The sequence below is a fragment of the Panthera tigris genome, chromosome C1 (genome assembly GCF_018350195.1).
Source record: "Panthera tigris isolate Pti1 chromosome C1, P.tigris_Pti1_mat1.1, whole genome shotgun sequence".
Classification (NCBI taxonomy): Eukaryota; Metazoa; Chordata; class Mammalia; order Carnivora; family Felidae; genus Panthera; species Panthera tigris.
In genome coordinates this window covers 2,171,927-2,308,636 of record NC_056667.1, presented here as the reverse complement: position 1 = coordinate 2,308,636, position 136,710 = coordinate 2,171,927, and the positions used below count along the sequence as shown (strand labels likewise).

General features: G+C 58.1%; 6 protein-coding genes and 1 long non-coding RNA gene across 14 annotated transcripts; 3 read left to right on the top strand and 4 right to left on the bottom strand.

Moving 5' to 3' along the window:
• Window positions 1-26,790: 26,790 nt before the first annotated feature.
• On the bottom strand, window positions 26,791-27,672 carry LOC122240885. Its single transcript, XR_006220631.1, has 3 exons — window positions 27,495-27,672; window positions 27,171-27,293; window positions 26,791-26,908 (listed from the first exon to the last, which is right to left on the bottom strand). It is a non-coding gene; the product is annotated as an uncharacterized LOC122240885 (long non-coding RNA).
• A 5,852-nt stretch (window positions 27,673-33,524) lies between these two features.
• CC1H1orf174 (chromosome C1 C1orf174 homolog) lies at window positions 33,525-41,814 on the top strand. Of its 4 annotated transcripts, none has more exons than XM_042996688.1 (5): window positions 33,525-33,634; window positions 39,425-39,535; window positions 40,133-40,270; window positions 40,372-40,830; window positions 41,246-41,814. In XM_042996688.1, the coding sequence occupies exons 1-5, from the start codon at window positions 33,620-33,622 to the stop codon at window positions 41,354-41,356; spliced, it is 834 nt and encodes a 277-aa protein (XP_042852622.1). In that variant the 5' UTR covers window positions 33,525-33,619; the 3' UTR covers window positions 41,357-41,814. The 4 variants fall into 4 exon arrangements, with proteins under 4 accessions (XP_042852622.1, XP_042852623.1, XP_042852620.1 ...); XM_042996686.1 differs by lacking the exon at window positions 33,525-33,634 and adding an exon at window positions 34,879-35,109; XM_042996689.1 differs by lacking the exon at window positions 40,133-40,270.
• A 3,103-nt stretch (window positions 41,815-44,917) lies between these two features.
• DFFB (DNA fragmentation factor subunit beta) lies at window positions 44,918-57,204 on the bottom strand. Its single transcript, XM_042994472.1, has 7 exons — window positions 56,932-57,204; window positions 55,859-55,985; window positions 53,451-53,639; window positions 52,582-52,661; window positions 50,591-50,761; window positions 49,562-49,662; window positions 44,918-45,945 (listed from the first exon to the last, which is right to left on the bottom strand). The coding sequence occupies exons 1-7, from the start codon at window positions 57,052-57,054 to the stop codon at window positions 45,711-45,713; spliced, it is 1,026 nt and encodes a 341-aa protein (XP_042850406.1). The 5' UTR covers window positions 57,055-57,204; the 3' UTR covers window positions 44,918-45,710.
• A 254-nt stretch (window positions 57,205-57,458) lies between these two features.
• CEP104 (centrosomal protein 104) lies at window positions 57,459-91,300 on the top strand. Of its 4 annotated transcripts, none has more exons than XM_042994470.1 (23): window positions 57,459-57,647; window positions 58,131-58,285; window positions 61,637-61,787; window positions 64,570-64,743; window positions 65,134-65,272; window positions 67,044-67,106; window positions 67,414-67,490; window positions 70,342-70,510; window positions 70,972-71,127; window positions 72,325-72,546; window positions 74,273-74,467; window positions 75,061-75,228; window positions 75,823-75,996; window positions 77,804-77,980; window positions 80,546-80,752; window positions 81,115-81,231; window positions 83,281-83,320; window positions 83,514-83,580; window positions 84,118-84,226; window positions 86,274-86,412; window positions 86,574-86,641; window positions 89,776-89,860; window positions 90,799-91,300. In XM_042994470.1, exons 3-23 carry the CDS (start codon window positions 61,675-61,677, stop codon window positions 90,909-90,911), a joined length of 2,772 nt encoding a protein of 923 aa, XP_042850404.1. In that variant the 5' UTR covers window positions 57,459-57,647; window positions 58,131-58,285; window positions 61,637-61,674; the 3' UTR covers window positions 90,912-91,300. The 4 variants fall into 4 exon arrangements, with proteins under 4 accessions (XP_042850404.1, XP_042850402.1, XP_042850401.1 ...); XM_042994468.1 differs by having other exon boundaries at window positions 57,460-57,647; window positions 61,662-61,787; window positions 90,796-91,300; XM_042994467.1 differs by having other exon boundaries at window positions 57,460-57,647; window positions 90,796-91,300.
• Window positions 91,301-98,116: 6,816 nt separating this feature from the next.
• On the top strand, window positions 98,117-107,847 carry LRRC47 (leucine rich repeat containing 47). The gene is made up of 7 exons (XM_042996419.1): window positions 98,117-98,753; window positions 104,107-104,565; window positions 105,424-105,540; window positions 106,069-106,184; window positions 106,736-106,838; window positions 107,145-107,234; window positions 107,394-107,847. Exons 1-7 carry the CDS (start codon window positions 98,127-98,129, stop codon window positions 107,640-107,642), a joined length of 1,761 nt encoding a protein of 586 aa, XP_042852353.1. The 5' UTR covers window positions 98,117-98,126; the 3' UTR covers window positions 107,643-107,847.
• A 3,423-nt stretch (window positions 107,848-111,270) lies between these two features.
• SMIM1 (small integral membrane protein 1 (Vel blood group)) lies at window positions 111,271-114,451 on the bottom strand. 2 transcript variants are annotated; one of them, XM_042996246.1, is made up of 4 exons: window positions 114,290-114,451; window positions 113,936-114,069; window positions 112,225-112,344; window positions 111,271-112,048 (listed from the first exon to the last, which is right to left on the bottom strand). In XM_042996246.1, the coding sequence occupies exons 3-4, from the start codon at window positions 112,332-112,334 to the stop codon at window positions 111,922-111,924; spliced, it is 237 nt and encodes a 78-aa protein (XP_042852180.1). In that variant the 5' UTR covers window positions 112,335-112,344; window positions 113,936-114,069; window positions 114,290-114,451; the 3' UTR covers window positions 111,271-111,921. The 2 variants fall into 2 exon arrangements, with proteins under 2 accessions (XP_042852180.1, XP_042852181.1); XM_042996247.1 differs by having other exon boundaries at window positions 114,322-114,451.
• A 947-nt stretch (window positions 114,452-115,398) lies between these two features.
• Window positions 115,399-129,609, bottom strand: CCDC27 (coiled-coil domain containing 27). Its single transcript, XM_042997294.1, is given in 14 exon segments — window positions 115,399-115,632; window positions 117,153-117,257; window positions 118,719-118,931; window positions 119,234-119,311; window positions 121,666-121,796; window positions 121,940-122,249; window positions 122,564-122,659; window positions 123,552-123,713; window positions 126,437-126,591; window positions 127,136-127,231; window positions 128,522-128,660; window positions 129,064-129,371; window positions 129,374-129,449; window positions 129,559-129,609. Coding segments are annotated over 14 exon segments (2,046 nt in total). The 3' UTR covers window positions 115,399-115,506.
• Window positions 129,610-136,710: the final 7,101 nt, after the last annotated feature.

Sequence of the window (136,710 nt, the reverse complement as noted above, 5' to 3'; positions counted from 1 at the left end):
AAATAAATAAAAAACATTAAAAAAATTTTCTAAAGATGGGAAGCAATGAGAAGTAGATGGTAAAGGGGTGGGGGCAGTGTCCTGGAAACCACAGAGATACCCATCCTTAAAAGACCTCTGTGTTGCTGACCAGCTGTGCGACTTTGGTTGAGTTTCTTTTTTTTTTTTTTTAATTTTTTTTAAAGTTTATTTATTTTTGACACTGAGAACGTGAGCTAGGGAGGGGCAGAGAGAGAGGGAGACACAGAATCCGAAGCAGGCTCCAGGCTCCGAGCTGTCAGCACAGAGCCTGACCTGGGGCTTGAACTCAGGAACTATGAGATCATGACCTGGGCTGAAGTCAGATGCTTAACCGACTGAACCACCCAGGTGCCCCTGGTTGAGTTTCTTAATTTCCCCCTGCCTTCATTCCCTCATCTCTAAGATGAAGTGATTGTAATCCCTTCCTAAAGGGAAATTGGGAGGGCCTCTGTGGTGCCAGATGTACACCCAAGATATGCAGGCTGTCGCATATGCCCTGCTTATTTGGGGGAGAAAAGAGGACAACCTACAATGTAGAAGACTTCCCTTCATCCTTCAGTGTGTGGCCAGGGCACAGGTCACCTTCCCCCACTCCCTCCTTCCCCACAAGACCCCATGTTTGGTCTGGTGTCCACCTCTCCTTTGCACCGCCCATGGACTTAGGAGGCCAATACCTTCTGTTGTTCTGGTTGCATCCTGATTACCCACCCAATCACAGTACGCCATCTTCCTCACCAGTGATTATGTCAGCCAATCAGCACATGGAATTCCCCTCGTGACTATAATAGGTCCAGGAGGGAATATATTATCTAGGCTGGCCAATCAGAGGGATGAGAAGGACTTGCCCTCCATCTATCTTTCTCCCTCTGGGTGTTGTCCAATTGGCAACTGGCTGCACACATCTTAAAGTGATGAGGGAGGCTGCCTGAGGACAAGGAGAGGCAGAGTCAAGGGAGTCATAGAACAGTGAGGCTAAAGCCCTGATGGCACTGTGCCTGCAGTTGACCTCACTTCAGAACATGTTTCCATGAGATGGTGCATCTCTTTATGGTTAAACCATCTTGAGTTGGCTCTTCCATTACTTGAGATCCAAAGTGTCCTCATTTGCACAAGTAGGAGAGTCATTCATTCATTCATTCATACCGTCTTCATTGAGCACCCAGTACAGCTGGGTATTCTCTTCTTAGTACAAGGTATAAGAACACAAGTAAGAAAAAGTCCTCTGTCCCACATGCTCACCATAGAGGAGGGGAGACAATTAAGAGACATGCACCACCCAGGTGAGCATAAGACAATGAGGGAGAGTCTCTCCTAGTGAAGGACGGGTGGGGGAGCAGGCAAGGGAATAGAGTCAGGGAAGTTCCTAGGCGAAGCAGACCTGTGAGCCATGGTTGGGTTACTTCCTTATAGTACCTTGGATGGTCCATCTGACTACTGAAAAATGTTCCCTATGTATAAACTTAGAGGGTCTCAACTGTGGCCAGACCTCCATGGTCCCTCAAATGTACAAGCCTCGGCAAGGTGGGAGTTGTAAAGGAGCACACAGGGGGATAAAGGAGAAAAAAGCAGTGGCCAAATTAAGGTTGAGCACCAGAATTTTGTTCTAAGCTTTGTGAGTAAGGTCACTTCAGTTTCAAAGACCCACACAAAGCTCTTTCAAATTTAATTGAGATTCATTCCTCACCATCCTGGAAATGTCCACGAGAAGATCCTCCTGGAGCTCCCTGTTGAAGCCTAAAACCTGTCCTCTAATGAGGCAGGACACTGGGGTGGCTGAGAGCCCCACAGCCTGGGATTGACCTCACCACTCGCTAGCTGAGTGACCTCGCAAGGCTCAATCATCTCCTGTGGGAAATGGGACAATAACAGCGCCTACTTTAGTGAATTAATATGAAGAGTCTATGGATAAGAGAAATAACATTCTTAGCACTGCTGCTGGTATACAGTCACTGCTCAATAAGTGTATTATTTTCTAGATACTTTCACTCCAATTAATGGTCTATAGGTGAAGATAACAGGGATTAGATTTACATTCCTAACTAAAAGAACCAGATAACAATAAAATAACCAAAAACAACAAAGGAAAAATGTATGAAACAACAGGTTTCATTCCATGGACATCACACAACAAAATCAAGTAATTCCTGAGACAGAGGAAATAAACAAAGTGAGCCTGAAGATCTCACTTGCTTGCTGCATTGGGTGAGTTTCCAGACTGCAGCACAGGCACAGGGAACACTGAGTGGAGAAGACAGCTGAGGATCCAGGGAGACCAAGGCATCCAGAGTTCACAGGACAGAACACTGGAGAGGAGAGAGCTTCAGAGAGAACTCTGGAGATCTGAAGAAGACCTCCTTCAAGTATTCAGAAGATGAGTGATCAGTGCACATGGGTGAGGAAACTACCCACAGCTGGGGAAAGAAGGTCCCAAAAAGGATTAGCAGGAACAGTGCCCAGTGGTCACACAAGGCTGAGAAGTACTGTTCCCACCACCAGCATAGGAAGTCCCATAATTCACAGGGCATTGGGTAGAGTACAAGAAGGGTCTTGCCTCAGTCATGGGGATTCATTATCCCAAAACCAGATGCTGGTCTGGTCTGGGGTAATTGCTACTGATTTGCTGGCCCCACCCAACAAATCTTAAAAACAAGACTTGAAGGGATCAGAATGTTCTCAAGTAACTTATCTGTATCCCAGAACAAAGCTCAGGAATATTTCAGATCTATAAAATATATCCAGTAACCAGCGATGTAAAATTTGAATAATGTCTGGCATCCAATCAAAAATCTCTTGACATGGAAACAAGTATGAAAATATGATTTGTGATAAGAGGAAAAATCAATTAAATCAGAGCTGACATAGACGTTAGAATTAGCACACAAGAACATTTAAAAAGTTATTACATGGGGAGAATGGTCAAATTTGGTGAAGGGGATTGAGGAGCATAACCTTTCAGTTATAAAATAAATAAGTCTGGGTGCTGGGCATTAAGGAGGGCACTTGTTGGGATGAGCACTGGATGTTATATGTTAGTGACGAATCACTAAATTCTACTCTTGAAATCATTATTACACTATAAGTTAACTAACTTGGACTTAAATAAAATTTAAAAATAAAAAAAAAAAGAAAAGAAAAATAAACTTGCATGCCTAAAAGGAAAAATAATAATAAATAAATAGATAAGTCACGGGGATTAAAAAGTACAGCGTAGGGAATATTGTCAATAATATTGTATTAATAGCACTGTATGGTAACAGATGGTAGCTACACTTATTGGGGTGAGAATTGAATAATGCATAGAATTGTTGAATCACACTGTTATACACCTAAAACTAATATAACATTGTATGTCAACTATACTTCAATTTAAAAAAAAAAAAAAACTACCATGGGCCTAAAAAGAAAGCTAGCAAATTTCAAAGGTCCTTGCTCCCGAATAAATAAATAAAGTTACCACAGCCAATACAATATTGAAGGAAAAGAACAAAGATGGAAGACCAACACTACCTGTCTTCAAGACTTATTACGTAATCTATGGTGATCAAGACAATGTGTATTGATGAAAGAATAGACACATAGGTCAAGGGAACAGAATAGAGTCCAGAAGTAGATCCCTGTAAATACAGTCAACTTGTCTTTAACCAGGAGCAAAGGCAGGACAATGAGGCAAAGTTCTCTTTGACAAACTGGAACAATCATACATCCACACGCAAAAAGTAAACTTAGGGGCACCTGGGTGACTTCGTCAGGTAGGCATCCGACTCTTGATTTCAGCTCAGGTCAGGATCTCACGGTTCATGAGATCAAGCCTCACGTTAGGCTCTGCACTATCAGTATGAAGCCTGCTTGGGATTCTCTCTCCTCTTTCTCTGCCCCTTCCCCCACTCACACATTCTCGAGCATTCTTGCTCTCTCTCTCTGTCTTTCAAAATAAATAAACTTTTTGAAAAAAAGTAAATTTATAGGGCGCCTGGGTGGTTCAGTTGGTTGAACATCAGACTTTGGCTCAGGTCATGATCTCTCAGTTCATGAGTTTGAGCCCCATGCTGGGTTCTGTGCTGACAGCGTGGAACATGGAGCCTGCTTCGGGTTCTGTGTCTCCCTCTCTCTCTCTCTCTCTCTCTCTCTCTCTCGCTGCCCTCCCCCTGCTGTGCGCTCACTCACTCTCTGTCTCTCTCTCTGTCTCAAAAATAAACATTAAAAAAATAGACTTTATTTTTAAAAAGTTAATTTAGATACAGGACTTACACCCTTTACAAAAATTAACTTAAAATGGATCATAGATATAAATGTAAATGCAAAACTATACGACCTTTAGCAGATAACATAGGAGAAAACCTAGTTGGCCTTAGATTTGGCGATGCCCTTGTAGAGACAACACCAAAGACACAATCCATGAAAGAACTAATTAAAAAGCTGAACTCCAGGGACGCCTGGGTGGCTCAGTTGGTTAAGCATCTGACTTAGGCTCAGGTCATGGTCTCACGGTTTGTGAGTTTGAGCCCTGAATCGGGCTTTCTGCTGTCAGTGCAGAGCCCACTTCAGATCCTCTGTCTCCCTCTCTCTCTGCCCCTCCCCAATCTCTCTCTCTCTCCCTCCCTCTCTCTCTCTCTCTCTCAAAAATATACATGAAAATTGTTTTTTTTAAGCTGAACTTCATTAAAATTAAAAACTTCTGCTCTGTGAAAACCAATGTCAAGATAATGAGAAGACAAGCTCAGACCAGGAGAAAATATTTGCAAAAGACACAGCTGATAAAGGAATGCTAACCAAAATATACAAAGAACTCTTAAAACTCAACAGTAAGAAAACAAACTATCCAATTTAAAATGGGCAAAAGACCTGAACAGATACTTTACCAAAGAAGATATACACATGGCAAATAATATGAAAAGATGCCCCACATCATATGTCATCAGGAAAAATGCAAATTAAAACAACAATAAGACACCACTGCACACCTATTCAAATGGCCAAAATCTAGAATACTAACAATACCAAATGTGGAGTAATAAGAATTCTCATTCATTACTGGTCAGAATGCAACATGATGCAGCCTCTTTGGAAGACAGTTTTGTGGTTTCTTACAAAACTGGACACATTCTTACCATATGAGCCAGCAAGCATGCTCTTTGGTATTAATCCAAATGGATTGAGAAGTTATGTCCACACAAAAACCTGCACAGAGATGTTTACAGCAGCTTTATTCATAATTGCCAAACCTTGGAAGCAGCCAAGATGCCCTTCAGTAGGTGAATGGATGATGAACTATGGTGCATCCAGACAATCAAATATTACTCAGAGCTAAAAAAGAAATGAGCTATCAAACCATGAAAAGATGTGGATCGCTGTTTTAAATGTGATTGCTAAGTGAAAGATGCCAATCTGAAAAGACCACCTATGCATGATTCCAACTGTATGACATTTGGAAAGGATAAAACTGTGAAGACCATAAAAATATCAGCAGTTTACAGGGGTAGAGGAGGGAGGGATGAATAGACAGAACACAGGGGATTCTTAGGGCAGTGAAAATACTCTGTATGAGATTACAACAGTGAGTACATGTCATTATACACCTTCCTAAACCTGTAGAATGTACACCACCAAGAATGAACCTTACTGTAAATTGTGGACTTTGGGTGATAATGATATGCTGACGTAGCTTCCTCCTTGGTTATATATATATATATATATATATATATATACACACATATATAACTCTGATGTTGATAATGGGAGAGGCTATGCACGTGTGGGGGCACAAAGTATATGGGAAATCTCTGTACCTTCCCCTCATTTTTGTTGTGAACCTAAAACTGCTCTAAGGAACAGTCTTTCTAAAAACAAGAAAAAAGAAAAAGTTACCACAATCACATATATTCAAAAAGTTAGAAACATGGAAAATATTTAAAAGGCCCAAATCAAATCTCTAGACATGAAAATCACAATATCTGAAATGAAAAATACACCGAATGAAATTAGCAGCAGATTAGACATTAAAGGGTAACGACCAATGAACTTAAAGACATGGCAATAGAAAGTATCCTAAACTGGGGCGCCTGGGTGGCTCAGTCGGTTGGGCGTCTGACTTCGGCTCAGGTCACAATCTCAAGGTTCGTGGATTCGAGCCCTGTGTCAGGCTCTGTGCTGACAGCTTGGAACCTGGAGGCTGCTTCAGATTCTGTGTCTCCCTCTCCCTCTGCCCCTCCCCTGCTCATGCTCTGTCTCTCAAAAATAAATAAATGTAAAAAGAATTTTTTAAAAAAAAAGAAAGTACCTAAACAAAACACAAAGAGAAAAAATAATTTTGAAAAAATACCAGAGAATTAGTGAGCTGAGGAATAACTTCACACAGTCTGATAGAGTGTAACTGGAATCACCAAAGTTGAAGAGGAACATAAAACCTAGTTAAAGAAATAATGGCTTAAAATATTCCAAATTTGACAAAAACTACAAACCCACAGATTCAAGAAGCTCAGCGAACTTCCAGCACAGGAAACATAAGTGCACACCATTTGCTTAACCTCAATGATAAAGAGAAATCTGCAAAATAGCCAGAGGAAAAAGATATGTTACGTAAAGAGAAACAAAAATCAGAATGACAGCCGATTTCTTATTGCAAACAATGTAAGCAAGAAGACAGTGGATCAATATCTTTAAATCACTGAATTTTTTTTTTAACTGTCAACGTGGAATTTTATACAGTGAGTTATCTTTTTTTAAGAAGTAGAAGTTTTATTTGGGTATAGTTGACACAATATGTTACATTAGTTTCAGGTGCAAAACATAGTGATCGAACAAATCTATACACTATCTACACTCACAAGTGCAGCCATCATCTGTCACCATACAACACTATTAAAATACCATTGACTGTATTCCCTCTGCTGTACCTGCCATCCCCGTGACTTATTCATTCCATAACTGGAAGCCTTATAGGGTGAAATTATCTTTTAAAAATAAAGGCAAGGATTCCAACTTCAGATAAGATAGACTAAACACACCCCACCTGGTCTTTCCTGCTAAACTCAACTATAACACCCGGACACATATATGCACGAGTTATTTGAGAGTTTTGAAAAGCAAGTAGTGGCAGGCAGATTGAGAAAGAAAACCAGATATTTTTTAAGTACCACTAAATCAGTAGTGAATTCACCAGCTTTTTCCTCCAGTGTCCCCTGGTCTGCACACAGTGCAGCTCACAACCCTTGGGCATTGGCATGGAGAAAACTTAAAGGAAGTCTTCTAATTCTGAAAGAATGGGGGCGCCTGGGTGGCTCAGTCGGGTGAGCGTCTGACTTCAGTTCAGCTCATGATCTCGCAATCCATGAGTTCAAGCCCCACGTTGGGTTCTGTGCTGACACCTCAGAGCCTGGAGCCTGCCTTGGATTCTGTGTCCCCGCCTCTCTCTGCCCTTCCCCGACCTGTGCTCTGTCTCTATCTGTCTCTTAAAAATAAATAAATGAAATAAATGTTAAAAAAGGACTTAAAGGAGAAAGAATGGAGCCTCCTAATGCTCAGAAAAAATGTGGGCACCCCACATCTTTTCTCTTCTCTCTACTTTCTCACACCCCAGATCCCACGTGGTCCTATGACAGTGTTGGCAGGACCACAACAGAAACCATTAGGAGCGAAAACTTTGAGGCAGAGGAATCTTCCTTTCCAGTTAGTGGATCTGTGACCACAAGGGTAGGGGAAGCCCCGCTGCTCTTTTTCCTGTGTCTTTCTCCATCACTGGCACCAGAAAAGGGTAGAGCCACAGAAGTGTATGTCAGAGCAGGGTCTCCAGAGCCCTAGGTTCCTGGCCAAAGGACCAAAGCGAGCCAGAGATTACAGGGAAGAGTGCAGAGAGGGAACAGCTCTGGAAAGCAGCCCCATAAAGTCGCTATGAACTCCCGGTCTCTCCTCCCAAGCCACACATGGCACGAATCTGATTGTAGGTGGTATATCGGAGACTTCAAGAACTGAACCACTTCTGGCTCAAAGACTGGCCCCTCAGCCGAGCACACGTGGGAAAGATATGAAGGGTGTTCCAAGGGCTTTGAAAACTGTACTGACATTGAAACCACAACCCACACAAGATGTGTTGGATCCTGTGGCTGGAACCCAACCTAGCTTATTGCTTGCTAGAGCAAAAACACCACCATTCCTCAAAGTATATAACCAGAACACAGAGTCTCATAACACTCACAATGTCCAGGATACAATCCAAAATTACATGGCATATGATGAACCAGGAAAATCTCAACTCACATGGAGAACATCAACAACCATCACCGATGCCAAGATGACACAGATGTTGCAATTATCTGACAAAGATTTTAAAGCAGCCGTCAGGAAAATTCTCCAAAAAGCAAACACGAACACTCTTGAAACAAAAGGGAAAATAGAAAGTCTCACTTAGCAAAGTAGACGACACAAAGAAAAACCAAATGGAAACTTCAGAATTGAACAACACAATCACTGAAATTTTAAAACTCACTGGATAGGGCCATAGTAGATCGGCTACAATAAATGAAAGAGTCCGTGAAGTTCAAGGTAGATCCATAGACATGATCAATTCTTAACAACGCAGAGAATAACTGTTGGAAAAGTAAATGCAGGGCCAACGACTTATGGGACAATTAAAAAGCAAAAGGTCCAATATTCACATCATCGGAGTCCCAGAAGGAGGCAAGAAAGAACACAGCGTGCAAACAATACTAAAGAAATAGTGGCTGAGGAGCCTCCCAAATTTGGTGACAGACATAAACCTCCAGGTGGAAGAATCTCACTGAACCACAAACAGGACAAACCCAGAGAAACTCCATTCTTGAATCCACAAAAGAGGCCAGTCCTAAAGTGACGTGGCCTTCTTTTCCTTTCCTAACATTTTCTCTCAAACTCCAACAGTTAAATTCAGCATGTGGAGAGTCATGGCAGCAGCTTCCAGGAGATCACATGGCCTTCTAGTTGGGTGGGGGGGGGGGGGAGGGATGGAGAGAAAGCTGGAGCCACCAGAGGTGTTCCCCACCTTGGCTCCTCGACCCAGGGTCCATCTCCCCTCCCCAGGCTCCTCCCAGCCTCCAGGGGGCACCCTGGACTCTCTGCCCTTCACATGCCACCATGGCTTCACCCTACGTCCTCGGTACCTTCAGCCTCACCTGTACCAGTGTCCCTTTCCCCCATGGGACCGTGCAGGATGGTGACTTGGCTGCTCGCATCCAACAGAGCTATGAACGGTTTGAGCCCCTCTCTTCCCTGAAGACCCCCAGCATATTTGGAGGAGAGCACAGGACCTCCGGTTCCTTCTTGGAGACAGAGAGACCTCGACTCCACCCCTAACCTTTAAAGCAGCTGAGGTCAGAGTAGAGGGGACGAAGGGATCTGAGAGATGCAGAGGAAGTGTCTCCATGCCAGTGTAAGGGACACATTGACCTTCCAGCTCCAGACACATGGTACCTGCTTGTGGCTTAACTGCCTTCGTCTTTGGGAGCCCTCCACCAGCTCTGGGACCTGCTATGACTCCCCTTTGTGACTCTCCTCCTGCCAGGAGGGGAAAGCAGCACGTGCACACACACACACACACACTTCCAGTGCTTTCAGCCCACACACAGTCCTGTGTCAGGGTTGGGGACTCCTCCTCCCCCCCCCAAGCAGGTGGAGAGTGCAAACACGGAAAACAGCTCAGACCTCTGGCGTCAGCCCCCTCCCCACACCCAGCCTTCATCTACAACTGGGAGGACCACGTAGTGCCCAGTGACCGCACTGCTTGGTCTGCCAGCAATCCCCATGGAACTTCCCCCACGCACGTTACCCGACCCGCAGGGCTCTCGGCTTTCTCGCTCTCCTGACACCGCTGACGGGTTCCCACCCTCTTCTCCAGTACGGCTAAGTCAGAAACCAGGACGGGTCTCGGTGTCGCCGTTCTCAGCCCCCCACAGCTCCACAGCGCGGTCTGACGCCCCGCGCAGGGAGGGCTTCCAGAGGCCCGTTTGCTGTTCCCCCCGCTGGGCTGTGCAGACTGAACTATTGGTGCAGATGTGTTTCCAGTGTGTGATGGAACTAAGGGGCCGGGGCGGGCGTTTGGTCCGGGATGGGCTCCTCCAGAGGCCACCCGTGCGACCACGGTGCGGACAGACGCCGATGGCTAGAAGGGCCTCAGACAGGAGGGAACAACCTGGAAAAGGGCAGGGGTCTCAGCCCGAGGCAGTCACTGGGCATCTGGGTCGTGCAGGGAAGGAATTGGGGTCTGTGTGGGTGGAGGCCCCCAGGGGCCTCGCCTCGGGGCAGGAAGAAGGGTGCGGGCACCGTGTTGCCCAAGTACCATTCGGACCACGCTCCAGGTGAGTCAGGGGCCACAGAGCCTGGGAACCACGCGACCCCTTGGCTGCCAGGTCCCCTCTGCCTCCTGACGCAAGACACGTCCTCGACATTCTCCATTCTCCCTGCAGGAACGCAGGCCCTGGAGCTGGACGTCATACGGTCAAAGCCCAGCTCTGCCACTTGCCAGTGTGACCTCAGGTGAGTCTCCACCTCCCTGTGTCGGTCAGGTGGGGAAAAGACGGTGCCCCGCTGAGTGCTGAATGAGCCCACGTTAGAAACTCCCCCAGACTTGGCTTCTCCACCCAAAATGTGCCGCTCAACCACAAACGGGCTGCCCACCCCCAGTCACTGCCACCAACGACGACTTCTCCTCCCCGAAGGAACAGAATATGGCTGTTTTTTCGTTTCTGGGGCAATAGTAATGAAGCACCAGAGTGGGGGGCAGGGAGCGGAACTTTAACCACTCACATTTCTTCCCCCCAGCGCTGGAGGCTGAAGTCGGAGATCAAGGCATCGTCGGCCGGTGGCTCCTTCTGAGCCTCAGGGGAACCTGCTTGTAGCTGTCTTCATGTTCACACGGCATTCTTGCTGAATGTCCAGATTTCCCCTCAAGGACACCGCCAGCCCTGTTGGATCAGAGCCTCATTTTACCTTAATAACCTCTTTAAAGACCCTCCCTCTAAATAGGGTCACATTCTGAGATATGCCCATTAGGGCTTCAGCACGTGGGGCTGGGGCACCGTGCACCTGTCACCAGCCCTCTGGGTTAACGCCTTCCCTGTGCGTGAGCTCACGCAGAGGACTCTTCACGTCACACCGGGGAGCGTGTGACACCCACAGCCCCCACCAGGCCACAGCTGGGCCCCCTCAAACTGCCCACGTGTCTATTTTCTGCTCCATTGTGGGGGAAGACCAGTCCTTTGTGGGACAGTTTCTTAGGACAGAGATGGCTCTTTGTACTTGGAGCTTCTGGGGAGCAGGGGAATGTCAAGCTGGGAAGGAGCACGGAGAGCCAGTGACAGGCATCCCCTCCCGTGTCCAGGTGACCCCACAGCCAGCACCCGCAGACACGTGACAGACAGTGCTCACGTGGGCTCCCCGGCCGCCAGCACAGTGCCAGCGGCCTCGGGGCACCGCCAGCCTCTGCACATCTGCAAGAGCGGGAGGGCAGGAAGCTCACTTCCCAAATTGTCCGGGTCCCAGTTTCCCTCGGCAAGAAAAACACAAGCACCGGGCAGTCGCTCCCTGCTTGTTCTTGCCGCTTACGGACTCTCTCTGGTTCTGATCATCACCCACTGTGCCGGGAGCCGCATCAGAGGGCGGCCCGAGGACCCTGGTGACTCACAGCTGGGCCCAAGCGTGACCCCGAGAACCCACAGGGCCACTTGCTCGTGGCATGTCGGCGAGGCCTGGAGTGGGGGTCCCCCGCCTCCCTGCCGAGACCGCTGGGAAGCGTTCAGAGAAGTTCCATCGGTGCGAACTTAATAAACTGTGGCATGAAATATTTATCCACTTAGACCAGCTTAAGTAAGTCAAGTGTGCTGGAAATCAGCATCGTGCTTTCATTTTTAATGAGCCTTCTGTACAGCAGCCCCTTCTGTCACTGTCAGGTGCTGGGGGGCAGGAGTTCCCAGAGCCCGATGCAATTTTAATCTCCCTCCACAAAGATGCTGAATAATGGACCACGTTTGCTCGCGGGAGCCTTGCCCGAGGGCGGGGAAAGTTGGCCTCTGATCTAAGCAAGTCCCATGTTTGCTCAGGAGTCTCCTCCTTGCTCCCCCTCTTCTCTGAGCACCAGACACACTGGTGACTGCTTAGGCAGAGCCCACAGGGGCTGTGGTTGGCTGAACGATGGCCCCCAAAGGTGCCCCCCTACCAGCCCCGGGACCCATAAATGCATCACCTTGCGTGGCCAAGGGGACTTTGCAGATGTGAGGAAGTTAAGGACCTTGAGGTGGGGATTATCCCGGATTATGTGGGCAGACCCGGTGTCATCGCAAGGTCCCCATAAGAGGGAGGTATGGGGGTGTCACAGAGAGCTGTTTTGCAGGCAGAGGAAGGGTCCACAAGCCAAGGAATGTGAGCACCTCTAGAAGCAAGAGAAAGCAAAGGAACAGATTCTCCCGTAGAGCCTCCAGAAGGAGCACAGCCAGGAAGACCCATTTTAGACTCCCGACGCCCAGACGGCCAAAGAACTAACGTGTGTGGCTCTAAGGCGTTAACTGTGGGGTCACTGGTTACAACAGCACTAGGAGATTGATACAAGGACTTTCTCTCTTCTCATCCTGGCCACCCCAGTTCTCCAGATGCCCGGCTTCAAACCCACCTCCCACCCCTTCCCGGCCCCGGGGCCTGGGTCAGGTGCCTCAGTCCTCTCGGACATAATCCTAAATCTCAGGGCAGCTGGGATCATGTATCCGCAGCTCCGCCCCCTCGCAGAGCAGTCTGAGGACAGCGCGGACGGTGGCACCAGCACGTTGGAAGCCCCACGGGAAGCGGGAAGTGTCCCCACGTCAGTGCTGCTGTGTCTCGAGACAGAGCCTCCGGGAAAGGTGAAAGAAAGAGCCTCCACGGCTCAGGTAGGAGTAATTGCGGCTGCAGGTAGCAACGCGGCTCTGGGCGGAGGGAGGATTTGGGCCAGCAAAGTCCCACGAGGAACTCTGTGACTCACTGTCTGGGACCATGACCTTGGCGGCCTCCGCCTCCCTCCCAAGCCCAGCACCGCCTCGGAGAGAGAACTGAGCTCCCGAACATTTCGATTCATGCATCCCATGTTCTGAGCCCTGCGGGGGGAGCAGACAGGGCCCCTGCCCTCCGGAAGCCCGAGGACTGGGTGGAAGGATATTGCTGGACTGCAGTGAACTCCTTCAGGCGGGGACACAGGGAAGGATCCCGCCTCCCAGGGGCAGGGAGGGCTTCCTGGAGGAGAGGGTGACTGAGTACCCACTGGGCCAGATGGGCCCAGCTAGGAATGGTGTTTGCCATCTGCTTGGAGACAGACGTGTCCGCAGCTCACTGTGACTCTAGAATCCACGAGAGGTGCTAAGGCCCACCCGGGGCGGGGGCTGCAGAGGAGGAAGCGGGTCCAGGGGTTATTGAGGAAGCTGATTCCCTGAGGGGCCAGGAGGTACAGAGACTTGCAGGTGACCGGCTGGTTCTGGCCGGGGTGCCTGGAGCGACAGAGGCCTGAGGGCCAGCCAAGATCATGGCCAGTGGCAAAGGTCAGAGCCAGGCTGCAGAACACAGGAATGAGCTTGACTTGGAACCACAGATTTCCAGGACCGGGAGAGCCTCTGCGGGCAGACCCGGCGGCTGCCACCCAGGCTTTGCCCGGGGGACAGGGAACCTCAGAACAAGGCAGAGGACGCTGTCCATTGGCCAAGAGCCCTGTCTGAAGAGCGGATCCTGTTGCTCCCACGGCAGGGATTTCATCCTCCTGTTCCACGTCCTTCTCTCCGTGGCTGGCAGCCGGGAGAGCTACTGTCACCCTCCCCGCCCACAGTGATGGGGCACTGCTGCTGCCCAAGAGGCCACCCTGGAAGGGGTGGGCGCAGACAAGTCAAGGGCCCGTGCCAGAGGACAGGCAAGCGGGGTCCTGAGGAAGGAGGAGGAAGGCTGCAGACGTGGCGCTCTCGACTGGGCAGCAGGGCCCGAACCAGCTCCTCAAACGACTCCCAAGGTCCATCTTTCCAGCAAAACCCTCAGGAGGGCAAACCTCACCCAGAGCTCACTTGGGCAGCCAGTCGGTGAATCCGCAGGCAGATGTCAGGGTGTCCCCACTGACCTCAAGCTTGTTCTTAATCTAACTCCACCAGTGCCTCTCATACCCATCCATCCATCACCAAGGAAACATGCGATGCAAGGTCCCCAGTGACACCGACCTGTCTGGGCCACAGTGGGGCTGGGACGGGGCTCCCCCTTCTCACGGCCAACAGGCTGTTCCCAGGGGCAGCTCCCCACACAGGCCAAAGGGCTGAAACCTCGTGGCCACAGAGCCTCAGTGCTGGGCAGCTGGCGTGTCCAGGCACGGCCAATTTCCTTCGTGTGCCCTATAAAAAGCTGGGTGTCCGGGGAGGTGCCGTTCATCCCCTGGGGCCCTGGGACACACACCAGATCTGGCACCCCTCTCACTGCCCAGCCTGAGGAGTCGTCTTTTCTCACCCTCACCCCAGTCAAGCCGGCCCCTTAACCCACACTGTGTGATGTCCAGGGATCGGGCCCCAACCCTAACACATCACTGGGGGTGGTGAGATCTATATCCCAATCTCCCTCTTGTCGTAAGGACAGTGGTCACTGGACGAGAGTCCACCCTAACCCAGTTTGGCCTCGTAACATGACGACATCTGCAAATAAGGTCACATTCACAGGTACCAGGGTTTGGACCTGAGCGTGTGTTTGGGACGCAATTCTGCCCAGTGCGGCTGCCAACATCGAACCAGAGTAAAACCAGGCACTACATGCCCCTGGGTGGGAGAACTCAGTGCCTCGCCAAGGGGACCACACCGGCGTCCGACGGGGCCGCTGGCTTCAGCTGCCTCTCGCCAGCATTTCCCGAGGATGGGGGGACGTGACAAACCACATGGTGACAATGTGGTCAGCAAACCCAGAGTGTGGGTCCAATGGCCCAGGCCTCTCACAGACAAGGCGTGAGGGAAAGAAAGGGATACATGTGGAACCTGTCTGTTAAAAGAGACTTAAGGACAGACCAGCTCTGGGGCACCTGGGGGGCTCAGTCGGTTGAGCGTCCGACTTCTGATTTCGGCTCAGGTCGCGATCTCGCGCTTCGTGGGTTCGAGCCCCTCGTCGGGCACCACGCTGATGGTGCAGAAACTGTCTGGGATTCTCCGCCTCCCTCTCTCTCCGCTCCTCTCCCGCGTGTGCCCTCACGCACGCCACCCCCCTCTCCCTCTCAAAACGAAACCTTTTTTTTTTAATGTTTTATTTATTTTTGAGACAGAGAGAGACAGAGCATGAGCGGGGGAGGGGCAGAGAGAGAGGGAGACACAGAATCTGAAGAAGCTCCAGCCCCCGAGCTGTCAGCACAGAGCCCAACGTGGGGCTTGAACTCACAGACCTCGAGATCGTGACCTGAGCTGAAGTCGGACGCTCAACCGACTGAGCCACCCAGGCGCCCCAAAACGAAACATTTTAAATAAATAAATAAATAAAAATAATGAGTGAGACTAAACCAGGTTCCATTTCTCGACATGGGTGGGGCATCGAGGCTGTTTGCTTTAACAATCCATCAAGCTAGCATTTGTCTCACCATTTTTCTGTACCCGTGCTTTACTTTACAATGAAAAGGTTTTGAAAGTTAACTACTATAATAATCATTAAAATCACCATCATTAGCCTTGAATCATGCTACAAGTGTTTCTAAAGAGTCCCCTGGGCCTGGCACTACGCTGGGTACCAAGCATTTGGCGACGAGGAAAACAGACCTGGTCCCTGCAGTCGTGAAACTGACCACCTGGGGCGGGTAGGTGGCGGGCAGGTGAAAATCTGCCTACGTAACAGCACGTCTAACTGCATTGTCCCGGCATGAGCTACGTGGGACGGGGGAGGAGACCCTGAGCCTGGGTCCTGGGACGCGTGAGGCCTTCCGGAAGGGTGGATATGAAACCAAGAGGCGTTCTCCATTTCCGCTGCAGAAGGAATGCGTTTCGCTTCGTGGAAGGGATGGTGACATACGACAGCTAGCCTGTATTGACAGTCACCGTGTCCTGGGTGTGCTTGCTAAGAGCCTGACACAGCGCCTCGGTTATCACAACCCCCGTCTGCCCGCAAAGGGGGAAGAAAGACGCGCTGGCTGGTGCATGTGGCACGTTTTTAGCTGCCGTGTCATCCACACGTGAGAGCGAAAGCACAGCGTGAGTGTTCGTTTTGGAGCCGGGCAGTGACATGCACCCACAGAGCCACCACCCCAGGGGGAGAGCAGTAGTCTTCTCCGTCAGCCCCGAAAGTTCCCTGGGGCCCCAGCCCCACCCATGTCTTCCAGAGGCCTGGCTTTTGTGTCCTGAACTCCTGATCCGGGCGGATCTGCCCCAATCCGGGTGACTCTCTCCCTAAAGCAGAGGCCAGGGCTGGCCGCCATCCCCAAGGCCCCTGACACATCACTGCCCACTGTCACCCCCAAACCTGCCAACCTGGGCAGGAAAAAATGCCAGCCGGCTGACGCCCGGGGAAGGGGGCAGACGGGTGTGGCTCACAGGCTCCTGTCACCCTCGGATCACAGAGTTCGCCCAGCCCACCTGCATTCATGGGGTGAGGGCCTGGGAACCACAGTGGCCTCAGGCAGCAGGCTGGGAAGATTCCAGAGCAATCCCAGGGGAGGGAGGAGACGGGGGAGCCGTTCCCGAGTGGTCAAAAGTGCCCCTGGGACTGGACAGTCTCTGTCTCTTTCTCCCGGGCTCCCAATGGGCAGAGGATGGCAGCTCGCGTTTGGATCTTCCTCCAACAGTCCTACCGGCTGATGAAAACGTCCCTGGAATTGGAGCAGGTGCACGGTCCCCGGAGGTCACTTATCCCCTGCTTCCTGGTGTCCCAGCCTTGACAACACACGTGCCTTGATCACCAGGAAAAGTGGCAAAGAGACTATGGGGGTGTCCGAATAAGCCCAGCCCCCCACCCCCACCCCTGCCCACTCCCAGAGTATCACTTCCCTAGCAGCAAAGAGCAGAGCCATCCACTGAGAAGGGGGGTGTCGCGACAGAGATGCCTGCCGTGCCCTATTTGGAAAAGGAAAAAGACCGTCCCTGCGAAAGCAGCTGACGTCCGTGGGCTAAGATTAAATGGCAGGAGGGGCTGGCCTCCACGCTGGCCTTCCCAGCACACAAAGCCTTCCTCCCAACCGAGAAGAAGCCCCACGTGAGCAGCAGAGCCACAAATAGCGCTGGAGAGGGCGAGCCCTTTGCCGCCGCAGAGTCGCCTGACGGGGGTCCAGAGGCGGGAGGGAGGCAGCCAGGGGCGTCTTGCCGCAAGGATCGGGATCACGTAGCACCATGCTTCTGTGTCCCAACAGCCCTCTGCCCCCTCTTCGGAGAGTCCCCAGGATGGGGATCCTGGAAATAAGTCCCCACCCTACTCACGGCGTCCGGGAGGGCTCTGGGTCTCAGCCGTGCAGTCACACTCTGACATCACTCCAGCATCCCAGCTGTTTGCAGTGGGTGTTTTTGGATGAGAATTCTACCTGGAATTAGTTCAAGAGTTTCGTAGGAAATCTGCTGTATGAATGTCAGCGCAGTGAGGCCGGGGGCCGGTTTTCATTCCGCCCCCCGCCCCCCCCCCCCCCCCCCCGCCCCGTGAGCTAATTCCACATGAGCTTATTCCTAAAAACGAGGTTAAGTACCCACTCCTATTCCCCGGCCAAGACTGCGATGCAATCCGACGTTTTCCTGTGTGCCCTTCACGAGGCAAGCCTCAGGAGGGGCCCCCTTCAAAATGCTGGCAGCCCCACTCTCCCGGGCCCCCTCCCACCGGGCCCGGTCGCCCCAGGAGCAGATGACGCGTGGAGGCGAGCAGAGCCAGGGTCTGTGGCCAAGCCTGGGCTTTGCAGCCACATGACATGGTCACTTCCCGGGCTGGCGCCCATCTGGGCGGCTTCTCTGTGCCGCCTGAAACACCCAGAATTGTCACCCATACTGCCCCGCTTTCAGAGGGGAACTCCGGCACGAAGGGGTTAAGGAGCAAAGTCAAGTTCGCATGCTTTTCACTCAGATCAGACAAATGAGTCAGGGCTGGGAGAAGCCAAATCTCACTGCTGTCACGAAGGGGTGCAGCTCTGTGGCGGAACCAGTCGGGCCACCTGCCCCGAGGCACACCCACCCGGCTGGCTGCCTCATCATTGGTCTGCGTGCAGAGAGGAAGGAAGGAGAGAGACCCAGTCCCTTCGGCCCAAGAGGGGCCACGCACGGTTCTACAGAGGGCCACCTGAGAAAGCCGCTGTGTCTGGTGCCACCCCCTTTGGCCACCAGGGCCTCCTGAGAACACAGCCTCTGCTGCACCGCACCCCGCAGACCTCACGCTGGCCAACCCCCCCCCCCGCCCCCCGCCCAGAGGCGGCTTCAGGCCTCGGCGGGAAGGGCCTGGCGAGTGGACAAGAGACCACCCAGCCCTCTGGCGGGGGTGGTGGATATGAAGGGGTCTGATCCTCAGGAAAGGGGTGGGAGGGCCCCTGTGGGACTTGGGGGGCTGTACCTCCCCCGTGGTGGACTGGAGAGGAATGCAGGAGATGGTCCAGCGTGGCCAGAGCACCAAGGGACTCTTCAGAATGACGGCAGACAGATTCTCCCTTCTTTTCCCTTCCTGGAGGTACCCGTGAGTCAGGGGAGGCCGAGAAGCACCAGACCGGTCAAGCCATGAGGGGGGAAGCTGGGATGACGAGGGGGCGGGGGTGACGGCCAGAACCAGCTGGGAGGGGGCTGGGAGGGCAGGGGAGGGGCACTGGTGGTGCATGTTATGCAGTAAAGGAGAGGCTTTCCTGGGGATGGCGAGGTCGAGGTGACATGGCCTTTACTCCATCAGACCTGCTGTGACCGTGCAGAGCTCACCCAGGTCTAGAGGGACGCTCTTCAGCCCTTGCTGGCTGTTGCTTCTCAACCTCCATTTCTTCTGTCTTAGGAAACTCCAGTTGTGTCCCGTCTCGATGTGTGAGTCTGGGCTCTCCAGACGAACAGACACAAAACGATGTGTGCACATGTGGAGAGAGAGAGATTTGGTTCAAGGAATTGGCTCACGCAATTATGGAAGCTGCAAGGATGGACAGGCCGGCTGGGGACCCAGGAAAAGCTGATGTCGCAGTTCAAGTCCCAAGTCCACCTGCCACAGAATTCCCTCTTGCCTGGGGGACACCAGTCGGGGCCTTCAGCTGATTGGATGAGGCCCACCACATCACGGAGGGCAATCTGCTTTTCGCTCAAATCCCACTGATTTAAATATCAGTCTCATCCAGAAACACCCTCATAGAAACATCCAAAATAATGGACGGCCCCATACCCAGACACTGTGGCCCAGCCAAGTTGACACATGAGATAAACGGTCATGTTTTGTCTTCAGACAAGGTGCCCCTGGGCGTCTGTCTTTGCCAGTCCTCTGCTGCAGTCGGGAATCCAGCCGTACGTCCGGCGGTGGGATGGGCAGGGTGGCGGGGTCGGCTGCCCTCGTGTCTCCCTTATTCCCCAGCAGGAAGGCTGCCCCCGGCGTCAGAGGCCGACAGCTCACGAGCCCATGGGAGACACGGTCTCACTGGTCCTCGGGCCTCTGTGGCGGGGCCCTTCCCGCCTCACACCCGGACCCAGGCTACCGGCTTCCGATTCACCAGCTCTTTGTACTGACGTCAACACTCACTGCCTCCCCGCACTCCCGACCCCTACCTGCCCCGGTCTGTCCCCAGAGTCCTCATGGGGCCCCGCACGCCGTGCCATCTGCTTAGCGGCATCTGGACACTGATTTCCATCCCCCACCCCCGGACCCTCACCTTCACGGGGCAGGCATGTGGGGCCACTCAAGTCTACGGCAGTGTCCCCAACATTGTCTGCACCATTGTCAGGCGCAAAACAGATGCTCCATGAATGTGTGTTAGATAAACGGATAATCAGCACTTTAAAACTGTATTCTAGGGGCCCTTGGGTGGCTCAGTCGGTTAAGGGACTGGCTTCGGCTCAGGTCACGATCTCAGGGTCCGTGAGTTCAAGCCCCACGTCGGGCTCTGTGCTGACGGCTTGGAGCCTGGAGCCTGCTTCCCATTCTGTGTCTCCCTCTAGCTCCGCCCCTCCCCCCATTCATGCTCTGTCTCTCTCTCTCCCTCTCTCAAAAATAAATAAACATTAAAAAAAAAATTTTAACCATATTCTAACCTAAGCCTGTCTGGTTGAGGCCACAGACAGTGCCTCCTGGCTTCTGTCCACCATCTTCAACACCCACACACCTGTACTGTTACCTTCCCCGGGTCCACGTCAGGCGCTCCTTGGGCTTTTAGAAGCCGAAATAGCAAGAGTGGGACACAGGCTGCCTGGGCATCCCTGGGGACAGGTGTCAACACAGGATAGATGGCAAGGGGGGTGACTTCCTGGGCCTTGTCCAGAGGGCAGAGATGTGAGGGATGGGCTACACCCAGGCACCAAACGGCCGTGTTTCTTAAAGGTGCGGCTCGCCTGGGCCTTGGGGTCTAGAGGCGGGAATGCGGTCTGGGTAGAAAGAAGCTTGTGCCAAACTTGTGCTCCTCCGCCCCCCGGCCCCGGCCTGTCTCCACAGAGAAGATCCCAACCCAGTCACAAGAGGCCCAGTCTGATGGCAGTCAGGAGAGCGTGCCATAGAGAGACCCGTTTACTGGGGTCTAGGGCAGGGCCAGGGAGCTGCGGTTAAAACAGGGGTCACAGCTGGAGGGCTGCACAAAACCCCTCTCTGCCTGGGGCCCCCCTTCGGCCCAGGGGCCAGCGAGCACAGACAGCCGTGGAAAAATCACGGGTGGTGACCCAGGAAAAGCAGTCAGCCCAGCGCCCAGCCCTCCCAGCACGGACCACGCACTCTCCAGTGAGGACTCTGCATCCCCTTGTGACGTGAGCTGGCATCCAGGTGCTACCAGGACCCAGGCCAGGCTAGGGTGCCCCTCAAAGCCCCCGCTCCAGTCCCCCAGGCGCAGCCTGCTCGGTGATGGGTCCAGTAGCTCGAGGGAATCGCCGCCGTGTGTTGACTTCGGCAGGCGGGCGGCCCTGACCTCCACGTCCTGGCTTCATTCTGTCTCCACTCACTGCCAGACACCCAGGCTGTCCTGCAAGCTCCAGGTCACAAGGCAGCTCAGGACCGCACCCAGAAGGCTCTGTTCTGGAGGAGCCCTGTGTCTGTGATGGGTCTCTCGTTCCCTGCAAAGAGATGCCATGGTGCTCGATGCCACCTGCTGCGCCTGCTGGGTGGTCCGACGGCAGGTCTGGGTGCTCAGTTCCAGCCCCGTCTCTGGCCCCGGGCCGAGTTCGTGATAAAGGGCACACCCCAGGCAGAGTGTCCGTGGGGACTGTCCACGTTACATCAAGGCCGGCGTCTCTGGAAGCACGAGACTCACGGCCTTAAAGCCTCTGGGACCCACGGGCTGGGGGGGGGTCCCTCCTCCTGCTGGGCTGGGGCTCGGGTGTGCGCCCCGGGAGAGAAGCTGAGGAAGGAACGAGGTTTGAACACACGGCATGGGAAAGAAAGCTGGGGGGGGAGGAGGGAGTAGCTGGAGTGACAAGCAGAGACACGGAGAACGCGGTCCTGCCCACAGGGACACGCTCCCCCCCAGGAGCCCCCCAGCCAGCGCCCCCAAGGCTCCATCGGGGCCTCGGCGTCCCCCCTCGCGACTGAGGAATCTGGACCAGCACGACCCTCCCTCCATCAGGACTCATCGGAGGCCCCACAAAGGAAGACATGTCTTCTAGAAGAAGCCACGGAGTGGGGCTCGGGCAGAGAAGGAAAGTCTGCAACCTGGGCCTGCGTCCCAAGTCCTGGCTGTGCCTCCTGGTCCCGTGGCAGAGGCCCCTTGGGCGTGGGGGGCCCAGCTTGGCCCTCCTGGCCGCTCTGGGGAGAGCTCCGCGGAGGGACTGGGCTCGGGACAGCAGAGGGTGGAAGAGGGCAGGGTGAGCAGAGCTCCACCCCCCACCAGGACCCCCAGCACAGAACGCGCACGGGCGTCCCCGCGGACCTGATCACCGTTGCCTCCAGACCAGCGGGCGGGCGCTGCGCGGGGGTCCCCGCAGGCGGCGGGCAGGTGGGTTCCTCTGTGACGAGCCGGCACTGAGCGGCTGCCACTTCCCGTGTTTAATACGCGATTCTGATTTCACGCCCGGTGCCCCCCAGGGTGCGGGGAACCCAGAGGCACCGTCTCTACAGAGGTAGCTGCCCCCGACCCCGGCCCATCCACAGATTCTGCACGTCGTTAGGGAAGGAGCCACCTTCCCTGCCCCGCACCTGCCGCCCTCCTCCGGAGCCTCCCGGAGCAGGAGCCGCGGCCACGGCTGCAGTTCCCTGTCTCATCCTGCCCCCTGCTGCCGGGACCCAGACGCCAGACTCCGCAGAGTGAGGGCGCCCAGGACGGCTCTCCAGCCCCGGCTCAGCACCCCGCATTCCCCTCCGGGGGGGACAGGGGGCCTCTGCCCTGCACCCCACGATGCCTCAGTCTCCCCAGGTCTAAATGGGTGCAATGAGTGAACCACCTCCGGGTGCTTCGAAAATCACATGACGTAACGCCCGGAAGAGGCTGGCTTAGAACAGTGCCAGGCACAAACGGAGGCGCCCTCGGAACATGTAGGCGTCCCTGTGCCCACCCCATCGGCGCGGGGGCTCAGACGCTAGAATGGCCCCCACGTCGCCTGACTTGGTTACTCAGTCAACAGTGACCAGGGACTTGCTAAGGGCCCGGCTTCTGTCCCAGCAGGCCCACCTCTGTGTCAGCCCCCTTGGCGGGCAGACACCCCATTCTCTACGAAGGTGAGAGCTTCGTGCTGGTCAGGAGCTGGGGTGGCCGAGTCTGCAAAGCTGGGCCACCACACATCTCCCGATGCCTGTGCACCCTGCTTGCCCGGCCGTCCCCGGAAGACCGCACAGCACCTCCATTGCCAGCCAACAGGCACGGTGCTGAACCAGTGACCTCATAGTTCAAAGCGTCCTCAGCGTAAAGGCTGCCCAGGCTGGCAGGATTAAGAGGTCCGTGGGCATGCGGGCCTGGACCGCCAGACCTCAGTAGCCACTCTGCTGTCTCAGAGACTCGGGCACACGGATGCTGACTGTCCTGGCTGCAAAGTTTTAAAAACCTTTGCTAATAAACAAATAAACTTAAGGGGCACCTGGGTGGCTCAGTAGGTTAAGCGTCCGACTTCAGCTCAGGTCATGATCTCGTAGCTCGTGAGTTCGGGCCTCGTGTCGGGCTCTGTGCTGACAGCTCGGAGCCTGGAGCTGCTTCGGATTCTGTGTCTCCCTCTTTCTCTGCCCCTCCCCAGCTCACACTTTGGCTCTCTCACTCCCTCTCGCTCAAAAATAAATAAACATTAAAAAAAAAACAACTCCAGGTCGTAAGTGGACAGCACCATCTCTTTGGAGACACAGGTAATTAATTTCTGACTGGCCAGTGGTCAGTGGTCAGTGTCTCTCGGGGTCGGGCTGGGGACAGGAGGTTCACCCGATCCCCGTGGTCCTGGGAGAGGCAAGGCTGTGCGGGCGGCCCCTGGGCTCTCGCTGGCCTCACCTCAGAGCCGTGCAAATATTAAAATATCGTTGTCTGTGTGCCTCTCCTCTGGAAGATTGCATCCCCACGACAATGGGATCAAAAATTTTTAGTAAATTAAAAAATTACTCAAAAGAACATTTCCCTCTTACCGAGAAAAAGGCAGGTAACTCTCATTTTCCTGAGAGGAAGAATGTTCTGTAAAACCGCTCCCTTTGTAATCAGGTACATACAATGGGCCTTAGTTCCAGGGAATTCAGCAGCAATCGGGAGAAAAGAGATAAGAAATTTCCACCCAGCCTAGGAAAGAGGACGAGGGAGTTACAGACCCACCGGGACACTTTGTATCCGCTTTTCCATGCTGGCGGGGGCGGGGCAAAGAGTTTAATCTGGCCTTTGTCCCCCACTTCTGGGCAGTCATGTCTAAAATGTCCTGCCTGACCGGAGGGTCTGCCTTCCTGGGGGCCGTGGGTCACCCTGGGTAATCCAACAAGGGGACCCAGAGTGGTAGTCGTGGGGTAGGGCCGGCCCTGCCAGAAACACAGACCCTGTGATTTAGAGTGGGACTTGGGGTCACAGGGATCAGTCCCCTGGAGACTGAGATCAGCAATGTGGGCGGCCAACCAATCGATAAGCAGTTGGTCAATCATCAGTCATGCCTCTGAAAGGCAGCCCATCTAGGGAGCGTGTGGGGCCGCGAGGCTCCGGAGAGTTCCCTGATGGCAGTCCTCCATGTGTGTCGTCAGACTCCACGGCCGAGAGGACGTGTCCTGACTCCAGGGGCAGGGGACAACGGAAACCGCCTTGAGCACTTTCCAGGACCCTGCTAGTGTGTCTCTTCCTTTGGCTGATCTCCACCCGTGTCCTTTCCCTGTAAGAGACCATAACCGTGGGGGTAGCAGCCCTCGGTGAGCAACGTGAGTCCTTCTAGAGAATTAGCTCGCCTGAGGGTGGTCTGGGGACTCCCAAGCTGGCAACTGAAGTGAGGTCTTGTGTGGACGGCATCCTTCCACTTTGAAGTTGGGCTAAGCTCATGCTGTGTGTGTGAGAGAGAGACAGACAGACAGACAGAGCAAGAGACAGAGAGAGAATGAATATCGTTCCCACCATCCCCCAACTCCTGATCTGGGGCGGATGCGTCTTCTAGAATACCGAAGTTCTACATCCTGGGACTGACAAAATCCAGGGGAAGACATCACCCCCACCTTTTCACCTCTAAAGTCACGCCAACTGTGTTAGTTTGAAAATGTCCAGGAATTCCAGATGGTTCAGTCATAAAACCCTCGACGAGGCACAAACCTTGTTCGCTGCTCCTTGTGCGTGAGCCAACCCCCCACGAACCAAGAGCCGTGTGTGGAGACCAGATAACAAAGCAGGCCCCGCCTGCCACTTTGTGCCCAGACTTCGAAAAGGCGACTGGAGGAAGGCAAGCTGGAACCGTTCCACGCAGCAGCCGGGAGAGGACCGGGGAGCAAGCCAGCCTTGGCAACGGCACCACCTGAGAAGCAAGGTTACGTCCGTGACATTAGCTCACACCTGTTAGCTGCTGTGAATGGGGCCGCCTGGCTAAGCCACTTCAATTTACGTACAATATCATTTACCCGGCACGTAGCTGCCTCAGACGCACTGACCTGAATCTGCTCTGGATTCTTAGCAAGCAGCCAGACGGGGACGCAGCCGCGGGGACAGGAGTAGACAGATGCCCTTCGGGGATGGCAGGGGTTCCCTCGTGCAGAGGAGCCAGAGCGAGGGCGGGCCGACCAGGTGCCACGCTGTTCCCAGTGCCCGTGGCACACGGGACAGAGACCCCCGCTGACGGACACGGGGCCGTGGGGGCACGGGGGCGCTGCCGGTGTCCCTGAGGACCAGGGCTTGGTCGTAACATCCGGTACCATTTTGTGATTTAACCACTTCCCCTATCGGATACCTTTCTTTGTCCCCCGAGCTGGCCACCACCCACGTGACATGGGGACCTAGAGGGTTCTTCCTGACCTTGCCTTGTTTCTGAACAAATGCTGCTCATGCAAAATCTCTCCAGCCCAAACTGTGCATATTAACAGCGTGTCTTTGTCGCGCTCGAAAGGCCACTGAAAGGAAGGCGTGTCTTTCGTGCGCTTGAAAGGCCACTGGAAGGAAGGGCCTTGTGTGCTGTCACGTCCTCCGGGTGGGGGGCACTTGTGCCTCCGGGCGCTGGCCCTTCCCTACCTGCCCTTCCCACCGCCCTCGAGGGCTTCCATCACCTGTACTGACAACCCAGGAGGATGCGGGCACCTGGGAGCATATCTGTAGCCCCGTGGACACCCATCTGACTTGGAATCTGATAACGTTTCGCTCTTCAAGGCCACAGCCAGAAACGGACTGAGACCTGGGGTTAGTTGTTCCTGGTGCTACCAAGTATGGGACACCAGTGAGAACTGGCAAGGCCACCGCTGTGCCTTCTGCTGGTGGCCGTCCCCCAGCATCGGTGGTGGTCAGGCCCTGCCGATGCTTGGGGTGCCCGGAACACGGACCGTCCCGCCACGAGTGACTCCCGCGCGGCCGCAGAAGGGAAAACAGCCACCCGCTAACGATCATCACATTTGTGGGCAAATTTCATCTCTCTGGCGGCTGCCCCTAACGTGTCACTCGCTGACGCTTAGCCGAAGGAGCCGAAAGGGCCGTGGGACACGGAAGCGTTTGTGCGCGGGAGGCAGAAACAGACCTGGTGAGAGCGCCTAATTGACACGTCGGGCTCCCCAGCGCCAACCTCGCCCGGCCGTTTCACAGGATCCTAAGCTGATTTCTACCTGCACAGCTCCGCTGGCTGGAGGGCGAGGGAGCTCTCAAAATAGGGCTTTTCCATCCTGTGGTTTTCTTCCTGCCTGCTCAAGGCTTCTCATGAATCGGCATTGTCCTCATCTAGCTGGAAATGTAGTCTCTTCCGGGCTCTGCAAATCCCAGGCTCTTTGCTCAGAGGACACTGTGGCTGCGGTGCCCCCTCCCCGCCGCCCCCAGTGGGTGTGTTTAGTGTTCTCTGCGTTGTCGGGGCAAAGGGAGACGGGGTGGTCCCTACAGCTCTCTGCTCACTTGCAGCCGCTTCCCTCGGTCTCTCTGGTCGCATGCCCCACCCTCCTTAGCGGGAACCACATCTTCCCGTGGTCAGGGCCCTGGCGGTTCGGTGGTGCCTGCGATATTTCTACCAACGCCGAAGCACACAGAACTCCATCAATGTTTGCTGAACGAAATGAACGCGTAACGGTAACAGTTACTATGTGCACAGGGTGTCGGGAGACGGGTTCGGGGAGATCCTGGCCGATTTCCACTGGTGCAGCTCTGGTGGGGAGCGGAGGCATCGTAAGGATGTTCCTTCGTGCACGTTCACATCTCGATACTTCCCAAAATGACTTTGCGTGACTATCAATGAAAACAGAAGCGTTGTTGGATTTGGGGGACACACACTTGATTACAGAAAAGACAGAAGGCAACATCGGAAGCCAAGGGGGTGGGGAAAACCAGTACCGAGAAATCCTGAGTCGGGACCCCTGGTAGTAGCGTGTCCTCGGGGTCACGGCTGTGAGCGTGGAGAACACCGCCCCCTCCCCACCCCCCTGTCCCATGAGCCCCGAGCCAGAGGATCCGGCCCCAGATAATGACCTTCCATTGATCATGAACTTACTGAAGCATGAGCAGGTGTAACCACCCACACTGGCACACTGTTCCCAACAGGGTGTAGGGGATTTGAAGCCCAACACGGCCCATTGTTCCCAAACATTTTAATGCCACAAACTGTTTGACTAGCCTGCAAAGTGGGCCACAAAAAAATCTCATCAGTGTGTAGCTACCGGGGAAGCTTTGTGAAGGGGCAACATCGGGCATCCCCCCCACCCCTGCTCAGGCGGGCATCCCCCCCCCCCCGCCAGCCCCTCTCAGGCACGTGCACATGTGCCCTACACGCTCAGCAGCACTGCCTCTTCCAGAAACCTCTTCTCGCCCAACCTACCTCTACAAGAGACCACTTCCTGCCCAACGCTGGCACCCTCTGGAACATCGTGGCACTTCCTGGCGGCCGCAGCAGGAGCTCTGCCTGCCCTCCCCCCTGCTCTCTGCAGCCACGAGCCCACACACCCTTCTCCGACCACGTCCGGAAGACGCCTCACGCCTAGTAGGGCCTTGGCGAATCTGTGTGGTATTTCTTTTTTTTTTTTAATTTTTTTTAACGTTTATTCATTTTTGAGACAGAGAGAGACAGAGCATGAACGGGGGAGGGGCAGAGAGAGAGGGAGACACAGAATCTGAAACAGGCTCCAGGCTCCGAGCTGTCAGCACAGAGCCCGACACAGGGCTCAAACTCACGGACCGCGAGATCATGACCCGAGCCAAAGTCAGCCGCCCAACCGACTGAGCCACCCAGGCGCCCCTGTGTGGTATTTCTTAACCCAGGTGAGGAATTAAGATCTTTTCAACAGCACACGGCTGCCTACCGTAGGGCTGTGATTGCCCAGCCACGTACAGTGAAAACCAGGCTGCGAGCTTTTCCTTTCCCTTTTTTTTTCAGTCAATGCTGAAATGTGTCACACCCCTTTTCTAAATAGACTGGTTTTTAGACATACAGTGAAAACCAGGCTGCGAGCTTTTCCTTTCCCTTTGTTTTTCAATCAATGCTGAAATGTATCACACCCCTTTTCTAAATAGACTGGTTTTCAGAGCACTTCAGGTGCACAGCAAAATTGAAAAGATACAGAGATTTGCCCTGACCCCCACACCCATAGCCTCCCACTATCAACATCCCCCCGCCCAGAGTGGGACACTTTCTATCGTTGCTGAACAAGTGTGGACATATCATCGTCCCCGAGAGCCCACAGTTTATACTGGGGTTCACTCCTGCTGTTGTACATTCTATGGGTTTGGACAAAAATAGAGACTGCTCACCCAGACCCGCCTCACTGCCCTGAGACTCCCTTGTCCTCAGCTCATCCGCCTGCCCCACCCCCATCCCCAGGCAACGGACCTGGTTGCTACATCTAGTTTTGCCTTCTCTAGAAGGTCACGTAGTTGGAAGCATGTATTTTTTTTCTGCTTGGCTTCTCTCTCTTAGCGTGATGTGTTTAAGGTGCCTTCATGGCTTGGGGCACCTGGGTGGCTCAGCCTGTTAAGCGTCCGACTTCAGCTCAGGTCATGATCTCACGGTCTGTGAGTTCGAGCCCCGTGTCGGGCTCTGTGCTGACAGCTCAGAGCCTGGAGCCTGCTTCGGATTCTGTGTCTCACTCTCTCTCTTTCTGCCCCTCCCCTACTCATACTCTGTCTCTGTCTCTCTCTCTGTCTCTCGAAAATAAATAAAACATTTAGAAAAAATTTTAAAGGTTCCTCCATGGCTTGATGGCTCATTTCTTTGCAGCGCTGAATAATATTCCATTTGTGGATGGACCATTTTATTTATCCACTCGCCTTCTCAAAAGGACTTCTTGGTTTCTTCCAAGTTTTAGCAGTTACGAATAAGGCTGCTATCAACATCCTTGTGCAGGTTTTTGTGCGGACATAGCTTCAACTTCTTTTTTTTTTTTTAGTTTATTTATTTTGAGAGAGAGAGAGAGCACGTACATGCACACGTGCAAGAACAGGGGAGGGGCAGAGGGAGAGAGAGAATCCTAAGAAGGTTCCACACTATCAGCACAGAGCCCACCCGCGGGGCTCCACCCCACAAACCGTGAGATCACGGCCTGAGCCGGAATCAAGAGCCAGACATTCGAGCGACTGAGCCACCCAGGCGCCCCCATAAGTTTCACCTCCTTTGGGTGAATACGAACGAATGTGACTGCTGGATCGTATGGGACGAGCATGTCTGGTTCGGTAAGAAACCACCAAACTGTCTTCCAAAGTGGCTGTGCCATTTTGCATTCCCACCAGCCACGGGTTTCTGCCTCACGTTCTTCTGTGAGCTTTTTTGCTTATGGCTTTCCCTCGCTTTTTAAAAAACTATTATATGTGTCTTCTAAATGTAAAGGGTCGGCATATAAGAGACAATCCCTCGTCATACAAGCCACCGTGTGCTGGCGGTAAGGAGACGCGCTCCAGGCCAGGATGACCTCAGCGAACAAATCCGCTGACTTAATCAATTGAAAATTCTCTTCGAGTTTCTCACCAGGCCTGCCAGTGTTTGTGAAAGGCAAATACTGAGCTGTGGACATACCAGTGTTTGAGGAGTGAGTTTGCGTGATGGGCGAGAATACAAAGTTTCCTTGGAATATTCAATCCTCGATTTCTTTGTGTGCATTATCCCCACCATCCATCCATTCAACAAATATTTGCTGAGCACCTAGCATGTCCCGGCCACCGAGCTGGGTTCTGAGGCCGCGGTGGTGAGCACAACACGGTCCTCGCCTTCAGGGAGCTTACGGTCCCCGTGGGGGGCCGACCACAAACGAGGACCCCAGCAACATCACACGCCTGCCGCTGTGAGGGCGGCCCTCACTGTACGTCCACGCAGGAAGGCAGGGGACAGTTCAGCTGGAAGAGGGAACTGAATCGCACGTGCAGAACCGTGCGGAGGCGCGAGCCTGGGTTCCGGTCTGTCTCTGTGCCCTGCGGGATTCATGGCATCCCGACGCCGGGAGCCAGAGGATCCAAGAAGGGATCTTCCACCAGCTCGAGGCCTCCCGCCCCACCAGGAGGGGCGGCCATGGCCCAGGTGTGGGCTCCTGCCTGCTTCCTCCCACCGGGCCTAAAAGGGGCTCAGTCCCGGAGGGAAAGAGGTGACCCTGAATAACTGTCACTGTCACTTCCCACAAGAAGCCTGACTCCCTGAGCAGAGCTGGCACCTCCACCCCCACATGCTGTCCCCCGATGTGGCTTCTCCCCGTGGCTCTTATCACCACTGCAGATTTACAATTCCTTGTGTGGTTATTCCACCAACGCCCACCCCCATCCCTGCTGGACTAAAAGGCAGACCTGGTGATTCACTGGAGCAGGCCACCATTGTAACCCTGGGCCTGGCTCAGTCATAGAGGAGCTCAGCACACATGAGGGGCTTAGCACACACGAGGGGCTCAGCACACACGAGGGGTTCAGCACATATGAGGGGTTCAGCACACATGAGGGGCTCAGCACACATGAGGGGCTCAGCACACATGAAGGGTTCAGCACGCATGAGGGGCTCAGCACACATGAGGGACTCAGCATACATGAGGGGCTCAGCACACATCAGGGGTTCAGCACACATGAGGGGCTCAGCACACATGAGGGGCTCAGCACACATGAGGGGCTCAGCATACATGAGGGGCTCAGCACACATATACTAAGTGACTGAGTGAGTGAGTGAGTGTGCCATGCTCTGGGAGAGAAAAGAGCCCCCGTCCTGAAGGAAAAGCAGAATGCTAAATAAAGCCATAATTAGGAAACTCAGGTTGTGGGCAGCAGGAGGACGGCTGGTAATGTCCCCCTCCCCCTGCGGACATGCAGTTTAAGCCGATTTGAGGTCTGAAGCATGGGATTAGCCCGGAAAGATAGGTGGGGGGCCGGGAGAGCAGGTTTTCCAGGAAGAAGGCAGACCCCAGGCCGGGAGGGGGAGGGGATCTGCTGCACCCTGAGCGCCAGGAGGGGAGCAGCGTGAGCAGGGGAGGGTAAGGGGAGAGGGCAGCAGGCACCCCACCTGCTACACGTTCATCCAACAAACATTCACTAAGCACCTACTATGTGCTGGGCCTTACAGGTCATATTAAGACCGGCTCTTGGGGTACGTGGGTGGCTCCATCGGGTAAGCTGCCGACTCTTGATTTCGGCTCAGGTCATGATTCCACAGTTTGTGAGTTGGAGTCCCGCGTCGGGCTCTGTGCTGGCAGCATAGAGCCTGCTTGGAATTCTCTCTCTGCCCCTCCCCTGTTCTTTCTCTCTCTCTCTCTAAACAAATAAATAAACTTTAAAAAAAAAAAAAACTTATTAAAAAATAAATAAATAAATAAATAAATAACATAAAAAAAAACTTATTTAAAAAAAAGGACCAGCTCTTGATCCCAGAAGCAGGGGGGAAGGAACAGAGAGCTTCAGTGGGGGTCAGGCCACCACTGGGAAGTGACCACCCCACTGCCGTGGGCAGCGTGGGCAGGAGGAGAAGGGGGTCCAGCCATGTGGCTGTGCAGGAATGGTCGCTGATTGGAAGCAGGGGCTGAGGGAGTGTCACCTATCCCGGGTGACCCTGGGTGTCAGGCCGGAGCAGCTGGGGGGCTGGAAACACCATTCACACAAACGTAGGGGAGGGGGCGCAGGGCATATTTGTGAACAGAGATGAAGCATCCCCCTCTGGGAGGCCGTGCTCAGAGGCACCAAGGGCTCAGGCCTCACCGAGTCGGGCACGCTCAAGCAGGGGTCCCGACATCAGCGGACACCACGATCCCCTTCAAGGCAAACGCTAGCTGGTGACAGTCAGCTCCTAGTTGATGAGAACCGGAGCTCTGAAGGACCCCAGAATAAAACCACTGAACCTAGTTTATCAGGAAACCAATTTCAGTGAAAATGAGACAGGTGTTTAACACGGTTTGGCCTTGGGTGTTTCTTCAACAGCTGGCAGTGGTTATATTAGTTTCCTTTTCAAATGGATTTTTCCTGCCAGTCCACATTTGTCTTCTCCCTTCCACGGAGACCACGGGAAACAGGCAGCCGGGTGGACAAGCACGTGTGAGCATGCGAGCGTGCCTGTGTGCACACCAACACTGCGTGTGCTTTCACTCACGGCCCAAAGCAGACCCCACATGAGGCCTAATCGAAGGGGCTCCGCCTAATTACCCGAAGATGCCTCTGCAAGGAGAGGGTAGTCTGAAAGGAGGGGAGAGCTGGCAGGATCCTTAAGTACCCTCACTTTTTATGCACTAAAAAGAGGCATCGAGTGTATTTCCGGGCTTTGAGGGAGTCATTCCGCAGGAGCAGAGCACATTAGTGTTTCTGGAGGAGAATATGAATCACCCTCTGCTACGGAACAATGCACACGGGACCCTCGAGCGGTACCTGAGGCCGAAGCACAACACAGGTCACTTTTCAACCTGTACAGTTTAACCGGAAGATCTAATCCTTCTGACAAAACTGCCTGGTTTAAATGTTCTCACCTGTAAACACATGATAATAAAGTAAACACCACTGTCATTGACTCGCAAAGCACACGTATGGCTGCTTCCGCCTTTGTGCCAGGACTCCGGGAAGCCAGTTCCGGAGGGGCACCAGCAAGCAGGGTTAGAGGACGGGGCTGGGCATCCCTCAGCCCCCAAAGGGGGTGGGGAGGTTGATGGGCTGGAGGACAGGGCTGGGCGTCCCTCGGCCCCCGGGGGCCCACCGAGGCCTCTTCGAGGCACAGGTACTAGAGCCCAGAGCTGGGGGCCTGGAGTGTTTAAAGGCAAGGCTGGATTTCATCTAACTTTAAAACTCTCAAAGGCAGACACTGGCTTTAATGCACAGTCCCTGAGCTGCCAAAAGCCAGGACGCCGGAGAGGGGAGAGGGCAGCGCCTTTGGGACCGTCACCGTGAGGCCAGGGCTGCAGAGAAGCGGGACTGAAAGGGCTGAACCCCGGGAGGTACGGCCGTCCGAGGGCCAGCTGCGCTCCACCGGCGCCGGGGAGAGGCTCGAGGCTCGAGGCTGGGGGCGCCGGGGTCCCTGCGGGCAGCTTAAGGGCAGAACCACTCAGGGCCTCGCCGGCCCACCTCCGAGATCCGGGCTTCGCCAGCCCCCAGGCCGGGAGCACCCTAGCGCTGCCGGGCATTCACACGCCAGGGCAGGAGCCCACCTCCGGGGCGAGGATGAAAGAGACCGCCCCCTTGTGAACAACCACTTCCCGCCATCCCCCCAGACACGTGGCCGGGCGTCCGGGGGGGTGCCCCTCATAAACATGGCCGCCGCCCCGCTTAAATGGGGCCGCCACGAGGGTGCCCCTCACAAATATGGCCTCCGCCCCGCCCATTACGCCCAGCGCCGACTTTGTTGGGTCACATGCCGGAGGATGCCGGGCTGTGATTGGCCAAACTTCTGGTGCCGTCAGACGCCGGGCGCGGGCCGAGGGCCGCCGGGTCGCTACTCCTCTGCGAAGCGTTAGGCCGGGACGCGGGGGTTCGGGCAGTGCTGGGGGCGGCAGCGCGCCGCTCACACTCATGAGGAGCCGGAAGGTGAGGCGCCGAGGCCGGGCGGGAGCCGTGCCGATGAGGCTGGGGCTCCCGCCACCCATTGTCTGGGGAGTTGAGGAGGCCGCGGTGTGCCCTGGGCCGGGGGCTGCCTCTGCTCGGGACCCCCTGCCCTCGCCCTCGGGTCTGAGGTCTGAGACCATGTCCGGGAGGGTTTCCAGATCACGACCCTGGGTGGGGGGCGGGTTTGGGGGTCACGCTTTTGGGTAGTGGGGGAGGGGGCTCCCACATTACAGCCCTGCGGCCGGGGGGAGTCCTGGGTCACGCTTCTAGGTAGGGGCTCCCACATTACGGCCCCGTAGGCGGGCGCGGGTCCTGGGGCATGCTTCTGGGTAGGGGGGTTCCCAGATTACGACCCTGAGTCGGGGGGCAGGTCCTGGGTCAGCCTTCTGGGTAGCAGGCTGCCAGATTACGGCCGTGGGGGGGTGGGGGGGGGCGGGGCGGGTCCTGGGTCAAGGTTCTGGGTAGGGGGCTCCCAGATTACTGCCCGAGCTGGAGAGAGGGGTACTGGGTCGCTCTTCAGGGTAGGGGGCTGCCAGACCACATCCCAGGAAAGGGGGCCTCCCTGTCCAGAACTGGTCTGGACCCCTGAGTACTGCTGCCGCCACCCAAGCCCTCTGTTCTTCAGCATGTGAGCTCAGCCTGGCCCCAGTCACCTCAGGTGCAGAGTGGGGTGGGAGGAGGCCACTGCAGAGGGGGAGAGGACTGACCCGGCACTGGTTCCTGGCACTCCGTACCTGGCGACGGACCGGGACACAGAGCACCCGGTGCCCAAGGAGCGGGCCCTTTTCCGGGCGGGGGGTGTGGGGGGGGCTGTCTTACCAGCCTGGCCTCTCTTTTGATGGAATCGTTTGGCCCACATTTAAAGTTACTGGTCTGGTTGGATGCACGCATGCCATTTTAGTTTTGTTTTCTTTATGCACGTCTGTTATCGTTGTTCCTTGTGTAGATGGATGAAAATGAATGTTTTCTGGTGGGCATTTGTGTTTTCTTTCTAGCAGTTGCTCTAGGTTTCACCGTATGCATTGTAACTTAGTGGAATCGGCTTTGTGGTGTGTAAATGGGGTGACTGATCGGTCAGGGGCCCCCACATGTGGGGCGGCAGTGGCGTGGAAGCCAGTGGCCCGGGGCGTGAAAATTCACCTGAGGCCGAACCCAGGAGCTAGAAGGGGCTAGAAGGGCGCAGTGCAGGAGGGGCTGCTGGGAGGCAGTGGGCGGGGCTGCGGGAAAGCGGGAAGATGCGGAGGTGTGGCCACCAATGGGATTCTCCCTTTTCGGGACCTGTGCCGGTTGTAAGTAGCCCATTGGCCAGTTGGGGCCTATGGATATTTCCGGGGGCGGAGTCGCCTCGTGGGTCTGTTTTCAGACAGGTGGGCGCTGGCGCCCTTTCTGCACCCGGTTGCTCCAGATTTGTCGTGAGACCTAAAAATGTACCTTTATTCCCTTCACCCACTTTCTTGGTATGTCGGGATACCTGTTATATCTATTAGTGTTAGAAACCCAACGACCTGTTCTGATCGTTTCTCCGTGTGTGGTCCTCTCGTTGCCCCAACAAGTCCTGCCCCCACCCCCGTCCTTTGTGCTGTAACTGGCAAATAAGTCACATTCCTTTTTTTTTTTTAATGTTTTTATTTCTTTTTGAGACAGAGAAAGACAGAGCGTGAGCGGGGGAGGGGCAGAGAGAGAGGGAGACACAGAATCTGAAACAGGCTCCGGGCTCCGAGCTGTCAGCACAGAGCCCGACGCGGGGCTGGAACTCGCGGAGTGTGAGATCATGACCTGTGCTGAAGTCGGACGCTTAACCGACTGAGCCACCCAGGCACCCCAAAGCACATTCCTGTCTACGTTGTATAACGTTATTTCTACAACCGCTTATAAATCACCAAGAAAGGAGGCACCTGTGCATGTACGCTGTCGGTAAGCATCGACAAAAAGGGCGCCCTCTTTCTGTGAACTTGAACTCCCCCGGGGCCACTTGCTGTCAGCCTGCAGAGCTCCCCCCAGTACCTCTGGCAAGAAACACGGGCAACATTCTCTCCGCTTATCCGGAAGTGTCTCTTTTGCTTTGATAGCTTTGCTAGATACAGGGTTCTTGGTTGGCGCATTTCTTCTCGAAGAACTTTGACTATGTTTGACTATATCCATTGCCCCTGCTCAGTTAGCGGTGTGTTTGTTTATCGGGCTCCCCTGGTGTTTCCTCTGCCACTTTCAAGAGTTCTCTGGTCTTAGGCTTTCAGCATTTAAGCGGCGCCGTCTGTTTACACAGCTCTTTCCATTTCTCTTATTGGGAGTTTAGTTCCTGGACATTCCTGTGTGTGAAGGTGGTTGGGTTTTTTTTTGTTTTTGTTTTTTTTCAATAACTGGGAAGTTTCAACCATTATTTCTCTGTGTATCTTTTCTCTCCTTCCCTCCCCTTCCTGGCACTCCCATTACACATATGTTGGTGCCCCTGATTGAATCCCATGTTTCTTGAAGACTCTTCATTTTTCTTCATTCTTTTTCCTCTCTCGTTTGACTTGCATGACCTTGGGTTTGCGTATTATTTCTTCTGCCAGTTCCCTCCAGTGAAGTGTTTATTTCAGTTCTTGTACTTTTTTACTACAGAATTTCCTTTTGGTTCCTTTTCATAATTTCTTTTTATCGTCATCATTCTGTATTGGATGCAACATTGTCAAATTTTTTATTCCTTAACTGTGGTTCCTTTTAGCCTTTGGACATGTTCATCATGGCCACTTTGAAGGCTTTTTCTGATAAACTCCACCCCAGGCACCATCACAGGTTCTTGGAACGTTGCCAGCTCTTGTTCCGCTGTAGACATCTGCCTTCCTCTCGCACGCGCCATCATTTCTTGTTGAACCTGGACATAGTAGATAGTGCAGCAGTTCTGGGTACCTGTCTCCCACCCCCACAGACTATTGTTTATAGGCTTTTTATTTGGTGACTGGGTAGATTTCTTCTATGGGAGTCTTTTCCCCTCTCACCTGGGCAGCTGGGACGTGCCCCTGCCTGCCGGGCAGCCCGCATTCTCCCTGGGGTGGCTCTCCTCCTCTCCTGCCCTGACCACACCTAGCTGTTAAGCTCCCAGTAAATGCCTGTTGATTGCTCAATTGTTTGCAGCAATCGCCTGGGGCATAAATTGCTCTGCCGACGATGCAGTCTAGCTGTGGCTTCTTTGAAGGCCTAGTTTCTGGGGTCAGTGTTGGATGTTTGTGCTGCATTGTTCCCTGGTTGTCCCCTGCAGACTCTCTGACCTAAAGTTTATCTTGATGTCTCTCTCTAACTGCCTTTCTCCACAACCTCTAGTGTTCTGGAGAGCCCCTTTACGCAAGAACTTTATCCACACTCCTTGCAAAAGAAGTCAATTCTGTAGGGAAGAGATTAAGAATTCTGATTAGGAACTCTGTTTTAAGTCTGTCCCTCCCCAGGCAAAATGTCTGCGTCAGTGCCTTCACTGATGTGACACCTCTGCCCCTGAGCTCTTGGAGGAAGGCTTGCCTCTCCTGGCCTGGACCCACGTCCTCCCAGCAGGGGCAAGGGTGGTGGGACCCGCCTCGCGCCTGGGAGCCCAGCGTCCTGGTGGTGGCGGTCTGGTGGCAGTCTGGAGTCCATACACCACTGAATTTTGTGGGTGGTCTTGAATAACATTCTTTTACCCTTTGCATGCCATAGGACCATTTCCAGAAGTCTTAAATGGTTTTCATACTTCTTGCCAGTTCGGTGGGGGTCAGCGGGGTTCCTTGTGCTGACCCGTTGGAAGTCAGTCTTGTCCTGCCCTTTTGGGAAACCACAGTGTTGCCTGTGACATCCCAGTTTTTAACCACTCGCTTGGAAGGCAGAAGACCGACGACGGGAGGCCAAGCAGCTGTCCAAGGCAGAAGAAACTGCCGGATCCCGCGTGGGAGCTGGCGCCTGGGGGGTGGCTCCACCCGCGACGAACCCGAAGCCAGCGCGATGCCACGCCGGATGTGACGGCAGCTCCTGAGCGTCGGCCTATACCCGCCAAGAGAGCCTCTGCAGGGGGCCCGGAAGTGAAGGTTAAGGAGCCCGCCTGGGGAGCCTGGAGCCCCCGCCTCAGAGGTGAAGCTGGAAGGCATCGGGAAGCACGCGGCTGCGCAGAAGGGCCTGAGCGCTTCGGCGGCACGGAGCCAGGACTGCTGCTCCCCGGTTCCGTCCTGGGGAGCGGGCGGCTCCCGGAGCTCATGTCGGGGAGAGCCGTGCGTGATGAAGCAGGGTGAGGAGGACTTTGAGGCCACGCATCCCTGTGTAACCTCACACAGGCCCCTCACCGGAGCCGCCATCCTCTCAAAGAGGAGGCTGTTCAGGCCCCAAGCACAGCACGTGCTAGCTACATCAGCACTCGGTGATAGCGGCAGCCATCCTCAAGGCCAGTCGTGTCTCTCAGCCAGCACCGAGCACAGTCACAAGGGGGAGTGGCGGGAGCAGGACTCGTAGGGGAAGAGAGGACAGTTGGTGGCCTGGGACTAAGGCGGCCGTTCCCTCCTGGGAGGTAGGAGGACTTCAGGGCGGGGCAGGGAGGAGGGGCGTGCTGGAACCGCTGCAGACTCCCCCACAAGTGGCTGTGAGCCCAGACCCTGCTGCACCACCCGGCAGGCCCTTCACCTGGCCTGGAGCGCCGTGTCCCCGCTGTGCGCACAGGCCACGGCCTTGGCCTTTCCTTCCATCCTGAATGCCGTATGGGACAACCCAGTATCTCACGGCCTGGGTGAGCCGCCACCTCCAGGGGCCTCTGGAGACCTCCAGGGCTGCAGATGGGGATGGGTGGGACGCCATGGCAGATTTCTAAACTCGCGGTCTCCTTTTTGATTGGTTTCCTCTTCCTTCCCCCGGCCCCTCGGCCCCCGGCCCCTGCCCTTCCACCTGCGTGCCGGCCCACCCTTGCTCACCACGTGCACTTGGTATCCATTCCAGAACAGAATAAGGAATTAGTGGAAAAATGGGTGAGGGATGCCTGCGTGGCTCAGTCGGTTAAGCGAACAACTCTTGATTTCAGCTCAGGTCACGACCTCACGGTTTGTGAGTTCAAGCCCCACATCGGGTTCTGTGCTGATGGCTCAGCTTGGGATTTCCTGTCTTCCCTCTGCCTCTCCTCCGTGCGTGCGCACCGCTCTCAAAAATAAATATTTATTTAAAAAGAGAAAAAGCGTGGGATTCAGAGAAATCTGTAGTTTAGTGAACAGGGGTGAGCCAATGCTAACTTTTCCATTTTGCCAGACGTACCGTGGGTTATAAGTTTTACTTTTTCATTAATTCTTTTCTTGCATTAGAAGACTCTTGCGTTAGGAGTAAACTGGCAGCAGACCGTGTTTAGTCCAAAGTCAACTGCTTTAAACCAGTAGAACTGGGACGGTTTCCACCTGTAATTTGAGGGAGGGAGCGATGGGGCTGGGGATGCCTTTTTGTTTTTTCATATTACCTTTTATCAGGAACTCAGATACCATGTAAAAGTTCAAGAACCTTCTCAGAAGGCTGCTTCTAAACATTTGCAGCTAGCTTAGTATCTGTTAACCTACAAATGGAGGTATAAGGTGACGGGGACAGACTGTCCCCAAGCTTCTGAGGCCGTTGGAAAGAGTAGGTCTGCATCTTCGATCCAAGACAGTTTAGTTTGAATTTGCACAAGGCCACAGGGGACTTTCCATAAAGGTGAAGAGGGGGGTGGGAAGGACTCAACAGGGTTTTCTTCGGTTAGGAAGTCGCTGTGTCCGGGCTCGCGTCTCACAAGAGCGTTTTCTGACGCCTTGGGTCCTGGTCTAGCTCACAGGTGAAGTGCGGTCTTCGGTGCGCCTGAGAGCCCGCCGTCGCTCAGCCAGGTTGGCCTCTGCTCGGGAAGCCAGCATCGCCACGTCTGCCAGGACGGTATGTCAGGTGAGTCTCGGGAACACAGAGCTGCCGGGTCTCGACCGGTGTGGCCATTTGTATGCGAAATGTTCGCCCTGAGATGGGTCGTGTTAGAACAGTGTCGTGGTGCTTCGGTCCCAGAGGAGAGAACCGTGTAGCTGCTTTCAGAGGAAGGTGCGCTCTGCAGCCCAGGGCCGTGCTTTCGGAGCGTTCGCCCGTCCACGGGCAGGGGTGTCTCAGACTCCGACTCACCGTGCACCGTTGCTGGTCATTCCTTGCCGCCTTTTGCGTGGTGTCGGCTGCCATGGCGCCACGCTTCTTTAGCCCTGACCGCTTCGGGAGAGAGGTTTGCCTCTGCCTGTGCCGAGCGATCCTAGCCCACGAAGTTGCTGTACGCTCGACCTGCCTCGGGCCGCGCTCCGGGGTCTGGTTGGGACTTGGGTTTTACACCAACAACTAGCGTAGAGTTTCAGTGGCCTACGCGGCTTTAAAGACTGCGGTCCATTTAGTAAATCCTGGCTGTGCACCTGCTCGGGGTCACAGAACGGCTTCCGTCCGAGCAGAGATGTGTGCGACCCGGAGTCCCGCGCTGTAACTACGATACGGTGGTTTGTGCTTCCGAAGGTGCCTCAGGAAGTAGAAGGCCCCGGTGGGTGTGTGTCTAGATTCTTCCCCAACCGCCAGTTTACATCGTGTCCCTCCGAGGGAGACAGTGACGTGACCCCATCGTGCAAGTTGTGGCAACGACGTCTCTTGCTTAAGGTGTGAGGAGGGCTCGCCCCCGGGACGGAGGCCTCCTGACTCGCCGTCCGCCTCACAATCCTACACGTGTCCGGTTCTCTCACACACTTTTCTCTCCACAGACTTCCTCATCACACAAAGCCGCCGACAGGCGAACTTCCAAGAAGTTCAAGTATGACAAAGGTCATCTTGTGAAATCAGAATTACAGAAACGAGTCCCCAAGAGCGATAGTGCTGCTCTGCCCAAGATACCACCCGAGCGCCCCTGTGACAGGGACCCTCTGGGGTTTGCCGAAGACCCCACGGCGCCTCCAGGAAGGGGAGCTGGTGCCCCGACAGAGCCGACGGCCACGGGCGGCCCCCTCGGGCATGGCACCGCCGTGGGCGACACTCGCCCCGCAGAGACTGAAGACGGCCCGTCCCCACCGGCACACGGGCCCCTCACGGGAGAGGACCCCCACGGCAGCCGCACCGCACGGGGCGGGACGGCACTGCAGACGGATGACAGCGTCTTTCTGGACGAGGACAGCAACCAGCCGATGCCGGTGGGCCGGTTCTTCGGGAACGTGGAGCTCATGCAGGTAAGACTGGCGCCTCCGTGGCTGCCCCCGCGCGGGGCGCGCACTTGGCCGGCTCTGCACTCCCTGCACGTGGCACTGCCTCGGGGACAGGCTCCGGTCCCCACGAGCAGACAGACCGTCACTAAGTGGGCGCGCCCCTTCCCCATCCTCAGCGGGAGATGGTTGCCAGGGCACAGCTGCTTCTGGGAGGCCTCCTTCCCGCTCGGCCCTCGGGTGGGGGCGGGGGGGCCTGGCAGGTGACTCTGGGCCTCCCCGCTCGCTCGCGGGTGGGAAGCGACTGCCCACACTTGCGGGGCGTCCTCTTCCGTTTAACCCTTGCGTCCCCCACGTCAGCCAGGGGGGGACGAGCCCTCGCCCAAGAGCCGACAGGTACGGTGGGCCGGCGGTGGCTGAGGGAGTGTTTCCTTCCCCCAAGGACCTTCCCCCGGCGTCGTTGTCTTGTCCTTCAATGAGCAGACGAGAATTCAGGAAGATGCATTTCAGAGCCAAAGACGACGAAGATGATGATGATGGTGCAGAAGTGTAGAGAACAAAACACGAATTTGACAGTCAGTGGTAGTCTGACGGTTGAGCAAGTTCTGGGATTCACACGACCTTATCTCCCAAGAAAACGTGTCCTTCACCACATGTTGAAGCTGACCCACGAACGCCCTAGTGCAGAACGCCAGATACCTGCAGCATGGACACGTGTGACCCAGAACGTTCTCCGAGATCGTGCGGTTTCTGATATCCGTGTAGGCGGACGAGGGCTTGAGTCCCCTGAGGGGGCCGGGAGATCTTTCTAAAGAAAACTGCTCACTTAAGCTCTTTAGTTTTGATAACACATGCGTTTATTTTCCATTATCAAAATTTGATCATTCTCATGATTGAGTCAGTGCCAGTTCTTAAAGAACTCTCCTTCTATTTCTGTACATGAAGCTAATGTTTACCTTGGGAATTTTGCAAAACACGTATGACTAAGAAATAAAATATATTTTGGAAGTATTTTTAAAGAGTCTCGTGTTCCTAAAACTCCATGCTTGTCTACAATACTTGAGAGTCAAGTGGGGAAAACGAATCCTTTCCCGCCTGTATTTGTCAGCCTTCGTACCTGCTCCCTGGGTTGTGGGCAGAGGTGAGGCCCGAGAGTTGAGAGCTGAGGCTGTGCCCTTGAAGGGAGAGGGCCCCTCCGTGTAGACTGAGGGGTTCCTGAGACAGCGGCGCTCAGCACAGTCCTCGCCCCGTGTGGTGCAGTTACAGAGCGGGTGGGCAGGTGAGGAACACCCACGAGGGATCCCCACGACTGATCGAGGGAGGCTGCCTGCGATTCAGGAAGACTGGGATTTTCTTGAGGAGCATCACAGGCTATTCTTCAGCTGCGGTCGTCCCCCTCATCCGCGGGGTCGGAAGCAAATGTCCCCCCTGTGACGCAAGGTCAGAAGGTTGGAAGTAGCCCAACTCCGTGTCACCTGCCCGCATCATCGACCTCCTTCATCCCAGCACACAGGCATTTGTCATGAGTGCGGGACGGCACATTGTCGTGACCGCTCTGCTTTACTGTTGGTTCCTTCCTGTGCCCGATGCGAGGTTCAACTTTATCACAGGTGCGCGTACAGGAGAGAACTTGGCACGTAGCCGGTTCGGGACCACCTCTGCTTCAGGCATCCACTGGGGGTCTTGGAAGGAACCCCCTGCCGATAAGCGGGGGCGGGGCACCCCAGTAACAGGAGCTCAGTCCTGACAGCAGCTACATTTAACCGTATTACAATGTCCTGTGAGGCACGGAAGGATCTCACGTGAAAGATCATTCGGGGCAGGTAGGTCGCTGAGTTGCCCTATAAGCTTTTCGAGCCCCTCCAACACCCACCTGAGACACTGCCCAATGTGACCATTAGCAGCTGTGACCACCGACTCTGGATAATTTTGTGGTTTATTGATCAACAAACTACTTAATAACTTGAAATTGTTGCTTATAAAGGCATTTTGACGGCAGCCAGGGAAAACAACTAACTAGTTGGGGTTACTGCAGAATTAACTAGTGATCACAGCACCTGAGTTAGTGGTGAACGACTGCGTCAGATGCCAGGAGTCTCTGTCCTACGTACCGGCCTCTGGGAGAAGCATCGGCCTGACCTGCAGAAGAGCCTTGCTATCACGTTCCCACCAAAATGCAGAACGAAACCGAGCGTGCGCCTGGGGGCCCCACCCCTGCTCCCACCGCGTGGCCTCCTGGGGTGGTGAGCGGGCCAGAGACGGTTACTCCCAGGTGAGGGGTGCTGCAGGAAGCAAGCAGGTGTTCCCTGCAGAGACGGCACAGACAGCATGGAGCTGGGGAAACCGTGCTGTGCTCACGTGCTGCGGGACCAAGCCTTGGGCTGAGGCCCGTTGGGGATGACCTTAGCAGTACAAAAGGAATGCAGACTAAGCCCTGGGGACAAAATAAAGTTTCAGAAGGCATAGCGAAATACACGTTAGAATTACTTGTGACCTAGCAGGCCCTGTGACTGTGAATTTTTAGGAACCATCTCTACTTACTGGTCTTCACAAAGTGCTGCCCAAGTGGTTGGCTGAGCAGCAGAGGCGTTCCACGCTGTCTTAAACGCCCGCTGCACAGGGACCTCCCACGGGCCTCAGGCTGGACGATCCCCACAACTGCTAGGACTCAGGAAAGGATATACTCCCAGTCCCCATTTATCGCGGGAAGGACGCTTGGGGCAAAGTGCAGAGGCCTCGAGCTGGTGGCGGAGACCTGGCTTCCCTCTCCAGCCAGATGTGGGGCAGTGCATGAGGGCTGCCGACCCGGGAAGCTCACCCAGACCTTGGGGCCGCCCAGGGTCTTGTTGGGGTCACACGAGCTTGGAATGCCCACCCGAGGACCTCGGACTTGGACCCCAGCCCGGCCCAGGTCACTGGCTGGTGACAGACACCCCCAGGGCAGGGTGTTCCTGGAGCCTCAGGCAGGCTGGAGACCGGCCTGTCCTGGCAATGGGCACTCGGGGCCCCTTCCTAAATTGCTTCAAGGGCTTCCTAGAGTGTTTGGGGTTGAAATGCCCCCTTTCCAGGCCTCGCCTCACCAGAGCCCTTGTGCCTTGCTCACACTGGTCCAAGGGCCTCCACTGCGGACCCTTCACCTCGTCCCTCCCCCCCGGCTCTGCACGCCGACTCCCTCCCTGGGCCTCCCTGCCCTCGCTCTCCAGCCAGCTCTGCCCCTCAGCTGCCATCAGAGCCTGACTGCCGGCCGCCTCCCTCCCTCCTGCAGGCCCTGGGTCTGGAGGTCCTCCCTCTGCAGTCTTGCTGACCAAAGAGCCGGCCCACAGCAAGTGACAGGCCTGCCGGTACGAGGGACCTCCTGCCCAGACCACCCAGCATTCCTGCACCCACAGATCACCAGACTCAACACTCCCAGCCGCTACGTTTTAACTCCCTTCTTTTGTTGAAAACGGACAGCCCATGACCCCGTTTTGCAAAGAGGTCGCGCTGCTGCTGGGCTGGAGAAGGAGGGTCCACCGGGACAGCAGGGTGCACTTCCCACGGGCCCCGACTCCCCCACGGTCTGGGCTTCCCGGTCCAGCCAGGTAAACACCACGTGCTGAGGTGGCACTCGTACGGTTCCACACAGGATCGACTCGCTCTGAGATCTCGATTTCCGAAAATGGAATAATGATTTTGGCTCAGGTCACCATCTCACAGCTCGTGAGTGCAGGCCTTCAATCGGGCTCTGTGCTGACAGCACAGAGCCTGCCTGGGATTCTCTGTCTTTCACTCTCTCTGCCTCTCCCCTGCTCACGCTTGCTTGCTCATTCTCTCAGAAATAAATTAAAACCTTTGAAAAAAAAAATCACTAACCCCTATTTTTATCCTCATTTTCATCATTCCCAGTGAGTGCAAACTTTTTTGATAAGTCTTTTTCTAAAAAATCTTTATTGCTTTTTATGATTATACAATAAATGTAAAAATTCAAATATTAAAATCTGTGTGACTTTAAAAAATGAATGTTTAAAGGATCATGAAATAAGTGATCATTTCAAAAACTTCAAGTATTATAAAATACATGATTTAGAAAATTGGCTCTTTAAAATCCAGTACCCCCCCCCCACCCACCCTGTCCCCCAGGACTACTGCTGTCCTGACGGTGTGTTTCCTGACCGTCTTGTACACGCTAACACGTGCGTGTGACATACATTCACGGGCTTTTATAAAACCAACAGATTGTCCTCTGCATGGTCAAGCCACTGGATGCTTTGTGCACTCGACAGCTTCCCTTTTCCGTATGAAACACACAGAGCTGCCACGTGGCTGTGCCTTATGTCCACGTGGAAGACGAACCCAGAAATTAATGGCCTCTGACAGCTTCTGAGCTACAAAGCCAGCGGTTTCCCGCGGTTCAGCACGATACCACAAGCAGGACTCACCTGTGGACAGGCATTCGGAGGGTTTCCCGCTTTCTGCCATCATAAACCATACAGCAGCGCGTGTCCCTGCGCGTTCTTTACAAACATTTCGCCCTGAATGGGTCGCCACTCTTTGGAGCATCCGGAAAAGTCCAGCAGATACAGCCTCACATCCGCCCGGGAGCAGAGACCCAGCAGAGAGCTGACACAGAATGCCCGTGCCTCGGACCAGCGCGGCCACGTCGGGCCTGACGCTGCGTCTCTGCGGGGGCCGCCCAGCAGGGCCGGAAGGGCTCCTGAGCCAACCGCGCGCCCCAGGGCACGGCTAGCCTGTCCGCTGGCACTCGGGCCGTCGGAGGTGCGAACACAGATTCGGAAGTGTAGCGAGGTCAGAACTTGTAGGAGGGCTCTGTGAAGTTTTTCCAGGAACCACTGCAGCGGCAAAAGTGTAGTAACAGTGCCCAATGGGAGGACGTGCCCGCCGGGGGAGGAGGCGCCACGCGTGGCCCATCACTGGCACTTGCGGGCCGGCTGCCGTCTCTTCGGCTTCGTCTGGGCTCTGTAGATCCTGCGTGGGTCACAGCTGAGCCCGTGGCTGGTTTTCTTATGGCAGGCGATGTGGACCAGCTTCAGGTTGTGTGCAGTGAAAAGCAGGCTGTAGAAGTACTCCCAGGACACCTCCCTGCCGGCCCGCTCCGCAACGGCGGCCTCCAGCGTGGGGATGACAGTGCGCCTCTTTTCTATTCTGCAGGGCAAGGCGAGACAGGGTCACGGGTGCTGCCGGCGTCCCACGGCCCCTACCGAGTAGCCTGCTATGGCAGCACGGGGACACGTTGGAGGGCTTCACCCGGTCATTGTGGCCCAAATGTGAGCTGACGTTTGGGGGCGTACAGGAGGACAAGTGGCCAGAGGTTCAGGTTTCAAAAGGAGCCGCACTTGGAAACACGCCCGAGGAGCAGTGGGGCAGTGACCCCTCCTCTGGCCGCGGCTGTCAGCAGGGGCAGCACTGGGGGGACGGTCCTCACGGCGTGCGGCCCCAGGGCCAGCAGCTCGAATGTCTCAGGGAGGAGGGCTGGCGGCGCGTGTTTGTAAGTACTGGGAAGTACACGGGGAAAGGGGGTGGAGCCCTACGCCACCCGTCCCCACCGACACCCGTCTCCGTGGTGACACAGGAGCACCTCCCCAGCTGAACCGCAGAAGTAAAGCTGAGCCCCTGTCCTCCCTGGGGAGAGTCATAAGGGCCTCCTGACGTCTGTCTTCCCGACCGCGACCTTGTGCTTGTGTGTGTGTCCACTGGAGACAATCGCGATACTGCTTTGTGTAAACCTGTTCTGCTTACACACCATTCAAAGCCCGCGTACGGACAGGTAAAGCTTGCGAACTGAGCTTGTAAACACGAGGAACAGAAACAAGGCCGGGAGGGCCACTGCAGCATGCTGGGCCCACCTGTCCCTACAACACGGGAGAAACAGTGAAGAAAAGGGAAAAGAGGTACAAAGCTGAGCAGGTGAGGGCTCCCCACTGCCAGGAACTCACGTCCACACTTGATCCGCAGGGGCGAGCCACCCTCTTGCAGCCCACTGGGGCTCTGGTCCCGACACAGGCCCAAGGGGAGGGCCAGGGAGGTGGGACCGAGACCCCAGTCCAGCCATGGAAGCGGCAGGGGCGCCCGGGGCTCCGGGAGGGAGGAGAAGCCACCCTACCCTCTACCCACTGCTGCCTGCCCAGCCCCAGAACAGGGGGGCGCCCGCTGACCCCGACCGCTCCTGTGGCTGCGCGACGCTGGAGGGCTGGCTGGGGGCGGCCTTGCTCCCCATGGCGCCTTTCACCCTCAAGGAGGCCAGGCCAGGGCCCTCCCCACTGACGCCAGCGCTCAAAGAGAAGGAGCCCCAGCGCGCAAGCACGTATCAGGCGTCCGCTGGCGTCCCGTGTGCTGGAGCCACATGGCCGAGCCTCAGTCAGCAGCGGGAGGGGTGAGGACGACACACCAGGTAGAGGCCCCAGGAGGCATGATTCGGGCGCACCAACAGCGTGACCATTTCCACAGTCACCAGGAAACCCAGGACCCTCGGCTCACCGTTCACACAGACCCACAGTCCGACTGCACCTGCCACAGGGGACGGGACCCAAGCCAGAAATTAATACTCCGCTGTTTCAGAGCCACGAGAGGCCCTGGCTTTCCGTGAGTGTCCGGCAGAAACAAATGCAAAACCACCCTGTGGGGACACGACAAGCCAGTGCACAGAAAACACAGTCCCCACTGAGGGTGGACTCTGAATCCAGACGCACAGATGCCACAAGGAGCACACCGCAAGGGGCGAGGACCCCCGCGGAGGACCTGGGCTAGAGCACTCTGAAACAGACCGCTGAGAGGCCTCGGAGGGCTCCCCGACACCACCCCCACGGCACAAGGGAGACAGGACGAGAAGGTCCAACGTGCGGCCAGCGGGAGCTCCAGAGAAGCCGGACAGAGAGAAGCCGAGAAGGGGTAACTAAAAAATACCTAGGTGTTTTCCAAAACGAAAGAGAAACTTGTCTTCGGAACAAAGACAAGCCCCGGTCAGAATTTAAGGATCTAAACCCACACACACGCCATGTTCAAAGAGAAAGGGAAAATCTGAAATGTCTGTAGAAAAGGCAGAGAACAGGCTGTGGGCAGAATTCTCCCGAGCAGACGCCGGGAGAGTGTTAGCACGTCTTCAGAGTTCTGAAGGTGGGACACCCACCGCCCAGAATTCAGTATCGCCAAATGACCACGCAGGAGTAGAGGCCAGAGGGACATTTTCCAAGACCAAAGAACATTTAGTGCCCACAGGACCCTCCTGGGAGAAACGAGCCTGAAATAGCACAGAAAACCGGAAGTCAGACGCGTGCGGAGAAGCAGGCCGATTTGCCGGAACACAGAAGTACTGTATTGAGACAGAGAAAATGCACCTGAAACCAGGGTGTCAGACAACCCTGCTCCGGCCTCTGCTGCTTCGTCTGCACTCTGCTCCAGGCTGGCCTGCTCCGCCCCTTGAGTGCTGGGACCGCCCCCAGATCGATGTCCCCACGCCCCAGCGGGGCACGGAAAGTAGCCGACAGATGACCTGGAGAACCCGGCAATCGTCTCTGGGTGCTCGGTGCACATCGAAGGGGTGAGACCCAGCACCCTGCCGAGAGGGGAGCGCAGCTCCTCAGCTCGGGCACCAGGACAGCCTCCTCACCTGAACGTGCACCCCAATCCCCAGCACCCGGGGAACGGTGCGCGGAGCCCGAGAATCTGCATTCCTGACCAGTCCCCACATGCTGAGGACGCTGCCAGTCCACGGGCCACACCCACATGGCCACGCAGGTCGGTCCCGCGTGCACGCTCAGCCCAGGGGGCTCTGTCATAGCGGAAGGTGGGCGGCCAGAAGCGCCTACCGGGATGGAAACGGATATTCAAACGATACTCTCTTGAAAGAGCGAGGCACTCTGCACCTGGTGAAACGAGTGCACGAAACCCACAGACGCATCCCCGTGAGCACGACATGGGACAGAAAAGCCCGGTGTAGAGTCACCACATGCGCCACCACTTACGTCCATTTCAAATCACACCTACAGGGTAAAGGTCTGTGTAAACAGGCATCACAGGGATGCTCGCAAATGGCAGCAGAGCGGTTCCCCGGCAAGGACAGGGGTGCATCCAGGAGGGGTGGAAAGTGAGCCTCAGCTGTCCCTGTGATGTCCTACATATGTGCAAAGCCACCTGTCCCCAAAGTGATAGAGCCACTTGAAGGGCACTGGAAGACCTCTGTCTTCACAAAGCAGAGACAAGGACATCATTACGTTCCAGAAAACAGTCCGTGAAGATAACACAATTTTACTTGTGCGCCTTTTTTAGAAAGAGCTTGTCCACGTGGAAGAACACTGCTGCCGGCCTCCACGCACCCCGGTGAAAGCAGGAAATGCCCCGCACACAGTAACCACCCAGAGCCCCCGCTCTGAGCACCTCCTGCTTGGTTGGGGCAGGACACCCCCAGAGTGCGATGCGGTGAGAGCCACCCACTGGGCCCCACAGGTGGAGCCGGACGTGACCGAGGGGCCACGTACCAGGTCGCACGCACATGGACAAGGACCTGGACCAGCTCCTGTCGGAGGCCCCCACCATGGAGGGCACCTAATCAGGCAGGTTAGGAGTGGGCACCTGCACCCATCCGCACGCACACCCAGGACACCTTTGGGTCCACAACCCACACGCTCGGCACATGAAACACGAGGCAGCCGGCAGGCAGGCCACGGACGCCACGGCAGGGACAGGCCCCCGCAGGTGCCCCGTGGGTCTGTGAGCTCAGTTCTCAACAACAAGCACTCCTGACCTCTGCGGAACCCGTACTCACATGTGGTCCAGGTTCCACGTACTAAAGAGGATCCGGCTCTCCCTGTTACCGTAGGGGTTGATGGAGTGTTTGGATGCACAGCTGTCCATGTCAAAGGGACCCTAGGCAACAGAGAGCAAGCTCGGGTCCTCGAAGGGCCTTACCCCGGGTCTCAGGCAAGCGGGAGGAGCTGACTGACGAGCCCCCAGTAGGGGACTTAGTCCTGGTAAACGGTGTGCTGCTTGGGGCGATCAGGAACCCTGTCTTTGGAACGGTGCCCCCTTTCCCTCGTTACCCCCAGTAAGACACTCGTTAGGAATGCCGGATTCCCAACCGAGCACCTGCTGGGTCCCACACCCGCCTCCAGGGCCTGTTCCGTACCCTCAGTGGCACTAGAAAAGCCACCAGTGGGGACAGGGCATTTTACTGGAAATGCATGGGGTCCAGGAGGCCGGGAAGGAAGCGTGGGCAGTGGAACAGCCCCTGCCGTCCTTGCAAAGCTCGCCGGCCCCAAGCCTCCAGACTGTGACCCTGGTCCCCAGAGGTGGTAGCACTTGTTGGGAAGCGGTATCTCTGTCATTTATCTGAGTGTCCGGGAGGAGGCCCAGGACACTGCTCCCAGCTGCTGCCACCACACCCCGCCAGGGAGTGGAGTCAGGCCACACTAACGCCCGAGGGGTCACATCTGGCCACCAGTCCTGAAATCTGAGCCGTCACCTAGATGGCTGCCCGGGGACACACCACGTTTCAGAAGCTCCGAAACCGTCCTCTCCTCTGCCCACCACCCTTCTCCCGAGGGGGCCAAGTGGCGCCCTCCGTCCCCAGTGCCCCGCGTACTCCCTGCCACTGATGTTTCTCGAAGGAGGGCCCCGGCCCGCGGCAGCAGCACCGCCCGGGAAGCGGGCAGAAGACCTGTGAGGAGCAGCTGGGGGCCGGGAGGCGGGGGGGTCTTTCCCGGCACCGTCCGGGGGTTCCAGGGCCACTGAAGCCAGAGAACCACGAGCTGAGCTGATGCCCGGAGGGCCGCCCCGGCCCCGGCCCCCCGCTCACCTGGCAGGAGAACCAGCCTTCGGGTGTGCAGAGCCGGCTGTCCGCCTCGGCTCCTCTGTCGAAGTAGCTGCTGTGGTACTGCTCCGCCCTGAGCTTCCGGCACATGAGGCCAACAATCCGGACGTACTCCTCCTGAGCCTCCGCGCCCACCGTGGAGGCAGAAGCGCTCACCTTGAAGACGCCAAGGGACATCGCTGAAGGCTGGCGCGGTCGGGGGACTCCGAGTCCACTCGGTGCCACGGCCCTCGGGGACCCTGCCGCCTGGGGTCCCAGTGCGCTGAGTTCACACGGTCCCTGGCCGGCCAAGCCCGGCCAGCTTCTCTGGGCCCGTGACGTGCAGCCGGGGTCAGGGTCGGCCACGTAACAGACTCAAGCTCCGGGAGTCCTGGCCCCGTCTCCCTGGCGCTCGCCGCTGCCACGTGGGAAGAAACCCGAGAGGAGGCGGGCAGGTGAGGAACGTCACCCGCCCGCCACCCACGCTGCCCACTCAAGCTGGAGGGAGGCTCACAACAATGCAGCCAAACGCTGAGCACCCAGGGGAGGCAGAGAAAGACCCCCCTCCTCCCCACGGGGCTCCTGGTCGAGTGCGAGCAACAGGACAGCAGACACATTAACAGGGCACAGAGGGCCCGGCAGGGTCTGTGTGGTGCCGAGGGGGTCACAGCCTGAGAGACAGGCCGGGGCGGCCAGGGCAGGAAGCACGCTCTCGGCAGCAGCAGGGGGCAGGCAAGGGTGGCCAGGGTGGAGCGGAGGTGGGAGGACAGAAAAGGTGGGGGAGCCGGGCCGGACCACAGGGGCCTCCATACCGCGGTCCTGAGCTTTCCTTCTCAGTGGAGCACGGGCCGTGCATCGTCCTGCACCATAGACCCTGCGATCTACGGTCCAAGAAACGCGGGCAGGCGTGCGGGGGGGGGGGGGGGGGGGGGGGGGCGGGGCAGAAAGAACGTCTGCAAAGTCAGAGGGCAAGATGGCCTTGGGACTGCCTTCCAAGCACACGAGCACAGGGGCAGCCCCCGCCCCCAACACGCCTCTGCAGGGAGCACCCGGCCTCACCCCTGCATGGAGGGCCCGGCGCAGGGGTCACGGGATCTTGGCCTGGACTCCCGTCCACTCTGAAGAGCTGACCTCTTACATGTTTCATCCTTACAGAAGTCAGCGCCTGGGGAACGCACCCCACCTCTGTCCCATCATATGAGGTCGGAAGGCAGCTGCACAGACCCCCACCCTCACGGCAAAAGGCGAGTGCCACGGGACCAAATTTTCCTCTGAGCGGGACGGGATACCGCTCCAGCTCTGCCCTCCGTGCCGCCAATCTGTCCGTGGGCTCTGCTTCTTCGCTGAGTGGGCAGCAGGACAGAGGCCACATCAGGCACAGATTTCTCTGGGGACAGACAGCCACGTCCAGTGGGAGCACCGAAGCTTTAAATCTCCATCTGTGTTCGCTTCTCGGATCTCCCAGGGGGGCGAAGGATGTCATCTCCTTCCTGGGCCCGTGGAGTCAGAGCTCACACCCACAACGGCTCGGAGCACCTCAAAAGCAGATGCAGCTCGGCCCTTCCCAGTTCTCGGAGGTCAGGCCCCCCACCCAGGGCCACAGCCTGGAGACAGAAGTGTCCTCGTGGGGAAAGAGGCCAGGACCCACCCACGTGGGCGTCCGTCACAGCCAGTGCTGGATGCAGACAAGTTCACGTCAAAATCCAACCACCTGACGGGTGATGACGTTCACAGGTCGGTTCTATTCAAAACCCACACTGAGACTCCAGCGCAAAAAGAAAGGGGGCCAAGGCCCCAGGTGGGGCCCCAACAACCCCACAGGGCGCCAGCTCGGGGCAGACGCCAGCACCGTGCGGAGTGCGGGGACCGGCCGCTACCTGCACCCCAGGGACACCGCGAGCTGGGCCCCGGCGGGGCCGTCCGCCTGCAGAGGCGCGTAGCTCCGGGCACCGTCTCCACGCCTCGCCTCGCCCCCGTGCCCGCCACCGCACACCCACCTCTCTCAGGTAGCTCCGGATCCGGCTCTCGCAGCTGTACCTCAGGTAGCCAGACTTATTCTTGAATCGAGACTCCAGACCTGCCAGGAGCAAGAGAAGACGAGACCCCCCTGGAGTCCACGGCCATCCTCTCCCGGGCGGCAGGCTGCGAGCGCCACCCGCCTCGTCTGAGAAAGTGCTGATCGTGTCCCGCCCGCGGGCTCCTGCCCTCTGCCTGGAGAGGGTTCTCTGGCCCACCTGCATCGTGGGCATCTAGACACCACAGAGGGGCTTCGGCTCCAGGCACCCGAACCCCCTCTCCTGCAGTCCAAGGGCGGCTCCGGCGGGCCTGAAGGCCGCGCCCCGAGGTGGACACGCCCGGGTGACAGACAAGCAGAACGCGGTCCGGCCACGCCACAGAACGAGATCCAGCCTGAAGGAGGGAGAGCCTGCAGCACGCGTGCGCCCGAGGGCACTGTGTCTGGTGGAGCAGGCCAGGCTCAGGAGGCCGAGTCCTGTGTGATCCCCGGGGGGAGGCCCCGAGGGGAGTCAGATCCAGACCGGGTGGAGGGCGGGGGCTGGGAGGGGACATAAGGACGGTGCCGTAGAGGAACGTGAGAAGGTTCTGGAGACGGGTGCTGGTGGTGGCTGCGCGCCACAGAGAACGTGCTCGACCCTAGACCGTACGCCTAGAATGATTCAGACGGAACACGTTACGTCACGTACGCTTTCCCGCAGCTGACAGAGTACTCGAGTAAGGAGGCCAGTCCCGGGGCCTCTAGCACACAGAAGCCAGGCAGGCCCCCCGCCCAGGGACTGCGGTGGGACCTGGTGTCCCCTGCGTGGCCAGCTCCCAGCAAGTCCCACCCCTGCTCCGGGCCCCAGAGTACCTTCAAACCACGGCGGATCCTCGGCCCTGGTCTCGGCCTCGGTGTTCTCGCTGACGGTGTGCAGGAGGTCGGCCAGCAGCTTCTGCCGCAGCGGGGCCTGCTCCCCGGAGAGCAGCTGCCGGGCAGCCTGGATGAGCCCCGCCTGCGGCTTGTGGAACGCGTGGAGGAAGCGATGGATGTCACTCACATCTGCCACCAGAAGAGTCACAGACAGAAAAGCCGGCGGTCCTTTGAGCGCTGCGGTGAGGAAGGGGTCTCCGCACGCCCAGCACCACCACGCTGCTGGACCTGCCAGACCTCAGGGGCGTCCGGGGCCCTGGGCTTGCCCGGATGCCAGCTAGCCCTTCCCCTGGGCCTGGCTGCCCACCCCTCAGCGTGGGGAGGGGCCGGATGTGGAGGCACGACAGCCGGTGGGTCGCTGCCCTTCTCTTCCCCAAACGAAACCTCCCACGTCTCTGGGCCTCCTTCTGGACCTCCCTCCTGGAGCCTCCCACACCCACCTGACTGCAGCCCAGCCAGCGCTTAGAACCCGGTGGAACCACGGTCTACCGTGACCCTTCGTGACACCTTGGCCAACAGAAACGGCAACCCACAGAAACAACGACGCTCCCACGGCCCAGCGGGTCGTTCCGGGGACGAGAGGCTGTTCAGTGCTCGAAAATCAACCAGTATAAACCCACCCTTCATGGGCTAAAGAAAAAGAGTCACATGATCATATCCACTGACGAGAAAGGCAGGAGGGAAACGCTTCCGGGCCCAGGGCTTGGCCAGAAGTTTCCAGTCTTCACGTGCAGAGCATGAGCACAAAAGGAAGGCACGGGCAATGTGGGCTTCATCGAAATGGAAAACTTGTTCTGTGAAAGAGCCTGTTCTGGGGACGTAAAGACAAGCTACGGAGCAGGAGGAAGTCCCTAGAAGCCACGCGTCTACCAAGACTCACATCCAGTACGTATTCTGAGAAAAACCCGAAACTCAACAGTTAGAACTCCAATTAGAAAATGGACAAGATACAAACTGACAAAGACACGCCTTCTGGGCGAGGACGGGTGGACAGCCCGCTAGCCCAGGGAAAGATGGTCAACCGCACTACCAGCAGGAACACAAAGCTGTCCACACGGAGACACCTTGCACGCCCAGCAGAATGGCTAAAATAGAAGAGTGGCGAAGCCAGAAGTGGGGGAGGCTGCGGAGGCCGTGGGACAGGTGTTCCCACTCTGGAAAACAGCCCGTTTCTTTAAAAACAACAACAACAATGTGGGGCGCCCTGGGGGGCTCAGTCGGTTAAATGGCCAACTCTTGATTACGGCTCAGGTCATGATCTCACGGTTCATGGGTTCGAGCCTCACGTCGGGCTCTGCACTGGCAGTGTGGAACTTGCTTGGGATTCTCACACTTCCCTGCTCTCTGCATCCCCTACTTGTGCTCTTTCTCTCTCTCTCTCAAAATAAATAAATAAACTTAAAAAAAATATTGAGATGCGATCCCAATCCCTCATGATTCACACACTTGAACAAGTCCGTGTTTCTTAGTCTGTTCATTTCGCTACCACGAAATGGGAAAGAAAAGGAAAAGCCAGGCAGGCTCTCAGCCCTGTCCTGCCCAGTCCCCACCTCCTGCAAGGGGCCGTCCCAGGAGGCATCACAGTGACTCTGCTTTCTGGCTGCCCCTCTAGAAGGACAAGGCCCCAAAGAGATAGAGCGCTTGCCACCTTGGGGCAGACACTAGATGTGACTGCTAACAGCGGAGTCCCAACCGCAGGGCAAAGCCACACGTACACCACTCTAGGGCCCCTTTCTGTCCCTTCGGCCAAAGAGGCAGATATCTCTGTCTTCGGAGCTCCCACTTCCTGGAGCACCAGAAGCATCTCCTGAAACGTAAGCCACTTTGCGCAAGAGCCAGGAACGCACACTCGCTCTGCCCCTGGCCTACAGCTCCAATGTGCAACTTGTCATCGAGCTGGTTCTTAAATCCGGATGCCCCTAAAGAATCATGCCTGGAAGCGATGCCTCTGATGGGCCCCCAACGTGACAGCACATCAGCAAACACCAACAGAGCAGACAGCACAACCTGAGCCACCACCGCTCCCTTCGCACGGCCCGACGACACAGGATGGCGTCTCTCTCTGGCTCTGCCTTACCCACAAACCTGCGCAGGCCCCAACCCCTAGATCCCTCCCTTCTGCCCTCTGGAGTTACTAGGACACCCAGAACGAACATAAAATTCACATGACCTAGAAAAGACACCTAAAACACCCAACTGGACAACCGGGCTCCCGACTCGGGGCTCCCCCCTGGGGAGCTCAGAGCGAGAAGATTCTCCGTTTCCCTGGCTGGCCCCCACAGCAGGCCCTCAGCACCTCCAAAGCCGGGCCGGCTTCCCCGCCACTCTCCCACGTCCCCACCACTTACAGCCTTGCCAGGTCTGGCCCGAGGTGAGAAGCACGAGTTCCGAGTTGTCAGGGACACTCGAGAAGTAGTCTCCAGTGAGCTCAGTGCCGTCTTCGTAGAGGCACAGGCGGGAACCGGTGATGGGGAGCTGCGGAGAGGGAGGGTAGGGCAGGAAGCTAACGTCTCCGGTCTCGGGCGGGCTGCCTGGGAGCATTAACCTGAGGCCCTTCCACCTGCGGTCCTCACAATCAGAAAAAAAACTATGTTTCAAAGAATCGTGCCCGGGGTTACACGTCGTTCAAAAATATGACAAGTCACATAAAAATATATACGTAGCGGTGTCGACTCCACAGGATTCGCCACACAGATCCTTTCAAAACGGGCTCCTTAAAGGCACTTAAAATCCAAGCCCGTTTCAGAAAATGATGCCTGACTGCTTCCACTAAGCCCATAAACACACCCCCACCAATGAGGACACATCACCCGACTGGTATCAGGACACGCCGCTCAGCAAACATCTTCCTGAACATGACTCATTGCCTCTGGCTGACGAAGTGTGAACGGTACACGGTCCGCTGGTTTCCTAACACTGTCCCTCACCCTAACCCTCACCCTAACCCTAACTCCTGACGCTCCCGCCCCCACACGCACACACACCCACAACCCGCGCTGATCCAGGTCCAGGTCAAGACAACAAATACAGTGAGACTCCAGTGAGAATGAGGGCTGCAATCCCTGCGACAACAGTGCCGGCCTGTGAACACAACTCCTTCATTTCACGGAAGGGGAAACTGAGGCCCAGAGAGGCCCACTGACTGTGCCCTGGAGCACACAGCAAGTTAGCAGATAGGCACTGGAACAGGGAGTCCCAGAATCTCAGGCCAGAGCTGCCCTAATCTTCACGGTCAGAAGAGGGAGGTGTTGCGCCAGAACCCTCCGGAAACTCCCGCTGAAGGGCTGAGTGACTACAGGAAGAAGTTTGAGGAGGCGCCAGGTCCCATGGACCCCGGCCCGGGGCACCTGCAAGTGAAGGCACCCGAACCCCGGCCCCGGGCACCTGCAAGTGAAGGCACCCGAACCCCGGCCCCGGGCACCTGGAAGTGGAAGCACCCCTTCCGCAGCACCTCCTGGTAGCTCCTCCCCGCCACCCCAAACTTCTTCGTCCCGTGCAGAGCCCGCAGCTTGAACGTCTTGGGCTTCCGGAACACCGTAAACATCCTCAGGACCTCCGGCCCTGCCGGCGGCACCTGCTTGGCCGGCCACTCAGGCTGTTGTTCGCCCAGGACCCAGAGATCAGCTGAGCGGCGGGGATGCGGAGCTAGGTGGGCTCTGCGACCGAGACCTGGGCCGCGCGCTGTCCCCCCGGAAACTCCATTACCCAGAAGGCCCGGGGAAGCAGAGGTGCAGCCCCGCCTTGCGCGCAGACGCCGTCCTTCGGGGACTTCATTACCCAGAAGGCCTGGGGAAGTGGAGCGGCAGCCCCGCCTGTGCGCAGGCGCCGTCCTCCCCGAGACTCCATTACCCAGAAGGCCCGGAGAAGTGGAGGCGGGGAGACCCCGTTTTGTGCGCAGGCGCGGCCCAGCCCGGCCCGTCTGGTTGTCATGAGAGCGGCGGCCGCGGCCCTGGCGCTGGGCGCAGGCGGCCGGGGCTGCTCCTCGGCGGCCACCGCCGCTGCGGCTCGGGGGTGCGGGCCGGCCCGGGGCGGTGGAGGAGGCGCCGCCTGAGCTCCGGAAGCCGCTGCCGAGGGGCGGCGGAGGGCCCTGGGAGCCGTGAGGGCGCCGAGGTCCGGGCGGGCCTTCCGTTCTGACAGGTACCGGGAGTCCCGACGACACCGCGCGGGGCCTGGCGGTGTGGGCGCGGCCGGGGGCCGGAGGGCGGAGGCCGAGGGGCTTGGGGGCAGGGGCAGGGGGCCGGGCCCGGGAGCGCGTACGGCGCGGGGTGCCCGGGCCCGGGTGGGCGCTGCCCGCGCTCCGCCCGCCGCAGCCCAGGGTCCGGCCTGCGGTTGCCTCCCGTCGGCGTCGCATTTAGCGTCGGGTACTCTCTGCGCGTCGCGACCTCCGTGTTCGGGCCGCACGGCTGACGGGGACCCGAGTGAGTGAGGAATGCGGTCGTGCCGCCGTGCGGGTTCGGTGCGGCTCCCCACCCCCACCTCCCCACCCGTCTTCGGTTTCGGACGTGCGCTCGGCGGCACTTGCGGCCTTTAAGATTACCTGGCCAACCGTTCTTCACCCTCCTAACAGTTAGGTTTCCGCAAAAGAACGATGGAAACAAGGTTTGTCTCCTAATCTTGTAGCCAAACGTTCGGAAGTTGCTGAATTGTTTCGCTTTGATTCATGGAGGTCAACGATCCTGAGAACATCTCGGAAAGTTGCGTTTTGATAGACTTGGTGAGGCTACCGCCGAGCTGCCTTCGTCCACGCAGCCGCTAGTGTGTGCCGCAAGGCCGAGGTGAGAGCCCTTGCTGCTGCTGCCACGGTCCTACTTGCGGGGAGCTGAGTATTTCGGGGGGCTTTGATTTTCCCCAGAATGTCAGTGGTGAGGTCCACAGAGGCTGATAGTAGCGTCCTGTAGTAACGCCCCAGGTATCACGCAGCCCTTGAAGGTTCCCACAAAGGGCCCCACAGGGTGCAGGGTGGAAGGGCCGTGGAAGAAGGGGGACAGAAAGGAATCGTTTCCAAACAGTGGGGTAGTGTTGTCCTCACAGTGGCCAGGCGTTCCTCCTACCTGGGTCCTGAAGGCCCGCACTCTGTCTGGGGCTTACTGAGACAGTGTAGTGTATGGACACCTCCTTCGCTAGGACTCTGGAAGTCTCACATTTAAGTCTTAGCACCTTAGCAGAGAGGACCGCTCAAGGTCAGAGACTCCGGAACCCGAGCGGCTAAACGCAGATTCTGCCCACACAGCTTACTACCTGTGTAACTTTGAGCAACAGCCTGTCCGTGTCTCGGCTTCCTTATCCCTGAGGTTGGCGTGACCACAAACCTGTGTCAGTGGAAGTGTGTGTCTAGGCTGAGGACAGTCCCTGGCACACAGCAAGTGCTTCAAAGGTAGTGTCCACATGATCACGTTCAGCTGAAGGTACCTCGTAGATACCTGCAGTTCCAAGGTGGAACAGGAAGTCGTGGGCCCTGCCCTTGAAGGTGATTGAGGGATTTAGGGGCGCCTGGGTGGCTCAGGCGGTTGAGCGTCTGACTTCGGTTCAGGTCATGATCTCACGGCTCGAGCAGCTTGTGCAGTGCAGAGCCTGCTTCGGAGCCTCTGTCTCCCTGCCTCTCTCTCTCTGTCCGTCTCTCTCTCTCTCTGTCCCACCCCATTCGCACGTGCACACACACGGTCTCTTGTCTCTCTGTCTCTCAGAGACATAAAAAGTTTTTTTAAAAAAGATGATTGAGGGATTTGAGGAATTCAGAGCAGAGACATAGAACTTTCAGTTCGGCTGGACTTCAGAATTCATGATAAGAAGTGGGGGTTCAAACAGCAGACTGGGTCAGGACACAGATGACCCTTCAACCCGGGATAGGGAGCACATCTGGAGCTCTGAGTGAAGACCCAGATACTGATGAGCCCAGCTGGGCGTGAGGAGAAGCGCAGGATAGTTGGGGGAGGGAGGAGTGCTCCAGACAGGGAGACTTGGCCACAGGCCACAGTCGTCCTCTAGAAAAGAGTGGGGTGGAGAAGAGGAGATTCAGTCCTAGTCAGCCATCTGCAGGATGGACGGGGCGTGGGGAGTGAGTGCAGGCCGAGAGCCCCTGCAGAGGACGAATCCCTGCCCTGGTGAGGCCAGAGGTGGGGCTCCACCCACACCCCTGCAGGCACACCCCAAATATAATCCCTGCCTTTCATTACCTTCTTGGCGAGCTTCAGCTTTCCTCCGGCACTGTGACATCCTGCAGTGAGCTTGCATCAGAAATAACTAGGCTCCCTAATGATGGTTTATTTTTCTGTTTGGGATGCCTTTGTTCCCAAAGCCCAAGAAACGTTAGCAAGTACCAGCCAGTAATTTATGCATGTGGGCCTTTTCAGGTTCAGAATGAAAGTAAAAGAAAGATCTAGATCATGCACCAAGCACATTAAAATAAGCAAAATTTCGGGGCGCCTGGGTGGCTCAGTCGGTTAAGCGTCCAACTTCAGCTCAGGTCACGATCTCGCGGTCTGTGAGTTCGAGCCCCGCGTCAGGCTCTGGGCTGATGGCTCGGAGCCTGGCCCCTGCTTCCGATTCTGTGTCTCCCTCTCTCTCTGCCCCTGCCCCGTTCATGCTCTGTCTCTCTCTGTCTCAAAAATAAATAAAACACTTAAAAAAAAAAAAAAAAAAATTTCATGTGGGATATGTTTACATGTCACGTCTCATTCAGAATTTCAATTGACAGTATGTCCTATCCCAGAGAACTTTCTGGAGAATTCTTTAATATCTATGTTAGTGAGGATTCTTCTGGTTGCAGATACTTAAAGGTAGTTCAGATTGGCTTACTGAAGAGGAATTTGATTGGCTCAACGACTCGAAAATAACCCGAAGCTTATGAGTAGTTTGGGCTTTAAATGTGGCTGAACCTCAGGGTTCCCAAGGTGGCTGTTGCCCCGTGTCAGCCCACTCTCTGGCAGGACCTCCCCACAGGAGGCTTCCAGTAGGCCCCTGGGAAATATTCTGCGGCCATAGCCCCAGCAGGAAGAATACTTCTCTCTCCCAGTAGCCCCGGCAGAGTCCTTGGGGAGAGCCTTGCCGGTCCAGTGTGGGTCCTGCTCTCCTGTTCCCATCCCTGAACTAGCTGCCGGGGAGGGACGTGGAGCGTGCCGAGGAAACTGCAGTCAGGTGCCGTCTTCACACAGGGACAGGATGGCAAAACCAGACGTCGCAACATCCACCCTCAAAATGATATTCAGCTGTGAACGGTTCACTAAAAAATGGCATAAAACATTCGTTCGACCAATGGCTAAGTGTCTGCTACGAGTCAGTCACTCCAGCAGGCCCCGGGTGCCACTTCTGCATCCGACCCGCCTCCCTGGAGTCCTGCCCTCCCTTCTGCGGGCGTGTGCTTGCCGTCAGCCCTTACCACGCTGCTGATCAAACTGCCCCTTTCCTCTTACTTTTGTGTAACTTGTTAACATGCTGGTTACATTGCTTTCTTAACTCAGATTTAACAAAAAACAAAAACTTGGTATTTGTATCTTAGCAGAACTGTGTTTTTACCATAACAAAGTGCCACAACCTGGGTGGCTTAGGACAACAAAACTTTGGAGGCTAGAGGCTCGAAATCCAGCTGCCGGCAGGGCCACACTCTTTCTGAAGGGGAGGACCGCCCCTGCCGGTCCCAGCTTCTGGTGGTGACAGCAGTACTTGCCGGGTCGGGTCGTTGGCTTGTAGACACATCGCCCCGGGCGCTTGGCCCTTTCCTTGGCTGTGTGTGTGTCTGTGTCTCCTAAATGGACCCTGGTGCTGCTGTATCGGGCCCGCCCTGCTCCAGGACGCCCTCACATCCCAACCTCATTACATCTGCAAAGACCCTATTTCCGAAAAAGGTCATATTCACAGGCACTGGGAGTTAGGACCTCAACCTATCTTTGGAGGGACACAGTTCAACCCACAACGTGATCATGTTTTTAGGACATGTGTTTGGGAAAAGTCAAGGTAAATGATACCTTAAGTAGAATTAGAGGCTCCTGTGAAAAACGCTTAACAAAAAACTAGATTCTTTCAAAGTGATGGGGAAATTCTGAATATGTTGTGAATTATGTTGTCTGTTAGCAAGGCACGAACTAACCCTTTCCGTGGTCTAAAACGTTACCAATTCCTTTCTCTTAAAGAAGTCTTTCCTGCCCTTACAACCAGCCCAGTGCCCAGGATGCCCCACAAGATTGGCTTCGTTGTTGTCAGCTCCTCTGGACACGAAGATGGCTTCAGTGCCCGGGAACTAATGATCCACGCACCTACCGTCAGCGGGTGGAGGTCACCGAGGTGAGGTGGGCCGGGCAGGGGTGGGGGGGGCGAGGGCAGGCCGGCGGGCTCCCTTCCTGCTAAGTTTCTGCTCTATTGCAACTCAGGCCTCAGAACCACACTGCTGTCTTCGTGCCGCGGTGCCATCTGCGTAGTGATGCAGTGGGCGTTTTCCCTCTTTCTATGTTTTTAAAGAAAGTTTGTTGGATCTTTTTCCCTCAAAGCATTAAGTGACGTTGGCTTCAGAAATGTACAAATACGGGGAGAGGGCGGAAACTCACCGGCCATGGTTGTTTCACTGTCTCCCCTGACTGTCCGCCGGGCCTCGCATCCTCACTGTGCCCCGTGCCGGCTTGGGTGTCTGTAGGTCCCTGCTTTCACAGCCGAGCTCCTGTGGGTAAGGTTTTGTTAGCCCCAAACTTTAACCAAGAACATCTCTTTCAATTGATCGTCTCGAATATTTGTACACCTTTTAAACTGTCCGTTGCTTGAGTAACATTATACGAGTTGGTATTTTTCTGAAACTAAGCCTTTTCCGTAGAGGTCGTCAGTCTTCCCCAAAGGTGAAACCATAGGAGTCCCATCACGCAAGTGCCTGACAGGCTTCCTGCCTGTGGGGCCAGCTCCCCAGTGCGCCCCACCCCTCCCCGGTGTCCACGCCTCTCACGCTTCCCACCGTCCCGTTGTGGCCTCTTCAGTGTCCCTCAACGACAGCTTTGATGCGTGCACAAACTCTATAAGCTGCATTTGAACAACTGAGTCACGGGCCGGTTTTTGAAGGATTTTAAAAAGCCTAGAACTTCTGATTTTGTCTGGTGTCTTATTTTTCTTTAAATAATTTTGGAGGTTTTTTTTTTTTTTAAATATACTATAGGATTTTCAGAGTGTCCTTGTGCCCAGAATGACCTCACCACCGAGTATGACGTATGTGCTTAGCATTTGAAAATAGTAACTATCTTAAACGTCTAAAGCCACACTTGACCACCGTGAGCGACTGAGGAGTGTTCGAGTTACAAGCTGCTGGGTTCCTGGTTCCCGGTGTTTACTAGCTGCCTTCTGCTGGGTTCCTGGTTCCCGGTGTTCACTAGCTGCCTTCTGCCCCAGAGCCATCTCTCTTATGAGCTTTTCATCTTTGAAACCTCAAAACGTTAATGCTGGCAGATTTCTGGTGACTGTGCCTCCGGGGCGAAAGTCCATCAGATCTGTGCTCACCCGCCCCGTCACCCCTGCACGTCCCTTGGAGCTAGAGCTGGACTTAGAGGCTGAGCAGATTCTCCTGCATTCAGCCTGGTGTTCCTTTGTGCACTCTTCCCTTCCTCTTTTCTGTGTGCTGCTGGGAAGCAGGCACTCGTTATGCAGCAGTGGGGAGGGAGGGAGGCCACGGCGGATGGGGAGGAGGGCCCCAGCTGGCAAAGCAGGGGACCGGGAGACTGGCTGCACGGGATGGGGGAAGGTGGCAGGGGTCAGGAGTTTTTGTCTGTCACATCTAATAACATCTATGGGTGTCTGCGTGGAAACATCAGGTCACAGCTAGATCGGAGGGTTGGACCCGGGCAACGTTTAGTTGGGGCTCCTTGACGCAGGAGGTTTCTAAAGCCGTGGTCAGATAGCCACCCTATGGTGAGTGTGGGGAGAGGAAGGAGCCTGGAACCCAGCCCAGGGGAGGGCGCCCTAAGGTAGGAGGAGGCCAGGAGCTGCGGACTGAACAGAGCAGGACTGGGAAGTCCACTGCACATGGCCTTGGCCAGAGTTGTCTGTGGCAGCATATGCCCTGGAGGGACTGGAGAGGGTGCGTGAAGAGCTGAGCTGGTGGCCACAGACAGCTCCTGCGTGACATTGGCAGCCAGGCCCCGGTGCGGTCACAGGAGGGGTTTCTTAGGATGGGGGGGGGGGGGGTCTTAAGAGTGCGTCTGTGTGTTGCTGGAAGTTTCGGGGGCAGGCTGGCTCTAGCACTGTTCAGGAGGCTGGGGGTGGGGGGGCACTGGCAGGGACACCACCCCATTCGGGGAGTGAGCAGCCCCATCTGAGGTTCTTGTCTTCTCAGTGGAGAGGGAGGCGCCTGGAGAGGTGGCGGAGGAGGGCCAGGGAGCACGACCAGGGGGCAGGAGTGAGCACACCCTGCAGGCCGCCGAGCCCCTTCCACCTGTCCCCTCCTTGGGTGCGTCCCCCTCCCGGGGCCCTGGATGCCCCACCATTGTGAGCCGGGGCGTGCCAGCTCAGCAGACGCGGTGTCTACTGCCCAAACGCTGTGCTCTGTTGTTCATCGTGATCAGATCACGCGGCGTGAGGGCTGTGCTGACGCTGCGGTTCTCTGACCTCCAGTGTAGGTTCTTAACGCGCCGTGTCGCGTACTAAGCAAAATTAGAAGCTCCGCAGTGGCCAGTCGCAGGCTTCTGCAGACCACCAGGCACGCGTGGCACTCGCTCAGTGTTGATTCTCGCCCGGCACCCTTCGCTCGGGATTCGCCAAGCACGTGGTTTTCCTGAAGCATCTGGGTTCCTGGGGAAAACCCTTTGGCCCTGCTTGCCCACTAGAACAGCCTCTTAAGACGGAAGTGTTGATCTCGTGGTAAACCTCAGGTTTCATTTTGGACGCTTTTCCGCCGTGAAAAGTCTGACTCACGCAGGTCGGGTGTGACCTAGAGCCTCAGCCCCTCCTTGCGAAGCTGGAGGCTGGAGGGGGCAGCCGTGCCGCGTGGGGCCCTCCCGTCAGCACCCGGACCGCCTTGCTACGTGGGGAGCGCCACGCACATGGCTGGAAACCGCGGCCGTGACCGTGGGAAAAAGCAATGGTTTGCTTTCAGATTTTGCCAGTTTCCGCAAGAGATCGTTCTTCAGATGGTGGAGAGGTGTCGAATAAGAAAGCTGCAGCTGCTCGCCCACCAGTACATGATCCCCAGCAAAGTGGAGTTCTACGTCAGCGAGAGCCTGCCCGAGTACTTCGTGCCCTACCAGGCAGAGCGCTTTCGAAGGCTCGGGTGAGCGTGACCTGGAAAGGTCTGGTGGGAACTGTCAACCCGACTCCCTGTCTCAGTGCAGCGCAAACCAACGGATCGCCCTCTGCGGTTGGTCCTGTGTCGCAGACTTGTCTTTGGTGCTGGGGGACATGGTGTCTGAGCAGCCGCCCCACGTAGAATATGCTCTGTAAGCAGGGCTGTCGTTTTCATCCATGGAGCTCGTCTCTGCCTCAGATCTAGAACTTGTTTTAAGAAGCCTGGTTAGAGTGCAACTTCTGAGCTTTTTCCCTAGGTCTTTCCACTCTAGACTTAACTTGTATTTAACCCTATGGAGTTCAGTGGTAGCAGCGGCCACTTCTGCTGCGCAGGACGGTCCCTGTCAACATGACTCTGGCGTGTGCTCTCTTTCAGCTATGTCTCTCTCTGTGACAACGAGAAGACGGGCTGCAGGGCCCGGGAGCTGAAGTCCGTCTACGTGGACGCGGTGGGACAGTTTCTCAAGCTGACCTTTCATGAAAACCACCTCAACAAGTACAACATATATAATCAGGTGAGACGCGGGCCCTCCCCTTGACCGCCCCCCGCCTCCTGGTGGCATTGCGTGGGCCCGCACCCCTTGGCAAAGACATTTCAAGTCTTTCTCTAAGATGGTAACTTTTGCGGAAGGACGGTAGGCCGTTCCGAGCCACGCTGTCCCATCAGGAGCCGCTGCCGCACACGGACATTGCACGCTTGGGGCCTGGGCACCCAAGCGCGAGGGGCTGCGCGGGTTAACTGGACACTGCAGTTCAGAGGCTTCACGTGAGGAAGAGAGTCATTTCCACAGTGAAGTGATACTATTGTGGCCATGTTCAGTTTAAAATCGACGTCATTCTTTTCACAGTTTTTTACTGTGTCCATTAGAAAACTTGGGGCATCTGGGTGGCTCAGTCGGTTAAGCATCTGACTCTTGGTTTTGGCTCAGGTCATGATCTCACAGTTCGTGTGATCGAGCCCCGAGTGGGGTTCCACACTGACAGTGAAGAGCCTGCTTGGGATTTCCCTCTCACCTCTCTCTCTGCCCCTCCCTTGTGTGCACGCACACACTCCCTCTCTCTGTCTCTCGAAATAAATAAACTCAAAAAAAAAAAAAGGAAATTTAAAATTACCCGTGTGATTTGCACTGTTTCTGTTAGAGGACACTCTTCTAGATAAACCCACTAAATTTTGCAAGATAAATCAAACCCCTGGGAGAAATTGGGGATGTGATGAAATGTTGCATGTAGTCAAGCTCCAAGCAAATAACTCTCATCTTCCTCCCTCCCTTCCCATCTTTCTTTTTCTTTTCTCTTTTTCAGTTTTGTTTTATTTTGGGCATGATTAATGTAGTGGAAATCAACAGTGTCCACAGCAGACTCTTAATTAGCACAGATACTTTCAACAGTCCCTGCCCCCTCCAAGAGGAATGGAAACGTTCCACCACATCAAAGTTTTATATTCAGCCAGTGACTTGGAAGCGAGCTCTGAGACATTACTTGGTCCATTGCAGCCATGCTTGACCATAAACTAGAAGACTGATACTTTCTCCTCCCCATCTTGTGTGTGTGAACCTGCAGTTCCCCTCACTTCATTCCGGTAGTGATCCTCAAGAAAGGGAGGATGTGGGAAGGGGACTCCTCCCCCTTCAGGGAATCACTGATCCAGACAGACTGAGCTACGTCAATGTAGAATTTGAGTTCGTTGTCTAGTTTACCAAGATCGTGTGGATGGGCCCCCACACTTGACTGTGAGGAAGCACTTCAACACGAGGCTGTGTTAAACCTGTGGAGGTTTTGGGGCGCCTGGGGGGCTCAGTCGGTTACGCGTCCAACTTTGGCTCAGGTCATGATCTCACGGTCTGTGGGTTCGAGCCCCATGTCAGGCTCTGTGCTGACAGCTCAGAGCCTGGAGTCTGCTTCAGAGTCTGTGTCTCCCTCTCTGTCTGCCGTTCCCCCACTCGCACTTTGTCTCTCTCTCCCCTTCAAAAATAAATAAACATTAAAAATAATTTTTTTTAATTAAAAAAAAAACAACCTGTGGAGGTCTTTTAGCCTTTATTGTTTTAATATACTTTCAACGTTAAAATAGCCACTCGATTTGGTATTAGAATATCAACTTATATAATTCGTAGAAAGTATTCGTGGTAATCCTATACACTAGCAACTCAATACACTTGGCATTTTACAATGAATGTGCTTTGATGTACATCATCCTCCTTGATGACAGTATGAGTGGGCAGCTTGTCTTAAAGGGAGTAAGTCACAAATTTGATACTTAATTTCTGTTGGTCAACTCTCCCTTAGGTTGCTCTGGTTGCAGTAAATATCATTGGAGACCCTGCAGATTTTGGTGATGAAAGCAATATTGTAAGTTTGGGAAGTTTCATTCCTAGAGAAGAAAACGTATTTCTAGCAAGAGGGGATTGATCACTTTTGTCACATAAAGTGTCCTCTTGAAAATGTTTATAGAATTGTCTGTTGAATAACTAGCAGATAATCTTTAGCAGCTATAGTGTATTAAAGTTTCTTTCGCTCAAGAATTTGAACTGTCCTTCCAAAAGACTAGGGTCCTTAAAGCCTGCTGACACCTTCCTATCACGTCACCTCTTAGTTAAGGCTTTGTGTTGTTCCTGTTTTCCTCTGAGACGCTAAGCAGAATGTTTTGCTCCCAAAGACCTCTAGAGAGAAGCTGATTGATCATTATCTGGGGCACAACACCGAGGACCCAGCTCTGGAAGGAACTTGTACTGGGTAAGAGTCCCTCCTCCCAAGGCCATCAACTCCTGTGACACTCCTCAGAATCACCAAAGTGTGAGTCACCTCCAGAGGATTCTGGGCTCGAGAGCCTCTCAGTTCAATTCTGAGCTAGATAAGCCACTGATGGGATTGACTTAAATACACTTAAAGATTAGGGTCACTGTTTTCTTTAGCACGTCTTCACTTACTGCCCTTCAGAGACATCTTCGTTTCTCGTGTGTTCAGGTATTACTGGAAAGTTCCTAAAATGCATGCGGGTAAAAGATCTGTCAACTGTGCTTTGATGTTTTATTGGCACAGGCAACTTTGTGGGTAAGAATTAAAGGAATTAGTTGACCCGAATTGTCAGTTCCTAGAGCCTTCATCTTATGTCTGCTTTAAACACTCCCCGCTCACACGCACCCCGTGACGGCTGGGCTGCAGGCCCAAGGGAGGCTCCCCTGGGAGCGAGGCTCACTGTCCACTGGTGTGTGTACTTGGCACACAAGTGCCTCCTGAGCCACAGAGAGAATCTGTCCATGTTTTATGCAAGCAGAGGAGCCCGGCTTAGGAATGAATTACTCTGTGTCAGCAGTCTGGACTGCCTTGCTTCCTGCGGAGCGTCCCCGGGCCCGCCGCCTGGCAGTTACGGCATGGGTGTAAGGATGCGAGTAGGGACACTGTCCCTACGTGTGTATAAAAATAATGAGGAAAGTGACCTCTCACCTCCACAGGCCGCCCTGCCTCCCGCAGACGCTCCCTGCGCCCCACAGGGTGACGGCAGTGCCCTCCTTACCTTTCCGGGTGAGGACTGACGCAGTGATCCCTCCACGTCCGTCAGCACCACCCCCCGGACAGCTCCTCGGCTCTGCCCTCAGTGAAGCCCCAGGGGTAGAACAGGGACCGCCAGACCCTCTGGCTGGTCTTAGTAGCTCCCACAGAAGTTCTTTAGGTTATTTGGACTCTGTTTACGTTAGTTCTTTATCAAGTTAGCCCGCTGGAGCGGTGGTGCACAGCGTGCCCATCCTGACTCATCCGCAGGGCTTTGCTGAAGGCACAGAGAGGTCGGTAGAAAGCCTGTGTGCTGTGTCGTGCGGCGGCACCAGACATAAAGGTGCCCGGGTCACTGCCAGGGGGTACTCGTGGACCGTGGGGAGACCCGCGCTGCTGAAACTGCCCAGCGCCCTGGAATTGTGACCAAGGGGCCAGAGGACAGGTGCCACTCTTCTCTTTGTGGCATTTTCATAGTGAGATGGAGTCTTTGCTTTCATCTCTAGGACTTTGGGGCAAAGCAACTTTGACTGAAGGGTATAGACTATGTTTAGGCGGAAATGGTTAATCTTGTACCAGCACCAAAGCATGTTACTGCCTGGTCATCACTGACCTTTGTTTCTCTTTGAGCGGGAGGACAAGAGTGAGCAAGGGGCAGAGAGAGAGAGAGAGGGAGAATCCCACAGAGGCTCCACACCGTGCAGAGCCCAAAGTGGGGCTCAAGTTCACCCAACACAGGGCTCAAATCCCTGAACCGTGAGACCGTGACCTGAGCCGAAGTTGGACGCTTAACCGACTGAGCCCCCCAGATGCCCCTAGCTGTTCTCTCTCCCTTCCCATCATCGAGATTAATTGATGTTGTTCTAAGCTGCTGAAGCTGACCCCACCACCAAGTCTGGTGGAGTGCTGAATTCCAGGGGTGGGGAAGGGCTAGGGGGCTGTGAACAATGATATCAGACAACCAGACTTTTATGATGAGTAATATTTTCATCAAAATCTACCTATATATAAATATTTTTTTTAATGTTTATTTACTTTTAAAGGAGAGAGAGAGTGTGAGCTGGGTGGGGGGAGACAGGGGGTGGGGGACACAGAATCCGAAGCAGGCTCCAGGCTCCGAGCTGTCAACACAGAGCCCAACGCAGGGCTTTGAACCCATGAACCATAAGATCATGACCTCAGCCGAAGTCAGAAGCTTAAATGACTGAGCCACCCAGGCGCCCCCTGTATATAAAAGTTTCTAAGCCAAAGCTAACAACTGGCTTACTTTGTGTAGCTCATACAGCAGACGGAGACTCTGAAACATGTCCTCAGTTAGCATTTTTGTTGAGCAGTTACGTTGGCATTACTGTTTTAAATGTTAGACCCAGGAGAAGGCTGCCAGCCTGCTGTGGAATTTGAAAGAAAGAGTGGGGTGACAGGTAATCAGAAATGGGGTGTTCAGATAACCAAAAAGGTCATTTATTCCTGGAAGGATTTTTCTGGTCTCCCCAGGAGTTGGGATGTCCCACAGACGGACGCTTTGAGGAGAAGGCCAGGCAAAGTGCTTCTCCATCCATAGCGCCCGTCAGAGGGTGGTGCTGGTGTCAGGCGTGCTGGGCGCCTGGACTCCTGGCCCCACAAGTCAGACTCCTTAAGGATGGTGCATAGAAACGTGTTCGTTTTAGTTCGGGTTTTCCCTGTTCTTCAGATGATTGACGTGCACCGTCCTGTCCCCGGTGCCCAGAACAGAGCTGGGCACGGGGTCTGCACTCAAAATATCTACTGAAGAGTAAATAAAACGTTAAAAAAGAAATAAAATTTAAAAAAAAGAACTATCTGTTGGAGAATGCAGCAAAGGCTCAGACGCCCCAAGTATAGTTTAACTAATGGCCAAGAGCATAAGCTGTGGAGTCAGAAAGACCCGCTTGCACTGAGAGCTGAGTGACTGAAGCCCGTCACAGTTTTTCTGAGCCTCTGCTTTCTCAGGCAAGAAGGCTCCAGGAGCAGAAGTGGTGGGGGTGCCGTGTCTGCGACCCTGTCTTCGGCACTGGACCCTCGGGGCTCCCTCTACCACTGCCCTGTCCGCTCTGAAATACCCATTTCGTTCCTTTAGGAAATCTGACTACATTTCTCCACTAGATGACTTAGCTTTCGATATGTACCAAGATCCAGAAGTTGCCCAGATTATACGTAAATTAGACGAAAGAAAACGCGAAGCCGTCCAAAAGGAACGTTACGACTATGCCAAGAAGCTGAAACAAGCTATTGCTGATTTGCAAAAGGTACTGCTTCCGGAGAGAGCGGCCCCCGCCTCAGTTCTGTGAGAAGGCCGCCCGTGACCCCGACGCGTGGCACAACAAAGGCCCGTGGACGTTTAGCGTGGGTCCAAAGACATAAGCAAAACGAAGTTAGGGACGGTCCAGCCCCTAGGTTAAGCGTAAGTGAAGGCACAAGCCCCGCCTCTTCAGACCTCGTCCTCTGCGGCCACGTCGCTGTCCTGAAGTGCCAGGGAACCCAAGAGGTTTATGGTCCCTGTGACTCGCGCAGGGTCTTAGACGCTGGGGCAGGACATGCAGCACCCCTCGTGGGCCTGCGTGGCTGCCGCTCCATGGCCCCAGCCCAGTCCCCCCCCCCCCCCCCCCCCCCCGTGAGTGATGCCGTCACCCGAGCCTCGTGGGGCAAGCCGTGCGTGTGCCCAAGGCGCGCGGGCCCACATGAGGCAAAGTGACCCTGTGTGCTTCAGGTGGGCGAGCGCCTCGGGCGGTACGAGGTGGAGAAGCGCTGCGCAGTGGAGAAGGAGGACTACGACCGCGCCAAGGAGAAGCAGCAGCAGATGGAACGGTTCCGCAGCCAAGTGTACGAGCAGCTGCGGCTGCACAGCCTCGTGGACGCCGAGCTGGTAGGTGCGCGGGCCGCCCCGAGGGGCCGCTCGCCCACAGCGGGCATTTGTGAGACACACGCGGCCCTGTGGCGCTCAGGTCACACTTCAGATAGGTGGCCTCAGGGGCACCTGCGGGGACTCAGTCGGTGGAGCACCCGACCCTATTTCAGCCCAGGTCACGATCTCCTGGTCGTGGGATCGAGCCCTGCGTCAGCCTGCTCAGGGTTCTCTCGCTCCCTCTGCCTCTCTCCCCTGCTTGTGCGTGCGCGCACGTGTGCTCTTTTTCTAAAATAAAACTTTAAAAAACTTTCTTAACTAAAAGATCCAAAGAAGAGATAGGTGACTTCAGCTCCCTCGGCCTCCGTGGGAGGTGCTGCTGGACACGAGCGGTGAGACTCACGGGAGAGGAGGAGGGGAACGGGCCGGGGCCCGTATCTCCCCGCATCTCCCCGCATCTCCCCAGCCCGGTTTCCTCGTTTGCCAGCCCTCCTCACGTGTGCCTCGTGGCCTCGGGAGCGTCGAGCGTGAACAGTCCCGACAGCCCCGGCTCGTTAAGACGGTCTCCTGGGAGATGCCGTGCCTCGGACCTTTAGAGCCCACACGGGCAGTGGTGTCCATCCCACATCCCAGGCTAGGAAACTGAGGCCCAGAGCCGCACAACAGAGTCCGTGTGAGAGCGTGCACTGTGCCGCGGCACTACTGGGCTCAGATCCGGGCTCAGATCCGGCCCCGTTGCTGGCGGTGTGATCTCAGGGCCAGTCCTCGGCCACCCTGTGCCTCGGTTTCCTTACCCTATGTACGAGGCGTACCTCAAAGGAGATTGTCCGGTGCACTTCCCTCCGTGCCCAGCGCGAGCTAACCGATGTCACGATGACACAGAGGAACCCGCTTTCGCAGCCATAGGGCGGAGCGCACGGCCGTGCCGGGTTCCGGTCTCGCCAGGCGCGCTCTGCCCACGTACCTCGTCTCTGCTGGCAGGTGTGCACGCACACTTCCGCCCTGCAGTGACCCAGGCGGTATGCTCGCGGTCACGCTGGCGCTCTGGCGTGCCGCCACTTCCGTAGCGCACACAGCCGTCGAGAGACGGGTCAGATGGGGCGACAGGACTGGGGGCCCCTTGGCCTGCCTCAGCTGTCGTGCCCTCCCCCCCCCGCCCCCCCCCCCCGGAATGGCGTGGCAGCAGCCCCGGGAATGAAGGGTCCCGTTTCTCCCCAGGTGCAAAGGCCTCCTGACCTGCCCCTGCAGCCCCTGGCACACTCTGGCAGTCCTCGCCACCAGCAGCCAGTGCTGTCTCGACCGCGAGAGGACAGAGCCCCAGAAAGCCTGCGTGCAGAGCCCTTCCTTCAGGAAAAGCCTCCAGCACGTCCCCTGGGCCCTCCTCAGCCCACCACAGCGGACCAGGCCCCGCCCGCCGCGGACCCTCACCTCAGGACCCACGTAGGTAACTCAGTTTCACATTGGGTGCAGCGCGATCAGAGACACGCAGTGAGGACCCGTTGGTGCCCGGGCTCTCCCAGTGCGGGGATCAGGGCACATGCCTGCACAGCCCCCGCCCGTCCTGCGTTCCAGGACAGGGACATAAGTGCCGAAGCCTAAGCAGCCGGCAGGTAATCACCCCTCCCGGGGAGGCCCTGTGTGAACTTGGACCGGCCGGGCCTCCCACCGCAGGCGGCCTGGGACATGCTGGCCTCTGGAGCCTGTGCTTCACCTGTAAACAGGCGCAAGCAGCAGCTGGAAGGATTGCTTCCAGGAATAAATGAGACAGTGTTTGTGCAGCCTAATGTAAGCTGCCTTCGGTAGACCCTCAGGACGAGTCATGTGCTTGTCAGGTACACATGCAAGGTACCGTGCTTCCAGAATCTTCTGTGTTGTGGGTAACAGAAAACCCGGCTAAACTGGGGGCCTGCTGGCTTCAGTAACGAGGGACTTGAGGGACCGCGCAGGTTCGGGCTTGGTTTGATTCAGCAGCTGGGCAGTGTTCTCGACGCCTGCTGCCTTCCTGTCTCAACTCTGCTTCCTGTGGGTCTGAGGCGCCCTGGGGCTGGAGCTGCCACGTGGCTTCAGGTGCACACAGTGTCCCGTCCGAGGGGACCGTGCACACCTGAATGTATGCGTCACGTGCCGGCCCAGAAGTGGTGACAGGGACCAGAGGAGGGCCTCGCCAGAGCTCCCGTCCGTGCGCCAGGCGGTGTGGCCGGTGGTCTCTGGGTGGGGAGGCAGGGCGCCAGGCGGGCACGGGGAGTGTCTGCTGCGGCCTGAGGCCCAGGAAAGCCAGCGAAGACGGCACTGGTGTGGCTGCCTCCCCAGGAGCATCTTGTCTGTAACTTCGTTGCTTTAAGTCATGTTTAATACCTCGGCACATGATACTCTAACATGCCCCTTGTTACCACATCAACGTGTTTTACAGCAGAGTAGATTTTAGAAGATGAGAAACTCATTCTCGCACACGGTGTACCCCCCGTTTATGTCTCAGTGGGTATTAAGTGTGAGTGAAGCGTCACGGTGACACCTGCCTCGGGAAATGACTCAGCAGTTTCTGCTCTCACTTAATTTTCCGGAAGTCTGCTACATACTTACTTGTCGAGTTGCGTGTCTGTCTGCACGTGGGGATGAAGCCCCAGGAGGCAGGGAGTCCGTGTCGCCCACTGCTTGGGCCAGGGGCCCGACGAACACCTGTGGGGCTGAGCGCCCGCCCGGAGCAGCAGGAAGAGCAGAAGGCTGCCCTGAGGTCCTCGGCTGGGCCGCCCGTCTTCCTAGAGGTCTGCCGGATGACAAGCACGTTTAAAATGAGGCCTGATCGTTATTTCTAAGTCATAAAGTATGGAAAGAAACAAGTCTTGTCAAGAAAACACAATGACTTGTACCCTAGTCAGTTCATGTCCTGTGAACTGTAATTACCAGCAGTAAATAGCGACTGACGCGGAGTTCGGGCCACTTTGTTGTTAGGTCTGTAGTGAACTTGGAAAGGAATAGACACCCCGTCTAAGTTTTCCTACTAAATCCTGCCGTCGCGTAAGTTGTCCTAATCTGATGAAACTGATATTTAGCGAAATACCGTTGTTCAGACCAGGTAAGCGCAGAGCAGTAAGCCTGCAGTGTAGACATGGTGTTGGCAGTGGGGGAGCCCCGCCGGAGCTCTGTAGCCGCCCTTCCTCTCCTGTAGCTCCAGGCCGTGCCCTACGATGAGCGGCCCCTTCCTGCTGCCCGGAAGCATCCTGCGGCGGCCCTGGAACCAGAGAAGAGTGACTGGGATGGCAGTGAGGCTCCCAGAGGAGCTGCCACTGGGGAGCCGGAGCCCTTGACGGAGAAGGCATTGAGAGAGGCCAGCCCTGCCGTGGACGTGCTCGGAGAAGCCCTGGTAACAAGCGGGCCCGCGGGTGGGCGTGGGTCACGGGGAGGGACGAGGGCGGGAAAGCGCCCACGGCTCTGTGTCTGAGATGTCCTTGGCTTCCTGTTGTCCTTGTTGTTCGCTTGAAGCCTTCTGATAATGATTAATTACATAAAACAGCAGACGCATAAGCTAGAACTTAAGATTTTATGAACGAGTGTTGAAGATACTGTCTAGTATTGCCAGAGCCCGTGTTGAAAACCTGCCCCTCCCAGAACACCTGCTAACTCGGGCGGGGGGGGGGAGATGATGGCAAAACAAAACAGAGGACGGCAGTCTCCTCTTGAAATGAGCCCAGTGGGCCTCTCCCTGGTCCCCTGGCCCCTGGGCGCCAGCTTCACAGTATTTCTCCTGGCGGAACTTCTGATACTTTCTGTACTTTAGCAGGCCTTCGGTGTTCTGCGTTAGAGAAATTATTGTTTAAGTGTACATATTAATTCTGTTCTCACGAGAGATTTTTCTCCATCCGGAACAAACAGAGGCAGGGGTCGCAGGGTCCTGGGGGGCGGCGTGACATCACTGAAACGCCTGCACGGAGTAAGGCAGCCTCTGGTCTGTGGTAGGTCGCTGGGGCCTATTCCAAGACGTGGTCGTACCGGGAAGACGCGCTGCTCGCACTGTGCAAACAGCTGATGCAGATGCCCGCTGGAGCCCCCAAGGAGGAGCTGAAGAACGTTCTGCGAGCGTCCATCTTCCTCGTGAGGAGAGCCGTCAGAGACCTCGTGACCCCAGTGAGTCCCCTCCGCCCCTCAGTGGCCCCGGCTGTACGGGTGAGGTGCCCCCGGGGCTCGGGGTAGCCCGGGAGGGGCCACGGGTGTCGCTGGGAATCAAGGTTCTGTGGCACGAAGTGTGCTCAGCGAAGGGCATCGGAGTCCGTCTCTGCCCGGCCACGCGTTCTGCTCTCGAACGGCACCAGCTTTGCTGTGCTCTTTAAAGCAGCGTCCGCTGAGGCCGGGCTCCCCGCGACCCGCAGGCACTCGGTTGACGTTTTTATGTTTCACAAGCCCGAGGAGCCCGGGGCCGTTAGCGAATCCCCCGACCCCACAGGGGCCGTGACCGTGAGCTCGCCCGGCGGCACCGCCGTCCACATTTCCCCGGCCCGGCAGGAAGGTCAGGCGCTTGGCGTCCAGGGCGAAGCGGGTGCCTCCTGACACGTGAGGTGCGGGCACGTGTCTTCCCAGCTCGAGGCGCTGTGTTCAGGAAGTGGCTTTCAGCTCGCCCTCTGCGGCCCTCCCCGCAGCACGTGATGTTCCACACGATGCTCGTGTTTATCGTTCTCAGTAAATGTCAGAGGAGTGCCTCGGCTTTTACCACTTTCTCCTTAGGTCTTTCAGGCTTCTTTGAAACTGCTGAAGATGATAATTACACAATATATTCCCAAACACAAGCTGAGCAAGCTCGAAACGGCCCACTGTGTGGAGAGAACCGTTCCCGTTCTGCTCACCAGGACCGGAGACTCCTCTGCTCGCCTCCGAGTCATAGCTTCCAATTTTATCCAGGTACGGATGCCGCCGTGAAGCTTGAAACGGCAAAGAAGCGTGTCACTGCAGCCGTTGGGCCTTGCGAGGTTCTGTCTCCCCGAAGAGCGTCACCCGTTCTCCTTCGTGACGCCCTGCCCTGCGTCTCTTGTGCTCTGAAAGCTGAGTTTTGCCTTAGATGTAAACTTCGGTGAAGTATAGTTTGGCTCGTCTGGTATTTGCCTGCGTCGACACGCGCTGGTAACTTCTAGTGAAACTAGACGGAAAGCTGAACCAGAATAGGAAATTGGGGGCAAAGAGATGAGATAAATGTGCAATGACCTCAATCTAAGTAGTTGTGTTCTTGCCGCACACGAGCCTCCTCCAGGCCAGGCATCGTGGGAAATCCCGAGGGAGCTCTTGCCCCGAGGTCCATGCTGGGGCTTCAGCAAGTCTATGAGCCCCGAAGGTCCTGCACAACATTCTCAGAGGGATCGTTTTTAGTGTGAAGAACCACGAATCTCATTTTCTGTAACAAACTTGAGTTTGTTGAGTATGAAAAAGGAGGGAGAGTTATGCTAATACGGCAAAAGTGACGCCAAAGTCCTACAAGACACCGCCTCTTGCTTGTGACTCGGTTTGGGGGAGATGGCGGTTTTCAGAAGGGGTGTTGAAAATGAGAGCGTGTCTTTCCTCCGTGAAGTCATTTTTAAGAGCTCTGCTTTCCGAGTAGTTTGGAGGTGCCGCGGTGCGGTGCCCTCGTCCAGCAGCAGGTCGCAGGGCCGGCCGTGAACGAGCTGTGGGCGGGGTTGGCCGCCCACGCACCTGTGATCGTGGGCAGAGTCCCTCAGGGGCCCGGACTAAAGGGAACTTCTGGAAAAGCCAGAGGCTGTTTGAGGTGGTGTGGCCTGCTGACTGTTAATGGATTTTTTTCTGTATTGCAGCCCATATGCTTTAGTGTCTTATCGTTTTCTTTCTGTGTCTGGTTGCGGAGTGATAAGCACGTTAATTACAGGAAGACGTGTCTGTTGCTGGTGGACTTACCTGCTGTCCTGTGAGCCCCCCAAGGCCCCCGTCCGCCAGCCGTCTGTGACTGCTGTGCTCTCAGTTGACGTTTCCTAAATAGTAGCACAGCACTCATTTCTTTGAGAATTTTAGAAATTAGAAAACCTTTTTCTTAAAGTTGGGAAATCCTGAGAAGAGAAATCTTAAGTTTTCGATCACATTTTGTGGAAATCTTTCATTTATCTTTGGGTGATCATGGTTTTATTTCTCATGCTTTAGGGTTTTTTGTTTTTGTTTTGAGAAGGAATAAGTGGGGCGCCTGGGTGGCTCAGTCGGTTGAGTGTCCAACTTCGGCTCAGGTCATCTCGCGGTCCGTGAGTTCGAGCCCCGCGTCGGGCTCTGTGCTGACGGCTCGGAGCCTGGAGCCTGCTTCGGATTCTGTGTCTCCCTCTCTCTGACCCTCCCCCGCTCATGCTCTGTCTCTCTCTGTCTCAAAAATAAATAAACGTTAAAAAAATTTAAAAAAAAAGAGAGAGAAGGAGCAAGTGTGAGTGGGGAGAGGAGCACAGGGGCAGAGGGGCTGGGAGGGAATCTTAAACAGCCTCCACGCTCAGCGCAGAGCCCAACACGGGGCTCAATCCCGTGACCCTGGGATCACGACCTGAGCCGAAATCGAAAGTCGGACCCTCAACCGACTGAGCCGCACAGGCTCCTTTAGGGTTTTATTTTTAATCAGTACACCTCGAATAGAAACACGAGCATATTTGGAGGATCATGCTAAATTATACTAAGTGGCCTCTAGCGTTTTCCAGTAAAAATTAACAAGTTCTGTTGGTTTTTATAGGAAATGGCCTTGTTTAAGGAAGTTAGGTCTCTCCAGATTATCCCACCTTACTTGGTACAGCCGTTAAAAGCCAACTCTTCGGCTCATCTGGCAATGAGTCAGATGGACCTCCTGGCCCGGCTCCTGAGAGACCTGGGCACCGGGAACACGGGTTTCACCGTCGATAACGTGATGAAGGTAAGTGCACCTGTGTGTGTGCTGCCGTGGCCTCCGCACGGGAGGGGGCCTGGGGTGCGGTGGGTGTCCGGTCACTGCTTGTTGAACGAACGAACGAATGCATGACCTCAGAAAGACAGTCACTGTTCCATGTCACAAACGAGTGCACCAAAAGTCTCCCTGCTGTTGGCTGTGCCCCGAGTAGTCGGTAACTGGTCTGTACAGATCTTGGGCGCGGTGGACAGGTCACAGAGAGGCGGATGCCGAGTCCGCAAGAACGTCAGGTTTACGGAAGTGCAGGGAGTTTGCCTGGACAATCTAGTGCAACTAAGAAGCCGCTGGAGAGAAACGGCCACAGCAGAGGCCCCTCGTCCCTGGTGCCACATGGTCCGCACGGAAGCTCCGTGCACGCCACCAGCGTGTTGGCCGGACGCGGACACACGGTGCCCGGTGCAGCCCCTGCAGCCGCCCGTACTCGCTCCTGTCGGTGCCGGAGGGCAGGGTCTGCGGCGTGATTTCAGTGCCGTCTCTCCGGCGTGATTTCAGTGCCGTCTCTCCCTCCTCTGTGGGCTCTGCGTGTCTGGCTCCCGTAGGAGCTTCGACTTGCAGTCTGTTGGCCATCCGTGGTCGCTCCTGAGCTCCTGTCTCTTCTACAAATGCCAGGGGCAGCCAGTGGTAGCCCCCATACACAGTACCCAGCCGCCTCCACCACTTCTGGCGGCAGCAGCCCTGTGGCCACGGGGACCGCCATGTTTCTCGCCCCCACATTCACTCCGTGCTCCCAAGCACAGAGTCTGGAGCCTGCACCGCACACTTAAATTCCTGTTACGGGCGCCCCGCTACACGGTGCCAACGTCAGCATCGGTTCTGGAAGCCGGCGGGGGCGGTGCCCGCGGCTCTCCCCTGCAGTCCTGGTTCTGGAGGAGAGACGGCGCTCTGGCCCACGCAGGCCCTCAGGGCCGCCGCTTCCTCCTGGGTCGCCACCACCAGCTTTCACGCACAACCTGGGAGGTCACTGAATGAAGGAAGCGACTAGAGGGTGGTGAGGATGTCCTTATGGGCCAGGCTGCTCCCGGCACACTTCCTGTGACCGCAGTGGCCCACACACACAGGACCTGCGAAGGGTGCCACGGCTGTGTGCACTGAAGAAGGAGGCTGGCCTGTCGAGCCCGTAGCCACATTCGGGTCCGTCTGAATGCTGGAAGGAGTGACCCTGATGGAAGGAAAAGAAGAAAGAAATGAACAGAAGTGGGAAGGAGGGGTCAGTTACCGCAGGAGCAAAGTCCCGAGTGGCTCTGGTAAAGACTCAGTGGGCTGGCTGTGTGTGGAGCAGGGAACACATGGGCTTCACGGAAGCCAGACCCTATGGCAGAGGTTCAAGAGACAAGAAGGAATATGAAACGCCCCCTGGACGTCTGAGAAGGTGAAGTGACTGGAAATGCCACAGTCGGTGCCCTGCGCACTGGGGTCCCCGTGACACCTGGGGTGGCCAGTCAGCATGTGCCTCAAGTCTGCCCACGACTACGCAGGAGAAGACGGGGTCCCAGCCTCTAAGGGTGTGCATGAACGCTGGAAGTGACCTAGCGATGGACCGCACTGTCCAGGCTGGACGCCCAGGGCAGGGACGGCTGGAGGGAGGTGACAGACAGGAGGAGACGGTAGTGGGTGCAGGAATGGACCGGAGCCCCAGTGGGGTTGGGGAGCTGTCAGGGAGGGAGTACAAGAGAGTGGGGAAGGGAGGAGACCTGGGGGCGAGCCGCTCCGGGGGGCGGTGGGAGGCAGGCAGGCTCTGGGGTAAAACCAAAGAGCCCGTGGCCAGGCTGACGCCGTGGGAAGTGAGCAGCCTGGCGCCCAGACCACCACGGGGAGGTGTCGGTCCACTGTCGCGGCAACACCAGTCTGCGATGGGGTGAACGTGTCACCACAGGTCCCCGTGACAGCGCCTGCGGCCCAAACAGATGGGCGTCCTTGACAGAGGAGTGTCGAGCAGGGAAAGAAAGCTCCAGACAGATAAGCACAGGATGCTGTTTAAAACATTAAACACACCATGGTACGCGCACACTGATGCTAGTGGACTAGCGGACGGGAAGGAGCGTGCAGGCCTGCTTCGGGAGAGCCACGCCTCCGAGGAGCACGGGAGGACAGCGGGCCCAGGAGGCTTCCACGGGGGACTCACGCCATCACCGCGGTGCCTTGCTTCTGAAAGACAGAGGTCCCACACAGACACGGCAGAATTATAGTTTGGTGATGTGGATGGTGGACGTGTAAAGCTTATCACCTTTGCTCTCCTCCGTGATTGGAATATTTTGTAATGTTTAATGTGAAGTTTATGGAAGGTTGTAACCTAAACAAATGCTTGTTGGTATGTTAAGTGGAAAAGAGCAAAACAAAGTTATGTATACGACCAGAGTTCAATCGCGTGTGTGAGACACACACGGTGAGAAACTCTCTGTCATAATGGAATCGTGTGGGTGGTGGTCTGCTTTTCGAATTCTCGTCATGTGCCTTTATTTCTTTTATGCTGGAAAAAATACTGTTATTGTAAGAATCAGTAACCACAAGAACCCCTCCCAACTTTATTTTTAGTTTTCAGTGAGTGCCCTGGAGCACAGAGTGTATGAGGTTCGAGAGACAGCGGTTAGAATTATTTTGGACATGTATAAACAGCACCGGGCTTTTATTCTAGAGTACCTCCCTCCAGACGACAACACCACGCGCAAGAACGTTCTCTATAAAACAATTTTTGACGGATTTGCTAAAATAGACGGCAGACCAACAGATGCTGACACGAAGGTACGTTAGTTTGTGTGAAACTGTGATCTGATCCTGTACCGAAGGGGTTATTTGGTCCCCAACTAGAGTGACAGAGGAGCTGCACGTAGAGGAAACCAGCACTCGGAGCTCAGGTGCAGGCCTTTGCTCTTGCTGCCTGTGAGACCCGCACTTTTGGAGCAACGACAGCTGAGAGAACATTGGCGATTTTATCTGCCAGTAAATGTTTTCAGGCTGATCTGGCGAATTTACTTTGAACCCTCGTTACATTGTCAGCGACCGTTCTAACATATAAGAGATGTAATTGATATGCCGTAATTCCCTCCCAGTTTCGAAGACCATCCTAAAAAGCTGTTCTAATGAAAAAATAATTTTCATATCAGGCACAGAAAAAAGCGGCTACAGAAGAAGCGGAAAAACGAAAGAAAGAAGAAATTAAAGCTTTACAAGGGCAGTTGGCAGTGCTCTCCGAAATTCAGGCCGGAGTCCAGCCTGGCAAGGTCAGCACATCCTTCCCCGGTCGCCGAGTGTCGGCCCCCCAGACAGACGCACGGCAGGCTCGCGTGACTTTCTGTGGCCTCGGGCGGGTGGCTGTGTGTGTTCTCTGCTGAGAGTGCTTCTAAAGCTAGTCTGGGGGTGAATAAAGGGACCTCCCACTAGCTGCTCTGCGTTAGATTCTGGGTCCCCACTCTTCACCTCCCAGGCGGTGGCACGAGCGGCTGGTAGCCGCTGAAGTCTAAAAACAGCCGCCTGGGGGGAGGTTTCCTAGAGAGGAAACTTCTGGGCTAAACGGTCCTGGTACAAGGACATTTCCCCTCCGGAGCTCCCGGCCTCCTTCAGGGGCAAAGGAGGAAAATATGGCTAAATGTGAAGATGTGATTACCGTGCACTAAAAAGGGGGGGTTCAGGTAGACGTTCCACCTCAGGGAGCCCCGGGTCCTCCGCCTCGGGGGGACATCGTCCGCGGGGGGGTCAGGAGGTGCTTGGGGGATATAAACACCGGCTGCATGCCACTGATTTCGTAATTCGGTTCCTTGAGTAGAAAGAACGTCTCTCTAAAAGAAAGAAAGGGGGAGAGGGGGTGGGCAGTAGCCACGGAGGAGCGTGAAGTGTCAGCTGTGCGGAAGAGAAGGTTCCAGGGCGTGGTGCCCAGCAGCGTCCCTGCCACGAACAGTGCTGCTCTGACTGACCTTCATCCCTTGGGTCCGCCAGTGGGCTGGGGACGGTGTGTGCCAGAGAGCAGAACAGACAAAAGTCCCCATCCCCAGGGACCCTGTCCTCTCTCGGCGGCATCCGACAGCAATCCAGATAGGGAGCTTGTGAGAGAGAGTGGGGGACCGCAGAGGAGAGCAGAGGAGCGGCTTCGGAGGAGGGACTGCCGCCTGGCGCCTTGCTCCGGGGGGCCTCTCGTGGAGCTTGTCTTGGGAAACGCCTGGCGACGGGAGGCCAGAGCCCGAGCCTGAGCACCAGGGGCCCTCAGGGGCGGCCGGAGCCGGGTGGCTGGCCCACAGGGCACCGAAGATAACGAGCTGAGTGGACAGCTGAGTGACTCAGGAAGCTGTCTGAGGGTTTCAAGCAAGAGTAAATCTGCTCTCCGAGGCCTTCACGGGGCCACCAGCCTTCACGCAGGAGGACTCCTGAGTAGTGCCCCCGGCCTGGAGAGAGGACCGTGCGGGCAGAAGCTAGGAGGGTGGGCTGTGCGTGCGTGAAGTGCAGCCTACGATTCGCCGGTGGGCTCGTGGAGGTCGCGTGGGGGGAGAGGGAGAAGCCCAGATCTCCCGGTTTGTGCCCCAGTTTGCACCTGGGGCACTGGAGCCTCGTCCACAACAGGGTGGGCGGGGCAGCTGCTAGGCCTGGTCAGGAGAAGCCGGGGCCTGGGACCCCCAGGGAGAGAAGGCTGAACGCTTGCTCATCCACACAGGGGGGCGGCGAGCTGGGGGGCCGGGGAGGGTGCCCCTAGCATGAGCAGCTAGGAAAGGGGAGACGGCTGAGGAAATGGCGTTTGAGGGGCACCCTGGGCATCCACAGGGCAGGGCAACGGTCACGTGCTGCCCAGAGCTCACAGCACCAAGGTGAGCTGCTGGAGAGCCAGCAGGGAGCAGGGGAGCGGCGAGGGCAGGGGAGCAGCAGCAGGGACAGGAGCCTGAGGCAGGGACTTGAGAGGGGAAGGCACATATTTGGGCGTTGGGAGCTCACAGAGCTGTGTTACTTGTTGGTAGAAAGTCTAAAAACAGGGCCGCCTTGCGGGCTCAGTCAGTTGAGCATCTGACTTGGGCTCAGGGCATGATCTCGCGGTTTGTGGGTTCAGGCCCCGCGTCGGGCTCTGTGCTGACAGCTCCGAGCCTGGAGCCTGCTTCCGATTCTGTGTCTCCCTCTCTCTGCCCCTCCCCTGCTCATGCTCTGTCTCTCTCTGTCTCAAAAATTAATAAACGTTAAAAAAAAAAAGAAAAAAGAGAGTCTGAAAACAGAAGAATTTGCTTTCAGGGTCAAAACACCCTGGACAGACTGTGCAGCCATTTGTCCCTGACCTTTCTGCTCTTGTGTCTTAGGAGACGACGGCAGGCCCCACGCTGGAGGCAGACAGTCAGGGTAGGTGCTCGGTCCCCTCGGCCATTCAGCAAATACTGGAGGGCGGGACATTGTACGACCTTTGTTAACTCACGTGCTTTTAAGTGTATTTCACACCAAACTGGTTACTAAAACTTTGAAAATAATTTCTACAAAAGGTCATTTTAAAAAATAACCTTTTTTTTTTTTTTTCCATTTTTCTTTCTCATTTCAGACACGGAAGGAGGGAAGGCAGCCGCACGTCCTGCCCCAGAAGTCCCAGCCGCTCACTACTTAGATAAGTGCGTGGGGTCATCCTCAGCCCGGTGTATAGAGATGGAAGGGACCGGCCACATAAAATGCGACTCAGTAGATATTTTCGCCCCAGCGCACTGCGAGCCTGTGGGCTGATAGGCTCGCGTCGCTCATTTGTACAAGTTGGAAAATTGCCCTCCACGCTGACGGGCTTAACTCTGGGTGTGTCCGGTTTCCCCGCACTTTACCCAACACTGCTTGGCGGCCGATTGTCAGAGGGCTGTTAAAGGTACCAGATGTGACAACAGCAAAGCACGTCCCCTGTGCCGCCGCCACAGCGCATGTGCAAGGAATTTCAGTAGAACGTCTTTGCCTTTTTTTCCGATGCGAGTTAGTTTCTGCCTGATTGTGCCGGTGGGTTAGAACTTGTGGGACCTGAAGCCGACTTGTGTCAAACGAGTGGGCCGCGTGCCCCCCACCCCCCGGAGCCTCCGGCCAGGGCAGCGGGGCCGCCCAGGGAAGGCGAGGGCGCGCGTGCGTCCAGGCCCCTCCGCGCCTCATCTCTTGCTCCTGTCTCGTTTCAGTTTATGTATCTTCTGTGGGGAGAGGAGTGAGTCCTTCACGGAGGAGGGCCTGGACCTCCACTACTGGAAGCGCTGCCTCATGCTGACAAGATGCGCCTGCTGCAGGCAGGTCAGGCGCCCGGCCGCACGCGGCCCCTCCACGGCCCCTCACAGACCCGCCCCGCGTGTAGCGCTCCCCGGGGAGAAGTCGCGGGGAAGGTGGCTGGATGGCTGTCACCCCGTTTTCTTACGTTTTCCACTATTTTAAGCGAGCCGTGTCCCACGTACGTAAACGTGCAGGCGCACCTCAGCGGCGGGGTTCCGTTCCGGACCACCCCGGGAACACACGGGGCGCAAGAAAGCGAGTCACGTGACCTTCGTGGCTTCCCGGGGCGCGGGGAAGCTACGTGTGCTGTGGCCTGTGGTCTGTCCAGCGTATGAGCCGCACCTAAAAAAGGACGTGCGTGCGTCACACACGTACTAAAAAACGCTGGCCGGCATTTGGGCTTCTGGCAAAGTCCTATTCGCCGATCACAGGTCACCGTCACACGTACGACAGTGAAAACGTTTGACGTGTTGCAAGAATGACTGAAATGTGATACGGACGCAAAGTGCGCAAATGCCGCTGGGACAGTGGTGGCGAATGACCCCGTCAGTGCAGGGTCGCCGCAGCCCCTCCGTCTCCAGAGAACGCGGCATCTGCGAAGCACGTGACAGGAGGTGCCCGTCCGCAAAGCCATGAGTGTGAGAGCCCGCGGGGCCCCCACAAAATAACACACCCGTGTCCCCAGCACCCAGGCCCCTCAAAGTGCACCACCTCCCCCCGCCCTGAGTCACCCCACCGTCCTGATTTCTGACACACCACAAGTTAGTGTTGCTCGCGTTTCGGGTTTACGTGATAGAACCCTACAAAATGTACCTACTTTATGTCAGGTTGGTCTTCCAGCTTTATAGTGTTCCGTTGTTTGAGCAGTGCACAATTCATCCCTCCATCCTACTGTTTTTGGAACTCAGGTTGCGTCCGGTTAGAGCCTATCACGAGTAACGCTGCCACAGACATTCTTGTATCCGCTCCCAGGGCGCCTGCGAACGCGCCTTTCTGGGTGCACCCCCGGGGGCGGAGTGGCTGGGCGAGCCCGCGCTGGGCTGCGGGGCTGACTCAGGCCGTGCTCCGGAGGGGTCTTAAGGGCGTGGGGGGCCGTGCCACATCCTCGCCAGCTCCGTGGTGCCTGCCCACAGTGAGGTGCGGCCCCTGTCCATCCGTCTCTCGGCCACCCGAGTGCTTCCAGTCTCTTGCTCACGTTTTGAATCGCGTTGCCGGCCCCGCTTTACTGATCTGTAGTCACGCTTCAGGTGCACGGACCGGAGTCCTTGGCCAGCCCCAGGTGCCATAGTTGCCCTCTCCCGCTTGGGGTCTGGCCTGTTTGTCACCCCGGCGTGTCTTTTAAGTTTAAACGCTGTCCGCCTTGTTCGTCTTGCCCGTGGTTTACGCGTTGTGTATCTTGTTTAAGAAAACTCCCACCCCCGGATTTGCAGGTCTCCTCTGATGCAGTAAGGCCTTCCTTTTAATAAAGGAGGAGAATGAACTTCTGGCCTCTACCTTGGGGCTCTTGCAGGCTACACAGCAGCTCTCAAGTAGACAGAGCCCCCCCCCCACCCCCCACAGCCTGGCAGTGCAGACTTCTAGCCTCCCCCCAACTCCCAGCCCGTGTTGGTGGCTGGATTCCCAGCAGGTGTATGAGTCCATGCATAGTGGTCACTCCTGCTGAACGTGCCTGGATGGTGAGAGACTCTCCTAACAGTCTTCTTGTGACCCCGTCTCTGCACATTCTTACAAGCAACAGGGAGGCGGGATTTGAACCAGAGGCCACACGGCTAAGCTGTTCTGCAGCTTCCTGCGTGTGCTGCGGGGGTTAGCCGTCGCTCCTCCGTCCCCCCCCCCCCCTTGGCAGTGTCCTCTTTGCGCTACCACCATAACACGAGGAGGGATACACGGGGGGCACCGGGTCTTCATCAGAGTATAGCGAGCGCCCGAGGAAGCCCCCTGGGGCCGGTGGGGTCAGGACCAAGTGAGAGAAGAGCTGTGCGTGTTCCGGCCCTGGGGAACAAGTGCAAGGTGGGGCCGCACGCGCCCCGTGCGCTCAGCACCCTGCTTCCTTCTGCATTTCTGGATGCAGGTGGTCGAGATCTCCAGCCTGACGGAGCACCTGCTGACAGAATGCGACAAGAAAGACGGGTTTGGAAAGTGTTACCGCTGCAACGAGGCTGTTCTGAAGGAAGAGCTGCCCAGACACATAAAAGCAAAGGACTGTAATCGTGAGTGCCTGCTCGGCCCCCGCCCAGACCCCTCGGTGCCCGCTGTGCCCCCGGGCCCTGCCTGGGGAGGCCCCGCGTGGAGGGCTGGCCCACCCCGTGTCTATAGCTCCTGGCTCAGGTCTCGGGAGGAGCTGAGCCTTGTCCTGCTGATGCCGTTTCAGCCGCCAAACCGGAGAAGCTGGCAAACCGCTGTCCTCTGTGCCATGAGAACTTCTCACCGGGGGAGGAGGTGAGGACCTAACTCGAGCGTGACCCTACCCGGGGCTGACACGGCGACGAGGTTGTCGGGGCTGGGCCGCGGGTGGGGGACCCTACCCGGGGCTGACACGGCGACGAGGTTGTCGGGGCTGGGCCGCGGGTGGGGGACCGTGAGTGTTCGGGGAGCACCCCGGTCCCGCTTCAGGTCCGCCTGACACTCTGTCACCTGCCGTCTCCCGTGAGTTCTCCCTCCCGTAGTGCCTGGACCCTCTGCGGGGGCCTCAGCTCTGGGTGGGCGAGCGCGAGGGGCTTTCGCCTCTGTCTAGGCGCGGCACCCCTCTGTGCGCTGGGGCCCTGAGTGGCGTCTGGGCCAGACGTGCGGGTCTCTTCTCATTACTGCCGTCCAGCCCAGTGCAGTTGGGGGGTTCTACCTCGCAGACGACTGCCAGCTCTCCTCCCTTCCCCGGCGCCGGCGACTCTGGCTTCCGGTTCCCGCCCCCCTCCTCCCTGGGCCCCCTGCTCTGACCAGAGCAGGTCTGAGGCTCGTGTCGGTGGTTCAGCTGACACGACAGTGGCGATGTCCTCCACGTGCCAGGCAGGGCGGTCCTGGGGACCTGCCTCTGGCTCCACCGCTTCCGCTCCAGCCCCCTTAGCCGCTGCACCTGCAGGGTCCCGCCGCGGGCTCTCCCTGCCCCAGCCGTCTGGGATGTGCCCACGAGACGGCTCAGACCCAGCCGTGCTCTGTAGCTCGCCCTCGACCTCCGAGAGCACGTAGCAGACGGCCCTGTGCCCATGCCGTCGTCCCAGGCCCGTCGTCCCTCTCTCAGAAAACGTCAGATACACAACACAGTGCGCGGCAGAGCAGAGGGGCCCGCAGGCACCCCTCACGCCCCATCGCCGGCTCGCGTGGCCGTGGGCTCACAGCCACCCCTGCCTCATCTGCACCCAGCTGCGGCTCCCCGCCCAGGCCACGCTGAGGTGCAGCCAGATGGCACGTCGCTTCCTCTGGAAATGCTCTGCCGTGGGGCTCCGGAAACAGTGCTCGTGGAGGCGCTCTCGAGAGCGTCCCCCAGCCTCCCCTCGGGGTCAGTGTCCCGGCCCCCGCGGAGGCCGCACGTGGAGACTGCTGGATGTGTTTCTAAGTAGCCTCCTCCGTGTGCTCTGTTTTAGAGTTTGGTGAGAAGCGGTCTGCCTGGCAGGGTTTCCCGTGGGCTGGGTTTCCCGTGGGCTGAGTTTGCAGATGGCCTCCCTCCCGGCACCGTTAAGAGGTCGTTCCCGCCCGGTTCCTGTGAATCGCGGTTGGCTCTGTAGGCCGGGTCCGTTTAAACCTCAGACTTGCCCGCAGCCGCTTCTTAGCCAGTGGCCCACCCTTCCGTGACCGGGCACATCCCACGACCGTCAGGGACCGTCAGGTCCACACAGCCCAGCCTGCCACCCTGCAGTCGTCAGCTGGGCCACCGCTTCCGAGAGAAGCGTTCCTCCCTCTGCCCTGCAGTCGCCCCCGGGCGAGAACGTGTGTGCCTCCCGCATGGTCCACGGGCTGCACAGGAGCAAGCCGCTCACCAGAGTGTCCCTTAGTGTCGTAAACACGCAGACTCAACCGGTGTCCTGCAGCCTCTCTGAGGCCTGAGTCGCCTGGTCTGTGGCCAAGCGCGGCCTCTCAGACGGGCTCCTGGCCTTGTTGTTCGGACCCCGGTGTTCTCGGCACCCCCCGGCTGTTGTCACACTCTGCCCGCTCCATGCTGACCCTGCCCAGGCCGGCCCCGGACCTGGGCTCCCTCCGGTGGAAATGGATATTTTAGAACAGCATCGGTGTCTCCCGTGCTCACAGCCACCGAGTTGGTCACTGTCGCTGGCCTTCCCGGTGGACGGAGCCGGGTGAAAATGCTGACATGACCACCTCGTGAGTTCAGCCGAACATTTCCGACGCATCCTGTGTCTCCCGGTGTCCCCTTTCCCCAGCCCAAGGGTTGGGTTCTCAGAGCCCCGGAGATGCCAGACCCGCCTGCCACCCATCGTGCACGCGCACTGCGCGACCCCACACGCAGCACGTGCCTGGCGGCAGTGCCCAAACTCGGGGCCGCGAGTCCCTGTTCACATCCTTTCTGTGTCCCCTGGCGGTGGGGGGTCCACGAGCTGTTTCACGGCCACAGTGAGTTTACGGTCACTTGCTTTATTGTGTATTTGGTTTTCGGGGCGGGGGGGGGTAAAATTAAGTCCTGTAATTATATAAAGCACTCGACTAGTTCTGAAGTCTGTAAAATGGGACATATGCACAGAAGCACAGAGAGCAGCTGCAGTGCCTGCCCCTGCCCACCACCCCTCCTTCCTAACAGGGCCGTTTTTAGCGGTTTTCCCTTTTAAAAGTCGTGTAAGTAGTCCTCACGTGCACACGCCTTCTCTCCGTTCGCGTGTGAAACTCAGGCTTTGTGTCCGGGGTCTGATTTCTACCGTGACACTAGCTGTCACGGGACACCCGGTCCCTGTGTGTGGCTGCTGTCATCTCCTGCTCCGTGCGATGCGGACCTCAGCCCCTCTCCTCCTGGCAGTTGTGTCCCCCGGCGTCCGACAGCTCGCGGCTCCAAGGCCGTCAGCGGGCCTCTCGGACTTCTCTGCTTGCTCTCGGTTCAGCGGTCCATGCCTGCAGCCAGTCACCACACGCTTGGCGGCTCAAACATCCTTCTATGATGTCAGTTTCTGTGGGGCAGGAGTCGTGGGCACAACTGAACGGGTCCTCTGCTCCAGGAGTCACCAGGCCGCAGTGACACGTCGACTGGGCCGCGTTCTCATCCATGGGCCCGGCTGGGGGGGGAGGGGGTCTCCCGAGCTCCCCCAGTGCCGGCAGAATTCTTCTGTCACTACCGGACCGGGGTCCCTGTTTTCTGCCGGCTGGCAGCCAGGGGCCACTCCCCGCTCCTGGAGGTCACCCTGCCCCGTGTACTCCCCGAATCCACACACGTGCACGTGCTTATGTGACAACAGTCCGAGCGCACCGTGCTCGGAGGTGACGAGGACCGAGGGGCTCCGCGTGCCGCGCCAGGATGTGAGATGCGGCCACGTTGGGAGCTGCGGCCGCCTCTGGTTTCAGCTCTGACAGGAGCTCAGCTCGTCTGCTCCCTCTCGGTCGCCTGGTTGACACGGCGTGTGCCTCCTCTTTTGTTCCAGGCGTGGAAGGCCCACCTCATGGGCCCCGCCGGCTGCACGATGAACCTGCGCAAGACGCACGTGCTGCACAAGGCTCTGCCGCCAGGTGAGGTCTGGGGCCTTGCTGCACGTGGGTGCCGCGTGGCGGGGCCCCCGCACCTCTGGGGTCACACGGACGTGCTTCCCTCCCTTAGCGAGTAGGCTGATGTGTGCCCAGACCTCTTGTCGTCAGCACCACGCTCTTGCCTCAGGGCTCCCGCCGCGTCCTTCGGGCGCACGCCCCTGCTCCCGGCTCTCTGCATCGCCAAAGCAGAGCGCTCGGAAACAGACGGATAGCAGACTCACAGACATCTCCGCTCCCTGCCTCGTAAATTGTAATTGCAGCTACTTTGTGTTAGGTTGAGAACGCCGACAGGAAAGCAGGACGTTTTTCGTTAGAAAATTCTTCCTGACGAAAAACCGTTGGACGGACGTTCTTACTTCAGGGGCGTTAATAAGTGAGAGAGTAATAAAAACGAGTGTGACGGGATGTGGGCTCTGGGCTCCACCTGCCAGATACCCGGCGAGGGCTGAGTGTGGCTGACGCCCCCCCGCCACACCCCGCACCCGGCCACCTCTCTCATAACGGAGGGAATATGGGCACCTGGAGGGGGCGCCTGCCCGGGGCGACTCAGCCTGGAAGCGAAGCTGTAGTCTCGTGGCTGCTCGTTTTCTTCGTTTCTGGAGCTGAGTCTCTACAGCCACCCGGGTAAATGAGCAAGTTCTCTTTCTTCCCGCCCTCGGGCCAGGCGTCTCCTCTGAGCCCGTTGGGGACGCACGAGCCCTGCTCCTCAGCCCGGCAGCCAGCTCCCACACGTGCCCCGCTCAGCCGGGCCGCCTGTGGACCGAGTGGCCGCTGTGCTGCCCCCTGCAGACCCCGCTGGCGCTCTGCTTCTCCCCAGGGCCTGACGACACCTGGCCGCCATGCCCTCACTGTGGCTTGGCGCTCTGTTGGTGTGTTAGCCTCCCTGCTGACACGGGGCCTGTGTGTTGTGTGTCCAGCAGGTAAAGGCCCAGCCACGACCAAATCAGGGACCTCTGCATCCAAGGTCGGAAGCAAGATCCCTACCCCAAAGGGACTGAACAAAAGCTCCGGCAGAACGTACACAAAGCGGTGACGTGACCCACATTCTGTCTCCTTCGTCCCCACGGGGGACCGAGCGAGTTTCTTGATTGCGAACCATCTCTCCTAAGATCCGCCTTTGGACGTGGCGACCCTGTGCTCCGCCCCCGCCGTCCCTCCGCTCGTGGCCCTGCTGTCCTCACCTGCCGCTCCCTGTGAGGGGCTGACACAAGAGCCTGCGTCCGGGGCTCAGACCAAGCTCACCGCGGTTTGAAGCCACCAGGCTTCTGGCCTCCAAGGCCGCCGTCGCCAGAAGAGCAGCCGTTCCATTTGAAGGGGACCGACCTCCCTGTCCGGGTCGGGTGAGCAGGTTACGGGTGTCCTCGAGCAGAGCGCCCTCTCCTCAAGCGCTTGGAGTGGTTTCCATAAAGGCTTCGCTGTAAACCTCGTGCACGTCGGTCTCTCTCTCACGTGGCAGAATTTCCACAGGGCTTTGGCTCACTGGGCCGCGTGGATCTTGGTGGGCGCCGGCCCCCGCCCAGCGCACCTCCCCACTGTGTGCGGACCCCGCACCTCCCGCTGTCACGAGAGGGAAAGACGAACCTGCGGTCGCCACGCATGGGTCCCCCTGCAGCACCTGCCCCGCTAGGGCCCCTCCCCCCCGACCCCCACCCCTGCCACCGTGCGGAGTGCTGGGTCCCGCCCGACCCCAAGCTGCAGCCCCTGGGAGCCGAGCCTGCCGCCCTGTGGCTCCATCAGGGCTCTCCTCCCGGTGCTTCCAGCTCCTTCCTTCTAGAACCACACCTGTGGTTCTAGAACAGAGTTAGGACCTGCCTCTCCACCGATTGTCCTGCGCCCTGAACACGTGTCGGTCAGAACAGACCTCTCTCAAAGCCTTGAGCAGGCGAGGGGAGCAGCCGCACTTGGTTAACACGCGCGAACGAGCCTTCAGCGCGGACCAGCAGGCTCGGGTGTCTGCTTTGGGCCTGTCCTGCCTCTCACAGATCTATGAATCGGAGCCCTAAGTTCATTTGTCACAAACACGCCCCATGACACTTCAAACCCCAACATGGCTTAAAATGAAGAGACCAGCCCTCGTGTCCCACAGAAGCGGTTCCCGGGCTTCGTGTCCAGGTGGCCGCGGGGCAAAGCCAGGGTGTGTCTGAAACCTGCTGGGAAGCGTCCCATCTCCCTTGTGTCGGCCTGCGCTCCCGCTGCCTGCTGGGCGCCCAGAGACCCAGGGAGGCCGGCCCTTCCCACCCCGCCCGCGGCCCAGCATGCTTCCGTTCTCCCGCGTGGTAGGCAAGTAGACAGCAGGCCTTCGGGGTGCCGCTGAGAAATGGGTGGGATTTGTACCACGTCATCAGCATATACACCTGTTTACTTCCCCGCCACGTGAAAGAAAACACGTTTCAGAAAACCCCTCATAGCCGTTGGAGCAGCACGTCCCTTGAGTGTGTTAGTGACCGGGAGTTTGCACTAACCACTCTCCGTTCTGGGTGAACTAACACTTTCTCATATGGTTGACTCAAAATACAGCAAGAATAGGACTAAGAGAACTACCTTTGCAAAAAATAACTCAATTAAGAAATAAGTAGTGGGGAGAAAGAACGTAAACCTTCATCAGACAGCAGAACACAGATGCCGAGGGAACTGTGACGCGACCCCTCCTGGCTTCACAGATCGCGGCCACGACCTGGTCCCTCCTCCTATAGGCGAGCCGCTCCGTAACACAAGCAGTGATGAGAAACGCTAATCGAGGAGCCATTCTCTTCCCTCTAATCAACACTCGCAAAAAACATGTATGTAGTATTTTCCATATATCGTAACTTTAAAAAGATTCGTAAAAATATTTCACTTTAGTGATTGACACAGTTGGATGCGTTCAAGACCGGTTAGCCTTGCTGGTTACAGAAGGAGCGGGCGTTTCTGTCAAAGTGAGCCCTGCCTAGCGGCTACAAAGACCTCTACAGAGTTAGAGGCTATTAAGGAACTGAAAATAAAGGACAGGCAATTCTGAAGGAAGTGTAGGATCCCTTGGCCATTTATAAATAAAAATGTAAATTTGGAACAGGAATTAATTTCACTATGAATATGTTGTGGATATTTATTTCTCTTATTTTCATATTTCAAAATATTTTAATTTAAAACAAATGTGTCTATAAATTTGGCATCAGAATACACATGTAAATACCTTTAATGAAAATTTTTAACTTTTTAATATTTTAATATAGTTTTCTATTTGTCTTTATTTCAGGCACCAGAATTATAGTATCTAACCAATATATTTTTGTTGTTATTTCAGGGCCTAGGGGTCAGTTCACTCTGAGCATGTTAACACAATAAAAAGGTCACAAAACATCCTGTCACTTTTATTTCAAGATTGTGATTAAAAGGTGAACCAGTTGCATGCACTCTGGCCCACACCGGGCGTGGCTGGGGCGGGTTGGGGCGTGGGGGGGGGGCCAAGCCTGGCCCCACGTAGGGTGTGTCGAAAGGAGTTTCCCGCTGAAGAAGCTAAAGAATTTTAAGTGCGTGTAAATTGGAGAGAATCACTGACCCGCTTTATCTTGTGGGATAAAGTCGGAATGTTGGTGGGGGGAGGGCTGCACTTACGGTCTCTGCACGGGCTCTTCCCTTTTGACAGAGGAACTTTTGCCGGCCAACAAGGCTATTTTGCTTTCAAATAAGTAAAGCGTCAGTATTTCCTCTGTTGATTTCTGGAGTGTTTTTAAGCTTTTATTAGTTTTGGTAATTGTATAATTGCTTCCGTTCTGAAGTTATAACGTACAGGTGCTAGGTGTGTGCACTGCACGAGTGCAGGACGAAAGAGCACGCTTTCCAAAGAAGCCAAGGACAAGCGAGGGGCGTGCGCTGCATTCACACCTGCAGAGATGTGCGAGAGGGAAAGAACCCGCCTGTGTGCTGTTCGAATTAGATGTTCATTTGTGCCGTTGCGTATTTGCTCTTAAAACCTAGGCCCACTGAGCGGTTTGGTGTGTGTGCAGCAGCCTTCCTGGCTCTTGCCCCTCGGGGCTTTGGGGCCTCCACCCACCTCATCCCGGATGAGGCCCGGGCTGAGCCCCCTGGCTCTGAAATGCAGGCCACCAGAGAAAGTGGTCAGTGGGTCGGTGACCTTCTGTGCTGCTTCTGCAGAGCGTGTCCCCCCGGGGTCTCCCGGGACCTTTCGAGGCCCGCACGACGCAGCTGAGGATATCCTCAATGGTACACAGGGACACCGGCTTCCTGGAAGGCAGTGAGCCCAAATGTGCACCTGGGTCGTGATGGGTCAGACCAGGGAGGCCCGTGGACAGCAGCTGATCCCTGCCTCAGTTTCCCCTCTGTGGACTGGAGCCAAAGAGAAGGTGCTGAAGAGGCCCAGCCTGGGCAGTGAGTCTGCAAGTTTGGGGAGGGAGCCCACACTTAAGCTGAGGGGTCCCCCCAGCCCTTCGTCCCTCATTAGGCTGTAGCAGCAAGGGGCTGGGGAACGGGGAGACCCAGGCATGGACCACCCCCTGCCCAGAAGGCCTCAAAACCCCACCGAGCTTCCCAGACCCCAGACCTGCCCACCTGAGGCACTGTGCTGGGATTCCAGGGGAGGGGCCTGGAGAGTGGGGAGGGCTGAGGTCAGACTCCCCATTGGTTGGATTTCCTTGTGCACAGGAGGAGGTCATCCCTAAGCAAAGCCCTTTTGTGTGCTGTGGTCCTGCAGGTTGACGACCCCCCAGGACTCCCCAGGAGAGGTCCTGGTACCTCTCAGTGTCCTGGGACCAGTGTCCTGCCTGAAGGTGGGGGACATTGTGGGAACCAATGCCAGGGTTCTGGATGGAGATCTCTCTCTCCCCATGGGGTAGGGAGCACCTTGGGAGTGCTGTTTACCAAATTCCGGGATCCTGGAATGGGGGGGGTGGGGGGGTTGCACAGTCCCTGGTGGCTGGGGGAGGCCAGAGGGCGAGCCTGCAGATGTCCGGGCCTGGCTCCAAGTCTCAGCCTGGGCGGGGCTGGGATGGAACAGGGCCAGGAACAGAAAAAATAATCACTTACCTTCTTCCTATTGAAAGTTTAAAAGTTTGCTTTTTAACACCAACACCTGTCACCTACCTGGAGCTGATGTTTTGTATTTTCTGCTCCTGAACGAGGTAGAGATTTGTGAAACGACACAAACACAACTAAACAACCCGTCTTTGGAATCCAGTATAATCATGAACGTCCGTGCACGAGAAAGGCGCATGGAGACACCTCACAGAGATGGAAAACACACGCAGACGACAAAGGATCAGTACCCAAAAGATGCGGAATTCCTACTGTCATCAGGAAAGGGACCAGCAGGCCTCCAGCCAGGCTTTCTGTGTGAGTGAAAACAGGTAGGTAATTCCAGAACATGGCACCCAAGTGTTCTGCTGCTGCTGGGACCGGTCATCATGAGCAGAGTTACCGATGGCACACACTCGCCCCCTCACGGTTCCGCAGCTCACGAGTCTGACGGGGTCTCACTGGACTAAGACGGGGGCTCAGCGGGGTGCACCCCTTTGTGGGCGCTCCGAGCAGAACCCGGCCTCTAGAGGCACCCCCTTTCCCGAACCCAGGGCCCCTCCCCCCACGTCCAAGGCCAGCACCTCAAGGTCACCGACTATCCACCTTAGTTCCATTCGCAGCTTCAATTCCCCTGTGCCATAAAACCTAGCACGCTCCCCGCTTCCGGGGTTAGGACGTGGACTTTGTTGGGGGCCATTACTCCGCCCACCATACGTGTAAGGACACCACATGACTAATGTCTATATCACGTTTCAAAAAGGCCCTCACAACCAGGAGGATATTCAGAAAAAGTTTAACAAAGATTACTGATGGCGATACCAGAAAAAAATAACAATACTGACAGGCACTTCAGTATTTACATGAAAACAGTATTTTTACTAAAAATTGTTCACAATTCATATGACAAAAATATCAGGGCAACTTAATATCCAATGCATTTGAAATAATTTATAGGGGCGCCTGGGTGGCTCAGTTGGTTAAACGGCCGACTTCGGCTCAGGTCATGATTTCACGGTCCGTGAGTTCGAGCCCCACGTCAGACTCTGTGCTGACAGCTCAGAGCCTGGAGCCTGCTTTGGATTCTGTGTCTCCCTCTCTCTCTGACCCTCCCCCGTTCATGCTCTGTCTCTCTCTGTCTCAAAAATAAATAAAAACGTTTTAAAAAAATTTTTTAAAAAAATAATAAAAAAAAATTTAAAAACAAAAAACATTAAAAAAATAGTCATGATAAATAAATAAATAAATATAAGCTGGCCCACACAGCGTCACAAGGTTGGCTCGGAGGCATTAGCGGGGCTCCAGAGAAACAAGTCACTTGCTAACCACCTGCATAATCCGTTGGAGACCTGTTGGCAGTGCTCCCCGGAGGCCCCCTTGCTTTACAAGGTAGTAAACTCGGCCTTGCTTCTCAGGAAACGTCTCAACACTTGGCTGCCTACGTAGACTTACCACATAGGAACGTATCCCTAAATAATATCATCTTGAGCTTGACATGTTTTTAAGCCATGCAAATGGAATCACACTACATATCCTTCTGCGTGACCTTGAGAATCACCATGCTGCCGGGCGTAGCCGAATACTCACTCCCAACGCGCTCACCCATTTTAGGAGATGTCTCACCCAGTATTGATCCATTCTCCTGTTGATGGACATCTGGTTTGTTTCCAGTGTTGGCTACTATAAAACCATTAATGTTCTCATAGCCGGTCAGGAGGGCAATATAAATAGCATGAGCTGGTGGACTCATTCCCAAAAATCTACTCCAGAGAAACCAAGAAATCCCTGGGGAAGGCTAAAGTTCTGCAGCGCTTGGGTGGCGTGGCTCCAGCAGGACGCAGAGCACGAGGTCCTGCAGGTTCTGAGCTGCAGCCAGCTCAGAAAGGGGGGCCAGATGCAGGCTCCGAGTTCTGCCCCCACTGATGCCTGTCCTTCACAGATGGAGTTGATCGCAAAGGCAACCAAGCAAAATACCATCTTTTCTCTGGGTGACGTGCTGAGGGGAGGGGGGCGGGTTCCCAGTTAGCCCGAGGACCCCGCTGGAGAAAAATACGGCATATTCACAATTTACTTCTAATACTAGACAGCAGACCATCCACAGCTGCCTGTCACGTGGATGAATCCCAAAGGCATGGTGTGGAAGGAAAGCAGCCAGGCTCGGCGAACACCCTGCACATCACACAGGAAGCGCTGATGTGTGGTGTCCGGGCCCAAGAAAGCCACGCCCCTTGGGGCACCAGGGGGCTGAGGAGCCGCAATAACCCGTTTCTTGTGCATGATGGCTACACGGATGTGTTCAATTGGGGCAAAATTCAAAGTGTGCACACTTTTCTGGGTGTAGATCACACTTCAATACAAAGTTCAAAAATTCCAAAACAAAACGAAGCAACGGAACCCCCCAACCCCTGGGGTGGGGCGTTAATGAGCAGAGGGGCAGCTACCCTGAGCTCGCACTCCCCCTTCCCTCCTCCAACGCCCCAGCTGGCGCGGTGCCTGACCAGGGAAAACTGACCCATCCCCGAGCCCTTCTCAACCCTGCCACCCCACTCAACACCTGGGAACTGGGGGCCATCCCGGGCCGACCCGCAGCCCAGACCATTTATTAGGCCAGAATCTCTCTCTAACCAGGGGCCAGGCCTCAGTCATTGGTAATCTCCCGCTTCCGATGCGAGAGCCACTCATCTGTGGACGACACAGCTGCCCTGGGTGCTGGTGCAAACCAGAAGTTTCGATCCCAGACCCCTGTGCGAGGGCGGACCTGGGGTGGAGGGGCTGTCAGGGCGATCAGGGCGCGGCGCCAGACCCGGGGGGACGAGCGGGGCGTGGGGCCGGACCGGGGAGGGGGTCGCGCGGAGCGCGGGGCGGGACCCACGGGGAGATCGGGGCGCGGGGCTGGACCCGAGGGGCGGTCAAGGGCGATCAGGGCGAGGAACCGGACCCGGGGCAGCGCGAGGCGAGGGGCTGGACCCGGGAGGCGGGTCGCCTCCCCAGGACGCGCCGCTCCGCTACGGTGACTCTTCGAGGTGCGGACTCCGGAGCGCGGGCAAAGGCCCTCGGCCGCCAGGAGGCACCTCTCCGCCACTCTTCCCCGATAGGCGCCCGCCCCGCCCCTCCTCGCTTCGCCCCGCCCCCCGCGCGGCCAGTCCCGCCCCGCGCGTTCTCTCCTCCCGGCCCGAGCCGGAAGTGACGCGCCGTGCCCCGGAAGTGCCCTGGGAGCTGCAGCGGAAGCGGCGGCGCCATGGCGGCGGCGGCGGCGGCGGCCCCCGTCCCCGAGGCCTGGCCCGAGCTGGAGCTGGCGGAGCGCGAGCGGCGGCGCGAGCTGCTGCTGACGGGGCCCGGGCTGGAGCAGCGGGTGCGCGCGGCGGGCGGGCGGCTGCCGCCGAGGCTCTTCACGCTGCCGCTGCTGCACTACCTGGAGGTGAGCGGCTGCGGGAGCCTGCGCGAGCCGGGCCCGGGCCTGGCGCAGGGCCTCCCGCAGCTGCACAGCCTCGTGCTGCGGCGCAACGCGCTGGGGCCCGGCCTGAGCCCCGAGCTCGGCCCGCTGCCCGCGCTGCGCGTGCTCGACCTGTCCGGCAACGCGCTGGAGGCGCTGCCGCCGGGCCAGGGCCTGGGCCCCGCCGAGCCGCCGGGCCTCCCGCAGCTGCAGAGCCTCAACCTCAGCGGCAACCGGCTGCGCGAGCTGCCCGCCGACCTGGCGCGCTGCGCCCCGCGCCTGCAGACCCTCAACCTCACCGGCAACCGCCTGGACTCCTTCCCCGCCGCGCTCTTCCGCCCCGGCGCGCTGCCCCTGCTCAGCGAACTGGCGGCCGCCGACAACTGCCTCCGAGAGCTCAGCCCCGACATCGCCCACCTGGCCTCGCTCAAGGTCAGCGGGGACTGCGAGCCGGGGCCCTGGAGGAGCGGTGGGGAGGGAGCTGCTCCCGGGCGAGCCGTCCCGGGGACGCCGCAGTCCCAGCCGCCCTCCCTCCCGTGACCGGGCCCCCCATCCTCGCGTGGTTGGCTCAACAGCAGGGGCCCACGCCTAAATCTCTGTGTCTTCACGCATTTGTGAAATGATTCAGTGACTGGGCGGGGGGGTACCCAGGCAAGGCCCGGAGATGTGGTTTACCGGGATTACCGCATAATGCCACACTGTGTGATTTTCTGTATGCTGTTCCCTTCACCCCGACGACCGCCTTCTAAAGTTGGAGTTGTTATTCCTGGTTTACCGAAGGCCGGAAGGGGTTGCCGAGTCCACAACAAATCATTTGGGCTTTTCTCTAGACTCCCTTGTCCAGAGGCTGCTAACGTACTCCCGTTAGGTCTGCAGGCCCCAGCGTAATGCTTGGCTGAGACAGGTGTGCAGGAGAGGGGAGGATGGACATTGCAGAGCCCTGCCCTAACTCCAGTCTTGAGGCTCCTGGGCAGCCCTCTTTCCCCGTGTTCCCTTTTCCTTTCGTCCTGAAAAAGGCAGGTCTTTGTTTCTTTTTGCTCCTACTTTTTATCCTTTTCATGCAGACCTTTTTTTTTTTTTTAATGTTTATTTGAGAGAGCACGCACACACAGGAGAGGGGCACAGAGAAAGAATCCCAAGCAGGTCTCGGGGCTCAAACTCCCAAATGGTGAGGTCGTGGCCTGAGCTGAGATCAAGAGTCAGGCATTTAACTGGCTGAGCCTGCCCCCCGCCCCCCCCGCCCTGGGCACCCCATGCAGATATTTTTTAAGCAGTAAAATGTGTATACAGCTTAGCAACTGATCTGTTTCCAGCCGAAGTTACTCTTAACGTGTTGCCACCTGATTTTACAAACGTGTATGTCTGTGTAAAGATGTGTCTGCAAGTGTGCATGAATATGTGTGCACGTGTGTGTGTGTGTAGTTAAGAGAAACGGACAAGGCCTCTCAGCAGAGTGCTTGCTGGCATTTCCAGAAAGAGGCTGTGGGGGGTGCTCCTGGGACCTGTTGGTCACCCCCGGCTATAGGCGTCCCTTTATGGCAGAGGTGTGACGGGTGATGTACAACGCTGCTCGCTCAGGTCTGTTCGGTCTCTTGGTTTTCCAGAAGGTTGACGGGCCAGGTATGTAGCCGAGCGCGGTCCCTCGGGGGCAGGATCGGGTGTTGTACTTCACCTGAGTCGCTTGCCAGTGTGTACGACTGCTTCGTTTCAGACGTTCTGTACCGCGTCCATGGTGCCCACTGGTGACGCGTGTGGCCTTTATCGTGTGCAGACACCCGCATTCAGGTCAGGGTGCGTCTCCTCTGCTGAGCCCCCTGGCCTCCTCCACTCTGGCCGCTGCTAGGCCCCCATCGGCTCTCCTCCCCACGAAGACGCCTGTGTCTTGGGGAGGGTCATGCCAGAGCCGCTTGGAATCCCTCTTGGACTCAGCTGTCCTTCGGGGGCCTCTCTGAAACGATGCCTCCGTGAGGAGCGGTACCGGATCCGTGCGAGGCCGCGTTGCCCTGTGTGCGCGCTGGGGTCCTGAGTACAAACGTGTTCTCGTCCTTGTGGGTGCTGCCGGGAGGCGGCCTGGTGGAGAACTGAGCTCACAGGCGGAGGTGGGGGTCCCCTCAGCGTGTCCTGGCATTGCTGCCGGTTCCTGCACCTGTGAGAGACTGGGGACGGCCACAGTGCCGTGAACAGGGGCGGTGGTGCTGCGGTCACCGTGACTGAGGACCGTGCCAAAACCCGGTGGCCGAAAACAACACCAGTCATGTCACGTGCTGCCCGTTTTCCATCCTGGGCTTGCCATAGACCACGTGTGCTCGGGGCCGGGCTCCGCTGCGATGCTGTGCCGGCTCCTCTGGCCCCATGTCGTCTCGGCACCTCTCCCCCCCGCGGCAGGGTGGCCCAGTTCTCCGACCACAGGGCTCCTTGAAGAAGGGGCTTGGAACCAGCACCCTGGCTCCCACTGCACCCACTGGTTAAGTGAGCGAGCCCAGTCCAGATTCGTGGGGAGACGCCACACAGGATGTAAATGCCCAGAGGCTCGGTTCCACGGGGGCCACCAGAGTAGCATCCCACGGGCCCCCGCTTGTCCCCTCACTTCCCCTGAGGCAGGGAGATGCGTGCCTCATGCACCCTCCCCCAGGAAGCTGCCCCGGATGGGGGCCCCAGACCCTCTTCCCCACTCCCACCACCTGGGACGAGGGAGCCCGAGAGACCGCTGTGTATCCACTGTGCCATAACCTCACCACCTACTTAACTGCCCGGACCCAGCCCGCCCTGTCGCCGTCCTGCTGTCTAGCCATCCAGCTTGGCTCCCCACGGGAGACCTAAGACAATCTGGGGTGGTTTCTCCTGGTGGCATGTGTCCTTGTTCTGGGGTTCTGTCACCTGTGGTGCACCAGGGATGATGTCCCATTGCGTCACCCTTGCCTTTGTCGTAGGCGACTGACTCAGGCCGGGGCGCTGGCCTTCAGGGCTGACAGAGGAATGGGCCTGGCAGCTGGAAGCCGGCTGGAAGGCCACACCGGCCAGGCCTCCCCCTGTTTCGGGGCCCGTGCTCACTGGGACCGTCCACGTGGCTCACAGATGGGACTCCCACTGTGGTCAGGTTTTCCAGAGAAACCAAACTTTGCACGTGAAACCCCTGTCCAGCCCCAAGGAGCCCTTCGTCCATCTCTATCTTTTCATCAGGGTAGAGGTGACAGGCTCACTGGGTGCCCGGGTCACATCCGGGTCCCCTCGGCCAACACGCCCTTGGCTGACATGTTGTTTTCAGTTCGCCCATTCGCCCAGCTGGGGATCTAGGACCCCCCACCCCAGCAGCACATCCCAGCAGAAGGGATGTTCCCAGAGGGCAGTCGGCGGCGTCACCCAGGTCGGAGATGCTTGTGTTACCGGCAGGAAGGGAGTAAGCGGGTGTCCTCGTGGGTCGGCTCCAGGCAGAGGCAGGTTCCTGGACGCCACTCCCTTCAGCCTCTGTGCATTTTGTACCTTTTGGGGATTGGCACGCACAGTCCAGACTCCACTTCCTCTGTCGGAAAGCAAGAGCTCTGTTCCCCGGTCCTGCGTGATTTCAGCCGCGTTCAGGCGTTACCTGTCATCTCGGCGTCTCCTGAAGGTCCTGTCTTCCGTTAGTGTTGCTTTTCTAGGCGTGAGACCTCACGGAGTCTGCTGCTGTGGTGCCCAGCACCAACGGAGCGCAGGCTTGGCGTGGGGGCGGCTTGTCCTCTTACGTGCAGGTGTCCGCATCTCTACAAGGCCCCCACCTCTAGAGCCTGGCACGACTTCCCTGATCTGTTGCTTCCTCCCCTCCCTGTTTACACTCCCACAGGGTCGCAGCACAGGGCCTGAAATGTCCATTATTCGGTCATTGTTGCCTCTGAAAGCGGAGCTCCCCGCCCCCCCCAGTAACCCCACACCTTTGTCCTCTGTGGAGACCTCCCCGGCCTGCAGAGGCTGTGGCTGAAGTGGCCGGGCAGTGAGGCCCCGTCCCCCAGTCTCCCCTCCTTGCCGGCTCTTCCTCTGCTACCTGCGCGCGCCGTCTACCCGGCCGGCTGGTTCTGTGCAGCAGTGAGGGCCGTCCCAGTGCAGTCCTTGAGCCGGCCAAAGCCTCCTGGACAGTGCAGCCGACTCCAAAGCTGGCATGTGCGGGGGGAGGGGGGGTGCTGACCTCAGAATGTCAGCTCCTCGCTGCCACTCACAAGCCTCCGTGTGGCAGAGACCGGGACAGGCCGTGATACAGTCCATTCATCCCCCGCTCCCATTCCCACTTAAGCCGGGGAGAAGGGCCCAGTGAGGCACAAAATGGACACAATTGTACGAAATCGCGTTGCCTACAGCCTCTCGGGCCCCTTGGGCCCCCAAGGTGACTAAAAGCCATGCCTCCTTTCCTCGTCCCCATCCTGAGTGCAAGATGGGAGCCTGCCGCCCTGCTAAGGCCCCAGCATAGCCTTTAGAGTCTCCTCTGCGACACCGTCCCTTCCCCCAGCTCTGACCCCCTCCTCCACTCTGGCTCCCCGGCTTCTCGGCAGTTTGATGGCCTGAGCCAGGACAGCTCTGTTGGTAACTGAGTCTGCGAAGTTCTGTCCGAAGCCCTCTGTACCAGCCAAAGTGGAGGCATCTTCTGGACCATCAGAGCCCCTGCCCCCTTTCCAGTTCATGATGAAGTCTGTCACCCGCTTTATCCAGGCCCATTAACATCCCAGCCAGAACCAGGACTGGTCAGCGGTCTCGCCCACCAAGTGTGAACTCTTGCCGTAGGTTTGCGTGCAGATGGCTGCCTGCCGGTGTTGGCTTTGACCCTGGGTGCAGCCCAGACAGGCCCCCTGTGCCCCAGAGCTCTCCCCAAGCCGCCCTCCCCCGCGCTCACTCCAGCTGGCCAGATAGGAGGGTTTCTTCCGAGGCCCTATGCCCCCTGTCTGCTCTTAGCCGTGCCGAGCAAGGCCAGGCCAGAGCTTCCCATTGGCCCAGGAGGAGAACAAGAAAGGGGCTCTGTGCACGGTGCCCCGCACTGCCTGGGAGGAGAGCAGAGGAGACAGCGGCTGGCCTCTTCCTGGGGGCCTGTCCTCTACCCGGCCGCAGAAGGGGAAGCCGAGACCCCACGACCAGAAGATGCTGCCTCGGTGTCCTGGGGTCTGACCTCGCTCCTTAGTGTTCCTCCTGCCCCGCCTGACCCCTCAGGGCGGCCCGTTGGTAACACGTCTCTGTGCTGCTGATTCCCGCACACGGTTTTGTCAGAGCCCAGGCAGCAGGAGCGGCGGTAGGTTCTTGTGCGAGGCTTCCGTGCCCCCTCTTTAGGCTGCGACATCCCTCCCTGGGTCCAGACGCAGGCCGAGAGCAGGCCAGGGTCGGAGCCGCTCTGCCGTTTTGTGCACGCAGAGTTGGAGCGCCGTGCACCGTGTTCCTGCATGAAGGGTGATGCCGTGTTCTGTCTGTTTAGTTCGTCTGATTTAAAAAATCTCAGCACCATTTTGTGGGGAGCGTGTTTCTGAAGCACACAGTGTTCATGACCGCACGTTCTCCGTGTCCTGTGCTCCTCCTCTAACCTTGTCCGTTGGGACAGTTGTCACAGGGAACTTGCAGGGGAGCAGGAAGAGGAGGACAGGCATTCTGTGGGGACCGCTGGCAACCACCGTCCCCCAGCCCCCCGTCCCCCGTCCCCCTCAGGGCTGCTTGGTGGCTGTAGCGGGCGTCAGTCTGGGCACAGACCGCAGGGGGCGCGGGGGTGCTGGAGGAGGCGGCACGGCCCCGTGGCTGGGTGGGCTGCGTGTGACCGGGTCCTCTGTGTCCCTCGCAGACGCTGGACCTGTCCAACAACCAGCTCAGCGAGGTCCCGGCGGAGCTGGCCGACTGCCCCAAGCTCAAGGAGGTCAACTTCCGGGGGAACAAGCTGACGGACCGGCGGCTGGAGAAGATGGTCCGCGGCTGCCAGACCAGGTCCATCCTGGAGTACCTGCGCGCCGGGGGCCGGGGCGGCGGGCGGGGCGGGGGCAAGGCGCACGGCCCGGAGAAGGACGAGGCCCGCAGGAGGCGGCGGGAGCGGCGGCGGAGGGAGAGCGGCGAGGGGGAGGACGAGGAGGTGGGCGGCGCCGGCCGGATGCTGCTCCGGGTGCTGCACGTGTCCGAGAGCCCCGCCCCGCTGACGGTGCGGGTCAGCCCCGCGGTCAGGGACGTCCGGCCGTTCATCGTGGGGGCCATCGTGAGGGGCCTAGACCTGCAGACGGGGAACGCGCTCAGACGGCTCCTCACCTCCCAGGTGGGTGTGCGCGGCCCGCGGTGGGGGGGCGGGGGGGGGGGGCGGGTGGCCCGGTGTCACTCTGCACGGCGGGACCTGGCTCCGGGCACGGGTGAGGATGACACCCGCTGGGTGCGCCCCAGGGCAGGTCGGACCTGGGCCTCGGCCCCAGGAGGCTGCCTGCCTGTCAGCTCGTCCACAGAGACCCTTCCCGGCCTGCCTCGTTTCTGAAGGCTTTGTTGCGATGGGAGATGAGCGTTTCCCGAGTTTCTGACATCTTGGGGGATGGGATTTGGGGTTTCTGTAATGAATTGCACAGTTGGTTTCGTAGAAGACAGTACGGAGATCGTCAGCACTGGCCAGCCTGTTGTCGTGTGAGCTGTTTAGTTTTTGTTCAGGTTTTAGCTAGAAGAACTTCCTGGTTTGTTTTTGTATGCAGTCTGCCAGCTTTTAAAGTAAAAACCCCATCTTTGAAGTTTGCAGACCCCCCACCCCCACCCCAGTGTGGCCCGTGGGGACAGAGGCAGCTTTCTGGAAGCTCATGTTCAGGGAGGAAGCAAAGGGCACTCCCAGCCGGGAGTTTAAAACCCAGAGATCGGTGTTTTGGAAGGAAACCATGCTGCGGGTAGTTTTCTTTTAAGTCCTACTTCTGTTTATTCAGTCATAAATTCTAGTTCAAGGAGGGTTCTTTGAAGTCTCAAATACTCTGTTCCAGACTTAGAGAAACAAGAAATTCTGCCAGTAAACAGATAAGATAATCATCCGGGGAAGTTTCCACAAAATACATTTTTGGCTGGGGAGGCCGAGGGGGGAGGCCAGGGGGGCAGGGCATCGGGGGCAGGGCGCTGAGCTCTGGATGCCTCGGGCCGTGTGTTGCAGACCAAGCTCCACGAGGAGCTCTGTGAGAAGAGAACGGCCGCCACCATCGCCACCCACGACCTCAGAGCCGTCCGCGGGCCCCTGCTGTACGACACCCGCCCGCCGCAGGACCTCAAGGTGACGTCCTGCGCCCCTCCCTGCCTGCCGCTGCAGCGGCCCTGTCCGCGTGCCCCCCTGACAGGTGCACTCTGGTGACGCCAGTTCTGAGAGAGAATCTCAGGCTGCTCCTGGCGGGTTCGTCAGGCCCGTTGTAAAAGTGAACTCCTCAGGGAAGGTAGCAGCCGGAAAGTGGTTTCCTTCGTGTGGTCCCTTTTAAGCAAAACTTGTGGTTTATAGCAAACCGCAAAACCCCTCGTGTGGAGCTGAGCTTCATGGGCCTGGCCGGTCCAGGTCTGCCCCCTCCCTCGGGTCGTCCAGGGGCCGCAGGCCTGGGAGACGCCGTCGTTTGTGGGTGGGCTGGAGGCTGCGCTCCGCCTTGAGGGGCCGAGTGCTGGTGAGGTCCCCGAGGGGCGCTCATGCATGCCGGAGAGGGGCCCCGTGGTCACAGGGCTCCCCGAGGGAGCGCCAAGAGGGGACGTTGATGCCAATGGCCCGGTGAGCACAGGAGGCCCCGCCGGAGCTCACGGAGCAGTGTCCGCCCCACAGATCGTCCCCTTGGGGCGCAGAGAAGTCAAGGCCAAGGACCTGGTGCGGCAGCTACAGCTGGAGGCCGAGGAGCACAGGAAGCAGAAGAAGAGGCAGAACGTCTCAGGCCTGCACAGGTCAGCGGGCGTCCCCTCGGGGCGCTGTCCCCACCCCCGCTCGCTCCCAGGCTGACTGGCCTGCATCCTTCTCCTCTTCTCCTCCCCGATGTTGAGAAAACCTCCCAGACCTCGTTCCCCAGGCTATCAGGGACTCTTGCCTGGGGTGAGAGCAGCGCTGCTAGGCCTCTCCTCTCGAGGGCCCCAGGCTCAGATGCCACTTTGGGGAGAACCGTCTTTCTCAGGTGCAGGCTCTGTGGCCTGGAGGGACAGCAGGGTCCACGCCGGCTGCACGGGGACATAGGAGGGCACTGCGGTCACCCCCTACGTTCTGTCCATGTGACGCGGGGCACAGGTTGGTGAAGGGCGACCTGTGGCCACAGGACCAAGAGGGCGCCCAGCCTGCCGGCCACCGTTCCCGTGTGAGCGCGGGCTGTAGAATGTCCTTCATCCAGAGCTGAGGACACACTCCCTGGTGTTGCACCGACTTTGTGTAAAGAACTGATTTGTCCGGTTCGCCTCTAGGCACGTTTTCTCGTAGTGTCGTCTCCACTCTGTTTCCTCCCTCACAGGTACCTGCACTTACTGGACGGTAAAGAAAGTTACCCCTGCCTTGTGGATGCAGATGGCGATGTGATCTCCTTCCCGCCCATAACCAACAGCGAGAAGACGAAGGTAGGGCGCCGTCTGCACGTGCGTGTCTGGGGCTGTTTCACGTGCAGATTTAGCACAAGCGTCAGTCGCACAGTCACGGGATGTCCCGCGGGACGGACGCGCAGGCCTGAGAGCCCGGGCCGCTTGCACAGAGCTGGGCGTCCCCGTCACAGTGCGCACCAAGAGCCCCCGTGTGCACGGCCTTCTGGCGCATGCCTGTCTTCGGGAAGGGGACACTGTCTTAGAGGCTTTTTTTTGGAACAGCTGCTGATGTCTTACTTTCGACAGCTTTATTCTTTTCTGAAATCATTCTCATTTCCTTTTAAGATTAAGAAAACCACCTCAGATTTGTTTTTGGAAGTAACAAGCGCCACGAGTCTACAGATATGTAAAGAGATCATGGACGCCCTGGTGCTGGTGAGCCAGCCTCATCGTCTCGCCCCGTCGGCGCTCTGGCCGCGAGGCACAGATGACATGTGTCGCCCCCCCCCCCCCATCTTCCTGCCACCCCTCGCATGGCTGCCTTTGCCGCGTATCTTTCCTGATCACCTCTGAAAAGATGTTTTTCTTTTGCAGAAAATGGCAGAAATCAACAAATATACGTTAGAAAATAAAGAGGACGGGTCCGTTTCAGATACTGAAGCCGACGCACTTTCTGGACAGCTTCCGGAGCCCAGCACGAACGCAAGTGCAGACACGGCTGGGAACGGCTCCCTGGTGGTGGAGCAGGTCCGGGTGGTGGATGAGGAAGGGCACCTGAGGGTGGTGTACCCCTCCAAGACGGACCTGGCCCTCGCTGCTCCCCACGTGACCGTGATCCGCTGAGCCCCGGGCCGCGGCAGGGCGCGTGTGCGATGCTGTTGTGTTGTTTGTTCAGTTTCACCTCGGTGGTTTTTACGATGCGCGTCCCTTGCTTTTCCAGACGATTCTGTCACAGATGATGCCGTGTTGTCGCGTGCTTAGGTGACTTTGCCTTTCGGCACCAAACTGATTGTACTAACGCTTTGTATGAAGTTTCTCAAATACTGGAGTGAGCCGTTCAGGATGTTTGTTCCGAAATCACGTAGACACAGCGACTAACGTCATTCAGGGGAGAAAGACACTGATTGGTTTCGCTATTCAGATCTAAACTGGGAAGCTGAACAATGTGCGTTTCACAGAACCACACAATTATTTTTCTACGATACAGCAGCTTTTAAAATCGCACCGAACCAGTAGTGCAGCTTAGAGGCCTGGAGTGACACCATGTCCCTAGCTGGCCACAAATCATCTTTCTATGAGAAGAATATTTTTATGTGATCTTGGAATTGGCAAAGGCATTTTTCTTAATACCGTGGATGCTTTAGGGGTAGAGCCGCACGGTTCCCTCACGCGACCCTGGCAGGGCAGAAAGAGGATCGGGGCTTTGCTCACTTGTGCAGTCATGCCACAGGGACGGGCAGACGTCGGAACGTGCAGCTCAGGGCCAGCACGCAGGTTTCCGGTGCAGAACAGGCTTCACAGACGCATGGGACACCTCTGCCGTCAGCTGGCCCAAGCACGGACAGTGGCCATGGCCGCATGAGGGGTGAACTGTTGTGCAGCATCTTGTGTTTTAGGGATTTCCAGGTTTGAATGTCTGGGCCCATAGACCACCAGTGTGTGTGTGTGTGTGTGTGTGTGTGTACGCGTGCGTGTGTTTACGTGTGTGAGCACACACACTCCTCCCTGGAGGCAGAACGTGCTTGCAGCCAGGCACCAGCCAGCCACAGAGTAGGTGGGTTTTACTGGCCTCTGCCTCGTAGGCGGTCTGGATGTCAAGAAACTGCCTCCCTGGCTTTTGTCATTTACTGACTCCGTCTGTTTCGTGTTCTGTGACTTGACTCGCAAAAGACGAGCCGTGTGTTCTGCTGATTTGGGGAGCATTTGCAAGAGGCCACACTGAACCCAGGCCCTTAGCCATCAGGACCAGACACGTGTGAAGCTTGAGCCTCCTCCTGGGGGGGGGGGGGGGGGGGGCACACTCACAAAGCCACACGGTTCTCTCAGAGCTCAGCCAACCTGCTTTGTAGGACAGGACCCAGCTGCCTTGAGACCCTGTCCTGGTTCTGGTCACCTGCAAGCCTTTCCGTTGGCCCCTGAAGGCGGTGGCTGCTGGGCTGGGCTGGGCTGAAGCAGGTGCACCAGGGTGGCTCTGCCTGGTCTTGTGAACCCCAGACCTGCCAAATGTCTGTGTTGGTGGCTCTGGCTTGTCATCTTATGAGCCTTGGGCGATCGGGACAGCAACTGCTGGCACCGTGGCCAGCTTGGGGTCTGTGGCTGGGCCACGGCCAAGCGGTTCTCTTGGCTCCTGGCACTCGGTTCCATGGCCAGGCCGTCTGGTCTGTGACCTCGCTGACGTGGACAGAGACGCCAGCCCCACCGCCCGTGACGCAGCTCAGCCCCGGGTGAGGTGCTGGATGTATTCAACTCACCGCGGAAACAGGATGGTCTTCCCTTGGCCGGCCCGACCCACTCATAAACCCAGACACTCTTTCTCTTTGCCAGTGCGGCCCTCTAATAAACATTTAATAAGAACATCTCCGCTCCTCCCCAGTGAAGCCTTTCCTGCCAGTATCTCGGGGAAGTGTCTGTAGGGAAACTGAGGACCTGGACCCACCCCACCCCACCCCATCCCCGCCTGCCAGCAAAGACCAAGAGGCACTGAATCATCACAGTCTCAGCCCAGAGAGGCTGCTGGGCTCTCCAGGCCTGGAGCGGGGGGGGGGGGGGGGGGGGGGGGGGGGCAGACCCCCCCCACCCAGGGGCAAGATGGCGGGGCGCCACATCCCTTTCCCAGCATCCTCCCCTACCCCCCGCCCCGGGGCGGAAGGGGGCTCCCCAGGGTATGTGGCCCCAGGGGGCCATGGGGAGGAACCACCACCTCTGTTGCAGCCAATCCGGCTCTGGCCAGGCCCGGGGACCACACCTGGGCGGGGGCAGGGGTCGTGTGCGCCAGAGGTCGGGCTGCTGGCGGAGCCCAGGGAAGGGGATGCTGTGTAGGGAATGGACTGTGCAACCCACTCTCACCTGGAGGCTTAGGGGCCTCAGGGCACACAGGGCATGAAGGCCGCATCAAACGGCCCGTCATCTGTCCCCGTGGGGTCCCCCAGTCCTGGGAGTAGGTATGTGGACCCACAGGGCTCACTGGGCGGGGCTAGATGAGCTGCACAGGCTGAGGGCACCTCCCTCCCCTGATCTCAGCAGCACCCATGTGCCTGGACAGCACCTGCTCACTGCCCCTCCTTACCCCACCCTGCCCTCCCCGCCCCTCCCCCGCCCACTGTACTCCAGCCTTGTCCCCGGCCAGTTCCATCTGACCTGCCCTTCAGCAGACCCACTCCGTCCTGCCCTCGGGCTGCCCAGGGAGCAGGACCCCAGAGCCTGCAAGGCATTTCGGGAGCTAGGGAGGCCAGAACGGCCGTAGAGAGAGCAGCCGTGGGCCTCCTTTCCGTCCAGCACCCCAGCCCGGCTCTCGGCAGTGGCTACACCCAGCCTCGGGGAGGCCCAGCCCCTGCACCTCAGGAGCAGAGTGCCAACCTCCTGGAGTCCACGGAGGCCATGCAGCCCAACTGAGCCCCACCCACCCAGTGCCCACCCTGTGGTGGCTCCAGCTGGGGCACCAAAGTTGGGCTGGGCAGACGTGGGCCTGCCGGGTGGAAGCCCAAACAGGGCTGGGAGGTGGGGTCTTTTGGAGACAGGTGCCGAGGCCCAGAGATGGGAGGCTGGCTGGACCAGACCCTCTGCCGCTGTCCCCTAGCCAGCTCTCCTCGCCCCCAGCCCGCAGCCAATCGCTCCTGAAGCATCGCTGCTTGGAGACCCCCGCCCAGGACAGACCCCACCAGGTGCTCTGCTTTCCTGGTGGACAGGGCCTGGCTGGGATCACCTGGGTGCAGCCCTGCCCAACGGGCAGGCCGGTCTTTGGTGGGGGTGGGGGGGGCGGTCTCTGCCCTTCCCCTCCCCCTCCAGCTCGGCCTCGGCCACGCAGGCTTGCCACGTGGCCTTCAACCTCCGGCCCCACAAGGAGTGTCTGTCCTTCATCTCCAGCCCTCAGTCCTTGGGGAAGAAGCACTCTCCTAACTTTGTGTTTCTGCCACAAAGGGTCTGCGGGGCCAGAGATGTGAGCTTGTGGCAAGTAGGTGGGGGTGAGCACAGGCCCAGGAGGGCAGGTCTTGGGAATCCGCTGGGCAGGCAGGAGCAGCCTGAGCCTCGAGGCCTTGTCCACGGTTGGTTGGGCGAGGGAGGAAGACGTTCCGCCACCTGCCAGCCCTCAGGCCGACCCCCAGGGGCTCGCTTCCCACCAGAGGGCGCAGCTGACACACACGGAGTCCCAGAGCCAAGTGGGAGGAAGGGCCCTTCCCAGAAGCCTCCCACTGTTGTCCGAGGGCCTCCAGCTGGCCTCACGTGGGCAGGCGCCTGGGGGGCCCCCGTGGGAGAGGCCCTCACCCAACCTTCATGCAACAGACTTTTAATGACTGCATCGGTGCACAGGTTCCCATCCGCCCTGGGCATGGCGGGGGCAACGGCCTTCCTGCTGGCTCCAAGCCCCGGAGCAACTATGCCCACCGCACCGCAGACAACACTTGAGGGTGGCGCCCGCTCCCCACCCTGCCCAGGATCGACTTCCGGGATGGGGTCTCAGCCCGGGGAGCGGGGCGGGGCAGAGGGACATACATAGCCCCGCCTCCCCCAGAGCCATCCTTACAAAACAAGAGGGCCCAGAGGCCCACCCAGGCACCCCCAGCCCCATACAGCGCCAGCTCAGGGAGGACCCAGCTCAGACTGGGCCGAGTCTCCCGGCCACGTGTGCCCCTGGCTGGCTGCCTGTGCGAGGCATGTGTATATGTCATCGAGGACCTGTGTCCCTGTTCCTCTGTGTGCCCCTGGATGGCCAGTGACTGCTTGCTGCACAGTGGGGTCTGGGGGGGGGGGGGGGGGGGGGCGGCGAGTCTATGCACGTGGAGGAAACCTGGTGTATACAAGGATCCGTGTACATGAGGGTCTGTGCATGCAAAGGGGATTCTGGTGTACAGGGGTGTCCGCCCGGGCCCGCGTCCCCGGGCACATGCGTGCGTGCTGGGAAGCCTTATTTGCACTTGTGTACGTAGTAGCCGGTGACGTAGCCCAGGATGAAGACGGCCCAGAAGAGGGCCACTCCGCCCAGCACCTTCAGGGCGATGCCCAGCTTGCCTGAGCACAGCTTCCGGGAGATCCTGGAGAGGGAACCGCCAGCACGTGAGCCCGAGTGGGCTGCGGGGGCTGCGGGGGCTGGGCGGGGGAGGGAGGGGGGGGCAGTGGGCCCCGAAAGCAGGAGGGCCTGGCACTCTGCTGACACGCGGCAGGCGGAGGGCGTGACCCAGCGGGCGGGGCTCCTCCCCCCAGCCCTCACCTCGCCCAGCTTGAGGCCTCCTCCGTGCTGGACACGGCAGCCACGTGGACTTCGTCCCGGCTGCTGTCATCCCACCTGCTGTACTGGACGCCACTCTGCTGGGTCTGCATGCTGCCCGGGCTACGGCCAGAGGGGCAGGGGAGGGGCTGAGGGGAGGGGGCGGGGGGCTGAGGGGGGCGGGCGCTGAGGGGGCGGGGCGCAGGCTGAGGGGGGAGGGGCGGGCTGAGGGGGCGGAGCGGGGGAAGGGCAGAGGCACTCTCGGCGGGCTCCTCCTTTACCGGGCTCCTCCTTTACCGGAACCTTCTCACCTGGCTCAGCAGGTGAACCGACGCCAAGTGGTCAAGCCACTTGCCAGGGTCACATGGGAGCCGGCAAAGCGGGAATCCAACCCAGGGAGGCTGCAAATCCGCCAAACCCTACCCTCAGGAATGTGAGAGGCTGCCTCCACCCAGGCCAGGCCCTCGCGGGGGCCTCCGGGACAGCTGCTGGGCCCTGGAGACTGGACGCGGCGGGTCCTTGGCCGGATAACGGCTGCCCCCCTCCCCGTTCCCGACAGATCAGGCCCCAGAGCTTCCCCGGAGGCGGGGAAGGACAGGGACGGGGCGGCGGCTGGTACAGGCTGGCTGGCTGGCCGGGGCAGGCGGGCAGCCCTGTCCTGTGTCCTCTGGCCTGCTCGACTTGCAGCCCCTCCCCCGACACCGCCTGGGGGAGAAGCTGGGGCCTGTGGGGGTGGGGGGGCGTCCAGGCGCCTCTCTTCCCGGGACCCCCTCCCAGGGACACTTGGGGAGGGGCTTAAAGGCACAGCGGGCCCCTGAACGGCAAGAGGCCGACCCAGACACTGCTGAAACCCAGCAGTTCTTAAACTCCTGACGTGCCTCCCCCGTCCCAGGCCAGTGGGAGGAAGGGAGGAAGCCCATCTCGGAGCCTCAAGGCCTGCCTCTCAGGCGGGAGCCACCTGCTTGGTGGCAGCCACTCAGGTCAGTGGCCGTTCTCAGGCCCAAGGGAGGCCAAGCGCGCACTGAGTGTGAGTTCCGCTTTCCCAGGTGGGTCTGGGAAAGGGGCTACTGGGCCGACTCTGTTAGCTGTCTACCTAACGTCCACCTCCTTCCACCTGGGGGCACAATCCTTAGCCGGTTCCAGGCAGCAAGGTGCTGCCCTAAATGACAGCCGGGGGCTAATTCAAGCTTAATACCTCGGCCGCTGGGCGTAGCAGGAGCTACAGGGTTTTTGCTCTCACGAGAGAAATAGCAGCGGCTTCTTTCTGGCCGCCCTGCAGTGATGGCCGGAGCTGCAGCAGCCATTTTGCTACCGGATAGCCACGCAACGCCAGCCCTGACAGGGTGGGGGGTCTCCAAATCCACACCCATTACCCACCTGTGGGCTTCTTTGTGTGAGAAGACTCAACCCACACCTGTTCAAGTCTGGGACAAGGAATTCCCATCGTGTGCACCAGAAAGCATTCCCAACCGATGGAGACTGTGGCTTTCAAGCTGCCCTGACTGGACAAAGCCCCTAGAAGCCAGTGAAGTGCCCAGAGCTGGGCTCCTGAGGGCCTCACTCTCCAGCCCCCCACTGGAAGGTCCCGCCCTGTAGCAAGAGCCTGGGGCTGTGCTGCCCAGAGCCACCAGCCAAGCTGGGGGCCCTCGCGGGTACCACCCCATACCTTAGACCCCTTCGCTCCCAAAGCACCCCCGAGGAGCCCACAACTTACAAAGGGAGAGTCCTGGCGAGGAAACCCAGACTCAGGAGCCCAGGAAGGTGGTCAGGTGGTCAGAGCCTGGCCAGTAGATCTCACCTCCTCCCAGGCCACAGGTCAAGGTCCGAGGTGCGGCCGATGCCTCCAACCTGAAAAACAGGGGGGGAAAAAACCCACAGAAAATAAAGTGTAGAGGACGGGCTCTGCGAGGAGCCGGGGAGGGAAAGGAGGAGCTCTGGGGTGTCCCGGGGCGGCCAGCAGGAACCAGATGGCCCTTTCCGGCTCGTGGCCGTCCCTCCACGGGTTGGGCCGGGGCGGGGCGGGGAGAGGGGGTCGCTTGGCCGGCCCAGACCCTCCCCCGCCTCCTACCCCGCAATTCCGCTCTCCCGGGCGACGCTCACAGGCCAGGGGGGCCGCGGCCAGGTCCACCTCCGCGGTCCGCCCGCACCAGGAAGCTGCGCCCCGACGCGTGTCCCACAGGCCCCTCGGCCCCCGGGCCTCCGAGCAGCGCAGACGTGCAGCCGGCCGGGAGGAGCGGGGCCTGGGGCGGGGCCTGGGGCGGGGTCAGGGGCGGGGTCAGGGGCGAAGCGAGCCGGGAAGCCGAGCCCAGGCCGCAGGTGCTCCCGGGGGCGCCGCCGGAGGGCGTGCAAGCTGCAGGGAAGGAAGGCAGTAGGTGCCGCGGGGGCGAGGGCCCGCAGGGGAGAGGGGACCGCGGGAAAGAGAAGCGTGTGAGGGAGGGCGTAGCAGGGGCGAGGGCACGCTGGGAAGGGGCGCCGCGAGGGAGAGGAGCTGTCAGGCGCGAGGGGCGGCTAGGGAGAGAGGCCGAAGGAGCCGCTGGGCCCTGGGGGGTCCCAGGCGTGAGAGCGGGGGTCCTCCACCAAGACCGCGCAGGGACGGGCTCGGGCGCAGAAGCGGGGCCCGGAGCCTCCGGACGCGCCTGGGTCTGATCCGAGAGTTGAGGCGGCCTGCAGGGGGGGGGGGGGGGGGGGGGGGGCGCTGCGGAGCTACCCGCTGCGTCCCTTCAGTTCGCGCCCTGGGCGAGGCGGGTCTGGCTGCGCGCACGGGTGCGGGCGGAGAGCAGAGCCGCGCCTGATGGGTTCCTTCATTCAGCGCCTGTTTATGTGCCCGAAGCCTGCGGTGCGCAGGACGCAGACAGAGGTGCCTGGCCGGCCGCCTGGAGCTGTCCCTCCCGCAGAGTGATGGAAAGGAACAGCAGCAGGAAAAACGGCCTCCATCCACCCTCTTCCAAAGGGGTCGCCCCAGCCAGGGAAGCCCCCATTTCGGAAGTGGCCCCCGGTGGGCCCAACTGAAGGAGCCGATAGGCACCCAGGCTCAGGCCCTCAAACCCCGGGGCCTCTGGAGGGGGCCCTTGCTCCGTGTGGGGATCTCCCCAGGAAGGAGCCAGGGATGCGGATGGGGGCTGCGGACGGAACCCGAGCCCCCACGAGTCCCGGAGGGAAAGAGAAACTGAGCCCATGGCCAAGGACAGGGTTTAATTCTAAAGCGAGAAGACCGGGCCACACACGATGGCCCCGCGAGCTGGGGCCCAGCGTCTGGGGGGGCGGGGGCGCGTGGGCAGGCGGGCTCTACTTGGAGGCCAGCTTCTTGGACTTGCTCTGGGAGGAAGGGGCCTCCGACTGGTGCAGGGGAGGCGTCCTGATGCCTTTCTGTTTCAGCTGATTGTAGTAGTCGGCTCGCTCAGAGATGATCCTCTGGGGAGGAGCACAGGCCGTGGCTGCGGGGGCGCCGCTGCTCCACCACCACCCCCCACCAAGGGCAGCCGGCAGCAGGGCCTGCACGGAGCACTGACACCGGCTCTCCAGGGGGGAAAGCTGTGGTCTTGCAGCATTTGCGAACTTCTGTGCAGAAAACGCTCCCACCGCTGCTGGTCAGGCCCCGGGAGATGAAGCCCACAGAACTCGGAGTGGGGAAGAGAGCCCCTCCCCCCCACGGGCCGCAGTCGCTCTCCCCTGAAGCAGCACTAGGTCCCCTGCGAATCCCCAGCAGCCCCCCGACCGAGAGACCTCAGAGGCCACGGAGCCTGTCCCTCCAGGCCCTTCTGTCCTGCCCCCTCCCTCACCTCTCCTGCTTCACCGCCGGTCACTGTTTTGTGTCCTTTGTGTCCGACACTGGCAGGGGAAAGGATTCTTCCCTGACTACTGGGTGGTACGGAGGACCCTTCCCTCCCTCTCTCTCCCCTCCCTCTCTCTCCCTCTCCTCCCCCTCCTTCTCTCTCCCTCTCCTCCCCCTTTTCTTCTCTGCCCCCTCCCTCTCCCTCTCCCCAAGCAACGGTAGCCAGGCTGCAGAGACCTCCCCCCAGGTCCTCATGCAGGGCCCCCTCCCCTGAGACCTTTGCCACCCTGCGGGATCGCCACTGGCCGCGGCCCCACCCCCACGGCGCAGAGGAAAGAAATCAGGTCTCAGGGAAACGCGGGGCACTGGAAGGGGACAGGCACTGGTGGCAAGCGCCCTGCCGTGGGAGGCTTGCGGCGTGGGGACCGAAGCAGCCCCTGTGAGCAGCACACGGGGCCGCACAGAGCACGTGCGGGTCAGGGGCTCGGCTCCCAGGGCCCTCTCCCCACCACGCCCCGAGGCAGACATGCTCTCTCCCTCGTGCAGAGGGAAACTCCGTGGCTCTGAACTCAAGTGACCCGGCCACAGCTTCTCAGCCGAGGACCACAGGGGTGGTGACTGACCCCTGCCGGCCCCAAAGTCTGCACCATGTTCCCTGCACCACCGTGCCCCTGTGAGGCCTCTGTTTGGGGTCAGCAAGATGACAGCGTGGGCCAAGGCCAGGGAGGGGTCTGTGCCAGGGTCCTGCCTGAACAGATGACTATCCCAGCTGAGGCCACGCCGAGGTGCTGAGAAGCATCCCTGAAGAGGCTGGGTGGGCCAGGGTCCCTGCTGCGGGGGAACCTCCAGGACTCCGGCAGCTCGGCCCCCCGCCCCTGTGCATCCCCCGCGGACTTGCTGCTGGGGGTCACCGAAGGCCGAGAGCGGCTAGCCTCGCCAGCTGTACAACATCGCCACCCTTTCGAGGGGTCCGGTCCCCCTCTGCCTGAGCAGAGAGTAAGGATGATCCCCGGGTGACGGCGAACAGTGACACAGAACCAGAATGGGGGTCCGTGGCATCCATGCTGGCTTCTCCCCTCCGCCTCTGGCTGCAGATTAGTCGGCGCCCGCCCAGAGACGCGGCCTCGGGGACAAGGAGGCAGCCCAGCGCCAAATGTACCTGCAAGGCCTCCAGAATGTCATTGTCAGAGATCTCAGTGGCCAAGGACTTGGTCCCGGAGGTGCTGAAGGTGGCCTGGATGATGTTGTTTCTTAGTCTTTCGAGCTGTGAGCAAAGGGAAGGAGCGGGGGAGTCACCACCCCGGCTTGAAGCTTTTCAGAAGGTAGACGTGCCCTCGCTTTTCACAGCCGCAGAAGCCGGAAGAGGTCGGAGAGGCCGGCTGGTCTGCCCGTGAGCTACAAGGGGCCGGATCCAAACCCAGGCCCAGGGGGCCCGACACCAAGGCTTTAAGACTTTCTACTGCTTTTTTTTTCCTTTTTAATTGAAAAAGAAATGGTTTTAAAAGGGAGGGGGGGACCAGAGCTCTGAACAACCCCCCACCGGGCCACCCCCTTCCCCTAGGGAACTGGTGCAGCCCCCTCCCGACCCCAGGGCGCCCTGCGAGCCTGTCAGCCCCTCCCTGTTAGCATTAGAGGGGGCACTTGGGGGTCCCTCCCTCCTTGCCTCGTGCTGCTGGCGGTAACTAGCCGCTGACAGGGCATTAACCGGGTGTTGATGAGGATGGGGCTCAGGCTGTCTGGTCTCGCTGTCATGGGCCTGGCTGTGCACGTGCAGGGCCCCAGCCCGCCTCCGCCCGCCTGTACCCCACAAGCCCTCAGATGGGGCCCCCCGAGTTCTGGCGGCGGCACGCTAGCAGCTCCTTGGCCTCCGCGTCCGGAAGCCCCAACAGAGCAGGAGGGCCAAGGGGGAACCAGCCTGAAGAGGCTGCAGGAGGGTCCACTTTGGCTCCGGGACAGAGGGGATGTTAGCAGCCCCGGGACCTTGGGCGGGGGTGGGGGGGGGGCTCCCATGTTTTCCAGTGTGGACCGATGCCAGCTCGGTGCTGGCACCGCACTGGTGTGGGGGTCTCGCCCTTTCTACTGGAGGTGGCCGTCAGCTGGGGGTGTCCGGCCACAGTGCCCCACGCCCGGGCTGTCTCAGGCATCACTGGCAGGTCCTGACACCCCTTCCTGCCAACCCCGGGCCTAGGCTCACCCTCTCAGCACAGCGCTCCAGGCCCTATGTACGTAGGCACCTATGTACGTAGGCACCTATGTACGTAGGCACCTATGTACGTAGCGCTCCAGGCACTATGTACGTAAAGGCGGGTGCCTTTACGTACATAGTGAGGACGCTGAGAATACCTGCTTGTAGCTTTGTGCACAAGGTTAGAAGACTTCAGCGAGCTGCTTAGAACAGTGTCAGACCCATGGCAAGCACCCGTAACTTGCAAGGAGATGGTGGCGTTACTAGCATACCCCCTGACCAGAGAGCCGGGCGGCCAAGCCCTGGTGCCCACTCCCAGCACAAGTCAAGGCAGCGACTCCATCCATGAAGCGGGCGAGGCTGCCCCCGCCTCGGGGCCGAAGTGTGCAAGGCCCCTCACACCTCTGCTGTCTCCACCACCATTTCTGGAGCGCAGCTCTGCGCCAGGGGGGCCGGGATACGAGGGGGAAGAGCCTGAGCCCCTGCTCACTCCCTGAGCTCCCCAGCCCGGGGCGCCCTGGCTCTGCACGCGGGGCCTACCCGGGACTGCGCGCTCTCCAGGGCCACGCGGGCCTGCAGCTCCGCCTGCTGGATCATCTCGTTCCTGCTCCCCATCTCCTCCTGCAGCCACTTCTGTCTCTGCAGCTGGCCCTCCTTCTGGCTCACCTGGTCCTGCAGCTGGCTGACCTTGGCCTCCAGCTCCGAGATGATGTGTTCCTGCTTGGCGAGTCTGCTCTGCAGCTCCGCCACTTGCTGCGGGGGCGGGGGGGGGGGGGGAGGGAGGACGGGGGAGTAGGGTCACCGTGTTCCCCGCCCCTTTGTCCCCCCAAGACGGCCGGCGTCACCGAGTTCAAGCCAGATGTGGAGTCAGCAGTGGCGAGGAGCCTCTGTGTGCACCTGCGTTCCAGCCACTGCCGATGGGGGTGCCGCCTGACGGAGGGGGGCCCCCGACTGACTGCGAAGCCGGTTCGCGGCTCACCTCCCCCACGCTGCGTCAGGGCTTACAGCAAAAACAGCAAGATCTGGCTGACCGTTTAACCACGCCTGGCGGTCACCTGGCGGAGGAGAAAGTTGTCCTTCTCCATGAGGCCCATCATCTCTTCGTGTTTCTTGTCTTCCCTGAGGTTGGAGAACTGGAAGGCAGAAGGGGGGTTGGCTCAGGGAACGGGAGGACGGACGGGACACCGGTGTCCACCCGTCTCCCCGAGCCTCGGTGCCACAGAAGCCGCAGGACCCCTGCCAAGGGCAGGGAGAAGGACGGGGGCCTGCAAACACGCGGGGAGCTGGGCAGAGCCAAGGGGGATGGGTGCTGAGCCAGCGGCGGGGACAGCTGACGCGCCCAGCTCCCTCCCGGAGTCCCCCAGTCTCAGGAGTTGGAGGTGCGGCTGCTTCTGGGTGTGGAGCCTCGTGTGGGGTGGGGGTCGGTGGTGACCATTTCAGGAACTGAGTGGCAGACCGGTCCCCAACCTTGAGCGGCGAGGAGCCTGCCCCTTGTCCGCCTGGCGGGAGGCTGGGGGCCGGGGTTTGGCAGAGGGGCTCCGGCGGGGGAGGTGCCAGGCTCAGTGTGGGGGTGGCGACCCCAGGCTCCAGATGTGGGCTCCCCCCCACCCCCTGGGCCTCCGGGAACACCAGCAGCTGGGCCTTTACATCACAGGCAAGAAACCCTCCCAGGTGCCAGATTCCGGGGCAATCTGAGCAAATTAAGAGGAAAGCCCTAACGAGACGACCTTGAACGCTGGGCTGACGGGGGCCCGTGTGCCCTTGTGCGTGAAGCACAAAATGAGCACCGCGTGGCCACTCCGCTCGGCCCTGACGCTGGAGCAAAGCTCTCTCGCGAACGACAGAGACCGAGGCGGAGGGACACAGGACACCTGCAGGAGAGAGAGAGATGTTGCAGTAATTAAGGCCGGCAGCCAGGAGTGTTGCGCGAGGTCAGACCGGCCACCGATCTTGAGGTAAAAGATACAAGGACGTTCGGAGAACAAGGCGGATCTGGGAGGCGTCGGTGTGACAAAGGCAGGAGGGAGGAGGCTGTGGAGAAAGTGCGGAGAACGAGGAAAGCACGGCAGACGGACCAGGACACTGGAAGAGGAGGGGGAACCGGGTCTAGGGACGCCAGGAGGACGGAAGGTTCGAGAGACAAGAGGAGGAAACGAAAAACCGAGATAAACGTGAGCTTCCAGAACCACAGGACACGCGTTCCCGGTTGGTCCCGGAGAGCCCAGGACGGTGAACCGGCCGCGATGGCACAAGTCTGCCAGCTTTCAGGGCACCGGGGACCAGGACGGCACCGCGGCCACCCGGCCTGGGCCCGGGCGAGCAAGAGGCGGGGACACACTGACGGAAGGCGCTGTCCCGGCCACACTCTGCCGCCAAGTAGAAGCAGGCCGTTCGCAGAGTACGGTGTCCCCCCAGTTTACACTCATTTTTAAAAAAAAATTTTTTTTAATGCTTATCCATTTTTGAAAGGGAGACAGAACACAAGCGGGGGTGGGGCACGGAATCTGAAGCAGGCTCCAGCCTCTGAGCTGTCAGCACAGAGCCTGACTTGGGGATCGATCCCACGGACCGTGAGATCACGACCTGAACCAAAATCAAGAGTCCTATGCTTAACTGACCGCGAGCCACCTGGGCACCCCAGGTGGCCTTTTTTTTTTAAATTTATTTTTTATGAAAAAAAAATTTTTTTAATGTTTATTTATTTTTGAGAGAGACAGAGACAGAGCTCAAGCCGGGGAGGGGCAGAGAGAGAAGAAGACACAGAATCCGAAGCAGGCTCCAGGCTCTGAGCTGTCAGCACAGAGCCCGACACGGGGCTCGAACTCCCGAACCTCGAGATCATGACCTGAGCCGAAGTCAGATGCTCAACCGACTGAGCCACCCAGGTGCCCCCACCTACTCATTTTTTTATCAAAAGATCGCTGCAGGATGCACTCCCATGAAGACGCGGGAGTAGGTCAGAAGAGAGAATGGACCTTAATCCTCATTCCGGAAGCCCGTGTTTCAGCCCCAGGCAGGCGTGTGCTGCTGACAACGTGCCCCCACCCGCACCCCCCTGGGGGTCCTGGGTGGGGGACACCGGCAGGAGGCGGACCTCCCTGCGTTGGGGACCCCAGGCAGGGGAGGAAGGAGGAAGCCATAGATAATGTGATGATGCAGAAAGTTCCAGAACGGGCGTTGGAAGCATGCCGTCCGGGAACCTGCAGAGCGATTCCTAAGGAAGAGTTGAGAGCGGCCGCCGTGGGGGAGGGGCGCGTGAGGGGGAGGAGGGTGGACACACCTACTGGGGCGACGAGCCTGTGGGACTCCTTGATTCTTTACGCTGTGAGTGTGAAAAACTTCGAGAAAACACGGTGCTCAGCTAGGGGCGGGTGGACGCGGGGCGGGGCTCCTGGGAAGCGGCCCGGAGCCGAGCGGCCCGGGGTGGACGGTGCGGGGCCGCCCCGGCTCCCGGCTCCCAGTGCCAGGGTGACAAGGGCACGGCCACCTTGTTGGACATGGCGCGTAGCTGGTCCGCCCGCTCCCGAAGCTCCCTCTGCAGGGCCTCGTTCTCCGTGTGCACCCGCCGCAGCCGGGACTCCTGGAAACCCACTCGGCGTTGTAAGGACGTGATGGCTCCTGCGTGAGCGCCGTGGAGGAGAGGAGCGAGGGGAGGGGCCTGAGAAGCCGGGCTGAGGGTGGCGGCCTCCCGCCCCGCGGGCCTCGGTCCCTTGCCCCCCCCCCCCCCCCCGCCCCCAGGCTCCCGGGCCCCGGGGCCGCACCTGTCGCGAGCGAGTATCTGGTCCTGGTCACCTGCAGCTCGTCCTGGAGCTCCCAGATCACCTGCTCGTACTCCTCCAGCTGGGCCACCAGCTCCCGCTCGAAGGCCTCTTCCAGGGAGCTCGAGCTTCTCTTAGACTGAGCCTCGGCCCCCTGCACCTCCTCCTCCTCCGCCTCCTCCACCTCAGCCCCCTCCTCGGGCGCAGCCTCCCCGCTGCCCGTCCCGCCCTCTGCTTCTCCCGCCTCGTCTCCTTGGCCGCCATCCACTTCCAGGTCCTTGCCCCTGCGGGTCGCGGAACACTCGTCCTGCGGCTGGGACACGGAAGGCACGCCGGGCAGGAGTGCACTGCGCGTGGGGCCGCGGCCCCCCCCCAGCCGGGGCAGGGTCAGCCTCGTCCACTCGGAGACCCTGGCACCCCCCGGGGCAGGGGGGCTGGAGTCCCGCCACCCTGCACCTGTTCCCCCCAGGGGTGTCTGAGGGCCTACGACTGGGGAAAGGCCAGCAGGTGAGGGCTACGGGTGGGACACCGTGGCCTGGGCCCCGCCCGGCTGCCCTGCAGATGTGGCCCGGGGTCAGGCCTCGCCCCGCCCCCCCCCCCCCGCCCCGTTTCCCGACAGGCCCGCACCTGCCTTCTGTGCTGCAACTCCTCCTCGTCTCCGAAGAAGGGTCTCGGGATGCTCAGCTTCCCCAAGGGCTTTGGTGCAGACTCTGAGGGCTGCTCCTGTAAGACGCCTGCGTGAGCCTCGGCTCCCCCGGGGGGTGAGACCTGTCCTTCTGGAAGGGGTCAGCAGCCTCTCCACGTTGCGGGGGAGGGAGGGGAGCCAGCGTCCTCCTGCCAAGGGTGCTGTGTTGCTGAGAAGGGGGGCGGTGGCCTGCACGTGAGCAGGCCCATGTTTCCTGCGGCTCACAGCTCTCTAAGCGCCCCCGGGGGAGGGGTGCTGGGGAGCAGGGAAGGCAGGCTGACGCCCCCAGGCCCCCGGAGATTCCTGCTGCCCCTGCCTGCTGGCACCGTGCCATCGGTGTCTGGTCCAGCTTTCTCTGGTGGCATCTCGGGGGTCCCCGCCCCTGCCTCATGTGTGCCCCCAGCATAATGCTGGGCTGTATCCTCAGGGATGAAAGAAATCAAGTTTTAGAAAAGACCAGGCGACTGCTTCCCCGAGCCCTACCAGCACCTGCCTGGTTCAGCCCTCTGTCCAGACCTGGGAAGGGGCAGCACCCCCCCCCCCCTGCTTTGTAGGCAAGGACACTGAACGTCCTGCAGGCAGAACAGACCTGGCTCATCTGAGCCGCCACACCCACCGGGTCCATGTCTCAGCCCCGGACGCCACCTTCAGGGCTCCTTCCATCCTTCAGGGTCTCGGAGGATCCGGCCCTCATCTTACGGGAAGGAAGCGGAGTCCAGACAGACACACGGCCCGCCCCAGGGACCAAGTAAGTGGGCAGCAAAGCACAGGGGTCTGTTTCTACGTGGAGCCCCCGCCCCCACCAGGACGTGGCAGGCTTCCGGGACGACGGGGCACTTGCGGGGGGGCCCGAGGGCTACCCGTTGCTTTGGACCCTTAGCGGCAGAGCTCGTGGCTCAGGCCCCCTGCTCACCCCGTGCCCTGACATACCAATATCTCTTGGCTTTTGCTTTGGAGGAGGAATTTCAGCTGCTTCTTCAAGGCCTCCCTCTCCTCCTGGAGGGCCGCGACCTCCTCGTCTTTCTTCCGAAGCAGGAACTCCAGCTGGGACAGGCGCTGCACCTCCTCCCCCAGCGTCCGCAGGCAGTGATCCTGCACAGAAGCGCAGGTGGCCCCCATGTGCCGCTCGAGCCCCTCCCGGGCCCACCCTCTCGGGGCGCCTGCAGACCGGCAGCTCTGAGCCCACGAAGGGCAGGCCTGCCGTTCAGGCACCCTGAAATCCCAGCCACCCCTGCCTAAGGGCAGGTCCCAAATCCTTGCCTGGGGGGGTGGGCTCCTGGTACCTGCCCTTCAGGCCTGGCCCCAGCCACCCACCCCCGCCCCGGGGCCTTGTCAGAGAGCCCCGCCCTCTGCCCCTCCACCTTCTGTGCTCAAAATCTCGGTGCCCCCAGTTCCTCAGAGTCGGAGACACGATACAGATGTTTTTGGACAAACGGAAACCGGAGGACTTGCCACCAGCAGATCTGAGCTGAGGCCGGAGGGAGGTGGTCCAGGCACAGGTGCCGGAGGAAAAGGAGGCAGCTAGGAAGCCCTCCAGATGTTTGGGATTTAAGTGCCAGGCTTCCACGGGGCCCACGAGTCAAAGAAGCAGATGCGCCAAGGAGGTTAGAAGTTTGAAACGGAACAATGATCAACATCAAGACATATGGAGATTTGTAGGGTGAGGCCGAGGCCACGGAGGGCACGGATTCCGAGCCCCACGCGCACCGATTGGGGCCCGCAGGGAACCAACGGCCTAGCCACCCACCTCAGGGCTTCAGAAAAGAGCTGAGGCTGTGGCAGAGGAGAAGGTGGACGAAGATCTGGGAGGGTGGGGGAGGGGAGGGGGGGGGGAGCCAGCAGCATGGCGGGGGGAGGGGCGGAGCCAGCAGGAGGGAGGAGCCAGCAGCATGGGGGAGGGGCGGAGCCAGCAGCATGGCGGGAGGGCGGAGCCAGTAGGAGGGCGGAGCCAGCAGCATGGGGGGAGGGGCGGAACCAGCAGCATGGCGGGGGGCGGAGCCAGCAGCATGGCGGGGGGGGGGGGGGAGGGGAGGAGCCAGCAGCATGGCGGGGGCGGGGGGCGGGGGGATCTGAAGGAATGCGGAACTGCTTACACAATTACGTTAAAATGACTTTGCCAAAATCGCACCTCTTTCCCCTGACATAGTGATCGAGACCCACGCATGTGTCCCAAACTGGACAGCGGTGGCTGGAAAGGGGATGTTCGGTGCGACTGGCGGCTTGTGGCTGCAGGTGGCTCTCTGGCCTCCCTCCAGTGATGAAGCATCACCTCAGCCAGTTCAGACCAGGCGGAGATGAGGGAAAGACAGCCCTAAGGACGCCTTCCGAGCTCCTGGAGGCAGCCAAGCCTGCAGCCCTTCCCCAGGCCCGTTCACATCCGCCAGCTGGTAATACCCCTTCCCGCTGTTTGCCTAAGAACACCATGTTGCAAAGAACATTCTTTTACACAGATCTGTGTGGCTCTAGCTAATTAGAGCCTCAGGCTTTCCCCAAAGTGGTCCCAGGATATCAACACTTTCAAAGTTGTGAAATCTATCAGAAAATGTCGAGGCAGAGTTTCGGGAATCAAAGGTAACACGAAGACCCATGGACCCACACCCTCAGGGTTTTGTGTGCCCACCAGCTACTCAACATTTTGTGTGCTCATTTCCATGACGGCCATGAAAGCTTCACCAGCTTTAAGACAACTACAGAAGCAGGTTCTAAGAAAAGACTATTAACGTTGATAAACACCTAGCAGGACAGATGGAGAGAAAGAGAGAGGGCAGGAGTTAGCACCATCAGGAATGGAGAAGAGGCATGCTTTCTCTCTGCAGAAATTAGAGGGGTAATAAAACACCATCCTGTACAGGACTAGGCCAATAAATTTGAAAATTTACATGAAACAGACACATTCCTAAAAAAAACAAAAAACAAAAACATCGCTTCCCCAAACTGAAACAAGAGGGAGAAGGAACTCTGAATATCTTTCAAGGAGGTGACTTCATTATTTGTAGAACCTTCTCTCTGAGGACTCTGCAGGAGTCCTCAGTGATGAATTCTTCACCAATCTCGTGTAGACCCTTCCAGAGGATAGAGAACGGAAGGGAGAAAATGCCTCCCAACTTTTCGATGGTTTTTAAAAAAAAACTTCTTAAGTTTATTATTTATTTTGAGAGAGAGAGAGAATCCCAAGCAGGCTCGGCATTGTCAGCATGGAGCCGGATGCGGGGTTCAAACCCATGAACCGTGAGATCATGCTCTGAGCCGAGATCCAGAGTCGGGCGCTTAACCGACTGAGCCACCCGGGCACCGCTTGGTGGTTTGTTTCGAGGCCAGATTTACTCTGACACCAAAAGCAAACAAGAGAATTACCAGACAGGTAAATTACGGGCCGTTCTCTGTCACAAACAAGGATGCAGAGAATCAAATCCCAACAAATCAACTCGTAGGTAGATCTTTGCACACCGAGCTGGTTGTTAATCTTTAAGAATACATCCTCCCAAGTGGAAATATCGGGTCAAAGGCATGTGAATGGTTGAGGTCATGACTCGTGGGGCGAGCTGCATGCCAGGGGGTGGGACCCACGCCAGCTTAACCTGCCGCCCACTGGGGTGAAGGCACACGGGGGCTGCAGGGTTTGGAAACGTCTGATTCACGGAACCGGAAGAGGGAGCTGGGGGTCAGCTTCGGCCGCGTCTGGGGACCTGCCTGAACAGCTGACCGGATCCCGGGACGAGAGCCCCTGGGGTGGCCGCGGCCCTCCTCTCCAGCGGGATGCGGAGCTGGGGCATGCGGCTCAGAGTCTGTGCCCAGGGCTCTGCACACGGCCGTACCTTCTCATGGATGACGGAGATGTACCAGGGCACGTGCTTTCTCAGCTGGCTGTGCGCTAGGACTGGGCTGCTGGGGACCGGGCTTATCATCCGGGATTCGCTTGTCCTCAAATAGTTGAACTCACAGGCGCTCTTACTAAAGGGAAGGAGGCGCCCTGTCGAGAAGCGGGGGCAGTCAGACTAGTCCCATGCTGAGCGGCCCCGGGGCCTTCCATGATCGTGTCCCCCCCAGAAACCCTTCACTGCCCGGCCGGGCTCACCACACCCCTACTTGTGACCACCCTTGTCCATCCTTCCCCACCTGCCCAAGTGTGTGTTGAAGAAAGGGAGGGAAATGGTGAAAGCAGCCCTGCGAGATTCCCGGGGCCTGGGGGCCAGGACAGCAGGGGTCATGCTGATGCCGCGGTGCGCCAGGTGGCCCAGACATTTGTGAGGGGTTTCCTGGCGTTCAAAGGAGACCTCTGCGTGCAGAGATCGTCTTTGGATAAAGGACAGAAAGTATATTCGTGTGTGGGAACAGTGTGTTCTACTCAAGGAGGGACGCACCCTGTGTCAGAGACACAGAGCCAGGCAGGTGGTCCCCACGGGGCAGGATCAGGGAGGCCTGGGGAGAGCAGGGGACAGGGGCAGGTACAGGCAGAGGCCTCGGGTCTGGCATGATGAGGAGAGGACCCCGGTGGCGGCCGGCCCTGCCCTCACCGTCCACCTGCTGGCTGGAGAACGGGTCCTGGGTCGCCTTCCAGGAATCGAGTGCCACGCGCAACTCCTCGGATAACTCGGCTGAGATGGCTGAACCTGCAGGGGGTTCAAGACGCCAGCTGATGGCCGCTAAGGCTACACCTTCCATGACCTCCAGGGCAGGAGCCACGCTTCCATTTCTTTGTAAACCTCAGGTGGGATTAAAGGTGCCGTGTCAGGGGACCTGCGGGAACCCTGGGACTGAACGTGACACGGTTCCGTCCTCCTGCCCGCGTTGGTGTGCCGGCCCAGAGCAGCAGGTGCAGCTGAGTCTCTCCAAATGGAGGCACCCCTCCCCGGAAGGACCCCGCATCTCCTGTAAAAAAGGCTCAGCTTCATGGTATCTGAGAAGCCCCTCTGTCCCGAAGGGCAGACCCAGCTGCCCCCGAGCTGTCACGGTTCGCGCCACGAGCAGCATGCAGGACGCATTGTGGTCCCCCAGCCATCCCGGCCAGCCCAGCCCACAAGTCCTGGATGGGGAGCACAGGCCGCTGAGGTCCCAGGCCTGACAGAGGGGTGCTGGTAGGGGCCCCCACCTCGGACACGAACAAGCTCCTGTTCCCGGCCACAGCACTAAGCCTCCGTTGCCCTGTCCCTTCGGACAATGTCATGTGCGGGCACGTGGGCCCAGTGCAGGCTGGGACCTGAGGGGTATGGGGTGCTGCCTGGCCTGGCCAGTACCCCTTGGTGACCACGGAGTGCCCGGCTGCCCTCTCAAAGCCCCCGGTTCTCCCGGGTCAGAGCGGGGCCTGGCACCACCAGGCGGCTGTCGGGCTCCTCACAGGGGTTTGTTCCTGTCTTTGGCCTTATGACCCCTTTTTGGCAGCTTCCAGAATTTTCAACATTCTCCCCCCTCCCCCAAGCGTATTGAGTCGGCTGAAGGAGACCAGGGAAAAGAAAGGAGGCTTTACCTTCCCTCCCTCCTCCCACCCCTCCTCCTCCCAGCCTTCCCTCCTCCCACCCCTCCTCCTCCCACCCCCCTCCTCCCACCCCTCCTCCTCCCAGCCTTCCCTCCTCCCACCCCTCCTCCTCCCACCCCCCTCCTCCCACCCCTCCTCCTCCCACCCTTCCCTCCTCCCACCCCTCCTCCTCCCACCCTTCCCTCCTCCCACCCCTCCCTCCTCCTACCCCTCCCCCTCCCATCCCTCCGGCCTCTGCCTCTGCTGCTGGTTCCACCTGGGGCTCCTGCCCACACAGCGAGTTTCAGCAGCAGCAGCAACCGCGGCCACCGCGCACAGCCACCGCGGGCCGCCGCTCTGGCTGACATGTGCCAGCAGGGAATGCCGCCCGACTCCATGGGGGAAGGAGGCGGTTTCACGCGGGAGCCCCCGGGTCGGTGGCTCTCACCGTAAGGACACATGGACGTGGCCCTGGTGCTGAACCGAGGGCAGTCAGGCCGCGCGAGGAACAGCTTTCTCAGCTCCTCCAGTTCGGCCGTGAAGCTGGTGTCCTCGGCGCTGGCATCGGCGTCTTGCTTGCGTCCGTCCTGGTGGAGTGGGGACAACGAGACACTGAGAGAGGAGACCCTGGAAGCCGCCTGCCCCTCTCCCCGAGCACCGCGAGCTTCAGGACAGCGTGTGCACCGGCTGGAGACATGGCGGCATCCGCCTGGGGAGTCCTTGGGGACCCTGGGTTGGCTCTCTGGTCTCCTGGAGCCTGAGGTACATCCAGGGACCTTCCGGCTGTGCTTCCCCCCCCCCCCATCCTCTCCTCTCCCCGTTGGCTCCTCCTGGAGACCCCTCTGAGGAAGGCTCAAGGCGGACGGTGCCTCCTCGCTCACGGGCTCTGCACCCCCCAGAATCTGCCCTTCTGGGGCCATCTCCGGAGCGTATCTGGAGGCCTTCGGTCGAGGGGCAGAAGCAGGCCGTCCGCCCGCCGGGACCCCGTACCATCTTCCCGTAGAAGCGGCTGAGGGCCCGAGCCGACTTGCTGAGGCCGTGCCCCCCGCAGCTGCCGTGGCCGGCCACGCTCTGCAGGGGCAGCACGCCCTTCTCCAGCGGGTTGGGCTCCGGGCTGCGCTTCTTGGGGGGAAGGGCTCCGGCCCGCAGCATCCTCAGGGCAGGTGCAGAGACCGCGGTCGGGCAGCGGAAGGACGCCGTGGACGGTCGGCCTCTGCGGGAGCCGGGCTCACGGGTACGCCTGCTCAGGCCCGGGCGGGACCGGCTCCGGAAGCCCCGCGTCCTGCGGGATCCGGGAGCGTGTGTGGCATCACTGACGTCTCCATAGAAACAGGCCGTGCCGTTTGGCCTAATTTTCTGTGATTCGTCTTAACTTCCTGCCCGCGAGGGGACCCAGAAGCTGTTCCCAGGAGAGGCGGCCGAGGCCCCGGCGGCCCGGTCCCTTCTTGTCTCTGTCCTTCCCCCCCCATCAGTGCTCTGCCTTACCTGAAGTTGGACCCCGCTGCCGTGGCTCCGATATGGAAATTTAAGAAGCATTTCGTTTCTTGTATAATTTTTTTTTAAGTTTATTTTGAGAGCACTCACGTGCGCACCAGCAGGGTAGGTGGGGAGGGGCAGAGAGAGAGAGAGAGAGAGAGAGAGAGAATCCCAAGCAGGCTGCACACTGTCAGTGCAGAGCCCAACACGGGGCTCGGACTCACCAACTGTGAGATCATGACCTGAGCCGAAGTCGGACGCTTCACCGACTGAGCCACCCAGGCGCCCCTCTCCCCTGAATTTTTGCGACAGACTCTTAATTTACACTCACTCCCTCTGAATTCATCCCCGCCCCGTGCAAGCCTGCTCCCTGACCGCACCGCTTGTCTGAGAGCGGGGCTCCGTTCGCACAGCCCGCAGCAAGGAGCGTGCGAGGCAACCCCAGGTCACACCGCGAGTGCCACCCTGTGTTCCTTGCAGGCGTCGGTCCAGGCGCGGGTCCCGTACTCACGTACGTGGCGCACACCCACACGCGCACAGACCCGCACACACACATTCACGCACGAAACCCCGTCTGGCTTGGGTGGGAACCCACATTCTCCTATGACTGTCCCTGGGAAGCCACGTCTCCTCTCGGGGCCGATTTTCTCATCTCTGCAATGGGGATAAAGATAATCCCCAGCTCACAGAGCCGGCGTGAGGATTGAGTCGGGAAAAGTAGATAAAGAGCTGAGGTGCGTAGTAAAGATGACCTGTTGTTAACTATGATCATCGTTAACTACCCTCATCCTCAGTCCCACCACCTGTTTGCCGTCCTAGAGGGACCGGGCCCAGCTGGGTGGTTGAGAAGGAGGACAAAACAGGGGCCTAATGAATCACATGTGGCACTGACCTCTGCTTTCACTGACGTTCACCGTCAGCAGTTTGGACGCCAAGGAGCTCAGAAGCAAATTAGTTCTAACTTTGCCTTTCTGTCTGTCTTTTTGGCATTTGGGCTTTTCACTTATTCTCACTTACTGAGTGTCTGCCAGGCGCCAGACGCTGCCCTGGGCCCCAAGGGCACCACGGAGTCCGTGGGACAGCCCGTGGCACGCCGTGGCAGCGGCCAGCCGGGCCCCAGGGGCTGAGCACAGCACGGCTTTTCTGGACCCTGCTGCCTGCCTCGCTGGGCACCACTGGCCACGTCGCAGAAAAATTCCTCCGACCCTCGTCAGGACGGGAAGGAAGACTTTATTCAAGGAGTAGAGCAGGCGAGAGAGATTGAACTCAACTCTGAATGCGGCAGGTGAGCGGGGCCCCCAGCCCAGGAGCAGCCTGAGGGGGTCGTGGATGGACCTTGCTAAGCGGGGCAGCAAGAGTGGGGGCTCCTCTCCAGGGGCGGGCCGAGGGCTCACGCACAGGGAGGGGAAGAAGAGGGGTGTGGTTGGATGACAAGGGGCCGGGGACTCTGAAAACTGGCCTTGCAGGACTCTTGCCAAAACTGACTTGGCCGAACATGGATGGGGGAGGCCAGGATGGGGGCCTCGGGGGCGAGAAGAGGGCTCAGAGGGGCCCCGTCAAAGTTGGGTCGAGGACAGAGTCTCTGTCTGTTGGTCAGGGACCCAGGCTGACGAGGCTCCACCTCCGTGACCAGCGTCGGAGGCAGGAGGTGGGAGCCCCGAGGGCCCCTGGTTAGCAGTGCTTTGGCCTGGAAGTGTGGCCACGCTCCCCCCTCCCCCCCGCCCAAGCACACCACCTGGTGCACTGCATTGCAACAGGGGGGGGGGGGACACACAGCGACCGTTACCCCCCAAAAAGTTCTGTTGAGGTCCTAACCCCCAGAATCTCAGGATGTGGCCTGATTTGGAAATAGGGTCTTTACAGAGGTCATGAGGGTGGGTTCTGAGCCATCTGACTGGGGTCCTTATAAAAAGGGGAAACGGGCACATGGGTGGCTCAGTCGGTTGGGCGTCGAACTTCGGCTCAGGTCATGATCTCACAGTTCATGGGTTCGAGCCCCGTGTCGGGCTCTGTGCTGACAGCTCGGAGCCTGCAGCCTGCTTCAGATTCTGTGTCTCCCTCTCTCTCTGCCCCTCCCCTGCTTGTGCTCTGTCTCTCTCTCAAAAACAAATAAATATAAAAAATTTAAAACAAAAGGTAGAGAAGATGTCTGCCCACCCACGTTCACAGCAGCATTAGTGACAGTGGCCAAAAGGCAGGAGCAACCCAAATGCCCATCAGCGGATGAATGGAGAAACACAATAGAGGAGATCCACAGAATGGAATCTCAGCCCTGAGAAGGCAGGACATCCTGATGGCTGCCACAGCACAGATGGCCCCCGGGGACATTATGCTTAGTGAAAGAAGCCAGGCACAAAAGGACAAACCCTGTGTGATGCCACACGCACGCAGCACACAGAGGAGTCAGACTCCTCGAGACCGAAGGTGGGAGGGGGAATGGCGGTTAGCGTTTAGGGCGGAGAGTTTCAGTCTCAGTCTGCAAGACGGAAAGTGTCCTGGGGATGGACGGTGATGACGGCTGCACCACAGGGGGAATGTTGTGCCCTAATGCCACGGAGCGGTACGTTTGAAGTGGACAATTTTGTGCTATTTATATTTTGCCCCAATTTTATGTAACAAATAACTTTTTAAAAGGTGTGGAAGAGGGGCACCGGGGCGTCCGACTATCGGTTCGGCTCAGGTCACGATCTCAGGGTTTGTGAGTTCCGGCCCTGCCTCGGGCTCCGTGCTGCCCCTCCCCCGCTCGCTCTCTCCGTCTCTCTCTCTCAACAATAAATAAACTTGGACAAAAGCTTATTAAAAGGTGTGGAAGAATCCTTTTCTTCTCCTCTAACCATCCCTGACCACTCCCTCCTCTAGCAGATGGAGAGGCGACAGGATGCGGAGGGGTTGGGAAGGACCCAGAAGAATTCTCGGGGTGGTCACGGGCCGAATGCAAGCCCACGTGCCCTAAGGTCCTAAGGCACCTGTTGGAGGCAATCTGAGTACGCTGTACCGCCCGGCTCCCTGCGTGGTTTGAGCATCTCCTGCGAGCCTGACGCGCTTCCGGGCACTGGGATGGAAAGACAGCAGCCCAATCCTGGCTCTCCCGTTTCTTATGCTCCAGCAGAGGAAACAACAAAAACCGAGGCGCAGACGCACAGGAGCATTTCGGCTCGCGGTAAGGGCTCCGATGGAGATGCGCGGGGGTCGAGGGAGCCGGTAATGGCAGGTGCTGTGGGCGGGTTGGAGAAGGTGGGCTGTTCCCCGTGACGCCGGGGCCCAGACGCCGAGGAGTCCACCACGGAAATCGGGAGGAACAGCATTGCCAGCAGAGACCAACTCATCAGCTGGACGTGGGAGTGACCTTGGCTTGTTCAAAGAGCAGCGGAGGCCAGATTCTTGGGGCCTGGACTCCTCTTGCTGGGCAGGGCCTATGTGGAAGGTGTAAGAGCTTTGGGGATGCAGTCAGAATCCCCAAGGGTGACTTTCACTGTACCGGTTTCCTGGGGCCGCCATGACAGCACCGTAGGCTGGGCGCACACAGCACGGGGTTGTTCTCCCGCACCTCTGAGGTCCAAGATCAAGGCGTCAACAGACCTGGCTCCTTCTAAGGACCGGGAGGGAGACTCTGTTCCCAGCCTCTTCCCTAGCTAGCCTCTGGGGATCCGTGGCTGTAGAAGCACCTTCCCCACCTCTGCTTCATCTTTGCGTGGCGTTGTCCCTGTGTGTCTGTGTCCAAATTTCCCCTTTTTATAAGCACACCGGCCATCTTGGAAGAGGGGGCCCCCCTATTCCAGTATACCTCGTCTTAACCAAATACATCCGCAATGGCCCTGTTTCTTAAGAAGGTCACGTTCACAGGATTTCAGCATGCGAATTTGGGGGAGACACAATTCACCACCCATTAGAACTGCCTTCGGTCGAGCAGTAGTGACTTCAGGGAGTTCTCCAGACCTGATTCCCCGGCCTCAGGAAGGTGCCTGGTACATAGCAGGTGCCTGAAAAATGTCTGGCTGAATGAAGTACCGTTTCCGGCTTCAAGGACTTTGAAGAAAAATGCAGTAAAAGCGGAGGACATTCCAGCTTATTTTAAACTTCAATTCAGGAAATATTTACAGCCAGCAAAAAATGTCGGGCTCGTTTCAGGGGCTGGGGACAGCGCCGTGAGGTCTCTGGTCCTGTGGAGCTTACACTTTATTCTGAGACACTCGGTCTTCACCTTTACTGTTACTCAGGTATGACCCAGGAAGGCATCCTGAGTTCAAAATCTAGAAATGGGATCACATCCCAACTGGACAGCTGCTTATCCAGTATCCTGCTATTTATTTATTTACTTATTTATCAACGCTTATTCATTTAAAGAAATTTTTTTTAACGTGTATTTATTATTGAGAGACAGAGCATGAGCAGGGGAGGGGCAGAAAGAGAGGGAGACAGAATCCGAAGCAGGTTCTGGGCTCCGAGCTGTCAGCACAGAGCCTGAAGTGGGGCTCGAATTCACAGACCGCGAGATCATGCCCTGAGCCGAAGTCGGACGCTTAACCGACTGAGCCACCCAGGTGTTCTCTCCTTTAACAGAACTTGGGTTTTACGCCTGGCACGGGTTAACCTAGTTAAGACAACATTCCGCAGCTGTGCCAAAGAAGCCACTGGGTCTCTGGAGAGGTCTTTACGTGGAGGCTTGCTGAGGTTCGAGTTGTGATCTTGTTACCTTCCACTCTCCCATCTTTCAAGCAAAGATGGATGTCCAAAGTTCCACACCAGGAATTGGCCTTGAGAATGAAACCATTTGGCCAAGAAAGACCAAGAAGGGGGGCACCCGGCTGGCTCCATAGTGGAATGTGCGACTCTTGACCTCTGGGTTGCGAGTTTGAACCCCACGTTGGGTGTGGACATTACTTAAAAATAACATCTTTAAGAAAAAACACAGCAAGACGAGAGAGAGAAGCCTGGCTCCCTGCTGATGGTCTCCCAGCCCTCCTCAGGACATCTTTAATGACACAGAGACAAAACCCCAATTATACAAGCTTTTAGTGGGGGTGGGAGTGGAGGTCGGATGACTTCTTTTCTTGTGGGCTGAAGGAAATCTATGATATGATCTTTGCAAGAAACTTTTATTTAAAAAAATAAATTCACCACCCCAAAATGCTTTCAGATTACTTGTGCAGCTAAATAGAAACTTATAAAACAAGCCTATCATATTTAATAACCTTTAACCCAAGGTGACAATCATTAGAGAAGTCAGTATTAAATAGAACACTTATCTTGGGGCAGTGATTCCAACACGTAAACCAGTCACCTTTCTGGTACGGTCACCTTGCAAGAAAAGGACTAGATTTTCTCGAAAATCGGAGGGAGTTGGCTAACCGACTGGGAGACACCAGATAATGTATCTTGGAAGCGAGTGGACGCTGGCGGGGTCTCCGGCAGCAGCCACATTTTCCAGGAGCGCCCTGCTCAGCTAGTGAGACACCCCACAGCTCGTGAAGGTGCCTGAGTCCCGCACCCTGGGGGTTTCAGCGACCCCTTTAACAAAACCCGAGCTAAATTCAGGTGCCCCAAAAGCCTATGATTTATGGTTATTAAAAAAAATTTAATTGGAAAGCCAATTTTTGCAAAGATAGACATTAATATGTGAAAAAGCCCTGTCGCTGATCAAGGAAATCTCGTGGGGGAAGAGGCTCCGCAGGGAAATAGGCACAGAGCCACCGCCAGAAGATGAGGGTCTCGGGGACCTGGAAACAGTGGCCGTCATTCGCCCTCGCCCAGAGCCCGCTCCTGAGTCCAGAACGACGCCCTTCCAGGACGCCCTCCGGCCCCGAGCCGCGAGCCCAGGGCTCCGCCCTAACCCCGCCCCACCATCCTAAACTCCGCCCCCGCCCGCCCTGAGTCCAGAACCACGCCCTTCCAGGAGGTGCTCCGGCCCCCAGCCCCGCCCCACCACCCTAAAACCCGCCCCGAGTCCAGAACCACGCCCTTCCAGGAGGTGCTCCGGCCCCCTCCAGCCCCGCCCCACCATCCTAATCCCCGCCCCTCTCCCCCGCCTCGCGTCCGGAACCACGTCCTTCCAAGGAGTGCTTCTGTCCCGCCCCGCCCGGGCCCCGCCCCGCCAAGAGCAGCTCCGGCCACGCCCCGCGTCCAGAGCCACACCTCACGCCTAGACCTTGCTGCTGACCTTCCCCGCACTTCCGGCTCCGGGTCGATGCGGGGTTCTCAGAGGCCTTAAATCAACGGGCGTTCGCCGGCGGACGCACTCCGGCTGCGGGCGCCCTTGCGGTCCCAGCTTTCGACCCCCTCCCGCCCCCGGGGACCCGGGCCCCGTCTTCCCGCGGGAGGGCGCGCTTCTGGCTGGCGGTGGGGTAGCGCTGGGACCCGGTCCTGAGGGAGGGGTCCGCGCACCCCACTCCGACCTCGTGTCGTGGGGGTCGTCCCGTCGGCCGCTCGGGCGTCTGCGCTGGGTATCTTCTCCCCTCCCCGTGCCATGAGCTCCTCCACCAGCCGTGGCACGTCTGCCCTGCCGGCCCCCTTTCCGTGTTTCCTGCCCTCCAAGTGAAGAGGCCGGCGGTGCCCTCAAAGCAGGCCGAGCAAACGCTTCCGTCAGAGGCCTGACGCCTGGTCGTTCGGGGCCGGGTCCCCTGGCCGCCTCGGCCCGGCCGACGTGGGGTGGGGTGTGGCCGCGAGCGCTCCTTCCGAGGTGAATGGCCGCAAGCACGCTGGCTTCCTCCTCCGCGAAGGAGTGTTGGGTGCGCCGGGGGCTCGAGGGCAGGATACAGATGTTCCCTTACCACCTGCCCGGGCTGGCACCGCTCTGGGCGCTGTAGACACGGCCCCCAGCACAGCAGAGTCCTCGTTCTGAGCTGCTGAATTCAGTGGACAAACACGAGTACAACGGAACGTCAGCGCCACTCGGTTCCACGAAGACGAGTCACGCGGGGCGGGGAAGAGGAGGGTGGGGAGGCTTCTGAAGAGGGTCCGGTCACTGGGGCGGGCACCCGAATGGGGGGGCGGGCACCCGAATGGGTGAGCGGGCTGTGCAGGTATCTGCACAGAGGGGAAACTAAGTCCTCTTAAAGCCCTGAAGTAGGCCCCCTGTGGCTTGTTCAAGGAACAGCAAAGCCACGGAGCTGGCAGGAGTGCAGAGAGCTGGTAGCGAGGGCCAGAAACAAGGTCCGAGCCGTG

Bases quoted from the DNA above. Each gene is read 5' to 3' on its own strand.
- DFFB (XM_042994472.1), bottom strand. From the start codon at position 57,054: ATGTTTACGGTGTTCCGGAAGCCCAAGACGTTCAAGCTGCGGGCTCTG. The intron at 53,640-55,858 runs GTAAGTGGTGGG...TTCTGGTGGCAG, and splicing joins GGGCCAGACCTGGCAAGGCT to ATGTGAGTGACATCCATCGC. The intron at 50,762-52,581 runs GTGGGTGTGCGG...GGCGTCTTCAAG, and splicing joins TCCGGAGCTACCTGAGAGAG to GTGAGCGCTTCTGCCTCCAC.
- CEP104 (XM_042994469.1), top strand. From the start codon at position 61,675: ATGCCCCACAAGATTGGCTTCGTTGTTGTCAGCTCCTCTGGACACGAA. The intron at 75,229-75,822 runs GTGAGTCCCCTC...CTTTCTCCTTAG, and splicing joins TCAGAGACCTCGTGACCCCA to GTCTTTCAGGCTTCTTTGAA. The intron at 80,753-81,114 runs GTACGTTAGTTT...TTTTCATATCAG, and splicing joins CAACAGATGCTGACACGAAG to GCACAGAAAAAAGCGGCTAC.
- LRRC47 (XM_042996419.1), top strand. From the start codon at position 98,127: ATGGCGGCGGCGGCGGCGGCGGCCCCCGTCCCCGAGGCCTGGCCCGAG. The intron at 106,185-106,735 runs GTCAGCGGGCGT...CCTCCCTCACAG, and splicing joins AACGTCTCAGGCCTGCACAG to GTACCTGCACTTACTGGACG. The intron at 107,235-107,393 runs GTGAGCCAGCCT...TTTCTTTTGCAG, and splicing joins TCATGGACGCCCTGGTGCTG to AAAATGGCAGAAATCAACAA.
- CC1H1orf174 (XM_042996686.1), top strand. From the start codon at position 34,888: ATGCGGAGGTGTGGCCACCAATGGGATTCTCCCTTTTCGGGACCTGTG. The intron at 35,110-39,424 runs GTATGTCGGGAT...GTCCTGGTCTAG, and splicing joins TCCCTTCACCCACTTTCTTG to CTCACAGGTGAAGTGCGGTC. The intron at 40,271-40,371 runs GTGTGAGGAGGG...TTCTCTCCACAG, and splicing joins AACGACGTCTCTTGCTTAAG to ACTTCCTCATCACACAAAGC.
- SMIM1 (XM_042996246.1), bottom strand. From the start codon at position 112,334: ATGCAGACCCAGCAGAGTGGCGTCCAGTACAGCAGGTGGGATGACAGC. The intron at 112,049-112,224 runs GTGAGGGCTGGG...TTCCCTCTCCAG, and splicing joins GAGGCCTCAAGCTGGGCGAG to GATCTCCCGGAAGCTGTGCT.